General features: G+C 39.8%; 6 protein-coding genes across 9 annotated transcripts; 1 reads left to right on the top strand and 5 right to left on the bottom strand.

Annotated features, from left to right (window-relative positions):
• Positions 1-4,077: 4,077 nt before the first annotated feature.
• On the bottom strand, positions 4,078-6,738 carry wdr89 (WD repeat domain 89). The gene is made up of 2 exons (XM_080871662.1): positions 6,556-6,738; positions 4,078-5,839 (listed from the first exon to the last, which is right to left on the bottom strand). The coding sequence occupies exon 2, from the start codon at positions 5,818-5,820 to the stop codon at positions 4,684-4,686; it is 1,137 nt and encodes a 378-aa protein (XP_080727788.1). The 5' UTR covers positions 5,821-5,839; positions 6,556-6,738; the 3' UTR covers positions 4,078-4,683.
• Positions 6,739-13,756: 7,018 nt separating this feature from the next.
• sgpp1b (sphingosine-1-phosphate phosphatase 1b) lies at positions 13,757-39,852 on the bottom strand. Its single transcript, XM_080871345.1, has 3 exons — positions 38,703-39,852; positions 23,860-23,949; positions 13,757-14,833 (listed from the first exon to the last, which is right to left on the bottom strand). Exons 1-3 carry the CDS (start codon positions 39,537-39,539, stop codon positions 14,282-14,284), a joined length of 1,479 nt encoding a protein of 492 aa, XP_080727471.1. The 5' UTR covers positions 39,540-39,852; the 3' UTR covers positions 13,757-14,281.
• Positions 39,853-40,033: 181 nt separating this feature from the next.
• Positions 40,034-46,047, bottom strand: LOC308389623 (uncharacterized protein; the record flags this gene model as incomplete). The annotated part of the gene is made up of 4 exons (XM_080871113.1): positions 40,034-42,745; positions 44,223-44,323; positions 45,410-45,500; positions 46,024-46,047. The coding sequence occupies 4 exons, from the start codon at positions 46,045-46,047 to the stop codon at positions 42,317-42,319; spliced, it is 645 nt and encodes a 214-aa protein (XP_080727239.1). The 3' UTR covers positions 40,034-42,316.
• A 3,178-nt stretch (positions 46,048-49,225) lies between these two features.
• On the bottom strand, positions 49,226-85,243 carry syt16 (synaptotagmin XVI). Of its 4 annotated transcripts, XM_080870275.1 has the most exons (9): positions 85,173-85,243; positions 84,010-84,166; positions 70,645-70,735; positions 67,654-67,827; positions 62,759-62,989; positions 60,541-60,758; positions 56,154-56,615; positions 55,854-56,043; positions 49,226-55,683 (listed from the first exon to the last, which is right to left on the bottom strand). In XM_080870275.1, exons 3-9 carry the CDS (start codon positions 70,682-70,684, stop codon positions 55,370-55,372), a joined length of 1,629 nt encoding a protein of 542 aa, XP_080726401.1. In that variant the 5' UTR covers positions 70,685-70,735; positions 84,010-84,166; positions 85,173-85,243; the 3' UTR covers positions 49,226-55,369. The 4 variants fall into 4 exon arrangements, with proteins under 4 accessions (XP_080726401.1, XP_080726402.1, XP_080726400.1 ...); XM_080870276.1 differs by lacking the exon at positions 70,645-70,735; XM_080870274.1 differs by lacking the exons at positions 70,645-70,735; positions 84,010-84,166; positions 85,173-85,243 and adding an exon at positions 80,473-80,522.
• Positions 85,244-85,430: 187 nt separating this feature from the next.
• snapc1b (small nuclear RNA activating complex, polypeptide 1b) lies at positions 85,431-88,788 on the bottom strand. Its single transcript, XM_080870278.1, has 10 exons — positions 88,459-88,788; positions 87,889-88,045; positions 87,665-87,805; positions 87,369-87,473; positions 86,918-87,076; positions 86,746-86,799; positions 86,530-86,592; positions 86,307-86,445; positions 85,819-85,890; positions 85,431-85,717 (listed from the first exon to the last, which is right to left on the bottom strand). Exons 1-10 carry the CDS (start codon positions 88,587-88,589, stop codon positions 85,680-85,682), a joined length of 1,059 nt encoding a protein of 352 aa, XP_080726404.1. The 5' UTR covers positions 88,590-88,788; the 3' UTR covers positions 85,431-85,679.
• A 713-nt stretch (positions 88,789-89,501) lies between these two features.
• On the top strand, positions 89,502-91,443 carry yipf6 (Yip1 domain family, member 6). The gene is made up of 2 exons (XM_080870279.1): positions 89,502-90,134; positions 90,860-91,443. Exons 1-2 carry the CDS (start codon positions 89,796-89,798, stop codon positions 91,205-91,207), a joined length of 687 nt encoding a protein of 228 aa, XP_080726405.1. The 5' UTR covers positions 89,502-89,795; the 3' UTR covers positions 91,208-91,443.
• Positions 91,444-106,419: the final 14,976 nt, after the last annotated feature.

Genomic DNA, 106,419 nt, shown 5'->3' with positions numbered 1-106,419 from the left:
ATAGGTCTGTGAATGCGCTATATAGCTAATGCTAGGGCATGCATGGGTGTTTCCTTTACTCGCTCACGTATTGGTTTTCTCTCGCTTGATAGGTTTTTAAAATAACACATTTGCAAATAGTTTCTGCTCCAACTTTACAGCAAATTATACAAATAATTTTTTATTAAAAAAAACAATATACCATATAATTCATATTAGTCACTATACTGGAAACGTGTCAACTGAAGTGCTACATAGGCCTAGCTATATCTTATGTATTTGAATTACTGGTGCATTAACGTGTAAGTAGCAATAATTATTAGTATTAACGCACTGTGTCCAGGGGTAGTTTTATCTAACGTGTGGATTACTGGCCAATTATGAGGCAGTAGGCCGTGTATAAAGGTTTCGCACATTTCATACAAAATAAAAAAAAACTTCATACCCCAGTGTTTTTCTATGACTGTGGTTGCTTTGCTTTTTTAAGTCGTAATTTTAGTGTCATTTTTCCTCATTTTATGTAGTCACAGCATCTCTTGAGAGATTCCTGCGACTTATTCGTGATTTTTTTTCATCTGCTTCCTCATCATTTTCATCCTTCTAGCTGCGTCTCTTTGAGTTTGCTGTTTTGTTATCATTTCCCTCTCTTCTAGTCCTTTGGCATTTTTTAGTCAAACTGGTGTTTCATAGTTTTCAAGGAGTATCTTTGGTGAGTGTAATGTTGGTTGTGATTTTTTATTATTTTTTGGCTTCATTCAGAACTCCACAAGATTTGGTATGTCTTAGGCAGCGAGCATTCTCAGCAGAATCTCTAGTGAAGTGTTTTCTCACCATTGTCACTAAGGACAGAAATAGCAAAATTGCATCATATTGACCAGTGAAACCACACTTTGGTTTTGCCACTGTAACAATGAAGCCTGCTAGAGGCCTTGTTCATACTAACTGAAGTAAAATTACATTCACACAACTTAGAGGAACCATTTCTCTACAGCTGTATTTCCCATATCAACACGTTTTAGTAGTAAAACCTAGTTTGTAGCAAAGTTAGCGTCACATCTACACTGCTAAATTAGGAATCATGGACTTTATCAACAATTTTAAAAGAATGACCTTAGAAATAGTTCTGTATTATGTTTTTTAAGCAGTCAGGGGTCATATCAATTTGGTTATCATATGAGTGAACAAATAATCATGTGGGTGACCAAAAATGAGCAGTTAGACATACAGTGACTTATCAAGAATATAAACAGATATTTAAAAGAAAAGATGATGTTTCTCCATCACCCCATTCTCAGTAATGGTCTCATTGTGGTCACTCTATAAAAACTGTGTGGCTCCATCACTGTCTTTCAGTAATATCTGCAGTTTAAGTTTACTCTTTTCTGTGCAATTATATATATATACAGATGTGAAGAAGTCAGTTTTCCTGGGGCTTTGCAGTCGTTTAAAAAACCTGTGACTGAGTAGCTCGTAGAACCAATGTTAACAGAAATAGCTCTTTATGGCTTTAATGACTTTATCAGTCTTTCACATCATTGTAGAGGAATTTTACCCAGTCGTCTTCAAAATGTTGTTTCAGTTCATTGGGCATTCGTTTATACTGAGCCTACTTAAGGTCCAGCATTTCAGTCAGCTTGATGCTTTCCTTTTTCAGATATTCTGTTGTAGATCTGCTGCTGTGTTTGGAATTACTGTCCTGTTGGACCATACCCTTGCAGCCAATCTGTTGGACAGATGACCTAACATTTGACTTAAGAAAACTTTGTGTACAGAGGAAGTTGTGGTCGAGTCGGTGACTGCAAGGTGGACGGGTCCTGCAGCTGCAAAACTAGCCCAGGTCATCACCCTGTGCTTTATTATTAGCATTTGTGCTGATATGCTGGTACAAGGCTGTGTACATTTTGGCCAAACATCTCCCCTCTCCTCTCGTCTGTCCAAAGGATGTTGCTCCAGAAGTCTTGTGGTTTGTTCAGATGCAACTTGACAAACTTTAGCCACGCTGCCATGTTCTGTTTTGAGAGAAGAGGCTTTCTCCTAGCAACCCTTGCAAACAAGACATACTTGTTCAGTATTTGCTAATTGTGCTGTCATGAACTTTAACGTTTAACTTGTCTGGGCCTGCAGACTCTGAGCTGTGGCTCTTGGGGGGTTTTGTCATTTCTCTTCACGTTGCACAGTCTGACCCTGGGGTGAATTTGCTGTGATGTCCACTTCTGGGAAGATTGTGGGATTATGTTAATGCACAGCTAAAACCGCCAAAACCTCTGCTGTTACAGGGCTGCTCACGCTTTCTGATGATCAGTTAATCGAGTGCATCTGATCAGCAGCATGTGGCTGCTACTTACCCTCTTAAATCCTGTGGAAGCAGTGAGGGTGTACTTAGTTTCCACAGAGTCCTGTGAAAACTTCACATTAAGGTACCAAACATTTATAGTAAAACACAGGATGTGAAGTCCTCTCTGAAACTGAGTACATTAGGTACACCAAATTTGGATAGCTTTTTCTTTCCTTTTACATGTAAATATCATTTAGCTTCCAGAGTGAGACCCCAAAAAGACTCGTCTTTGTTTTGTCTGTCTGTATTTACTAATAGAATGTAATGACTCAGCTGATGTTTTCACACTGCAAAAAATTCATAGAGTAATGAATGGTTAAAAGAATGCAAAGATGAAGCCTGAGTCACCGCAATGATCGCTAATGTGAATGAGATTCACCGCATGACTCCACTGGCTAGAATTAAACACACACACAGACACTTGCACTGCCAGTCTAGTTATTCCACTTGCTGCCATTTGAGAAGGATAGCTGCAGTCTCAGCGTGATCACACTGTGCCGGGCAGCTCGGGTGACTTTCAGGAAGTAATCCAGTAATAACAGCTGGCCAGCTGAAGGAATCATTGCAACTAGAAGATAGAAAGTGTAAAAATGGATATAGGAGGAAGCTGTCAGTATGTCATACTATACAGTGTAACAAGATTTAATGCATAGTATGTTTCATTGTACTTAGTGGAAATCAGTCATCGGGGAACTTTACAATACCAGTTAAACCTCACTTATAACAAACAGTTTACTGTTTTTAAGATGTCCTTGTCCTGGAGATGAATCCTTGTGTTTGGAGACGTATTCCTGCACATGGTGGCTCTTATTTACTATTGACTGCGCCACATCTGTGCCACTTTTTACCAGTATTCTGCCATGGAAACCCTTAAATATGTGCTACAATGGTGTTGGAAGATAATCTGGGCAACTTTACTTTACTACAGTTTACTTTTCTTGTAGTTATTCTGCTCATTTCTGACCTTACTGGGGGGTAGGCCTAAATAGCTCTCATTGTGGGTTTGATCAACCAGAGACTCAATCATGTCAATGCTCAGTGTCAGTAGACTGGCAGTGATATGCTGTTTATTAGTAGTAGTAAATGTGAGAATATGCCAAGCAGGGTTGCGGATTATTACTTCTTTTTTAAATTCATTGATTGATCATTTGATCCATGTAAAACAAACACCCACATCAACATTTCAAAGCTGAGAAATCATAAAAAGTCCTGTATTGCCCAACCATCGATTGCGATACAGCAAAATGAATCAAAAACAGCTGAAAATCTGATGCATTGTTTTTTACAGAAACTGGACACTTCCTGCTCATTTCCAGCTCCAGATTTTTATACTCGACTTTGCTTGAGTAGCTTTGCATGGTTCCAGTGTTAGAATAATGCTTATTTCTCTCATCTGTCTCAAACAAGCTGTTTTAACTCCTCTTCTTTTAAGTCAAACGAAAATTTTAAACAGCAGGTGGGAGGGTCCTCTGTCCCCAAGAGTACCATGTCAGGAGCTGACACTGGAGCTAGTTTTAAATTCTAGTCATTTTTGGTTGATTAACTATTCTATTAATTGACAAATCATTTCTAGTCTAAAACATGAGTGACACCTGTCAAGTAGCTACAAAAGAGCAAGGGTGGCAATGAATGTGAATCCCAGCAGCATACGATTATGATACCAGCAAACAGTGACGTCTCCTCGTCCGCTTTGTGTCGCTTTCTGGAAAACATCAGATGTAAGCAAGCACATAGGGCACAGGACAGATGAATGTGAGAATACAGACATGAAAAGCTGCTTTTATGATTCAATGAACATAAATCACTAAACCAATCAGTGGAAAATGTCCAGCCAAAGAGAACTAAGGCTGTCCAGAGCTCTCAGGATGGTGGCTGGTGATGTGCTGGAACAGCAATTGTAGCCTAAAAACTGAGATGTGCTTCTAGAGAAATGCTCCAGTCCTGTGTGCTACAAATATAATAACTATAAAGACTGATTGTTGTGGTGCAGTCACACAGCATGCCAAAGTTTTTATTAAACACACACAGCTCTCTTCATATTAAAATACTTGCCCTGTTTGTTAGCTGGGGCCACCAGATCTTTATCAAAGACTAAAATACAATTTGCCTTTCAAAGTCACCTGGTCGCAATTTTCCTGCAAGCTGGTTTCTTTGTAAACACTAAAAAGGTCCACATTCAGGCTGCTATGACACACAAGAATATGTTTTGCTTGTAAACAGAACTGCACAGTAAAAACAACAGCATCTATCAACAGCTGAGGCAAAGATGAACACCATTTCATCTGCTTACTGACATCGTCCTCAGCAGCTGAGCTGCTTTAAATTGTAGGACACAGGGCTGCTTCAGTCAGGTTCACTTTGTTCCTCTGCTACGCCGTCTTCTTTTCTCTGTGGTAGCCGTGTTTTTTATGAGGTCTGGATTTGAGTCTTAGAGCTGACTCGCTCTTCATAGACTCCCTTTTCCCTGGTGTGAGCTCCTCTCCACCCGGTTTCCACAGCAGAAGCTGTGCATCCTCCCCCCCGGTGAACAACGCCTCCTCTGCTGCATCCCACAGGAAGCAGCGCACCGTGGAGGCGTGGCCACCCTCTAGGCTCCTGAGCAGATGAAGACCCCTGGCGTCACACTCCATCAGGTGGAGGTCTCCGTTGTTCTTCCCGCCGACCACCAGCAGCTTTTGGGTGTCCTCTAGCCACCGCCCCCCCACCAGGTAGTCCACGCCTCGCCCGTCAGCCAGTAGAGTCAGGCTGCGAGCGTCGGAGGTGCTGAAGATGGTGAGAGGCTCATCTGTATCCAGCTGGCCCAAATCCCACAGGTGCAGCCCCTCATCGTGGCTGAGGCACAGCAGCTGGGTGTAGTTGGCCCCGGACCAGCACACTGAGCTCGCTGATGAGTCGCTGTTGCAGGTGGCGAGCAGCGCATCCTCCTCCGCCCCCCGGCTGAGGTCGAAAACATTAACAAGGCCATCTGTGGAGCCCGAAGCCAGGCGGTCCTTATCCCGGGGATGGAAGCGCACCTGTGTGATGTCATCGCTGTGCGACTCAGAGTATACCCCAAGAAGCCCACCTGCCGGTTTCCTGGAATCCCAGAAAATGAGGAAGCTGTCCTCGCTGTCCACTTGCTCAGTGCCGGCACACAGGAGCATGTCACTGCAGCTCAGGTCGAAGCTGCAGTAACAGTGCGCTGGATCGCTTTTAAACTTCTGGGCTGCCTCCGTCCCGGGTTGGCGGACGTCCCACACGCGGACCGTCCCGTCAGCAGAACCGGAGTACAGGAGGTCAGAGGAGGTGTGGCCAAACGTGACCCCGCAGAGCCGCCCATTGTGGCCTTGATACTCTCCCACTTGCTTCAAAGTGTCCTTGTTGTGCAGGTGGATGGTGAAGTTGGAGCAGGACACCGCCAGAAGGCCACTTGGCTGCAAGGCAACATCCAGCAGGTAGGTGGGTTCCTCCGGACAGGACCGCCTAGCGATGGACAGAACTTTAAGCTTCTCCTCCAAACCCTCCATGGAAGCTCCTGATGAGTTCCTAATGAGATGGAATAATTAAAAAGACACAGAACTCTGATCAGCAAATCCAGCAACTTTGTCTTTCACTTCCTGTCAGTGGTTAAAACCCTGAGATCCACCTGTGCCTGCAACTCATCGGTTTTATAATCTAATACAGAGCTGCTTTTCTACAACTGTGTAATAACCAGCAGTTCCACAGCGGTCTGAATGTGCCCATGTTTATTCATGTGGAAGGAGACTTGTGGGAACAGTTTCTCCCACTCACAGATAATTGTGAATATTCTTCTAAATTATGCAGCAATAACAGTGCTCCTACACCACAGTGTTATCAGTCTGTGTGTAGCTTCACTGGGGAAAATACAAAGTTGTTTTTGTTTTAATATATCCTAAACTTTTTCTTTCTGAAACACCAAAGTAAAACTGCTTACAATTCAGTCTCCTATAACAAGACTCAATAGCAAATGTATATTATCTACAGCTTTCTTTATTTGCTACATACATACGCATATGAGAACACAGCTGATGATGTTTAATAAATTGCCTAATCCAATTTTGTAATTCGGCCCCAAATTAAAACACTTCCAAAACCGCTCCATTATTCATGTTTTAGCTCTAAACACGAGTTTTAGGGATTTTTTTAGAGTTTGGCGCTGGGGTCTGTAGCTCCACGTTCATCGCTCATCGCTGTGTAGTGAATGTTATCGTGTCGCGTGCTGTTAAAGCCGACCTTCCTACCTGCTACAAATGAAGGGAAACTCCCGGTGTGTTACACACTAGTGTTTGGACACGTCCGCCGCCATTCTGGACACAACACAACAGCCCACTGCCACGTTATTACAATAAAAGACTTTGGCGTTAAAGCTCTTAAAAACACGTAACTGAGTTCATTTCACCGAAAACTACGCATGGAGGAAGTGCTTTGTGTCACAGTGTGTACAGACCGGGTGGAAACGTTCTTCATGACATAGTTCCGTTCGTGCGTTTCGTACTTATTACTTTTTTTCATATTCTGTTTTTATCTTTATTTTTAAAATATTTATTATGAATTTATTTCCCTCACAGTGCACTTTATTATAACGTTCCTTGTGAATAGTTTATATTTAATTTTTTTAATAAAATGAAAAATGTGGGAAATGTCACTATTACACTGTGCTTACGTAAGAAAAGACATAAAAACTGTATATATTTACATTTCTTGATTTTTAATTTATCTCAGCTAAAAATTGTGCAAAAATGTCTGTTCTCTCTTTCTCTCTCTCTTTAGAATTTAAAGGGTTTAATGTATCTCTGCAGTGAGTCAGCCAGTCTCAAGGCTTGGATTTAATCAAAGAGCAGAACTGAGACGTTATACTCAACAAGTAAATTACGAGGTCCTTAAACTGAGACTTGATTCATCATGCACCGGGGTTTCGTCTAATTATTTTGCAGAGGAAAGATTAATCAGCTTATTCAAGAAACACAGCTGCCGCGCATCAGAAATATAAATTAAATATGTAAAACGACCTATGAAGCGTTGCAGCAATCTCTTATTATATTTTTCTTCAATTTTTTCTTCTTAAATCTGTTTTTTTTTTTTTTTCGCCTTTGGCAATTTCAGATGGCTTTTTGTTACAGACATACTTTAAAAAAGGGAACAGAACAAGAAACTCAAACATATCATCAAAACAAAGGGGCAAAGCTGATCTGGTTCTACTAGAAGGATTGCCTTAGGATGAAATAAATTCAGGTGTGATACCTGTGTCGTCCAGCAGGTGGCAGCAGGAGCAGCTCTCACAGGTCTCAAACTGTTCGAGGCTTTCCAGCTGACCCAAATCTGACATTGGAGCCACACAGAAACAAATTAAAGACAACCTCAGTCCTTCGGGGGTACTGGAGTAAGAGGAGGAGAGTGAAGGAGACTTTTTCCTTTTTATTATCCGTCATTTCAGACAACACTCACACAGCTGACATGACTCACTCTTGTTCTGATGTCTTTCGTGTTTCTCAAAGCTCTTTATATAATCCCACCTTCCCCATATTTGCATCTGCTTCAAACAAATCTACTTGCTTTGTCTCTCAATTTGCATCTTTTTGTGGTCATTTAACGTGTGTTCATACTCACTGTGCATCACTTTGTATTCTGGTTTTTGACACAGTGCCCCTGTGCGGCACATTTTAGTCCTTTTGTGGGTCTTTTGTACTCATTGTCATATTTGTTTGCAGTTTATTGTTTATTTTGCATTACTTTGTCATGTGTGCTTTGTGTTCCTCAATGGTCCATTTGAGTCTTTTTGCACCAACACTTCACTTTGGTATCATCTATCATCTTTACAGTCCTTCATCTTTTTTGATGACTCTTTGTGGTAATTTTATGTCTCTGTTCTCACTTTTGGTGTTTCTATGGCTCTTTTGTGCCTCTTTGAGCATTTTTTGTGTGTGTGTCTGCAACTTCAATTTGTTTGTGTTGTGAACCTCAGTGTCTCCTGTTAACCTGGAGACAAATGAAGGATTGTGAGCAAAGGTTAACTACAGTTTGAAGTGTGTGAAGTTTCTGCAGCTTTAGCCCGGACTGACACACTCGTCTTTCCCAGTAAAACATCCACAAGGCTTCAGCCGCAGTCTTGAGCGCTGTCACGTTCTAAAGCAAAGGAAAAAAAGGAGTAAGGGAAAGTCTTTCATGTTCAGGCCAGTAGCTGGAGTTTCTCTTCCCCTCCTCAGCTGAGCAGCTTTGGCAGAACAAAGTGGAAAGTTGGTCCTCCTGTGACACATCACAGCTCTGCAGCAGGAGAAACAAACACAGAAGAGACTGCGTCATCAAAAAAAAAACAACCCAAACAGTCAAGTTCTTATGCAAATAGTCACCTGTTCACATGTTCTTTTACATGTGGACTGAATTCGACCCATTTCAGGATTACTGTCCTCACCAGCACAGGTTTTGCTTCGTGAGACTTCCTGATTAAAGCCGCTGCAGTTTGGTGACAGATGAATCAGAGGTCTGTTAGTTTTTCCATCATGCCTCAAAGCAAAGCTGGGCTGACATTCACACATGCACACACACACATACACACAAATCATTTATCCATGATAAAACAAAAAACACTGAAAGTTTGGGATGGCTGCATCCAAAGCATGGGAGAGCTGACATCACACAGAACAGTTTAGGTGGACCTGGATGAAGTTATTTGTTGAAAATTTCTTTGAACACCTTTTAAAAGCGGGCAGCTTAGTGGCACCGTAGTTCGCACTGCTGCCTCACAGCAAGAAGGCTTTGAGGTCAAATCCACCATCTGGCCGGGGGACTGTCTGCGTGGGTTCACTCTGGCTTCCTCCCACAGACGTCCAGCAGCTGAAGGTGGCCTGGCAGAGCATTTGGTGATGTCCATGGATTCTAGACATCAGGCAGTCACCGAGTGCAAAAGGATTCATCCAAGTATCAAAAACATTTGTTACATTTCAAATTATTCGTTTTGATCCTCTGACTATTATAAAATATCTGTAGTTGAAACCAAAGTAATGTAAAATGTTGTAATTCAAAAAGTTTGTAAAACCCCTCAAATTAAAAATCCACGTGTGCACTTGACTCACATCTTATTTGATTTAAAATCCACAGTGGTGGTGCGCAGAGGCAAAACTACAAACATATATTTTTGTAACTCTTACAAAATGTGTGTTCAGTATACTACATTATGTTCATCCTTAGAGGAAGATTTAACTAGATTAAAGAAGCAAGAGTTTTCAAGGTCATGGCTGTGGGTGCACCAGTGAAAATAATGTCCAAGGCCAGACCTACAGAATAATTAGTAACATTTTTTTTTTTTTTTTTTACAGTGAGAAAGATTCAGTAAGAACAAACTTTCAAATGGTTTTACATTCATGTCCACAACTCCACACGCACACGCACGTTTTCATTCTGCAGTCTGTCACTGCAGGGAATAACTGAGGACAAGCAGGCACATATTTGATTCTCTCATTTATTATTCTCAGTTAATTCACACAGACAGAAATAAGCCACATTTTCAATCACAGATGAAAACCAACAATAAAGCCCTGCAGAAACATGAAGAAAATACTGTGAAAGTGAGCGAGACTTCACAAATAAAGAAGGAATCATGAAGGGTTTGATTACAAGCTGAAACTCACAAGAGTTCACCTCGTCTCTCTACTCTCTGACTGCGATTTGGAATGAAAGCCGCGAATTATCAGGGAGAAAAAGGCAAATTCATTTCTGCATCAAACATGTAGACTTAAAGACAAAGACTTGCAAATTTTCCTCAAGACAGCAACTAAAAAGCAAAAGTAGGGGCAATATTAAAAACTGTTCTTGTTTTTTTTATAAACAGGAAACTTGTCATCCTCCCATATTTATATACATCTACAAAGTGCAAGAGGCAACATGACGGCACAGAGCTGAGGACAGAGGAAGGCACTGACGTGTAGGGCAGTTTAGCTACACAGTTTAAATACTGCATATTTGGTCAAGAAAGACGTTTTTTCCTCTGAGATCCAGTATTTAAAAAAAGAAGAAATCAAATCTCCATCTTGTGAGTTGACAAAGCAGAGCTGGCTGTTCAAACCAATCATTGAACAGATTAAGGAAAAACCGTTTTAAATATTGTATTGCAAGAACTAAAGTTATCATAATAATAAATTAGGATCAGTTTGACAAGCATATTGTGTTATTACAGTATATAGACTTTGGTGACTCTGTCCATCCATCTCCTAATGACATTACAAATAATAAAGAAATTCTGTAATTCAGCCACATCATACCACAGAAAATAACACAGACTATATATTTTTGACAGATCAATTTAGGATTTCAAAAATATATTAATGTACCGAAATAATATCAACAAAAGATCACGATCACAACAAAGCAAAATCACGATTAAGATGATATAAAAACAGAGCCAAACAAAACTATATGATGCATTTTAAAGATGTTGTACCAAATATACATCTTTAAGTTTATAATTAGGCTCGTCGAACATCACGAGGCCAGCCCTGCTTTGACTCCACAAAAAAGAACATCCACAGGTGGAAACCAGTCTCCAAACACAGGAACATATCACAGCGAGACGTGTCAGGGAGTTCAGCTTCATCTCCTTTGTCGATGTGCAGGGGAAATGTCCTTAAAGATCACAGATGACAAATGTTGCTTTGTCATCGACTTCTTGCAGTTTGAGCTTCTGTCCGTCACTCACACAAACTCAGCTCAGCCACAGGATTAACCCAAACTGGGTTTTGTCACTGAAACAGAAATAAACTTCTCTTTTCTGTGGAACAGAGACAAAACCGCATGCCCAAACACACGCACAAAAACGTCAAGAAATATACAAACGCTCTGACAAACACAAACATATTTGTGCACGAGGCAAGGCCACAGGAAGTGAAACGAGCCAGGCGGCTGACAAATGCAGCGAGTAAGCTGGTCCGTTTGGCTTTGACGAGTCGGTTAATTAGAGGCAAATCTGCAGCTGGATTAAGTTAAAATACTAAACTATATGTGAACATCCTAAAGAATTAAACCAATGCAATCAGCAGCTCTCATCACATCATTGGATTATCATTTCAGACAGAAGTAGTCGACTACAGAAAAACAATAAAATCTAATTCCTCAAACATACCACAGAAAATTGTAGTATCCAGGGACAGTTAAGGTCACTTATGAAGGGAAGACTCCAGATGTTTGCTGGTTCAAGCTGCTATACTGGAAAATTTCTCTGCTACTGCACAGATGTCTGTAAATGACTGAATCTTACTTGCATTAGCTAACAGGTGCTAATGTAAGTAAAGCATCTATTCATTATAACGGTCACTCGTCATAGTGTTTACCGACCAACTGCAAGACGACAAATCAAAGGGAACTACTGATTGGACTGCATTGAGGACCAGCTCCACCTTCATTATTTTTGCCTGGCTCGGAGGGGGAACAGTGCATTCTGGGAACAGTGCATTTATTTTAGCAGAGTACCGTACACAAAACTAACATAAATAAATCAGCTTGGCAAAAAAAAAAGAAGAAGAAAAAGAAATTAAGACTAAAGAAATGTGTGTCAATGGCAGCATCCTGCTGGGAGAAAAACTTTTTTTAAATGTGCCTTTAAGCAAGGCACACACAGCTTAGAAACAGGAAGCAGGCATCTGGGCTCCTGGCCTCAGTCTTTATACTCAGGTTCAGGTTAGAGTGGTCGAAGGAAGCTTTGTTAATCAACTAATTAACCAATTAATCACTAGTTGTGGTGTGGAGGAGTTCGGGTAAGAGTCCGAGTGGAAGCTTTTTTTTTTATTGCAAATGTAAAATGCTTTTTAACAAGTTTAACATCACCAGAGTCTTACGATGATAGATTCTGCTCTGACATCTTACCAAGCTACATTTGAATCAAATAGTTCTTTCACAATGGAAATAGAAAAAAACAAAACGCAGCAAAACCTCAAAAATCCTTGTAAAACACAACAGATGTGCTTTTGGGGAGACAATAACGTGACGGATGGAAGTGATAACCTGATGGTAAACAGCTGATAGCAAACATGTATGCACAGTATTACAGGATCAGTAATACTGTACTTTGCATCTTCTTCTCCATGTTATACAACAACTCTGCTTCTTTTTAGTGTCTCAGTGCAAAAGTTGACATGTTTTGGCTTCTGTCACATGTGTAGCTGTTCCATCATGTTATCACCTCCCCAGAAGCATATCTTTTGTGATTTTCTTTGTTTACTTCCATTGCATTTTGTTCAACTTCTGTTGTGTTTTGTGTGCTTTCTGGATTGTTTTTCTATTTGCTGGCGTTTTCTTATGTTGCAGTGCATTTGACTTCTCAGGGCAACCATGTGTTTGATTACTTTTGTCAAAGGCATTTAAAAAGTTCACGTTCACGCCGCTTTTCTGGAGCAATTGTGTCTTCAAAATTTGAAGACAAAATTTTCCTACATTTATAGAATCAAGTATCAAATTCATGCATGATAAAACAGTGAATAATGTTGCACTTGTAGTCGAATACTTTCTAATATTTTTAGAACGCGCCTGTTGTGCACAAAAAAGTTGTCAATGGAGTTCCAATTTTAGAAACATGAGAAAACTTCCCTCCGGACGGTTTATCTCCACCACCTCCTCCCACCTGACATCAGCAAAAGAACCTCAGCTAAGAACAGGAAGTGGATGTGAGCTGACATCTCTAATAGGAAGCAAGTTTACAGTGTTTAAAAAAAAAAAAAAAAAAAAAAAACCAGGCTGAGCTGAGTGCTCCAGTCATTCTTAGAGAACAAAATAAAACCATTAAAACCCTCTCTGTACATTTCCCAAACAAAGCGATGCATTCTCCTTTCCTTTTGCATCGTACAGTATGTGCCTGGTATTTCTTTTTTCTCCCATCGGGTTGCAGGAATAGCAGTCAAACTCAGAACTCAAATAGTGGGGAAAGCCCTTTAAGAAAACACAATCTAACCTCCTGAAAAAACAATGTGGCTGAATTCTCAGACATCAGAGACGTAACAACAAATCAAAAACTTTAATCAAACTGGTTTCCTCTCCACAGGCAGGGGGTTCAGAGGTTAAAGACTAAATGTTCCTCCGATCCAGTAGAGGAACACAGGAATCATAAAATGAAAGGTCTCTTATTGCTTTAAGAATTGAGACAAAGGAGAGTATAATCAAACAGAAACATTAAGAGGCTACTAGACAAAGAACCACACAAAGTTTCAACAGTGACACTGAACTCAAACTACAACATTCTTTAAACTAGTTAAACTAAGCACTTAATTTACAACCCAAACTCATTCTGCCATTGATCCATCTGGACATCCGACTAAAAGAAGACTTTCTATTTTATTTATTTATTCATCACGTGCCTGGATATCGTTGGCTTTCAGACTGTTAGTGAGACTTACTAAGTCTTTTTATTTTCAACATTTTCTGTCAGGCGTTTGAAGATTTATTATTCACTTGAGTTGTTGGAATAATTTAAGTTTTCCTAAAAAAATACTTCTGTGGTTCTTTGCCTGAGCTCTTAATAACAACTTCAGTCATAACAATGCAAATACTAACGCACATCATCTATTAGTGGTCATGACCTGCATTTTTAGTCTTCTAGAGGCCACTGTTGAAATGCTTTTTTGAATTTGAGGAGTGACTTTCCAGCTCTGAGAGTGTCAAAGCATTATCTGACTGGATTTTACTCTTAAATAAATCTAAAGAACAAAGAGATATCGCTAGTGAACTGTTAACAGTCTAAGCCCATTTTCCATTGCTCAGGATTCACCCGTCTTTAAAAGTAACCTGAGACAACAAAAACAAAAAATCTGATAAAAACTCTGCATCCAGATCAGCAATTAGGCTTTAATGTACCTTCATCAGTCCCAAACCCAGCAACCTCCAGCTAGGGATTAGGCTGTGGATGAAAACAAGCAGCAAAACTGATCTGATGACAGCATTTAGATTTTTACTTCACTTTGACTGGCCACACAGTCAAGTAAGATCCAATCAGGAGAGCTGCATGTAGCTGAAGAGCAGCGGGACCAGGAAGATCACGTTGAAGCCCACTGTCCCGTAGACGATGTAGCGGTAAGGCAGCTCCACCTCCATGTGCTGCCGGGCCTTCCTCAGGTCATCAGTGGGCACTCTGAACGCTCTGCACACCAGTGGGATGGTGATGGCCTTCATCAGCGCCCGCGTGGCCAACAGCACCAGCACTCCCACAACGAGCCGCAACATTACAACAGCCACCAGGCTGGGGCTAAGTGCGGGCATGCTGAGGGGAAGCTGGTCTGGTGTCAAGTCGGGCATCAGGCCCAGGTGGTAGTTGACATGGGAAGCCAAGGCAATGCCGGCACCAGTGCCCAGGATCTGAGCGGTGTCACCACGAGAGGTGCTCCAGGTGTCCAGGGTGAAGGAGAAGAGGCCCAGGCCCAGGTGGAGGGAGATGATGATGATTGGAGCGTAGCGGCAGGTCAAATTGAAGCCATCGATCAGGTCCAGTATCGGCAGGAAGAAGCACAGGATGAGGATGCTGTACAGAAACCCAGCGATGACGTCCTGAAGGAAATACAAAGACAGAAACTGTAAACAAAACAGCACAGCTGAGACTGTCATTGACATGTGTTTCACATGTGTGCAGATGAAAGCAACTATGTTGTGAATTTGGACTGAAACAAAGTGTATGATGTCAGAGGGTGGAGAAGTCTGAAAAGGGGACTGTAAATATCAACCATGTTCTAGTATCCTTCTTGGTAGGTTCTTCTTCCACAAACACCTAGGAGAATACAAGCTCAATTCCAATAAAGTTGGGACAGAAATGATAGAAATGTTTTCTCTCAGCCAAAGTTCATTTAAAATGGACTGAGGAAAAGTGGAAAACTGGTCTGTGGTCGATGACAAAAGACGAGAAAGCCCATGCGCTTTGTTATTAGCGCTCAGTTCCAAAGCCTTCTCTGATTGTATGGGCCTGTTCAGCGAACACAAATTTCCCTCTTGGCTAGAAAACATGATTTATACTGATCATGCATTCTGTGAATAAATGCTGAAACAACACAAGCAGCAGATTAAAATTTTAAACCTGCACAAGCTGATTCAGCAGCAAAATCCCTTTACCAGATAAGGGGTGCTATTATTAGGATATTTATTGGAGCATTTCCTTCAGATGGGAACAAGGAAGTGGATCAGCATTGACAGGAAACAGGAAAACGGGAAGATCTACATGCTGATGAACTCTGGACTCAAACACAAAGGTCACAGCTATTTATTTACTGATCTCTGGAGTAAACTGACAGTTGGCTTCTTGCCTCCTCTAAACCTTTCAAATCTCTGACTTCACCCCAGCTCCTGCTCAACGTCTCCAAGCTGTTTCTGAAATAAGTGACTCCTTGTATCTGGATGGCATTCTGTGATCAGTCTACTACCAATCTAAGAATCCTTACTACCCGACATGGTTCCCACATCACACTGACAGAATCAAAACCCTGACTTGACTTGACAGACATTCATCTGCAACACTGTACCCATATTAAATTAATTCACAATTAAACCTTATTTCTAGATAACGTGTTGTTCCACCAACAAACTTTACAAAAATGACATGAAACACAAATTTTACCTAAGCCGGATCTGTTCCCACGCCTCTGAGACACTGAAGCCTTATTCTTGCATGTTCTTATGTCTCTCTTTTGTTGTAAGAGAGACATGTATCTGGCTGTGTGTGTATGCTGATATAATGCTCAGTGTTCGCAACTGTTTGAATGTTGGGGAGGAAAAGTAACATTTCCTGAAGCACCACAGGGCAGACGGCAACTTAAGCAGCTCTTCAAGTTGAATGTCGGCCTGTGTGTGCGGCTACACTTTGGTTATGGGTTGGGGGAAAAATAACATTTGTAATTTTCTGTGCATTTTCTGGAGTTGATTTTGACGCACTAAACTAGAACTGATAATATGCAACAGTAAAACGACATTTTTTTGTGTTGTCCGAGATTAATTATATAACCGATGTGGAAGGATCGAGGTGCGATCTTTGAATGTGGTTTTAAATGGTGATCCTGCATTACATAGTAGGAGAGGTCTTTCGAGCCTGATCACAGTTGGCGCTCGTAGGGAAAAAAATTAAGCAAAGGCTTGCGTGCGATGAATGGAGTTCCGACAAAGAAAAAAAACCTGGTTACACTGGCAGCAGAAGCCTCTTTTGTTTGATTCATCCTCCAGCTGCTACGGGTGTAGCAAAAGAAGTAACGGTAGAGGAACTAAAGCTTATGTTTCAGTTTGCGTTATCACCCTGCAGGATGCGTATGGCAAACTTGACACAGTACCCGAGTTTATTCAATTATGCACACTTATGGCATGTAATGAATAATCCTAATCAGATCACACTGGTTTGCAGAGTGTATATTGAACACTGCCATCAGTGGTACTTATTTTTCTCCTTTAATGTATGTTATACATTAGCATACTGTGGCTTACACGTTTGCTATCATTATGCTATTCACGAGGTCTAGTAGTAATCACGTATCTTAAACATTACAAGAATGAAAAATGGGAATCCCTCAAGTCCATTTCTGCTGACAGGCTCAGATTTCCTGGCCATTTACGCACATGCCTACAGCGAAGAGACTCCGTTGGGTACGTTGCTATAACGTGAGTGCACACACTGTAAATTAACACCTTATCATTCCTCATCTTGCTAAGCTGGGTGTGTACACTATTTACTTTTGTGATTAGTGTCTGCTTTCCCTGGAAGGAGAAATCAATGATAGCCACTGTAACTTTACACCAGTTTCCATCCACCAGCCAGACACTGGAACATTGCAGCCATCTCTGGCAGGGTCAGCCCACTCGAATGGCCGCACTGGAAGGAAACTGAGGTCCTGTTAGAGTTTAAGTATCTATTTGGCTGCTTAAGTACATGTTGTGGTACGTGTAAGCCCTGAGCTAACAGTCAGTTAGTACCCCGTGCTGAGCCACGAGCGCCAGAGCCGCAGAGCTGGCGTCAGATGGATTGTAGCCCAGCAACAACTTGTGTCCCAGCAGTTCCACTTTTGACAGATGGTTCACTATAAGGACACATTTTGCTGTGTGACCATATCAAAATGAGTCAACAGTGAGATAACCAAATGACCTCTGAGAAGGTAACTGGTGCCAGTGCCATCCCACCTTCTCTCTTAATAGCACACACGGTGAGAGGCTGGAAGCTTTCAGCCATCTGTAATTTTCTCCTCCACTGACACCAATGTGCTGCCTGAACTAAAATTGTCCAAAAAAAGGGTGTGCCCTTAATGAACAACACACTGCATGTCATTCAGTAGATGCCTTAATCTTTACAACAAAATAAAAGAGCATTAAATTGTCAGAATGGGTGGCCTAAATGTTGAAAGAACCATTAAGAACTCTCTCTGTAAAACACAACCACATGTGCCTACTGCCTGTTCACTAAATTACTGCAAATGATGTACAAGTTCAATTCACGCATCAGTAACAAGTACATGATGTAAATTAACAGCTGCAGCATTATTTCTTAATCAGTGCAACTAAAGAGAATTCCCAATAGTACGCATTACTTTCTTGTTTCATTATTAGGCTTTAAAAAATATCACAAAGTTAGTCACTGACATTGTGATTTTCTTTTTTGAATTTTAAAATACTCAATGCCGGTTTAGCTACACGTCTTTGCTCTCTCTCTGCCCACTTTCCTGTCCATCTTCACTGCATCTGTCCACTAAAGGCAAAAAATAATAATCATTTAAATTTTGAGAGAAGACACAGGGAAGCAGCTGGAGGGAAATAACAGGATGTGGGCACATACACAGTTGATCGGTATGTTTCTAAGTTTACTAAAAATAAAGTTAGTGGAGTTACATCAGACTACTGGGCATACCAACATATTAAAAGCCTCAAAATCCTATAAATAATGTGATTTGTAAGATAGCAGAAGCATAATAATAATAAAAAAATGTTGCATTTAAATATCAAAACATTACAGGGAGCTAGAAATGGCATACAGTTCTCACGAACTAGTAAACAGTTTGCAGAACACACCATGATTATCAGGGGCAGAACAGCTTTTTGTCTGCAAGCTCTTCCTGTTCAACAAAGGAGGGGGGAAGCAGTTTGATTGGGCGTGATGATTTCCAGATCTCTTTAAGTGCCCTGCAGGCCTGGCACAGCAGACCGATAATAGCTCACCAAGTATTCAAGCTCCAGTCCCTGATTCCCAACAGTGATGTGGAGCCTTCAGCCGTCGGGCTAAGTCACAAGGAGGAAATGAGCTCTGTGCCTGTGCACCAGCAGCTCGAGCATTCTCAAGAAGGTTCACGTCTTTTCTCTTGACCTGAATGTTGTGTTTCTGAGGTCACTGTTTTTCAGGCGAGTCACACCTTAAAGTTCACACCCATTTTTTCCCCGTAATCCAATCAAATCTGAATAGACAGACATGACGCACACATGTTCAGAGTCACACCAGTTTTCAATTTTCAGGGGTATCTGTACCACTGAGAAGAAACCAACTTATGTAGAAAGATGCTCTTCAGAATTTTATAAGCTGGCTAAATGAGACTGTCTCTACAGCTAAACATTAAATAACTCCCACTTTACTAAAATAGAGGGGCTTATACTGTAGCACAAGTGACGGCATAAATGTTTCTTGTTTATATTCCTCAAAGCATTATGGTTGTTAATTGCTCAAATAAAGAAAAATCATGTTCTTACATACAGACCAAAACTTTATTTTTTATTGAATATATTTTTATTGAAGGCTAAAAGAGTCTTAAAGAATCGTTGTTATCATGGAATAAAAAGAAAACCAAATAAAAAGACTGAAAAAAAAATACCGGTATCATATTTGTCCAATTCTTGTTTTCAAACAACAGGCTTGAAATTCAAAACTGGTTCAACCCTATGTAATAAAACCTCCTGTACAAAATGATGTCACCTCTAAGCTCAATGGTTTTTGAGCTCTAGGACTTTGGTGTGATAATCAAGGGATTTTTTTTTTAACTGTGACAAAATCACTACACACACAAGTTAAACATAAATATGGCCAAGTCAAACATTATCACTGACTCAGAGAGAAAGTTACAAGTGACAGGGTCTTTATGTGTTCTCTCAGGCTGTGCACAGCCTGCTGCGCTCTCATTTGCTGAACAGAGCAGAAGGAGAGAGATCTGCGAGTGGAGTGGGACAGCAGGACCCCCATTTACAAGGCAGTGCTGTCCATAAATATTTCAGGAGGCAATTCTTAGAAAAATCTAATTAAATCACAAAATGTAGCGGTCTGCATGCTGGAAATGAGGTGAACTGAAGCGTAATAATCCATAAGGATGTGGTTCTATATTAAAATAAGAACACCCAAACCCCAGAACTTCAAATCAATACAACAAAAGCATGACTTACTGAGCAAACAAATATTCTTACTTTTCAACTTCTCAAAATCTGAAATCCATACCCAATACTGCAAAAGTACTGTTGATATAAAATAAAAAAAATCAATGTGACTACTACACCACACATGGCTTTATTTCAAGCTTTGTGTGAAATGGTGAAAAGCATGTGCACACCTTTCACAGATTATATGATAATGTCATTAGAAGTTGCACTGGCTGACCTGGCTAAATGTCACACAGTGCAAGTATGACATAGTTCAACTGAGGAGTTAAAATACAGATGGTGTGTCTTTATGATGTCATGGACCGCTGTACAAAGACATGGTTTCTTAAGGCTTACTTAAGGGGGAATTGGTTATTTTAAGGGACAATTAAGATCTTATAGATAAACTGACATCATTGCTTAAAGTCAACCCAGACCTGGTGTGTACTGCAACAGTTGCTATGGTTACAGACTCTTTTTTTTTTAACATATCCATGGTGAGACAGTGAGGAGAGCCAGCAGGAGTTTCTGGCTTGCTCACAAATACTTCTTAATCAAGAACAGTAAGCGGTCACGCTGCAAGAACGATGAGGACTTTAATATGAGAGACAGACAAATACATGCCATTTAAAGTATTTCACATAGTTTTCATACAAAACAATGTTAAAGCATCAAGGCCCGAGCGCCTGACTGCATAATTAGTGAATGTGCCACAGCTTGTGCTGATCAGCCCTCCCTGAAGTACTCTGTGCCACCTCTTTTGCTGCAGCTGAGCAAAACCCACACCCCACTAACCCAGCATTTACTGTTATTACTTGTTGATAAGCTGACTAAGTCTTATTGATCTCACAAGCAAAAAATATATTACTGTTTAAAGGTGCACTTTAATGTGAAGGAGTCTAGCTTTAATTTATGAGCTATTTTTTACCCATTTATTCTTAATATAGGGCCACTGGTCCTTTATTTATGTAGGCAAAATGACAAATTTGTCTCACAGGGCTACTGAGAGAAATTTAGTACGTGGATATCAATGTAATACAGGAAAACAGTAGATTCTTTTGCTTTGGAAATCACAAAAACTCCTCTGTTTAACAGTTTCATGTGATCTTTTGAGAACTCATTAAGTAATGTGGGACCCATGAGGGAGTGTTTTTCCTTGTCTTTATTTAAATGAATGCTCACTATTTTGACAAATGACATATAAACGTTGAATCAGTCCTGGATGTTTTTCTTTTAATTTTTTTTTTTTTTTTAATGACAGCTTTTTTCTTGAAAAACTCTAATAAGCTCCTTGGGGCATAACTGCTGCTCCTCAAGCAGCTGTGATTTTGAAGGCTGATTGTTGTCGCTCTGCTTAAATGTCAGGATCAATCGTCTCAGCACGCTCATTTCGACTGAACTGTAATCTGACTGACTGCTAAATTAATCATCTTAAACACCTTTCTAGGTCAGCTCTTGTCTATTTGTGGAGAAAACTGGACCTTTTTGTTTGACATGCAGCAGAGATATGAAACCATGTGAGCAGGCAGATGTGCATGTGGTTTTCACAGCGATACCACCTGTGGGCACTCACAGAAAGCTCTTAAAGGTCTCTGATGTGGAATTACTTTCTGAGTTTGTTTGGGAAGATGGTCAGCGTGCTGTAATGTCTGCTGGTCTCACACCACCATCCATCACTGATACAGTCATGACCACGGAGAATGTTCCCTCTGCAACAGACAGCCCAACCCCACAAGTGCACCAAGACTGACATCGTTTACCAGTGAGATTCACCCCCGTACAGACTACCAGACATCTGACCAAAACATCTGTGGTGACTCTTGAGGATTTTTTCACCACAGAAGTATTGATGTGTTTCTTAAAAATAAATCCATGAAAACATCTGGCATTCAAGCCGAGTCTGACTTCTTAAGCCAGGGTTCATGATTTTCTAATATATATGTATGAACTGCAAAAGGAACTTGATTCAGACTGACTCAGGATTGAATTCTATACCAGTCAGCACATACTGCTGGAGCTACAAGTAAGTATCTCCAGCTGGTTGATTTCATTTCCCCCCCATCTCTTGCAACCTATAGGACTTTGAGAAAACTTCTAATGCTGTAGGGAACCTGAGGTATACACACCTCTGTGGTGATAGATTTGTTATGACTGTACTCCGTTAACGTGAGAGCAGATAAAAGAAGCAGGGGCAAGTTTTTGCAGGCAAAAACATCAAGTGTTCCACTACTAATTCTCGCTGATGGTATATACAGGCCTAAGCATGCTCATGACAGAATCACTGGTCCAGGTTAGCTGAAAGGCATGGTTAGTACAGGTAGGCTCTAAACCAGGGAGTGGATAAGGGACCACATGAAAAACTGGGACTGTTGATAAGCTGAACTTAAATCTGCACAATATTAATTTTGTCTGGTGTTGAAGTTGGCTCCTTTGCCATCTTTGTTGCCTGACTCTTGACCTTTAAATCTATCTACTCCACCAGTGTGCTGATTCATGTGGCACCTTGGCAGAATTGAGCAGACAGTTAATCATGAGTGGGACTAACACTGTTGTCAAATTGTGTGCCAGTGCCAAGGAGCAGTAATAACAAACAGAAAATGAGAGAATGAGAAGTGAAATAATAACAGCAATAGCGACAACATCTACTGGCCTGCATTTTTAATATTGCGGTGTGTTTCACTTCCTCACTGTATTTGGTTAGTTTGGAAGCAGTGTCAGACTGAAGATTCAACAATGCAAGGAGTTGACAACTATGTCTGATATGAAACAACCATTACTGTTCATTTGATGACTTATTGTGAACATCACAGTTTGGTATATGTGAGGAGATGCACTTCCATAACTATGAACTCCACAAACAGCACAGAACTGCAGTGGTTCACCTACCTTCTTGTTGTTACCTTTAGCTGCCTTCTCAACATTTTAACACAGGAAAGCTACTGTTTGGACTAAAGTTCAGAATACACCTCCTGCTTAACATCAACAGCTCGAGAGGTTTCCTGTTCCTGAGCCTAGCTGTTAATCACAGTATAAAACAAAGACATTTTCAAGTTCCCATCCACTCAAAATCATGTTTCCATTATTGTTCCTTCCCTTGCAGTTGGACTGATGTATGTGCAGTGAACCTGTTCTCCTCTTTTCTAAGCTCACCTTAGATCTGAGGTTAACACAGGAACAAAAAAGCAGGATTTTGAAATGTCACTAGTCCATCCTCCAAGTGTGACATTTAAATATTTATTGGTCCCAAAAGTTTTAAAAAGAGAAAGAAAACAGCATACCTTTTTGTTAAAGTGCACAGAGACTTGAACAACCACTATTACACAATGACAACTAAAAGTGAACTAGAACAGACAACTTGTTAAATGGTAACTTATTAAAAAAATAAAACAATTACACATATCTTTCTTGTCTTAAAAACATATTCTTCTTTGTTTTTATTGCCAAATGGGAGTGCGTCATACACTACTATCCCAAAGGAGCAATAACACAGTCAATTATTTGCCAGCCGTTGCTGAATTGCTGAACCGGTAAATGGTCTGTGGTGCTGTCAGACTAGTGATCACTGTACAAACATATAAAATATAAACAAATAAATGCATCCAAAGCCAAAAACTACAACAGCCTTTAAAAAGTGTTGAAATACATTTTCTTTCTCAATAAAGATCCTCTGGTAAATGACGCTAGCATATCACAACTATGGACAGCTGTCTGAGAGAGGGTTGACCCTTTGAAGAAAGGTCAGATTGTTGGTAGTAAAAGTTAAACAATATTGCTGTGTGAAAGGCCTACCCTTCACAGGTTCTTATATTAAAAACGAATTGACACCAAACTACTTTAGCTTGGTAAACAGCACCAAAAACGTAAGACAGAAAGTGCTGGAGTTCTTACTCTAAAAGGTAAGAACTCATTACTTCTTCAAAAAATAATGTATTACTTTACTTATTTACTCCTCTTAGTTACTTACTTACTCCTTCATTATACTCCTCATAACCATACATTTGCATTACTCTGCAAGCATGCCCTGAGATGACGACTTCTCACAGTTAACAGTTAACCTTAACTACGTGCCCACACACTGGTACAAATCACTACTGTTGCTGTTCGTCCAACAGACCTGCTATGATGTTTAAAAACACAAGATGATATTAAACATGTCCTTCGTTTGGCAAGACTACAAGTCTGTGTTTGTGTGTGTGTAAGAGATCGATCACACTCACCAGCACCGAATGCATTCCCATGTAGATTCGGCTGGAACAAACCAGCAGACACCAGCAGAGAGCCAAGATGAATCCCAGTGTGGATGGGTACTGTGGAGGTGAAAGGAAAAAAGTTTAAAGACATCTAAAAAGCCTAAAAAAACTGAATTTATGATGGTGAAACACAGAAGCAAATAAATCTTCACATATACATACATATACATGTTTAATATTTTTACTTTACAATAACAACTAATTATGCATGACACAATGTTTAAGGCATGTAGTGCAAAATACAAATAAAAAAAACAAAGTGTATTCTGAACTGCACTGCGTGAGCATGCTTTGCTTTACATCAAAAAGTGCACTACTGTATCTGTCAGTGAGTCACTGTATCAAAGCTAACCTATCAAATTTGTGTTTATTGTTCTGTATTTGCATGTCAACAAAAGAACTCATGTCGTGGGAGCAGAATTTCATCCAGAACTTGTTCAGTTTGCAGCTTATAATGAGCCTTAAAATGTTTCTGTGATGTAGTGGATATGATTATCTGCTAATGTGTACCAGACTCAAATGTCCTCATAAATGTTTCAGTAATTTTGCCACTTCCTTATCAGATGCTCCTGGCCTGCAGCATTGAGAGGAGGGAGCCAAGGCGTGTTTACTTGTATAACACCTTTGAACAACACAAAATAACAGCCTTATGTAAGGCATAAAATATAAAAGAAACACATAGAAATTTGAATACAGATGAATAGGATTTGAAAAAAGGAAAAGAAAAAAAATACCTAATGGCAACTACCAACTAGCTAAAGTATCTATCGGACATTTAAAAAATATATATATAGATATATATTTATGTTTAAGCAATTTGAATGTCAACGAAGTTTATGGTACAATCTTGGTTGCCTACCATAAAGATGTAATTATGTCCAAAGTCAAAGGGCTGTTTTCTGTTGTTCCACCTGAATCAGCATTGAGGTATCGCTTGCTAATTTTAATTTCCGGAAGTTATGTTTGTAGGTGCAGTTCTATGTACATCACTAAATTTCTATTAATTTACTAATAAATACCAATTCAGTACATTTATATTCCAGTATGTACTTATTTGTAATACAAAGTTAGGAAAGCACTGTTTAAGTTGGGCCTTATGGTACCTTGCAGAGAAAAGAATGATTACAAGTCTTTCCTCGCAGTGAGGCATCCAGCTTTTTCATTTGATGCTGGTTTTGGGTCAGTATTTGGTATTAGAAGTTACCCGAAGCCTAACTGGATCAGAGCATCCACAGATTCAGCATGCAGAAAGACTGAGAAAAGACACAATGAGTGACAGTTTGACTGGAAGAGAAGGCAGAGGATACAGTGAGCTGCTGAGGTTTGCACACTTGCTAAAAACCTTTTGCGTTGCTTGCTGTGGATACTCTGAGTTCAGATGGCTCATATTTCCTCTCTCAGAACAGAATTACAGTACTAATCCCACAACATCACAGCATCTCCCAGCACTGTGGCCTTCAGGGGAAAATGAATCATGAGAGCTACCTGATGGTGCTTGGTGAAGGCTGATTAAACAGAGATAAGATACTGATTTATGGGGTGACACACTTGACACCAATTTCCAGTGAATAATCCTGTGATACTGCAAACAGTTGCTCACTGCAGATGAGGCAGAAACCTTACTAAATATACAGCTATGAGACAGCTGGCTTAAACACATTCTAACAAACCTGAAAGAGCTTTTATCAGGGTTTTGTTGCATTTCTTGGGCTTTTTTTTTTTAATGACTGGCACCAGTGTGAAATTCTGGGTCATGGCACGTAACAGAGACTGATAGTAAAAATACATTTTACTCCAACTTTCTCCATTTAAAATTTATGGAACCAACTGTTTTTGTAATAAAAGATATGATTTGTTCCTAAAAGTGTAGCTACTGCAGACAAACCACAGCTAACCACAGCAGCACCTTTATTCAAACGTATGCTCTCACTGCAAAGTAGGGCTGCCACAAACGATTATTTTGATAGTCGACTAGTCACCGATTATTTTTGCGATTAGTCGACTAATCAGATCATCATCCATTGGAGGTACAGCGTACAGCTTATTGCACCAGCAGCATCTGGTCTTATATAACTATCATTAGCTTACAGCTTGAAGTGTTTGTGCTAACTAAAAATAAAGACAAGATGGCAGTTTATTAATTTTTAATGAAATTTGCAGATTGTTTCGGTGAAGTTTAATAAACTCCTTGCTTTCTAAAATATAACAGGACACTGGAGTATATTCTCCAGCGTCTCACACTTCTGATAATCAGCTGTCTGCTTGACAGTTTTAGCTGTGCAAAAACTATAACTTTAATCTCAGCCAAACCAATTTACTCAGGAACAAATAAAATACTAAAGAAAGCCAAACAATAACATTTTTAAGTTATCTAAGTGACTTATATATATATATATATATATATATATATATATATATATGTTTAACCTGACTAGCGAAAGACGGCGGTGGGTTTGAAAACGATTTGCCGGGAGTCCGGTGTTCTCACGGCTCTAGTTAGCCTTGCCCCCGCCTAGCTAACGAGCTAGTGGGTAACAGACGTCTCCGAAAACGTCGGAGCGCTTTTGAAAATACGTGGTGTCTTGATAAACCGAGCAGATATTTGAGGTTTACACAGCTACATTCTCGCCTGAAAATATGTTAAATGTTTATTTTGTGACCCAGAAAGAATAATAAGAGTAAAGTTAAAACTAACTAGCTGCCGCCATTGTTGACAACTGCGCTGGGCTGCGCTATGAATTCTGGGACACAGCTTCTTCTTCTTCGGGGTTTAACGGCAGCTGGCATCCTTGTACATGCAGTGCTGCCATCTTCTGTTTCAGTCCGTTATTACACTCTTAAATCCTACTACTCATTCCTGCGTCCTTTGTGATCTTACAAAGCTTCAAACGATGCGTCGACTATTAAATTAGTCGTCGACGATTTTAATAGTCGACATAATCGTGACTAGTCGACTAATCGTGGCAGCCCTACTGCAAAGTATCATATGCATATATTTGTGTATATAATTGCGGTTCATCCCTATCTTTAGTGGGGTTTTTAATTTCCACGTAGGCTGTCAGAGGGCACAAGTTACTGTGTTTTTGATTATTTTTCATGACAACAGTATACTAACTAAACTTAAAGGCTAACCCTGCACACTAGAGATCAGTGGGTTTAAAATGAACCAAATGGCACACTAAAGCAAACCTTCTACTCACACTTATGACATTTGTGGAAACCAAGCAGGACTTATTTTTGTTATGCAGTGAACTTCACTAGCATCTAAATCATTGCTCTTAGTTTCCTCAGTCACGGTAGATAAAAATGGGAACCTCCTTGTGACCAGGAAACATCAGTGGTTGCCCGGTGATTGCACTGAATTCCTTTGCATTCAGCGACTGACAGCAAATAGTTGCAGTGACCAAGTGGTTTCCCAGAGGTTGAGCATGTAACACCCTCAAACACTTCTGAACTCAAGGCACTTGGACAAGCTACTAGGTTGGACACAACCTGTGTCCAAATTCAATTTATAAACACAGACATATTGCCAACTAATGCAACTGCAATTAATGTGAGTCAGTCTGGGTGATTGATGAGCGCAGCTCATCTGCAATGGGTCTCTCTGCAATAGGGGACTCGACTTAACAAGGCTGCCATCTGGTTGTACTCTGGTTACATTCCTATATATAAACAAGATTTCCAAGCAACTGTCATTTTGCACTTAAATCAATTACGTCAGTATTTATGGAGCAATTTCTGTTTCAGCTCTATGAGGTTCTTATTTGACTGAAAGTATTTTAATGTAAATATCTGTATGTAAACAGCAATTGATTTGCAACAGCTTTGTGGTTTTTGCCTATTTATCACACTTAATTGTAGTATTAACTTCAACTGATTCGATCATAAACTGACAGTAGATTCTTACTGCTCCTTCATGCACCAAAGCTGCAAAGAACTGACTTTGACTGTCTACAGATCTGGTTCCCATCTTTAAAGCAAATATTTAAATGGCAACAAGACTCAAGTTCATTGCACACTGTCACAATAATTTTGGATGTGTTCTGGTTTCCAAACACTGTTTTCTTTAGTGTTAACGGTGCACTGCTGCTGATACTCTATGCAGTAAGCAAAATGTAACTGAACTGAATAGCCATAGGTGGCAACATTGGTGACAATATCTCATCCAGCTTCAAATCAGAGCTGGACTAATGCCAATCTACTAATCCAGTATTTGGATGGATATTAGTCCAGTTCTGACTTGAGAAATACTACATCAGTAGATCCATAATTGTCAACATGCTACATTAGGATGCAGAACATTATACATTATAAACATATCAAAAACACCAAACACCTGCCTAACAGACACTGGAATTATATTTTAGCCATCCACATTCAGAGTGAGCAGTAGGCATCTTTCTTGAGGACAAAGTACAATATTGCACCAGAAAGGCGACTCTTTAAAGCATATCCTACATTTAGCAAGACTCCCGCGAGACTCTTCTACAGGTGTCTTTTTAACCAGTGAGTTTTCAATTATAAACTCTAAGACCTTTTTCAAGAATGGGGTCAGCGGAGAGGGAGGTTCTGGTTGAAAAATAAAGCGCCTTTATGTGTGTGGATTAGCTGTGAAGCCAAGTCAGATGCAGGAGCCTGACACACAGATTGACACTGAGACTGAGAAAAATCAGCTGAACTTCATGAGGGGGGCGGGGGCTGTGAGGACACCATCAAACACCGTTCTCTGGATGCCCGTAAACACAAAACGTGTCTCTGGTTCATGTCTGCATATCCACTCTGGCCTCGTGTCTGTGACCACAGCAGTGGTGTGGCGGTTGCCTCATGTAAAGCTTTATGGACATGGTGAGCTTTCTTCTGTGGGTTGTGGTTCCCTGCACACTGCTTGCTGAGCCTCAGTGCTGAGTTTTCTCAGTATTCTCCCACATGACATATACTGTAAATATATAGGTCTACACACACACACACACACACACACACACACACACACACACACACACACACACACACACACACACACACACACACACACACACACACACACACACACACATCCAAAACACACAGTTCCCAAGGTGTGCTGTGTTTGACTTAGAATAGTGCCAAGATGTAAACTGAACTGAGTGGAGGCTATGCACAAACCAAAGTTGTGAATGACATTCTCATGTTTGAACTATAACACCGCACTGTAGGACAGCCCTGACCTGATTAGTGATAATACGATTTATAGTGTTTAGTGTGGTTGCTAGAAACTGCAGCTTGAAACATTTGCAGTTCAAAGTGTCAACCAGAAAAACAAAGGCTTTAACAATGTGAGCTGCTGATCTGTTAAAGGAGATTTGGAATCTTTTGAAAGAAACTATTGTTTTAGTTGCTCCCTTTTCATTTCTGACATATCAGACATAGTCCACGCTCAACTGATTACCTGATTTAGGAGCATCTATTTAACATATTTACATGACACATTTCTGAGGTGATGTCAGTCAGTAAAGGCACTTATACTCAAGTAGTTGCTAGATACTCTGAAAACCATACCTTTGGGTAACGCACTTTTGGGTTGAATACGATCCAAATAACATTTCAGAGATGGACAATGTCGAAGCGCAGGGTTCAGGTTAATATTGGAGAGAAAGACCTACAAGCTGGAAAAGGCTCGGCCACACCTTTGTATAAGCATAAACAATAAAAAAATGGACAGACTCACTGATAGGGAAAACATTAAACAGTAATAAACAAAGAAACAGTTACAGGCACTCCTCACTTTTATTATCAGTCAATCTTCCAATTCACTAAATCATAAACTCTTTCATCTATAAAATGATTCTCTCCTTTACTCCATTATTCATTTCATAAAAAACACTAAAACTAGTGAAAAGGCCCTTCTGCATTTTAAAGTTATGCGTTCTCATCAGAGTAAAAGAAAAGAATATTTCATCAATTTATCAGCCGTTTACCAACATAATTACAGTTTAATCAACTACATTGGGCAACTAAGCATCATCTAAAGCCTGAAGACTTCCAACTTACATTTATAGTCTCACTGGACACTTTGTTCCACACACCTGTTCAGCTGATTTTTAAATGCAAAAATCAAATTAGCCAATCACATTTCTACAACTCACTGCATCTAGGAACACAAACATGGTCAAGACAACCTGCTGAACCTGATCAGAAGGGGGAAGAAATGGCCTGTATTTATATAGCGCTTTACTAGTCCCTAAGGACCCCAAAGTGCTTTACATATCCAGTCATCCACCCATTCGCAGCAGATGGCCGCCCCTCCCTGAGCCTGGTTCTGCCGGAGGTTTCTTCCTGTTAAAAGGGAGTTTTTCCTTCCCACTGTCGCCAAAGTGCTTGCTCATAGGGGGTCATATGATTGTTGGGTTTTTCTCTGTATCTATTAAGCGCCTTGAGGCGACTTTTGTTGTGATTTGGCGCTATATAAATAAAATTGAATTGAATTGAATTCACACACATTCACACACAAGAAAGGTGATTTAAGTGATTTTGAACAATGGCATAGTTGTTGGTGCCAGATGGCCTGGTGTGATCTGCAGACATCAACCGCCGCTTGGGTTTAGAGAACAGTCGAGAGTGCTTCAACTGATAAGAAGGATTGTGTCATTATAAGGAGTCATAATGACAGCATCAATATAAAGACTCACAAATGTCAGAAAACTACTGGAGAGAGATTGCAGAAACTATCAGGAATTGATGTAAGTGAAAGTAGTAGAAAAACACAAGGGACAAATATGTTTATGTTATGTGTCCCAGTTGAAAAAGCCTACAAGTCTTTCTCTTCATGCGTTTCTTCTTCCTCTCATCAGGAGTAGTGCTGTTTTGTTTTCGTTTGTGCCACACAGAAGGCCCCACAATCGATGAATCAGCACTATCAATCATATCATAATATATTTACGTGGCCAGTGAGCCCAGTATCAATTCTTACACCAAGTTTAAACAATTATAGTTCAAACCTGGTGATCATAATAAAATAATAAATACTTTTAATAAATAAATAAATGTATTATTTTATAATAAAAACATTATTATAAAAAAATAATAATTTTCAAAAAGATCATTGATACAGTTTATTAATTTCATTTGGTGAATAGCATTCCTTGTTTGATTTGTTTATTCCCTGACTTCCTGTCATTTTCCAAAAAGTGCAAAACAGCTTGTAAAGCTCAAGCTGCAGTTAGGAAATGCTATACTGTTAAACTCATTCATGCTGGCAGGAAAAGCTGCAATGCTCCCACCTTATGTTCCTGCTTGAAGACGGAAGTCTCACACAAAGCCTGTTGTTTGTGTTCTGAATCAACTGGACAACATCACAAAACTTGCTAACAGCCATTCACTAACTTCTGTAGTATATGCAGCACTCTTTTTCCACGGCTAATATTATAGCCTATTACAAATTCCACCATCAAACTACTTTGTTTCCCTCTTTAGCCTTCTATATACCCTTCAGTCATCCTCCTCCTTGCACTTTACTGTATTAATCCCCTCTCCGTGTCTCTAAACACTTCAGGGCTTTCTCTGTTTCGTGCCCTCTAGTCTAATTTTACTTAATCTCCTCTCATTCACTAGCTAATCTTTTCTCTTCTTCCTCGGCTCAACCTCATTCTCTTCTCTTCTCAAACTGCTTCTGTCCATTTCTTCATCAACTCCTTCAACTTTAATCTACAGTATCTTCCATAGCCCGACATCTGACTCGAGTTACTGTCTGAGCAGGAGGAGGGTGTCGGGATGGGAGGACTGAATGGCTGCGGTCCATCTAAATCCAAACATTCCTGCTCTGCTCAGACAAGTCGATCAGGGAAGCAGAAGGAAACTTCACAGAGAGGCTAGCAGCAAAGAACAACTGGAGGGATGCATGGGATAATGGTATTAACAACAACTCTGAATTGCAGAAACAAGCTATAAACCTTTGGGGCTTATTTTCCATAGTTTCTTTTTCCTTTTTAAACAGATTTCTGTAAAGTGATGACACCACCAAACGTCAGAGACAAGCCGATGCTCTTAATGAATCACAAGTCACACTACACAACAGGGGAAATTACAGTAGCTGATTAGCTGGAAAATGACAAGATCTGTCTATATTAAGCTAGATTTTCTTGCTGTGTGATTAAGCGCCTGAAAATGTAACCAGATTTTTTTGTGGCTAAAATAGCAAAACTAACATGGCCAGACAGCTGGTGCCACCAGATGTCAAAACATCTAAAAGATGACAGCTTTGGACTTCACTTGACGTTCTGTAACACACACCAGACACACGACACAAACATTAGTGTGAAAAAATTCTTCTTCATACACCAACTGAGAACCAGCTTGCATAATTTTCAGAAATTTACAAGCCTGGAAAATTTCAGTGTTCGGCCTTTTAAACCCCCAGTTAAGGGAACACTGAGGAGAAAACAAATACATGAATCTGATTCAAAAAGTGAGACAGAGGTCAACATCTTATCTGGTGTTGCACACACGCGAGTCAGCGGTTTGTATTGTTTGGTGCTGAATAGAGTTTGGCTTGTTCAGAGCGTGTAGTGTGAAAGAAGTTTTTCAAACTTCTTACACGTTTCAAATTTAGGCTGTCAAACACAAAGAGAGCTGTAGTGACAATAAAGATAAAAGCAGAGTCCCAGACACTAAATCAGTCTTATCTCAGTTGTTCACTGGAAGGTCAAGGGGCCAGCTCTCCTGCTCCGGCTCAGACAGAGAGGCTGAGTGTACTAACTCTGCTGTGATTTCAACCTCAAAAGACAGCAATCCCAATCCCACCTATTTCACTTTACAAATCTTCACATTTCTCTCTGTAAATGACCCACACCACAGAATATACTGTCCAAGGTTTGTGGTTAATGATTATTTTCATTATCAGTTAGGCTGCTGATTATTTTCTCAATTATTTCATCTATAAAATGTCAGCAAAAAGTTTTTCAGGTCACATCTTCAGATTTTTTAACCTACAGTCCAAACCAAAACTTTCAGTTTAGCGTCACATATGACAAAGAAAATCCTCACTGACCACAGCCAGAGTAGGATTTAGTGACGAGTCCGTGCAGAGCAGTTCCCTTGAGCAATACTGCCTTAGACATGCAGTTAAATGTAGATAAGCAGTCCTGCAATCAGCAAGAACCACTTCAGATAAATGTACTTCATCCTGTCATTTCACCTTGGTAAATATAGTGTGCAGCAGAGCTAATGGTGAGAGTTTTTCATATACACTGGTATTTTTGTTTATATTAATAAAACAGAAGAGCTCATCTTTGTAACATGTAGATAACCACTGTCAGCAAAAAACAGCTCTCGGTAATCAAAAAGCAGGCTATGCAAATCAACCTATCATATCCTGTTCACTGGAATAGGCAGATGTCTTTAGCAAGAACCACTTCAGATAAATGTACTTCATCCTGTCATTTCACCTTTATGTCCTATGTTAATAGTTAATCATTTGAGAACAACAACAACTAGTATACTTATAGAAAATCAGCAGCAGCTATAGATATATCATTCAGAGATTAATCAGCTGTTCAAAGGATTCTTTAGTCTTGTTTTGTTGATCGGCTCATTAGATAATTGCTCAGTGGTAATTGCACTTGACTTTCAGGTTACACTTTTTCATATTTATCGGAGAACCATAAAAAAAAGTTTAAAAAAGTAGAAATTAGAAAAGTTTCTGTCGCTAACAAAAATGCCTGCTAAAATCTTGTCGAGTGTCTTTTCTCTTTTTTTTAAATGAATCAAACAGTCGTCCCACAGCTTGTCGAGCATGTTCCTCACTGTGTGGATGCACAGTAAGACAACAGAAGTGGACTCACAGACTGAGGTTTTGTTTTGTTTTTTTACAGACTGGACAGAATGTGGTGTTGTTCCTCCAGGCTGAATAGGAGGAGATGAAGGAAACAATAACAGAAATGGCTTGTTAAAACAGAATTTCAGCATTAATGTTATTCGAATGATTTTGGAGCATTTTAAAATGTTTTTAAAATTTTAACAATGCCAAAAAACAGAAAGCTGAATATGGGCTTTCAGCTAATTATCATCAGTTGTGTAACTACTGATCTGCATAACTGATGCTGCTGACAAGGGACTTACATTATCACGTTACCTTTTGCCAACTTCCTCACTTTTGCAATAATCATTTAAGTATTAAAACGATTATTCCAAAGTCACAGAATTGTTAAAAGACTATTAACAGTCACAGAATTTCCCAAAATCCAAGATGGGCAATTCTAAAACATTAGCTGCTTATTTTATCCAACCAGCAGAGTAATATCAGAGAAAATTAACAAATATCACGTCATCAAAACTGGTAATGGGCTTTCTGGGCTTTCTTTTTAGCTGTGTTTGGGGTGTTCTCCTCCATAGGGCAGTCAATTGTAGTCAGGCTTTCAGTCTTTGCTGTAACTATAGCAAGCATGATTTCATGCAGTAAATTACCCAGTCAAGAGTCAGCTTTTGTCTTCATGCAGCTTCCATAGTCACCCCACAGCTGCTGTCACTATATCCACTGACCCAACAGCTCATTAATTGTTAATGATGGCACTTCAGAAGACTGACTTCAGAGGGCAAAGTCTCAGTGACATTGTAGAAAAGACTGCCACGTGGTCAAATGGGTTGCGAATAGCAAAAGGGTGCATGGTCAGGTGATTACATGGAGGATCATAGGTCTGACATCAAATTACAGACATGTATAAAATAAGGACATAGCTCCCAGGTCTAGAAAGTGAAGCTAATGGCAAATAGGGCTGCTCAATTAATCGAATTTTAATCACGATTACGATCTGGGCTTTCAACGATCATTAAAAATGACTGAGCCGATTATTAGCCCCTCCCTCATGCTTTACTCTCCGCTGCTCCATGTGGCAAATCAAGCGCACTGCTCTGCATTTCGAACACGCGTCACAACAATTAAGAGGACCCGAGGGAAGCTCGGAAAGCTAAGCAGAAGTTATTTGGAGAGGAGTGGACTGCCGTTGGTTGAAAAGAGAGGTAAAAAAAAAAAACTTAAGTGGTGTGGAAACATTATGGGTTCGCGGAGTCAGACGTGGATCAAGTAGACACAGTGTGTAAACTTTGCTATGGTGTCGTAGCTGCACCACAGAGCAACACTGCAAAGTTCACATTTTTCATTTATTTCTTATATTGTAAACATTTGCACTGTTATCAGTATTTGCACACTATTTTATATTATTTTTTAAAGTCATTATTCAATGCATTGTTATTGTTAAACCTTTAAAGCCGGTCAGAGCAGCATGCTCGTTTTGTGTAACTATTTTTAAATCCCTGTAGAACCTGAACGCTAAGCTAGCACAATAAATTTTTTTCCATATGAAACCAGAGGAGTTGTACTTACTTCTTATGCCATCAGCTTGTCCTCGGTCACGGTTTCCTTCCACATATAGCTTTGCAAAAATTGCATAAAAAGAGCTTGCAGGAACAAAAACATAATATTCCAGAAACACGCTTTGCCGATCCGATCAGCTGTTCTTAACACTTCCCACATTGAAAAAGACATCAACGTGAACTATCGCAAGTGACGTCATTTTTGCGGAAAATTTAGTTTTTTACTTGTAGGCCTTAGAACTCGAATTGCACTGCTGGAAATAGTTTATTTTGATGCACATGCACATTCTTTGCAAATTTGCATCATAGGATTGTTTTTTTGTTTTTCCTGCAGTATATAAAAATTGCTGTATCTCCAAAAATAAAACTATGAAGACACTCAAAATAAATTTCCTGTTGTTGTAAACTATTTTTTGCAACTTTTTTGTATTTAAAGTTTTGAGGGATAAACCTCTTAAATTTCTCCAAGTAGAAATATATGTAAAAACAAAAACGATTTTCAATTTTTTTGTAGTTTATTGCACTTTTTTGCAATTAATGTAGTTACTATGGACTTAATGCATACACATTATTAAAATATGGGCTATAACAGTTGTATTGATGTATAGCAACTTGAAATGCTCCCACAAATGGCACTACAGCATGTAAAAAAATAATATAAGCTCTGGCGGACGAAATAAATATCGTCAAATAATCGTGATCTCAATTTCAGTGAAAATAATCGTGATTATCATTTTTGCCATAATCGAGCAGCCCTAATGGCAAAGTGCCTTCAACATGCATTCAATGTGTTAGACAGGTGGGGGCTTTGTGGTAGTAAAAAGAAATCTGATTGAACAGAACTCTATGGGGAGATGGCTTTCAACGCTCATGATCTAGACCTTTAGTAAACATATTCTTGATGTGTTTATGAGCTCCACTGCTAGTTTTAGTTCTTACGGAGTACAATATTATGTCCATTTTGACAATTATGGTGCCCATTCGAGTCAAAAGGAACTAAGCGCTGTATACTTTAGGGTAGAGCTGGGCGATATGAGATTTTTTCATATCACGATATGTTTTTTTCATTTCAGGCGATAACGATATCTATCACGATATAAGCCAAATAACTATATTTGTAAGATTTAAATGTGCTGTTGCTCACAAGTAAAATGTGAAATAATCAGCAGCTTGTTTTTATTTAAATATTTATTTCCCATAATAAGTTCAACAGGGTAGATGTACTTAAGGAACATGAGACTTTTTCAGATAAATAAAGGCAAATATTGCAAACTACACAAAAGGCAGCCGCTAAAGCGTTTAAGTTTCAAAACAGAACAAACGAAACAGACTAAATTGTCAATTCCACTTAGAAACAAAATATTAATTCTAAAAATAAATCTTAGTTTGTTTTACAGAAGAACAGACAAAACTGACTAACTTTTGTCAATATCAAATAAACTGAGAACTAAAAGGAAATTCTCAATCTCTCCTTGTTGTATAGCTGAGCTTTTCAAACAGTTTTAACAGTTACTTTAGTCTGACAAAAGCCGAATGACGAATTAGCGCTTCCAGTCAGAGACTGAGGCTACGTCCACACGTACACGGGTATTTTTGAAAACGGAGATTTTCCGTTTTCGTTTTAAAAAATAATCCCGTCCACACATAAAGGCAGAAATGAAGGAAAACGCTGCTATGAACATGCCAAAGCAGCAGGTGGCGCTAGATTCCTAACCGTGCAGAAATGTTGGCCAATCAGAAGTCTAGAAGCCTCGGTGGGAAAAAGTAAACAAAGCTGGGGCATAGAAGCAGAACCGAGTCGTATGTGTGGAGGGACAGTAACTGTGTGTATATGTAAGCATTTAAACACTGCAGAGAGTAGAATTAACAGTAACAGTAGTGTAGAAATTCATTTCACCGAAACAATAACGTGGCGCACAGTGTGACGCATGCACCAGTTTATTGTATTTCCAGACTTGCTTTCGGCACAATTTACAGTGCATGCTACTCTGTTTTTTGTCAGACTTGAAATAGCCGAAATACCTTCACACTACGGAACTTCTATGGCTCTTCCGTTCGACAATCTCTCCGGCATTGGAACCATCATCTGTTTTCTCTTCGGTCACGCTCGGTTGATTTTTCTAGTCGGCACACTCATTTCCTCCGCTGGCTGCTTCCCAAACAAACACACGTGCGGCTTGGCACTTGTGCTGTACCTAACAAGTCACGCGAGGTGACGCTGCGGCTGTGATTGGTTCGGCTCTGCGCTACTTAATTTAGATTGGCTGACCTTTTTTTTTTTTTTTTTTTTTTTAAGAGGACGAGAGCGGCGAGGTCTATCGCGATAGCTTAATTTCTCTATCGAGTAAAAGTTATATCGCGATACATATCGTTATCGTTCTATCGCCCAGCTCTACTTTAGGGTACGCCTATCTTATAATTGACAATTTGCTAAAATATGAGCATGCTGCGTCTCAGTTTCAGCTGAATTGCTGGTTTTGCAGGTTAAACTTAACTGTGGACAATTTTCACTATTTCCTAAACTTGGACCCAACTAATGGAATAAATCCACAAATTTGGGCTCATTACATACACATCGGTATTTGTACTTATGTGGTAAAAAACAAAATGCCAGCGGGAGTATCTGAAGCTCTGCTATTTTGCCATGATCTCACAACTTAGAATATGATATGATCCAGTGTCTTCATTGTAAATTCTTAGTTTGTGAAACACTTTGCTGCTTTAAATACTACATAAATCCATTTTCTTCTGCTTATCCATGTTTATCCGATCCCTGCTGAGGCAACAGGCAGGGTACACCCTGGATAGTTTGGCAGTTTGTCACAGGGCTAACACAGAGAGACAAAAGACACAACCCCACTGCCTGCATGTGTTTGGACTGTGGGAGGAACTGGGAGTTTCTGGAGGGAAAGCAAGTAATTAATAATAGTTTAGATTTGAGTAAAGCTGTTGCACTGTAGTGCAAATAAAAATATATTAATAAACAGTATATAAAAAATTTGAATGTATATAATTAAAAAAATTAAATGTTGGTAATCAAGTAATAAGCAGATATGTTGTATAATTTAACAAAAGCTACAGAAATGAAATTGTTTTTTCATCTTCTTTTGACACAAAACTCCTTTTAATAAAATATTAGATCTATTACGCCTGTAAAGAGTCGTGTCTGCAGCTGGTGTGCGTGCAGTTTCCACGGTTGCAACAGAGTACATTAAATGAGGGGTGAAGATTCGATTTTACCCACGTGGCAGAGTTTCTGTCACTCCACCTGCGTTTCCTGTGCTCTCAAATGAACCCTAACGATTTCACTTGCGTATAAGGAAAATATGCTGTCAAAATATTATAAAATATGACAAAGCCAACTTCCTTCGTCTTTTTCACTGAAATTAAGAGGAAGTGGCTCCAAACAACTTCTCTTATATCCAACGGCGTGACATCCAGTTTGTGTGTGTGAAAAGGGACTTTACCTCCCAACGGCCGTAGGTCATGAAGTACAGGGCGAAGGGGATGGCTGTGCCGGACATGGCGTGCGTGGACGGCATGCTGTACTCGGAGTTGTAAAACACCTCCACTTTGACCACAGGCGGTGAGGCCGGTCGGGACCAGCCGAGCACATCCTTGGTACACTGTCCCAGGTACATGACCCAGACCCACACCATGATCAGTCGCCTGCTGACGAAGGCTTCCACGTTCCACGTTATGAATGGGAAGAAAGTGATGTAGAAAGTCTCGTTTCCCAGCTCGGTTCCGAAAGTGAAGAGATAGTACAAGAAGCGGTTGTCGATCAGGAACTCCTGCCCGCCGTCGCCCGTTAGAGAATTCTTGCGGAGTGGCTTTACCTTGCTGCTTCCTGGGGGACCCAAGACTCCTCCGAACTGGCTCTCCTCACAATTGGCTACCCGGGATAAATCTTGCGCGGACCCGCTGCGGACGCCCGGTCCCGCGAGGCTGCTGCCCACACCAACCCTCTCTCCCCCGGCGGTCGCCGCAGACACCGCTGTCCCGTTCTGTGACGGGGTTTCACCTTCATCTTTAAAATTTTTAGCAACGTTAGAGTCCGCAATCCTTCTCCGAAGCTTCGCTGACGCCGTTTGCATTTTCTCTCCTTCCCCAGCTCCCACATTGGACAAGTTTTCTCCGGCGACGCGATGATGACAAGCGCCGTTGTTGTGCGAGTGAGCCCGGTCCGCTACCTTGCTGCTGCTGGTGGTCGTAAACGTGCCCCGTACCCCGCAAATGTTCTGAAAGCGGGCGACAAGGTGAGGATCCTGGAGGCAGTGGCATAGCTCTTTCATTTTCTCCATGTTTTAATTCCCTCTGACGACTCCGAAGTAGCCGAAGAAACGCGTACTCCGTTACTTTCTCCGAACTGTGGATGCTAGCTCCCGGCTAACGTTAGCGAGCTAACCCGTACATTATGGCAGAGCGGCACTCAAAGGTGAACCCTTGAAGCATTTGCAAACGGTAGAAAAATATGACAACAACTTGAGTCGTTTTAAAATAAGAAATTCCGTTTTCAGTTGAACCGTATCGGATATAAAGAACCGGAGGGCTCCTGCCGTTTGTCTGAGCCTGGATGCGATAAACGTTCCGCTATGTGCAACTGTCAGATACACGAGAGGTCCGTGGAACGCGCCTTCCCCGTTGCCTTCAGGTGCTGCATGAAATGTCACAATTCTTTCCCCAGTCAACTTCAGAACGTACAGAGATTTAGGACCAAAGTCGAGGTCGCACAGCCACTGAAGTAACAGGAAGCCGCTTAGATCGCCTTAGATGCAGTAATCAGGACGTTGATTGACAATGAGCAGTTAGAATTTTACCGTTTAATTTGACCGTTTACCGGGTGTAAATTGCCACGTGTGTACTGAAAAGTGTGATATATCAGTGGCTATAATAAAATGCATTTTTAAATAAAGCAAAGCGCTGGGAATCTGCCAAGAAGAAAAGGAGACCACGATCAGTCAAACAGAGGCTACACATATATCACAATAGATGTTTTTTTCTTTTTAAAGTCTAGAAATACTGGATCATATTTAGTTTGTGTATTTAATAATTATGTAAAAAATATCTTAAAGTGAAATATGCGTTTATAACTCAGTCATTGCTTTGTGGGTGCAGAAACGTAACTGCTATCCAGTTCATAAAGGCTTGAAATTAAATTGTGTAAAGTTCTAGTTTACAGACCGTAATATTTAAAAGTTGTGCTTTATCAAATGACGTAATTATGTTCTGTTACAAACTCTCTGCAGAGGTGACGGTTGCTGATGTGAGGTTGTAAAGTCTGTCTTTGTTAGGAGCACATGAAAGCAACGGTGGTTCCGGCGCGCACGCACAACATTCAACGGAACTGAAAACGTCATGGCGTGACGTGACCGCGCTTTGTTGATAGAGAGGTCGAAATATTAAAAAATGAAACAAAAATGTCACATTACATACTTTATTTGATAATCAATCACATGAAAAAAGTTTAACGGCCCTTTTTCAAAATAGTTTCTTAAATACAGACTATTCATATTCATCAAAATATAAATTCTTGATTTAAAATATCAAGCTTTTCTTTAATAGTTGCCTTTAGTTTGTCATTGTTGTTTTACCTTATTTTCCTTTATTTTTCCATTTAAGTGATTGTTATCAAGATGCACATTGCAAAAATCAGTAAAACTCCTGGATAGACACTGAACACACGAAAAGACACAGAAGAAGGATGGATAATTAATCGCTGTTGTCATACAGCAAGTAAGTCAGCTTTATAAAGCACCAATGTGCCGTGTTAAATAACCTATTTTCTGACCACTTTAGCAAACCTCGGTCCTCTGTGAAAACACTACTGGTGCTGGAACCATAGTAAGAAAAAAATGGAATGCAACATCAAGTTAAAGGCCTTCTGGTCTCTGAAATCCAGCATTAAAACACCACGAGGCTGAAATGCATTCACAAAAGCAATATTTGGTATCAGAAAAAAAGTATTTTGACTTCATAGAACTGACAAAAAAATATTTCCTCCTTTTTACATAGCAAAAGAAAAAAAACTTTTATATTTAGGTATTTACTGCCACTAGCATTATCTCTCTTTATTATACATATATGTATAATCTGGGATATTTAGACTATGCAGACTACATGTTGGTGGTATGGTAATAATAGTGTTTGCCAACAGTTATAACTCATTTGAAAACGTGTTAAATGTTTGCTATATTGTATGTTTCAGCAGATGTTATAATCGTTGATAAATCTCTTTACATCTATAGTGGGTTATAATCTGTATATAACATCTATTAATGCTAAATCAGAATGAGGTTTAAAGTAAGCATTCCTCTGTTTTCTTATTTGAACACAGACTACTAATAAATGCTTTGAGATAATTTTTTTCCACCAGCAGGGGGCAGCAAAGTGCTGCAAAATGAAAACATAATCACGGGACATCGACCACAGAGAGAAAACAGTCTTCCCACAGGCAGTAAACGCACCCGGGGGAATGAGTGCCTTGAGTTCTTCATAGCATTAGAATTCACACGATCCAGGGAATGTTACACAGAATATTTCATAAATCACACAGTAGCATAAAAAGATAACAGAAGCAAATCAGCAAATATTCTCCACGCAAGCCAAGGTGCATCAAAAGTAGCCAGCAGTCTGTAAATCCCTGAATGCGCTCACAGTTTACATGAGCAACAGTAACAATAAAAATCAATAATACTACAGCTGCAAAGAATTTAAAAAAAATGCTGCCTGCTTAAAGTCTCTTACATTTGCACAAACAGTAAATAGCAGTAATGCTGCTGCAGAGTTTAATATCAACACTCCTGAGGCAGAAGAAGAAAATGGTCTCTCAGATTCTTGAATCCACCACTGCTTCTCAGCAAGGTGACGAGAAGAGGCGACGTCCTGCTGATGCACGAAACAGAACCTGCGACACATTCCCCTCAAAGCATTTTTAGCGAACAGGGAGAAAAACAGCAGCAGCAGCAGCAGCCTTCCTCCTGCTGGTTGGAGCAAACAGTGCGAGTCCACATGCCTGTGACATGAACCGACGCTGCAGTTCCCAGCTTTGAAAAGAGGCCTGGCGGTGAGGAGCAGAGAGTCAGCCATTGTCATCCAGGTTGTACAGGAGGACCTGGTGGTTTGGGGTGAGGCCCGGGCAGGTACCCAGGCTGTACAGGCAACCAGCTGATGGGTAACACGGCACCAGCCGGTAGTGCTGCAGCTCCTCCAGGCCAAAGCCCGGGGAGCAGCAGTCTGTCACCAGCACCTTCACTCTCTTCCTGTCTGGGTACATCAGCCTCCGCTGCCCCCTATCCCCGATAACTCCCTCCTCTTCTTCCTCTTCATCTACTTCATCTTCTTCTTCCTCCTCCTCAGCCTCCAGCTCCTCCTCCTCATGGTGGATTTTTCTCAGCAGGTTGTTGATGAGGACGGAGCGCCTCAGGTAGGCCTCGGGATCTTCCAGGAACCTTAGTTTCTCCAGGGACAGCCTCAGGATGCAGCTCCGGTCCTCCTGCAGTATCAAGTGCTGCAAGTGGCAAACGTGAAGGCAGCAGATCAGATTGTGTCTTTACATTTTTTTTTATTTTGACAATTTATACTGAGAATTTTCAAAAAACATCAGAAAAAATATATTTTTTAATTATTATTACTGAAGGTATTTTAGCGTGCATTAAAAAGGGGGTTGAATGTGGTTTGAAACAGCAAACTTTACCTTTGTAACATAATGTATTTTATAACTGACCTATTTAAAATAAAGTTAGCTGGAGATATTTTCCCTCTCCTGCCTTCATTTAATCCCATTGTATTTTTTTATGTAAAATTGTTTGAGTTTACCTCTCTAATACACACAATCAATTATCTATGTAGACATGTAGAAAAAGGGTTTCCATCCAGTTTGCTTAGTTTGTCCACCTTTTGTGATTAAACTGCAGTTGTGCTTTAAAATTGTAAAGCAAGCAAACTTAAATGAGAAGATTTCAAAAATGGAACATTTCTGTTAAACAAATCTTTGATAGTCTTCCTAAAAAATGCTTCTGATGGCTGTTGCCCACAAAGTTTCTAAATAGCTTTTTCCAGGAGGCAATGGGAGAACGCACATTTTGAGCACCATCCTTAAATACTTTTATAATGTTTAATGCTGCTATTTTCAAACATAATCCTGTAGTTTTTTACTGCATTACAAACAATGGCAGCTTTAGCTAGTCTTTAAAGCGCTTCCAACATATGGTGCTTTTATTATGAAGTGAAACTCTGAGCTGAGACAGGAAATGATTGACCGGAATAGAAGGGCAAAAAAGTGCGTTATCATAGAAAAATTGGACAAATCTCACATTTTTTTAGCTTCTCAAAAAGTGAACCTTGGGTGTTTTTCCTCTAAGTGATTAAAAAATAGACTGAAAAAAAATAACCACCATGATTGTGACTTTGGCTAAATGATGTCATTTATTAATTAATTTAATTAATTATTAATTAACACACACACACATATATATATATAGCTGCAGTTCACTGAGCTGGAACAGGGAACTAGAATATTTTCCCAATTCCTGATTATACTTGTATATATTCCTAGGTATCATTTTTTATTGCACGACTTTTATTTGTAACATATTCTTTTTGTAGAACTGCATTCATGCCTGAAATGCATAAACCTTTAAAGGTACAGTGAACACTTTAGGTATTCAAAGCAGAGAAACAGTGGAGACTGTATAGGATGCCAGAATAAAGTTGAAGGATGTGATGTGATGAAGGCCAGCTAATAAAGAGTGAAACCGTTAAAGTGATGGAGAGAATTGTGAATGTCGAGAATGCACAGAAGCAAAGAAAGAAGACAAAAGAAGGAAGAGGCAGTAGAAAAGAAGTAATAAGCCAGAAACATTTGGCGAGCCTGTTCAGCTATGAAGTCACCAAACGTTTCAGCTGTTGTATTAAGGTCTTTCAGGCACAGAAAATCAAGTCACGCTGGCATGAAAACAACAAAAGAAGAAGAAAAGAACACGCACTTTTTGAAAATATCCACGTAGGCCTCGGTGTAAATCCTCCTCCTCCGCATATTTCCTCTTGAAGTAAGCAACTTTCGACGTTGTTGAATGGTTTGGTCTCTCTCACGGGGAAGGAGCTGCTGGAGGCAACCACACAGAGATCACTGCTTTCTGCCGCCACCACAGCACAACAATCATAATGTGCTGAAGCCTCTGTGTTACACTGAGGGGATTTCACTGGCTGGTTTTAACTTGAGTGCTTATCCAGAGCAAAAACTGCTTCCATGTGATATAAGGTGAATGTTGGTCTCTGTATTCTTGGATTAAAGCTGGTGATAATTATCTATATCACCAAAATCCAATATATGTACATTTTTGCACAGACTGCAAGACAGTTCAGCCTCTCAGGACAGACTTAAAGACTGAAACTACAGCTTTGCTTTGGTTATTGAGTCATTGTGGATACGTTTTTTTTTGCTCCCACAGTTGTTTTGCAGATCATGCACGCGTGTTTGTCATATTTTGCCTCCTTTTCAGGTCATTCCTCACTCTCTATGGTCAGATTTCATCCCATCTCTGGTTAGTTTAGGGTTTATTTCCTTTTTTCATGTGTTTTTGAGGTCATTTCTTTACTTTTTCAATCCTCTAACACTGCATATGGCAGTGCTCTGTGGTGCTTTACAGTTATCCGTGTCCGCTTTATTGGTTTTGTATCATTTTCTATTGATTTAATGTGTCTCTCTGTCTACCTGCAACAACTGGTCCCTTTCTTCTTCTGGTCATTTTCATCTTTGTTTAGTTAGTTTGGGTCACTTTGTGGAATTTCTTTAAATTTATTTAATGTGTTCATATTTTTATGTAACGTTTTCTCTCTTTTTAGGTATTTGACTCAGTTGGTTTTTATATTTTTAAGTTTGTGTTAGATTTTTTTCGTGATTTGAATGTATTATTTTAAACAAATAAGCGTGTATTATTTTGCCATGTATTAATACCAATTTTATTTTCAGTAATTTTATTATTTGAAAACTTTCCTTTCTACCTTTGCTGCATTCAGTTAATGCACACGGCCACTAGAGGTCATGTCCAGTTAATGTAATCTATGGAAAGGTGTGAGCTATAAACATTAAGAGAGCAGACTTCTGTCACATCACTCTTAATTCCTGGTTGAGAGATGTTGGTTTGCAGGAAGAGACAGAAGGTTTAATTACCTGCTGCCGATTGGGCCACGGCCGATTCAGCTCTCAGACCGGAGTTTAAATCAGAGCTGATCTGATCCTCCACATCGCCCTCAGACTCCTGCTGGAAAACATGCACACACAGACAAATGAGTATCAGCAAGGACCAAAACATCAGCACACAAACAAAGAAGCTTCACGTTTGATCACATTTAATCTTTCGCATTCTTCACCTGGAGTTTTTGTTCTATACATTGTCATTTGCATCTAACAAGTGATAAACCTGCACAACATGAACTATGAGTTCATGTTGGGGCATTAATAAAACATCTTTCAGATGTATACGTTCCCACACTACAGCACCCACACACTGTATGTGCAACGTACAATGTCTGATCTAATCCTTTAATGTTGTTACACGATGCTGCATTTTTGGCGAAATGTATCTACAGACGCTGCTTCCAAAATCCGCTCATTTGAATTTAAGAGAGATCAAAAGAGAGGAGGAGAGATAAAAGGGTTGAATGCGTGCGCATGTGTGGGTGATGTTATTTAAAATGCCATAAATCAATCATAAACACAGAGTGGGAAGCTTTACGTCGTGAAACATTCACACCGGCTCCCCTGAAGCTGCTGTGGTGACTCACGCAGTTTCTATCGTCCAACTGCATCCCGAGAATGATGCATGGTGATGGATGCATAAGCAGAGGGAAAGAGAGAGAGAGATGGAGGCTGCGTGGGAAGTGTGTGTCAGTGTGTTTGTCCGCATTCTGCCTGCTGTCTTTTCTTTTGCTGAAAATAATTTTGCTAAAAGCGGAATATGTTGGAGTAGGAGGTCAGGAGTTTTACAATCTGAAGAATATTTGGCAAATAACAAAAGCTCTTTTTTTAATGACTTGCATCAAAAACCTTTTGCCAGCTGAAGTCAACAGTTTGCAGCTCAGACAGACACAGGTACTAGTCTTCTTTCTGAAGCAAAAGCAGCACTTGAAGATGTGAGTATATTTAGGATTAAAAGAGAAAAAAAGAGCAGCTTCTGTAATAATAGTGAAGATCCCTGCATTTACTTACATCCCTAAAACACTCCTAAATCAAGATGCCAGTCCTTCATCACATAGAGTTTAAATATTTATATTATTATTGTTCAATGAAGAGCATATGCATTGTTTGAACTAACCTTTCTCGTTTATTTCAGTTGATTTCTACCCGAAGTAAAAAACAAAAAAAACAAAACAAAAAAAACACATTTCAATAAATAAACAACTTTAATGGACACTTTAGGGAAGAAACAGCTGTTTTCCACCAATACATCAATTATAATTAAGCCACGGGTTCTTACCTTTCAAAATTTTTTGTCGAGCAGCAGTTTTTAAAGCCTCCTTTCCTCTGCCCACCGTGATATCCTTTCCTGGGTGCCTCATCCACCGTACTCACAGCGATCTAGCGCTTCTCCAGCTCGCCTGCAGTCGCAGCCTGTGTGGGTTCAAACAGAAACACAGACGGGCGGACGTGCGCAGAGCTCGAGCTCCTGTCGGGGTGAGACGCTCGCTGCTCTCCAGACTCCTAAAATATCCCGTTCACAGCAACTGGAGACAACACACTCCGCTCAGCGCCTGCCCTCATTGGTCCTGGCGGAGGCAGATGTTTTCTGTTGCTAAGAAACAGAGTAAGCGCGGTGATGACGTTCCAGCATCAGTCCAGCCGACGCACGGTTTTCGCGCTTTTCTTTTTTCTTTTACCAGCGCATGGAGAAAGTGTTGGGAGAAATGAAGCAGTGTGGATCAGAGGCGAGTTTTAAAGGTTTCACTGGGAAGAAAGACACGGACAGTTTTAAATCCAAGTCCGTTTGGTTTGTTTGGCATTTTGTGTGTTGTTAATGAGTAATCCGATCGTTCAGTCCGTGTCTGGGCCTAAACTCCGCTGCAGGTCCATATATCAAACGATCACTATGGCATTACTGAGAGTTGAAAAACTGTCTAAAGTCTTTCATCTTTAATAAAATGATCAGCGTTCTGCTCTACCAGGTGTAACAATTGAGTTTAACATCCAGGCATCCATGAAAACGGAATTTATGACATTTAACGGAGTTAGAAGTTAGCAGGGAGTTAGCTCGCTAGCTTCCATCTAAATACAATATAGCATGTCCTGACTGCGGGGTTTTGGAAACAAATTAAAACGTACAGCTCTGCTATCACTTCCAACATAAATGAAGACAGAAAACTAAACAGCAGTGACGTTTGTAGGGTTACTGAAGTTTGGCTAGCTGGTATATAATGATGTGCTACGTGACCGCTAGCGACACAGCTATGTTAGCATAATATAAACAAGCTAACTTTTTTTCCATTCGATAAAAGTTAACGTGAGTGTTCTCGGTGGTCAGGAACAAATGTAATCGCATGGCAGGATGCTGTAAAAGGATCAAACTTCAGCCAGGAGAACAACTGAGATAATCCATCCATAATACGAGGTTAGTCATTCATATACTGCTGCATGGGCTGGGCTGTAGTTACATCCTAAGGTTTTAAAAACTGAGCTTAAATAAATGATTAGCGGTAATAAAAGCCGAGGGAGGTCAACGGTGATCACTGACTTTTTTTAAGAGCTTTTTGAGATTAAATAAAAGAAAATACAAAGCATTAACCATGTTAACAACACAAAAGCCTTATTAAATGCAGACTACTTTAGGCCCGGAAGTAGGATTCGTCACGTCATCACTTAATAATCGGATAGAGATGGAAATCAGTCAAGTAAAGTGTGCAAAGTTATGGGGCCATGGCCCTCTACCCCACTTACCAAGGAGCCAGATGTGATTTTTTATTGTTTTTTTCCAGGCATTTTGTGTCCCTGTGGATGTTTTTTTGCACTCTTTGTGGTTGTTTTTGGTCGCTTTGAGTGTATTTCTTTTGCATCCCTCTAAACATTTTGTGTCTGTTTGTGCTCATCTTGCATCTTTATGGGTGATTTGTGCCTCTTTATGACTGCTCTGTGATCATATAACAGCGGTATGCACATGAATATGGAGAATGTGTGGGTTTTTGTTACTGGAGTCTTTCTGGGTTTCTAGTTCATTCATAGTTTCACTGAAAAAACGAGCTCTCTTGAATTTATGTAAGCATATTGTATTTAATACAACTGCCTCATGTTTGAGTGACTTGTGTTAATTTAACTCAGTTGTTTAAGTTGCTGCCAAAGCAAATATTTGTGTGCAACAAATGTCCACTTTTGAATTAAGCCAATCCTGTTTTGTTTGCCTGCATGTAAACAGTGTGGTGTCGAGACCAAAATCTAGGCTGTATTTGCCAAAATACAAACTTCAAAACTACCTGACATCCATTGATGATTCAGTGTCTTTAAACCAATCCACTTTTAGTAATAACAGGCACACAGAACATTAAGTTTCAGGTCACTTCAAAGTCATAAATGTGTACTATCAAACCCTTTTAAGCTAGACTTACAAAATAAAACAAAGACTGTGAATATGGACTTGAAATAGATAACAAGCTACAAATCCATATTTGTGGGTTAAGGTCCTTGTAGAGCAAAATTGAGTATTTTGGTCTAAATAACCCAAAATGTGATGTCCACATATGTGGACGCCAGGTCCTAGGAGGTTAAGCTATATTCTGCACAAACAAATACAAAACATAAGATGCTTTCTTCAGTCTCTAATCCACTCTTGATTTGCTCTTGTCCTTAAGCACAAAGATTTAAAATTCAATCACAGTGACGTATGTTTTTGTTTTTAACTACAAAAGCCTAATTTTCAGAATTAAGACATTCAAGCCATGCTCACAAGTGAGGAGAGGACCCAAGAAAACAGATGGCAGGCAGACGTTGCCACAGCAGGGATCTTCTGGTTTTTATTGGCAATGACAACTTGGTACAAAAAGTGCTTTCTGGGTGCTGCGGGAGCTCAGCATGCACAGCCCAGACCAGGGCTGCAGAATAGTCAGTGCAGGATCAGGATCAGTGTCCACTGTCTCTTTACAGGCCTAAAATGCCTTATGAACTTGACCTTATACAGCTATACTTCTCAGGGAGGCCAGAGACAAGATAGAAGTTAAGACACATTGCTTTATCTTTGTCTCGTGGAAATTTAATGCTATTCAGTTTTTCCCTCCCAGTTAGCCCAAAACTATGGAGTCAGCTCGAGATTTTGGAGTGAATGGTGTGAATAAAGCATCAAATTGCCTTATAGCCTACACACCACTGAGGTCAGGTCTAATTGCATGGAAAAACATTGTCTTTAATCAGTGTGAGTGCCTCAAAGCAGACCATGACAAAACCTGCCAGTACCTAAATATAACCACTAATCACAGGAATCTTAAAATTATTAATTTTAAGCAAAGTTTTACTCTAATTATAAAACATGAAAAACAATACCTGGATAGTTTAAGAAATTACACTTGCACATTACAGTTGCATGAAAAGATTAGTTACTTTCATGTTTGTGTCTTAAGAGCAGAGCTAGACCCAGAAGGTGATCAGCCTAGCGTAGCGTAAACACTGATAGTAGCAATATATAGCTAACCAGACTTTGTCCACAGAAAAAGATAAACCCAACAACACTGCTATAGTTTGACACACTTACACCATATGTGTTTAATATGCACAAAAACAGTGATTTACCATAAAAGGTAAAACTATGCTATCATAATTAGCATAAACTATGCTGTCTCCCAATTCAAACATTTTTTAAATTAAGCTAGCTTACCTATTTAAAAAGTATGTGTGTTCTCGTTTGTACAAGGCCAATGTGGGCAATAAATCTGAAGAAGCCAAAAGTAGATTTAATTTAAAACTGATATTCTGTTAAATGTTCTAAAATTGAATTTGCTTAAAGCATGAAATAAAACGTTTTGGTCTTGGTTTCTGAAACTGTTTCATCCCTCTACTCACTGGCTTTGCAGTTGTCTGACTTCAGCCCTGGTCAGGGCCTTGACAAATAAACCTTCCAGGCAAATGCAGTCCTAGAGCAGCATTCACAGAGAACAACAAGGAGGCTTCATGCAGTTGTGTATCAACTCTTTGTCATGGTGGATATGTTTCATCTCAAAATATTACAGGCACTTCATCAGTATTCCATCTGCAGCACAATCTGATCACACAATCTGTTTCACATCTGTAATACAACCTGGGATCTTGAACTGGGCATGCAGATATATAAATACAATCCTGGGATGTATTTAAAAACATTAAACATTTACTATTTTTAAAAAATATAATAGATATGATAGATTCTATACAACAACTCAACATGCATAAAATATATATAATCTGTGCAGTAAATATAATTCATGTCACTATTCACACTCACAAGTACGAAGCCGGCTGAAGAGGAGTGCTGATATTATTTTACCCACTGCAGAGAAATGCTTCTTCATGGGGGATTGTCAAATTTCTCTCTACATACTTTAAAATAAAACTGATTATCAAATGTGGATTGTTCGGACTCATCTGCCAAAGATCATAGTAGATTAGGAAGAATAAATACATTTAAGGATGCGCTGTGTCATCACTAACGTTAATGCAACAAAGAGGATTTGGATACTTTGGAAGTAATTAATAATCCCAATCTGGTAGAAGACACATTTTTTAGGAATTCTAGATAGCTGACTTAAAAGGAAAAACTTATCTTTTTGCTAAACCCCTAAATTAGTTAATTGTCAATTAATTGTAATTGTCAGTTCAGTGCCTTTTGGACAACAAAATGTAAGTTTAGATGATTTAACAGTTGTGTTTTTAGATTTTTTTCCTTTTCAAAGTGAAACCTTACCTCACTATGCTAATTCTCACTATATTTGGACAGTGTTGGTTCTTTGTTGAAATAATGCCCTATAATTTCCATGTCTTCTTTAGCTAGGAAAGATACATATGTCCGATCAATGTCATGTTAGCCTTACTCTCAAAGAGCTAAATTACAGAGGCATGTTATCACGTTTGCAGTCATTACAGCAGTTTTAAGACCCTTTGGTAGGTTTTTCATTTTCTATGAATCACAATTACTTGCTTCTTACACCCAAATAAAGTCCGTGATTTCCACATATATAAAAACTTGTACATTCTTCTCAAAAACATTGTTATACTTTTCAAAATGACTATTAATTTGAGAAAAAAAATAGTTCAATTAAAAATATTTATGGGCGAATCGCAGCTGTCTGTATCAAACAAACATAGATGGGATTTGGTTGGCTTTAGAGGGTTTAAACTGAACTACGTCACAGTGTAGAAAATAAAAAAATTATCTGGATGCCTATGTAAGGTAACTGCAGCACTCCTAATCATCATCCATGCTTCGTATAATGTACACCTGAAGTAGTTGTCATTACGCATCTACAATCTTAGCATTTACAGCATTTACAGCTTGGTTCCTGTGCTAAATTGATACAAAATGAGTCCATTCACCTATGTCCCTCAACAAGTGACTCATGTTCATATAAAAGGAAAAAAAGATAAAAAGTTGTCTTTCTTCTGCTGGAAACGTCCCTGAACGAAACATAACAAATCACGGAGTAATCAGAAGCTGTTCAGATATTGTGGCTTACTTTCTTGATAAGCACTTGTTCAAACGCTGACATTTCCTTTTTCTGAAGATTTACAAAAAGGTCATGGATAATGGAAAAACTAGGCAAGTATGTTAAAAAGGTGAAAGTCCTTTTTTTGGAGGGGGTATGCTAACACATTAAACACAACGAATCGGCCCTGATTTCTAATGCATGGCGTCACCTCATGGCCACCAACCTCGAGTCATTTCCGATCACAGTTTTATTAATTGCTAAAGAGACTGTGTTGTCACCTGACCAAAGAAAACAAACGCTCGAGTAAACACATCTCTGCTCTCAGTGTGCGAACCCCTGAGGGTTCAGCTACAGTATTTCTCCACACAAACAAAAATAATCCCCCGATTCAGGCTGCGCTCCTGCCTTATGACTCAAAGATGCTCAGATGGGAAAAGGAAGAGCATTAGCAGCAGCATTACCCTCATCACCATCACACTGTACGGTTTCACTGCCATAACTACCAATTAACACAGAGTGTGACTGGGGGGAAAAAACAGACACACACACACTTCCAGGGTAATTCATTGGCGGTTCTTAACAGCTGCAGTGAGATATTTAAAGCCTCTTTTGAGCTCAGCATTGATGGATGTTGAAATGAGCTTTGCCCTGTGAAGGAGACTGAGCTGAAGCCAAATAACATCATTCAGGATTGATGAGGCTCATCCCAATGGGTTTAAGAGCCTCCAGCTGCTGGTCTTCCTGCCTGTTGTAGCACGAGCGTCAGGAGAATATGAATGAGCGCTGAATGTGAATGAGACATCCTTCTTCTCCAACTGAATCAGAAAATATTGGTTCCTTTTTCAAGTATGTCACGGGTACGTGATCCTTCAGTCATATTTCTGCACTGAAAAACGCAACTAAAATGTCAGTGAGAGCTGCCTTACAATTTTAGGGTAAGCACAAAAACAAAAAACAAAAAAAAGACATAAACAGATCACCAAATGTTATTGCGGTTATAGTACCACTTGCCCAAAAACTTGTCTTGTGATCTGTTCCTTTACTGCACTGCTTAGGTCACTGTTTGAATGTAATCACCTTTGAATATTTAGTAAGTTTATATCTTGTTTATTTAAACTACACAAAGCTTTTTCACAACGCATTCACCGTGAGTAAACTTTATAGATTAAATTAGCCCTTTAATCTTATCATTTAGAATGATTACAACAGCTGCAATCCAGAGAATGTAAATACAAAGATGATAGTACTCTAGAATACTTTGGTATCTACCAAATCACCACCTCGCCACCACCGTGCTTGTTTGTGCTGAGCGGCTGTTCGGTTGTCACCAAAACGTGATCGTCCTCATCATAAACAAACATCTCTACTTTGGTCTCATCAGTCTCAAATACATTGTTCCGGGAGCCTTCTGGTTTAATGCAGCTTGGCAAAGATAAACCATACTGGCATGTTCTTCTGTTTTAATATTGATGTTCACACTTACTATTGTGCGTTTGACCAGCAGCACCTAACTGCTACTTTCCCTCTTAATTCCTACAAAAGCAGCAAGGGTGTATTTTTTCACAAAGTACTTCTGCATTTTGGCTTAATTGTTGTTACAGAAAAGATGATTTAATATGTAAATTGACATTCTTTAGAGGTTTTAATATCTAATTTTAAGAACCACCAATTTGAATGAAACCCTTTTTTATTTGAATCATTAAATTTCTGTGTGATGACTTAATTAAATTTGTATCTTTTTGTTACAGATTACATAACAATTTGCCTACAGGTAGTAAGGGTTACTGTATTGGATTTAGTATTGTCGATCATGTGGAGTTATTGGAGTAAACAATACCCTGACTAAGCACAAAAGTTGATTTTTGACCTGCTAAACAGGAATCCAAATGAGTCAGATTAGCTACTTTTTTGTCGTTTGTCACTTAAACTCTAAGAAAACCACATCAGTTTGGTTTCTGTGGGATTAGCTCTCCAGCAGCACCCTTGAATCCACAAATTACCACCAGCTTTTCCCAACAAATCTGCTTTTTGTCAGTTTCAGGACATTTTTTGGTCAACTTTCTGATAAAGTTAAAATAAATAGAATTTATTTTTTAGTTAAAATGTCAGGTTGGGCGATATGTAAAAATTTTCCAACCGACAATCTGACGATCCAACGATAGACCATATACTCACGCAGGCGCGGAACAAAGTAATCATGCACGGACTGATTTGCACATTTAGAATTTATACGTTTTGTTTGGAGGGAATATTTTACCGTCTCTTCTTGTTTGTTTCAGTATTACTACAGCTACTTTTTGGATTATTTATTTATTTATTTATTTGAGATGTGCCAAATCACAACAACTATATCGTCAATAGTCGATATATTCGTCTGATCGCCCAGCCTTATTAAAAAGTCTGATTTTAATCCACTGAGACGGTGTAGAAAACTTTGGAGGCTGTTTAAAGAAACAAAACAAAACAAAGACCCCCTAATTAACAGATGCCAATGAAGTATAGACACAGGTAACTGACGTCATCCAATTTGAAAATAATAACATTTTAATTTTTGTGAGAGAAGCTATCATATATTTATATATAAATTTATCTATTTAGAAATAGTTTCATTTTTTTGTGTTTACAGTTACAGATATTTGCATTTTACCAGCTAACCAAGCTCTCTAAGCTCAGTGGAAAGATGTAAATTGCAGTAACATATCACTTGAATGTATTTCTCACAAGTCTCTATGCTTTTAAATCACTCCATTCAGGCTAGCAGTGGGATTTAACCAGTGAGTATACAATTGGTTAAACTGATGGGCAGCCATGTGCTTGTGCTCTGATATAAATGATGTTACATCATAAGATCTTAATGAAAAGATGTCTGATGTACTGCAGAGCTCACTGAACACTTACTGAATAATTTTGCTAGTTTTTGTGACCTAAATGAACTTCCTCATATAACGTTGATCATTCTCGACCCATAACAAAAATGCAAATCTGTGACACTTCTGACAGGATGTGCCACTAATATTTCCAGAATGTCGAATCTCCCAATTTCTTCCCTGCAGTTTAGTTTACAGAGGACAAATGTCCTGCAGTGAAGTGTGAGAGATAACAAGACAAAAATATTTGACTTCATTCTGCCAATTCAGGAGTAAATTTAATGCCTTCAATGTCTTTTTATAGCCTAAAGTCTTTAAATATTTTTTCTTTCCTGAAACATGAATTGAAAGCTTGTATTTTAAACCGATTACAGCCTGAGGACCGATGACTTTGTCCTGCATGCTGACACAAACTAACCATCTGTGCTGGATGTAAAAATTGGGGAGATTCTGTGAATCACTGAGGCCTGAAATCTTAACCATAATAATCCACTCTCTAAATCAAGGCTTTCCTTTTCTTTTCCAAAAGCTCTAAATCTGTCTAACTACAGAATAAAAAAATATAAGAAAAACCACAGAAGAAAGTAAAGTCCTGCCCGACAGTTATTTTATGCCTCTAGCAGGACGTGCCAGCGGCAGACCTGCTGTCCTCGACCCTCCCTCATGTCCTGCCAGTGAAGCTGCTCTTCATCGCCGCTGCTGTTCTGGCCCAGAGCGATCCAACCCACCATCTCCTTGCGCTTCATGCTGCGGCGGTTGTAGATAGAGATCAGGAGAGTGACATCTGACAGCTGGAACAGAGCAACCTGGAAGATAAATGTCTCCTTGTACACGGGGTTGGGCTGACCACGGCGTACTGTCGTCTTAGTCCGACAGATCTCTTGACCAACTGAATTCAGCAGAGTCAGTCGTCCATAGGTGTCTGGACCAATGGGGAGGAGGGAAGAGGAGAAGTGATGAAGAAGAGAAGAGATTGTTATGAATGCCATTTCAGTTTGGCTGGATGTTTTTGCATGTATACAGTGAACACGTGTACCAAATGTATATAATTCGATTGTTTGTGTGTATGTGTGAGAGAGGCTCCCTGCAGACCTGGTGGCCTGTTCATGGCAAGGTTTCTGAAGTGGCTGCCCTTGATGAGCTCCACAGACATGCGTCCCGTTGTGGCATTGTAGGAGAGACCCACCAGCAGTTCAGGGACGCCACCGTGGGTCAGAGACTGGGTTGATGAGGCGCTGTCGCTCTGAGAGACGGCAGACAGGCTGAGCTGGGAGTCGACACTCTGAGGAATAAAAACAAGTGTGGTGGCTACAGATACGCTGAACAGAAACCTCCCAAAATCCTTTTTAAATTCAGTTACACCCAAAACTTGACGGCATTTTTCCTACTTACCTTCAGGTTACTTCTAGGCTCCAGGACTAGTGTCGTTTCCATCGTCCCCCCGTCTGGGTTAAGTCCTCGTAAACGCAGCACTTTCTCCCCCATCATTCGCTCACGTGATATCCTGCTACCCAGCGCATACAGCCTGAACCTGATAGCTGACTTCTGCAGGTCGGATGGCTCCAGGCGCGAGAAGCGAAACGTCTCGTTGAAGTGCGGGAGTGAGCCTTTCTGCACGGAGGTCTTGTGTCGCTGTTTCTTGGAGGGCAGCAGGACCACATGCACCTGCCAGGCGCTCATCCCACTTCGAGCCTTGTCGGGGATATCTCGGGCCGCAATCACAGTGACCAGCAGTTTTTCTGCGGCAGGACGGTACTCCAGGGAGAGGACCAGATCTCCACACTTGGAGATAGGAGTTCGAGGGGAAGAACAGCCTGGCTGAGACGAGACTTCGCCAAGAGGAGGTGGCTCTTCCTGGCAAAGTAAGGAGAGAAATCATCACAAACACACTACACCAACCTGTAGTTTAACCTTTTGCTAAGGAGGACAGCTGCAGTCAGTGGATTCTAGTGGTAACCAGTTTATGACTTAAATAAGCAAAAGTATGTTAGCACAAAAAAATTTGATTGTCACCTTCTTATTTCAAGGGATTTTCTGGCTTTTTATTCACCTGTCAGTCATAATAATCACTTTCTTTTAAATGTCCAGAGAGACAAAGTGAGCAGAAATGCGATCCTGAAGCATACATAAGCCCCCTCCTGCATCTCCCCAACCCCTGCAGTTAAATGCTCCCGTGCAGTCAGCAAACACAACATCGATTGTGTCAAGTGTTGACCGAGCGGGCCGAGTGTTGCTGTCGACATGGCAACCACTGGGGAGATAAGATAATCAGAGGGCTGCCGAGGTCTACTGGATGTGCAGGTCAGGAGATGCACACATAAAAGATAAAAACATAAGAATGGACCTCCACCTGAAAAAAAGCATTAACGTTTACTGCTGCTAGTAACAGGAAGTAGTAGCTCATGTGACCAATGTAGCAGTGGGGTGGCATCAGTATAAATGTGCAAACAGTAAAAGCATAACTTTCAATTTAAACATCACAGACCTTTATCATTAGTGGCCCAAGTTAAATGAAGAATTATTACCTTACAAAGCGATCTCCACGAAAAAATAATTTCTGTTATTTTGTTTACTAAAATATGAGAATTAAGTTTTACACCACCTGTTCCTACTAATTGTTCACTAGCTGTTGTTTTTAACATATTTTTTATTTTTTATTTAGTTGAGATAAAAATAAAATCAGAGACATCTTTAATAATCCTAAGTAACAGTTTAAAAAAACTATCACAAGCAATGTCTGTGAACTTCAGAATACCACATATTTAAATCTTATTGATTGCTATCGACCTAAAAGACGGCCAAAATAAAAAAAACCCACAAGATTCAGACTGCTCTAAATGCTTATATCTCTACATGTCCTTGTTTTTTTTATGATGGCACTGAGAGCCAATATACAGTAAGTAATTTGGTCATAGCACCCTGCTCTTAAGAACAGCAGCCCCCCATCCATATAGTCTATATTTCAAATTTATTTGAGAGGGGCAGCCAATCAGGAGAAAGTCAGCTTAAAAGGAGAGCAGTTTCAGTTTTACAAATGCCAATTTAATGCTTAATAGTTTAATAGGAAAGGTTCCCATTAAATATACAGGTTGCTCATCACTGGACTTGCACAAGCCATGGTTTCAGGTTTAAACAAAGTGTAGCTGTTGGTGTCCACACACTGAAGTAAAGGTGTGTAATTGTCACTGATAGTTTCTTCTACATGTGAACGTTTAAAAAAAATAGCACTGGGCTACATTAAAAAATGTTCCTTTATACATTCTTGTATTTTGCCATCAAGTGTTTTATAGATGCTTTTTTGCTTATGTGGGCTTCACACGCTGCCGTGTAACAACCATATTCCATAAATACTTCTAATCAGAGTTGACTGGTGGGTGATGATGGTTATCTTGGTTACGTGATAATAGATTAATCTATTACTGATGCATGATGTGGTTTTACAGATTTAAAAAGTTTTATGGTTGTGTCTGTGGGTTCCAGACAAACCTGAAACATGAAGGTAGTATGAAACAGGTATAACGGCAGTAAACATAGCAGAAAGGGTGGTATTATTAGCAGCTGTAATATTTGCTGTATCTTTAACCACGAGCGGGGCTGTTATATAACTCTATAAATAAACTGCTAACAAAAAAAGGCTCTCCTGGGTTTCTGTAGCTCTGCAGCCCCTCTGATCCAACCTCATTTGTTATTTATGAAGCGTTTCTAGATTTCAGTATCACCCAGTGTGTGTGTGTGTGTGTGTGTGTGTGTGTGTGTGTGTGTGTGTGTGTGTGTGTGTGTGTGTGTGTGTGTGTGTGTGTGTGTGGGAGGTGTTTACAGCACAGATTGCGCCCAATTTCAAAGTGTGATTCGGTCACTAAGAGGTTGTGAATTCTACAAACACACAAACGATATACACATATATACAAAATACACAAATACCACACAGAGCAGGAATATTTGCATATGTATGCATGCTTTTTTTACACACGCACACACATACATATGCAGACAATGTAGCAGATATTACCTAACACGATTATAACTGTGACAGCACCAACATTAATGTTAGTGACTGATAAAACAATTAGCCTCTCAAATGATTAACCATTAACTTGGGGACATAAATTAAATAACTAAAATCCTCAAAATCAATGAGAAATCAAGATGAGCTATTAGTATAATCAGTCTTATAAAATACAGTATTGATTAGAAAGTGGTTAATAACTAAAATAATAATTACAATCAATGTTATATCTCAATAGTCACTGAGGTTGAAGGATTTGACTGTTCTGCATAAGCAGAGGTTGGCAACATTCACTCCTATACAACACTGATTACGGCAGCATATGCATTAAAGACAGGTGATTTACTAAAGTAATTAGTACAAAGATCTCACTGAGGACTGAGACTAAAAGAAGAAGCATGTGTATGTGTGGCAGACAGAGAGAGAAGCGTGTGTCTTTCTTCTGCAACGTAGCTGAACAAGTGACCAAAGAGAAGAATGAGCACATGTAGCAGGATCCTTACATTTCCTCACCATGTGCAAATGTGTGATTATGTGCAATAATGGTGTCAGCTCAATAATAAAAGTTGGTAGTTAGCATGCAAGACCTTGGTGTATGTAGTAAATGCAGGAACAAAACCATCAAGAAGATCATCATAAAATAAATGAAAGCCCAAACTCTTAACCATGTGTTATGAAAAACTATGATGTACCAGGGAGGTTTACTAGATCGTGGATCAGTCATTGATCAGAGTGATACTCCATGTGCTAGATCCCAGCAAGCAAGCGTTGTGTTCCACTTCAGCTGGCCCAGACACACAGCGAACTTCTCTTTGTTAGCTGCGTTAGCACCCTGAGCTAACATGCTCTGCTGTTGTTGCTCCTAGTGACTGCGATCAGAAGCTCTGGAGCTTGGAGAGGTCATAGGAGTGAAGAGCAGGCTTCCCACCACAGAGGTAGGAGTGAAAAAGAGCCTGACAATAACTGGTAAATTCCTGAATTAGTCATAACTCGGGATGCTAGCAATACTTGAATAGCTCTATCTTGATAAGAACCAAAACAAATCCTGTTTTTCCTCGTTTTTCAGGAACGTGCTAACTCAGGAGTGACATCACTCCCAAATTCGAAGGTATTGGGAACACGGCAGTATGGCCGCCTGTGATTTTGTCTTGCAGGTAAAAGGTGTCCGATTACAGATCTAGGAGGTGGTCATTCACCTCCTTGGAGGATGATATTGAATCAATGGATCTACAGTCTTGCTTTGGATTGTACGACACCATTATTCACAAATAAATAAGCAAAGAATGTATCAGCAATTTATGTGAAATCTCAGAGAGCTGTGGTTGGTTTGTTTCTTCCAACGTGAACCTGAGCGGCTTACCACAGCAGAGTGGTAATCCTCTCACAACTGAGTGACGATGATACCTCTGCCAAGCATGATGGGAACAGCAGGGGCTCAATGACCCCGTTAAGTAATCCATGCACCACTTTATTTATTTATTTATTCATTTATTTACTTTTAACTTTCTGGTCATTGATGTTAATAAAAAACTGCATTTGTTTCCCATTTTCCTAGACATGAGGTGCGGCTCAAGACTTTTGCACAGTACTGTATTGCAGTATTGATTGATTGAAATTAAGAAAATTCTCTGATGTGTTTATCCAATAAATGCTTCTTTTCTCATTTAAATAGATGTAAGACAGTGTAAAGTTAATGCTTGTCTCCAGTTTTACAAGGTCCAGTGTTATCAAACACACCAATGACTAGAAATGGTTAATGTCTGATTGTAGTACCTCTGGGGTCCAGGCGGAGGGGCTTTCTGTGACCTCATTCTTGTCATGATCCACTGCTTCCGTAGATTGCTGGTCCATACTCACGGTGGGACAGTCACTGGAGGCCAGTGGGTGGTCTCCTGCAGGTCTGTCCAAAGAGAGCATGGATGCCCTTTCTTTTGCTTCTACCACCGCAGAGAGCGGATCCTGGAAACCCTGTTGGCTTTGAGCTGCCGTTTCTGCAGGAACAAGAGCACTTGTTTTTAAACTGGTGGTGAAAGGATACTTTATATTTACACTGGAGATGGAACTTTCCATCGTCCTACTTTTATCTCACTCACTTTTAAAAGTGCAAAATTCCTAATGGGACAAGTAACAAAAAAAGTAACAAAAAAGTAACAGCAGTTATTATTGTGCACTCACAGCATTGAAGATGTACAAGCAGTTACTAATAATTTTTAGATTATTTGAATGTGTAGAATGTATGTATGTCATGGTCATTTATAGCTTTTAATTATTTTGTTGAACTGTTCTTTTTCCAGGTTAAAATGATTGCACGACACAGCTTTAATTATTTCAAAAAGCAAGAACTGCATGCACAAGTTAGAATTTATTTGGGATTTTCTCGAACCCACACATGGCCAAAATTACACATACAGACTCAAATATATACATACATTCTCCTAAATCCTTTAGTGGTTTAGTAGTGCTGAAGGTTCTACGATGTCCTTTAAATGATTGACTACAACTGGTAGTTTGTTTGACAGCATTCATTGTATGACCAATATTCAGAACAATGGGAAAGTCCCAGGAAGTCAGTGAAGATATGGTCTTTTACAGCCTATTTAAAACAACTGCCGATTCCAAGATCATCAACTATACATAAGTACAAGTTATTTAGATGTGTGACCACTTTGCCAGAGTCTAGAAGAAAATGCAAATTGGGACCCTCAGATGAGGCGAAACTACTTGTAAACTAGTAGCATCAATGTTCCCTTTGAAATAAGTTTTACATCATCATGGATCGAGAGAGCGCTGACCAAGAAAGACTGACTTTTCTCAAAAGAACCTTAAAACCCTGCTCAGAAATGTTACGGCAAAATGCAATGGAAATTTTTGCACATCAGGTGTGCACGTACAATTACTGGAAAACTGTGAGTCGGTGCTTCAAATGTTTCAGCTTGATTAAGAAACTTATACTTGCATCATGAATGTAAAATGTATGTGTAACAGTATGTATCCTCACCTAATATATGTGCTCTCTGTGCAGTAATCCAGCAGTGAAACTCTTCCTAACAGAACGAGGTGAACATGTAAACATAGCTGCCACCTACATCAACACAAATTACTGAAATTAGACCTAGGTGGACATGAATATCTCCTCTAGTATACCATCTAATTTAGTCTTAAAGCTCTAAATGCAGTTTTCTAACCTTGTTTAGCACAGCAGTGTGTTAACAGGAGGGATATTGTGCAATTTGACAACCCTTGGCCTTTTCCTAACGCAGGAACACACAGAGAACAAGCCGTACCTCAGACCAATCAATAGCAATTATCTCCAATTCTCTGTCATTAAGGTCGGCCTGACTGTTATATCAATGGCTGCATAGAGAGTTCACCATAGCAACAAGCTGAGGTAAGTCATCATTCTGTGTGTGTGTGTGTGTGTGTATGTTGTTTATAAAGGTGGAAATATATAACAGAAGCTGAAACAGAGTGACCCTGACCAAACCATGTCACCACCCCCACCAACCACCTGCTGCTCATGTTATAATGAAGAGTAAGTTCAGGATTTTTCTAAATATTTGTCTGTGATTGCTGTAAAAAAGCAAATAAGGGTGCTGTTCGTGCAGTAAGTTATGTAGCAGCTGAGCGGGGTGTGAATGAGATAATGATAATGAGTGATTTTGATCATTTGATCCACTGGCAAACAAATCTACAAAAACCACAAATAGAGTAAACAAAATAGTGTAAAAAAAAAAGAGAGCTGGTTTGTTTGCAACGTTCTAATTCTTCCTTATCCTCGGGCTTTTCTTAAAATAAACAAACAAACCAACAAGCACAAAGTGTCATATGCCTCCATCTTTCCACGCTCTCTCCCTGAGCTCTTTACAGCCTCTAATCTCCAGGAAAAACAGTATTTGAGGCTTTTTGGATTCATCAGGACAGATTAGTAGATGACTACTGCTGGCTAAGTCTTTATCTATCATTATTCCCAAATCAGTATCTGGATGAGTACCTTCACAGTCTGATGGCTCAGTGCTGCCCTCCTCCTGGTCTGATAGTCGGGTAAATTTGTGTCGTCGACCCAGTGACAGGTGAGTCTGCTGGGGCTGCTGCTCACCGATGTTTGCTGCTGCGGTGCGAAAATTCTGTGAACGAGACACGGACATCTCAAACTGCCTCAGGATCTCATCTTCGCTGTCTGACGAGCTGGAGTCATCGTCGTCGTCGTCACCGTAGCTGTTCACTGGAGGGAGGTAAAGACAGGGAAACAGAGGGACTCACAAATGGGAAAAGCTGGGAGAGTTCAGGAGAGGAGGAGAGGAAATCCAGATGAACGGAAAACATTTGAAAAGACACTGACAAAACTAAAGGAGAAACTTCTTGGACAGACTATCCTACAGACCCAAAGGACACCAACAGAACTAAGAAGGTCAAGAGCCTCTAGTTTGGTGTACACGCCAGTTAAGACTTTAAAGTCTAATTACTCTGTTACTCTGTCATATGCCTGTAACTAGAATTTAATTGCACTTGACTTGGCTATTGTTGTCTGTGTTTGTCAAAAACACAAAAGGTTTTTTGTGAAAGAACAATTAACTACCACCTACCAACCAACATGTTAAAACCATTCAGTGTTGTGGAGGAGGAAAATAATTCCTCTACGAGAGGTAAATAAACGAGATCACATTTAAAGCTGTGCTCAGCCTCAGTCTGTTCAAAATAACGACGCGTATTAGCATTAGTGGGGTTGAGGGTCACTCCACTACCTTTATAATTTCACCATAACTAGATAGCAACAGCTGAATGAGTGACGCAGCAGTGGAGCAATCAGCCCCCTCTTCTCTAAAGTGCAGGTCACCGTACCTGCCTGAGCAATTGCCATGGTTACATACAGAACAAAAACAAGGCTGTACACACTGTGTGGGCGAGCAAGGCTGATTGGTCTGTTAACTTCTCTCTTCTTTCAGGCTTTTACAGCGAAGCAATGCGACTCAGTGGCTGAAACACATGGTTATTTCAGATCAACTCAGGAGCTTGCCTGCTAGAAACATAAAACCTGGGATAATTCTGACTAACAGAATAGTTTCAATAGGTTTTTAACTGCATCTGAAGGGAGATGCTCGTGTGTGTGGATAGCCACTATGATTTTGACATTTATGCAGAATAAAATATTTTCTTCAAATTTCTGTTTTAAACTGAAAAACTTTTTTCTTTCCATTTTTATTCATTATACACAATCCTCTTAACAAAGACAAATGTTATCTCTTTTAAAGGTTGTTGTTTTTGTGGGAAGCTTTAATATTCAAAGACATATAAACATATAAATACTGAGCAAAATTTAAAAGAAGAAATATTTTGGTAACAAAAAAGCAACCTTTCAGAGAGGTCTGGTCCAAACTTAAGGCTAAAGCCCAATGCTCCACAGCCTAAGCCACACCTACTACTTGTTTTGCTGTACTTGGTATTATGTGGTTATGTGAAATACTACTCAAAAGGAAATAATACAAAGATTTTAATCTGCAGGGACCTCCATTTAAGGGAAGTTCTGGACTAAAACTGTCAAGTTTCCAGTGTTGATGTGTTTACAGTCCTGTTGTTTTCAGTCCTTAATTCTAGTTTTTGTTTGATTTCTTTAAAATAGCAAAGAACAGTGTTAAATTATGCTGTGAACAGGTCACCATGAGTGAGCCTGCTATGGTAACAGAGACTTGGGTGTTCTTGTAAGCAGCGTGCGTACAGGGATACCAATATGGTGCTGAAATCTTCCTCATGATTAATGATGATGCCTGGAAAGATCACAGCTGATAATGGTAAATGAAGGAAAATAGAACATGCTAGCTCAAGTGTTGTGCTGGTTTTAATCTTGCCTGTTTGAGTTCAACAGCTATCCAAATGTATTAAAACAGGGCAGGACTGTAAGTATCATTATTGTAGTATTTATAGCCTTACTTGTTGTTCTATTCATTAGATCTGTATTTAATATTTTCTTTTTTAGTTATATATTTATAGGTCACGTCATTATTTTCTTTCTTTCTTTTTTCAAAGCAATTTTTGTGTTTCTATTTCTTATTTATGTCTTACTACGTTTACTATTCTATTTCTGTTTATAAAGATCTGATGTATTAATTTTACATAATTCAACATGTTTATTTTTATTTTTTTACATTCAGCTATGCACATGTCGCTGTATTTATTTATCTCCAAACGTTGATTCTGTTCATCTGGACGCAGCGTTTTCAGGAGAGACGTTTCGTCATTCATCCAGGTAACTTCTTCGGTCTCAGCTGACTGCAGGTTTCCCCAACTTTATAAATAATCTTATATTTTGTATGTTAAATTTATACATTTGCTTATTTGTGTCTGAGTGTTCATAAGGTAAGAGACACTAGCCTGACCTCAAAGCCATTGATTGTTGTTTACAAAAGGCTAGGTGAAGAATTAGCATGTGTAGTTGATAAGAATTATTTGCTTATGTCTGATTCACCCAGAAAAAACGAATTCTGCTTTTAACTGCGATCAGGACTACCCAGCTAATTCACATACAGACAGAACAACAAAGAAATTACATAAAAGGAAAAAAAAAGAAAAAGAAATAACAGAAAAGTAAAAATCACGAAATAGCCACAATAATAGTTTCTGTAAGGAAAATACATTTTAATTCAATGCTCTCCTCATTTCCATTTTTTGGTTAATTTATTTATTTCTGTATAAAAGTATTTATTTATACATTTATTCAGTTATAATAAAAACATTTTTCGTCCCACACAGAAAACACAGCAGCTATCACACTGCCAGATGCTGGTTAAACTACTAGGAATACAAAATATAAAACACAATGTTTTAAATACATTTGTTTATTACTTAATTCCTTCAATGTGATTCAGTTTTTTACTCTGTAAAATATGATAAAGAAACTCTCTTTAATTAACAGGACATTCACTGTTACTGTACTTGTCACTTCTCAACAACATACATAACTCAAGCTTATTAGCCATCAGTATTAGAATAATGAATATAGGTCAAATTAACCTTAAACTTTTAACCTTGTGCTAAGCCTGAGACTAGAGTTTAAGTTAAACCTGTTTCCACACACAGTTTGACTGAACCTGAGTTTTCAAACAGCTCCTACCTCATCCAGTGACACTCCACAGACGTTCAGCTGAATCTTATGAAGAGACTATAAACAGGATATGCTGTTTGTTCAGGAAACTAGCTGGAAATAGCAGAGGCTCCACCTGTTACAGGTGAAAAACTAACAAGCCAATGTTTGCTCACAGTTTGACTCACAGTCTCCACCATCCTACTGTAGCAAATGTGAACATGCCCTTCTTTCATTTCTGCTTCCTTAACAAGAGCAAATATGGGTTTACCTCTGCTGACCACTTGCTCTTAATGCTAAGATGATTCAGAGGCTCTCAACCAGATCCGAGCTGGTTTGAAGGATTTACCCTCTTCAGGAAGCTCTCAGCAGGTCTTTTAGAATTTCTGTCAGCATTAATACAAATTAAATAATTACATTCATCAATATTCAATTTAAGAATTAGGCAAAGGAAAGAAATTGTTACTAATGAAGAAAAACTCTACGCAAGAAATTCCAGAATCATCTTGTTTTCTTCCACATATAAATTTGAGGGTTGCTGATGGCTGGAATTTATCCCAGCCATCATAGAGCGAAAGGCACAGAGCACCTTGCATGGACAGGTCACCAATCTGTTGCAGGGCTAACCTTAAACCACTCTGGTGATTCAGTGATGTGTTGCTGAAGATAAAGGTTTGACCAGGAAGGTCGTGAACAGTTCATGTGGCAATAAAAGATCAAAAGCGGCAGTCGGGAATGAAACCCAGCGGAATAACAAGAACAATGTGCCAAAGACCAGTGGGAATATGTTAGCTATTAATACACTGGGACTGGACACAGGTGAGGATGGGTCAGGTGCAATAAAACAGGTTTTTAAACAGGTAACTGGCACCATGTTAGCGTCTTCCCAGTTGATCAGGTCTAATAGATGTTTTCACAGCAGGAACTCTGGTGTGGTAGAGGCCTTTGTCAAAGTAGGCAAGGCACAGCTTTATTTAGCAGTAATGACAAATGTATTCCATCTTGACTAAAGTCTGCGTCATACAAATGTGAATTTCAAAAACATTAATCATTAATCAAATTACAAGCTATGAAATTTATATAGTTTAGAAAATAAAGTAGTAGAAGTAGCACAGTTGTTAAAAAAAATCCCATCTACTTTATATTTCTAACCGAGTACACAGTATTTGATTTTGAAGTGTTGTCTTCAATGTAAACGTGGCTCAATGGTCATGTTTGCAAGACAGGTTATGGGACATTAAATAGAAGTTAACCTATGGTAACCTTTGCTCTGCGTGTTTGCACTGTTTGACAAGTGGGAGGAAGGAAAAAAGTTTAAGTGGGTGACAAAATGGGAACAAAAGCTGCACCCTGAGTATCCTGCACTCTGTGTTTCTTTCTGAATTTCCTCGGAGGTGGACTTTTTCATAAAGCTTTCGCAGCGTTAACATTTTTTAATCGTGAACAGCTTTGTAGCAGTATGCGGCTGAGTCACGCAACTCCCTCTCGCCCACAGAAATCACTGGACAAATACAAACTCTCCCACGTTCTCTCTCTGCTGCTGAACACTTTAATTGGGGTCAAACTGCAAACAGGAGACGTGTACTCTCTCTGAGATGTTTCTAGTTGAGACAAACCTTGAAGTGTGGCAGGACTCACTGGCTAGTAAAACTTAAAATTCAAACACCACAGTTTTGCTGCTTCTCAGTAAAATGTATCATTTTTGGAAGCTGTCCTGTGAATTTATGACAAAATATATATGTGATAATTATGGACCCTGGCTCTCCTACACGAGTAGGCATGTTACTGTCATTGAGTTGTCAGTCACTCACCGAGGCCCTGGCGGATTCCAGCCCGTCCTTTCTTGCGACGACCGTGTACCTCCAGGCAGGGAAGACCGCCGACACGTGAGAAACACAGTTTCTTGTTGATGAAGAGGAAGAGGACGGCCAATGCCACGATGAAGACACCCACCGCCGACAGGAAGCCGATGGCCTCTGGGGTGACTGGCAGGAGCAGGGAGAGGGAGAGGGGACACACAATGACACACTGATCAGACCACACAAACAGACAGCCTGGATACATGCGCACACGTGCACACACACACACATACATGCACGCAACAGTACGCATGGTACATGTGATACACACAGACAGACAGGTGAAACTTTAGTAGTTGAAATATCTTCAGTGCCTTGCTCAAGAGCAGAGTCAGTGTAAAAACAGTTTCACAGTTTTTTCCTATGCTTAACCAGCAAATCAACTTTGCTCAAGAGCACTGTGACGCTAGAACTGTAAGGTTTGAGTTCAACATTTTTTCTTGTCATATTTTAAAGAAACCAGTTCTCGCATCATAGTCTGTGCTGGTCCATTCTATGCCAATTACAGGTCAAAGTTGATCGCTACAGTATGGTTGTGTCCAAAATCACTCACTAATTCCCTACTCCCTCTATAAGGACTTCTATGAGAAGGACCATGTAATAGTGAGCCCATTACCAGTAAGAAAAAACAGTAATATGATTTGAGTGATCTTTTTGGCATTTATTACACGTATGCTATTTTTGTGAAGTATTTTGGAATATTCCAAGTGCACTATATAATTTATATTCACTATAAGATGGGACAGCAAAACAATAAAAACAGTCTATGGTCCAGAGACTAGTGAGTGATTTCAAACACTGCCTGTGTTGAATGAATAGCAGGACAAAAGTGCTAGCATTAGCCTCACAGCTAGAATCTGGCTAAGAATATACAGTAAGTAAGCTAGTTAGCTGGCCATACTAACCACTGCAGCTTGCATGTGGTGGGGCAGGTGTGGATGACAAGAGCTACTGATTAACCTTCATTATGGTCTATGATGCTAATACACCTCTGAAAAGTATTTAAAACTTATAGCGTTAAAAAACGGAGTCAGTATAAAGAGGGAAAGAGTGGCAAGAATCACGATCCAGTCCTGATCACACACAACAACATATTGTTGTGCGTGATCAGGACTGCACAGCTACAGTGTAAGTCTGTATTTATTTGTTGTAGGAGGAAATTATAGAATGATTAACTGGAGAGACTTTGTTGGATCAATAAATATCCTAGATGCAACACAGCAAGCTCTCAGTAAATAAATACAACAAGCCCATCCATTTACCATCTGTGATGTGTGCATTAACACTTTATGTGCTGTATATTGCTAATCTATATACTGCCTGTACACTACTACACATACGTAGTGAGGCAGTTTCCCTTTCTTTATATTTTGTTTCCCAGCATCTGTATTTTTGAAAAACTTTTTTAAGCTGTCTTAAACAACAGTTCTCCAGAACTTCTTCTTTTATTTGCTGCAGTTCATTCACTTATTTCTTTCAAATCCTACCTGAACATTTTCAGTGAAAATATTTTGTTTGTTAAACCATTTAACACTGAGCTATGAATCATTTAAGTATATAAAAGGCGCCTAGCTCAAGGGATTAGTGCTGTAAATCACAGGGAACTTAACATAGGACAAACTTTAAATAGCATCTTTAGGCACTCTGATACCACCGTCCTGTTGCAAAAACATGTCAGTTGTTCGCATTAATTTTTGCACCAACAAGATGAATCCCTGTGTGAATCCCTTGAGCAAGGTGAAGAGGAAAACAGGGAGAAACGGTTGAGAAATGGACTAAAAATCAGTGGCAACAGGTTTCATGGAGAGATTCATCTAAATTTGAAATTTCTGGTTCAAATCATTATCAATATGCATAGATGAGTTCAGGACAGAGGTAGTGAGTGTTATGGTTTGGGGCTACATTTCAGCCAGTGGTCTTTGAGATCTTATTCCAATTGATTGAATCATGAATGCAGAAAGTATCATCATATTTTAATCCACCATGCAATCCCTTCTGAAAAGCATATGATTGTCAATGGCTTCATTTTTCAGCATAACAATGTTCCCAAACACACTGCAATGCAGAAAAAGCATACCTGAGTATGGAAAGAAACCCAAAACATACACACACAATTCTAAACACTATCAGTCATGGACTGGCCTCCCCAGAGAGCTTGGACCTCGACATTACTGAAGCAGTGTGAGATCAGCCTGGGGGAAATATTCTTAAATAACTTAACCCTCTCAGGCTCAAATTAACTTTTTGTTGCTAATGCACAACCAAGTCCTGCAGTGGTACTTCTGAGTACAAAAAACTCATAAAATATGTATGTGGGGTAATCAGGTTGTTAGTTTTTAACTGTTGCAAATCGGCAACGCCTGCCTCGAGAGGGTTAAAGAAATTAGAAGACATCTTGGCTAAGAGAGTTCAGACTGTTGAAGAATAAAGGTGATCATTAAATATTTGTTTTCATGCTTGAATTTTTTCTACTTTATGTGCTCTATTTTCATGTTTGCACATGCCTCAATAAATTAGTGCACCTATTTTTCATTGTCATGTAAGAAAGTAGTGATGAAAGTTGGTCACAACTAAGAAACGGGTGACCAGACAGGCAAACTGAGGTAGACATGGGCAGAGATGAAGAGAAACGCGAGGGTGTACTACTCTGCTCTGCTTTCAATGAGGTGCCTTAGTCTCCTTTAACACGATGAAAAGAAATGCAAAGGGATGAGGGACAAGGTGCCTTTTCCTGTTTCCACGGTAACGTTTCAGTGAGCAAAAATCAATGGAACCAAATGAACATGAGTACACATTCTACTGGGAGCTGACGCCAAAGAAAGCACTCGGCAGTGTAGGTGGTGAGGATTCAATACACCTTTTTTTTAACTCTCCACCTTTTGTTTTTGCCTCTCTTTAACTTTCATTCATGAGAACCTAAACTCCCACGCTTTACAGACGTACCTGATGTACCTTCATCTACACCGTAGACTTCCACCCACATCGTGTGTTCCTACGCGACGACAAAATAATGAGCAACAACAGCAGATGGTTTCTGTTGAGAAGAGGTTTTGACTGCTTAAAAAGACTTTAATCCTTATTTACTTTCTTCCTATTTAGGATCTAGCTCCTAAGAAATTCTAATACTGTTATTGGGACTCATGAGCCTTTCCTTTCTTCTCGTTATAGAGAGAAGACATAAAACTAGAGCTCCATTGCTATATTTCAGAAATAAGAAACACTTATTCAAAACTTCACAGTTATTTTTAACTATTCAGTAAACAAGCATCACTGGAACAGAGCCTTTCTCAACAAAGCCATGCAGCTTAGTTCTTATTTATATAAAGACTGTAGTGTATCAGACACGTATTTTTTTCTCTATATTTTTTTGGTATTATGCTTTGATGCATTTTTAAGTCTAATGTAAGCCGGGTTGTAGCACAACCCCAACTTGTGTACCTTTTCTGCTAGTTAGTTATCTTGCTGGACAAACTAATATTTTTAATCCATTTTATCATTTACAGTGGGGCAAAAAAGTATTTAGTCAGCCACCGATTGTGCAAGTTCCCCCACTTAAAATGATGACAGAGGTCAGTAATTTGCACCAGAGGTACACTTCAACTGTGAGAGACAGAATGTGAAAAAAAAATCCATGAATTCACATGGTAGGATTTGTAAAGAATTTATTCGTAAATCAGGGTGGAAAATAAGTATTTGGTCACCTCAAACAAGGAAAATCTCTGGCTCTCACAGACCTGTAACGTCTTCTGTAAGAAGCTTTTCTGTCCCCCACTCGTTACCTGTATGAATGGCACCTGTTTGAACTCATCATCTGTATAAAAGACACCTGTCCACAGCCTCAAACAGTCAGACTCCAAACTCCGCCATGGCCAAGACCAAAGAGCTTTCGAAGGACACCAGGAAAAGTATTGTAGACCTGCACCAGACTGGGAAGAGTGAATCTATAATAGGCAAGCAGCTTGGTGTGAAAAAATCAACTGTGGGAGCAATCATCAGAAAATGGAAGACATACAAGACCACTGATAATCTCCCTCGATCTGGGGCTCCACGCAAGATCTCATCCCGTGGGGTCAAAATGATCATGAGAACGGTGAGCAAAGATCCCAGAACCACACGGGGGGACCTGGTGAATGACCTGCAGAGAGCTGGGACCAAAGTAACAAAGGTCACCATCAGTAACACACTACAACGGCAGGGAATCAAATCCCGCAGTGCCAGACGTGTTCCGCTGCTGAAGCCAGTGCATGTCCAGGCCCGTCTGAAGTTTGCCAGAGAGCACATGGATGATACAGCAGAGGATTGGGAGAATGTCATGTGGTCAGATGAAACCAAAGTAGAACTTTTTGGTATAAACTCAACTCGTCGTGTTTGGAGGAAGAAGAATACTGAGTTGCATCCCAAGAACACCATACCTACTGTGAAGCATGGGGGTGGAAACATCATGCTATGGGGCTGTTTTTCTGCCAAGGGGACAGGACGACTGATCCGTGTTAAGGACAGAATGAATGGGGCCATGTATCGTGAGATTTTGAGCCAAAACCTCCTTCCATCAGTGAGAACTTTGAAGATGAAACGAGGCTGGGTCTTCCAACATGACAATGATCCAAAACACACCGCCCGGGCAACAAAGGAGTGGCTCCGTAAGAAGCATTTGAAAGTCCTGGAGTGGCCTAGCCAGTCTCCAGACCTCAACCCCATAGAAAATCTGTGGCGGGAGTTGAAAGTCCGTGTTGCTCGGCGACAGCCCCAAAACATCACTGCTCTCGAGAAGATCTGCATGGAGGAATGGGCCAAAATACCAGCTACTGTGTGTGCAAACCTGGTAAAGACCTATAGTAAACGTTTGACCTCTGTTATTGCCAACAAAGGTTATGTTACAAAGCATTGAGTTGTATTTTTGTTATTGACCAAATACTTATTTTCCACCCTGATTACGAATAAATTCTTTACAAATCCTACCATGTGGATTCATGGATTTTTTTTTCACATTCTGTCTCTCACAGTTGAAGTGTACCTCTGGTGCAAATTACTGACCTCTGTCATCATTTTAAGTGGGGGAACTTGCACAATCGGTGGCTGACTAAATACTTTTTTGCTCCACTGTAACATTTATTCACGAAAAGCCTTCAGAACTATTTAGTGAAAAAGTTTATGAAAATTAAACTCCAGGAACATTCTCCAATTTTCCCTAAGAAGCAATAAGAAATGCAAAGTAAGCAACTGAGTTAGAGAAGGTGACGTCACTATGGCAACTGTAGCTCTCTAGTTTTTATGTGCAAACAATGTTGTTGACAATAGCAGTGGCTGGTGTGAACCCAGAACTGCAGTCAGTAATAGGGAACATGAGACTAATCGTAACCCGTGTAACACGTTACTGTACTCACATTTTTCAGTAACATGGCAATGTAGTGTGCTAAATTCAGTAATTACATTATAGGTACAGGTAAAGTTAAACAAACATGTTTTGTTTTCTTCCTGCACATTTGCACTACAAGCAGCTAATTTAAATACATATTCAAGAAGACAACTGTGGAATGGTCTACGACTTATGAGGAATGGGTTGATGTATTTATTACTTGTATTTGTACTGCATGAAAGGACAAGAGCATGATGGGGAAATGCAGTTGATGCCTTGACTGAATAATACTGCTAAACACAACTTTGGCTCACTGAAAGCATCTGCAAAGGCAGCATGCTAACACCTAAAAAACCCAGAGTGACGTTAAAGCTGAGTGCATGCTGACTCCAGTTCAGCAGCCAGAGTCTGAACACCAACAAATAACACACAGTAAAGCACTTTATAAACGAGCACAGTGTGGAGGAGAGCCTGTTTGATCACCAGACCAACAAGCTGGAGTCCAACACTCCAGCTTTTCCTCACCAGACCAGGTGTGCCAGCAATCAGCTGGCAAAGCAGATGTTCGAATGATGCGATCAGCACAATTTTATGCAATAAAATATTCGCTTTTACCAATACAAGCAGTTTACAATATCACAGAGGCATATCACAAGAAAAACATAACTGCTTCTTATTGAAGACAAGTGAAAATGCATCGCATAAATCGTGTTTTTCCTGCAGACATGCTGATGGGACGTTTGTGGTGTGGTGTAGTTGTGTATGTAGTAAACTGTTTGAAATGGCTTGGGCAAAGAAAGAGAATTCATTGCATAAAATAGCGCTGATCACATCACCTGATTGCACTGCTCAGTACAGCCAGCCAAAACCAGAGTTTCTGACTCCAACTTGCCGGTCCGGGTGAAAAACCTGTAACCTGACTCAAACAGGCCTCCACACAGTCCTCATTTATGAAGTGCTTTACAAACCCAAACATTACGGCTCACAGGTGGATTTTCCTGTTTGAGTGCAGCTAGCCAACCAACTTTACTGAAAAACATCGTTGGTTTCCTAACATGAAATTCATAAACATTTTTAAATTTATTTCCTAAATCCTGCTCCTTAGACAGTGTTACATCTACGTCAGTTTTTGAGAGAAGGGCTCCATGATGTAACTGGAGCACAAACTGGGTGTCATCAGGACACTACAACATAGAGCGAACACCATCCCCACAGACACAGCGGCCAGGGAGGCAGAAGAACAGCGCATCAAGAAGACCCTTTACATCTCAGCTGGACATTTGTCAAAGCTGGGACGGCACTTAAAGAACGCTCCAGCCGATCCAGGAGAAAAGGACAACTGCTGCCTAGTAATGCCTCAGTGATCCCGTATGTGTCAGGAGTATCAGAACAGTTGAGACACATTTTTTGTAAACACCGTGTCTCTGTGGCTTTTAAATGCCAAAACATGATGCGCCAAAAACTGGCCCACGCCCAAGGATCGGGTCCCCCGACACAAACAGAGTAACATAGTGTACGCTGTTAAGTGCAGGAGGATTGCTATGATTTATACATTAGGGAAACCAAACTAGGGCTGCTCGATTATGGCAAAAATGATAATCACGATTATTTTCACTGAAATTGAGATCACGATTATTTGACGATATTTATTTAACCCTTTAAGACCTACTATAGAACCAAGTCCACCAGAGCTTATATTATTTTTTTACATGCTGTAGTGCCATTTGTGGGAGCATTTCAAGTTGCTATACATCAATACAACTGTTATAGCCCATATTTTAATAATATGTATGCATTAAGTGCATAGTAATTACATAAATTGCAAAAAAGTGCAATAAACTACAAAAAAAATTGAAAATCGCTTTTGTTTTGTTTACATATATTTCTACTTGGAGAAGTTTAAGAGGTTTATCCCTCAAAACTTTAAATACAATAAAGTTGCAGACATGACAATGTGGAGACGACATCTGCGTACCACCAGTGATGTTGTTTTGGTGTCCGTGCAGAGGATAACGCCTACTAAGAAAATGCCCACCACAGCCACAGCCTGTTCACCAGCTGCTATCTCACAAGTAAGACTCAAGAATAACGAGCAAAATTACTGAACTTATCCTCCACGCTTGGAAACCATAAAAGGGAATTACGTATTAATTCTTGATTTGTGTTCAGAAGCAAATTTCTTAGTTTGTACAATGCAGGGCTTCACCACATGATTCTGTCTCTCAAGGTTGAGAGACTGAAGGATAAATATAGGGTTATTTCAGTGAAGTTGCCAACTGTAACCACTGTAACAAAGAAAAACAAAACTGTGCATTTTTTTCTTTTTCAAAGAAGAAATGCTGCTGTCACCAGTTCCTCAAAGTCTCTGCAGACAGGCCACCAGCTTTCTACATGTTCAGCTTCTGTTCACTCCCACAGAGAGAGAAGTGTGCAAGTGTGCATGACAGATGCAGCACGGGAACACTCCTGCTCTGGCTATAACGCTGTCCAAATTTCACTTTGAAAGACATCACGCCACCTACTCACTTCTCCACTCACAGGCTTGTGACGACATCGACCGAGAGAGCGCACCTCACTGCATTATCGGTGTTACATTACTTTTAAACGTGAGAAGCTAACAGACAGCTCCTCCTCATTTATTTATAATATACGATACATGTTATGGTAACTGAATTCTAATTCCTTTTAATGGAATTATACAAATATTGATTACCCCCGAAAAGTAACGAATTTCTAATAAATTAATTCCCAAGAGATGCAGAAGTGAAAACAGTGTGACGGTAAATGTTTGGATGGTGTGTTCGGGTGTGGCTGTAAATTGGAGTTTCCCTCTCAGCTGCTCTGACAGTCAGACACTGAGCTCAGTGTTGGAAACTCAGAGCCTCCCACTGTCTACATGCAGATGGACAGGAAGAAACCCTTGGTCAAAGTCTGCCCTCACACCTGCCACACACACACACACACACACACACACACACACACACACACACACACACACACACACACACACACACACACACACACACACACAAGCGCACATGTATGCCACTCAACAAGGCAGAATTTCAAACATAAAAATACTTGCATGGGAAAATAATCTCTGTGAAAGATGATTTTCTTCATTGAACCAAGAGCTGAAAACAGTTTGTTGAACATGCAAACCTATAAAAGGCAAGACCACATTTTTTTTATTTATTTATTTTCTCACAAGCTGATCTTAGCGAGATATCAGATCCGAGTAATGAGATGGAGAAATCGAAAAATTCCCAATCGCTAATCTGCGGAAGACCTCTGTTGTGAAAGACTGTTTGTGCATCAGTGCATGCTAAATCTTTATCCGCTGATTAATATGCAGCTGCTGATTTTTCCAGCCTCGCCTTTGAAGTGAGTAGCTCCAGAGGAGAGAAGAGAGCACTTTGATCTGAGCGTTCGAAAAGAAAGTAAAAAAAAAAGAAGTCACACAGCAGCAGCGGCAGTGAATGCCACGTTGCTATCACTCATTAACAGGGATATGAGTGGTCTTGAAGAGGAAAAACATGCTGCTTTGTAGTTTTTCCTTTCTTCTTCTTTTAGCCATGAATAAAGCATAAGGAGTACATGCTGTCTCTCTCAGTTCATTCTAAGGTCACTCATTAATGTGGGTAATTAGTTTCAAGACTTGTGGCCTCTTTGTGTGTCTCCTTATCCTCTGTCTACAGATTAATACTTTAACACACAGCTGAATGCTCTCTTCTCACTGTAATGAAGGCAGACGCCTGAGGAATACAGGATGATTATTTCTCTGTCTGGAATTGAGCAACACCATGCACAATCTAATGTTTTATTTCATTCAGTATCCCAGTAGGGCTACATTTATCATCATTTTTTTCCTGCTTGTTCTTTTATTATTCTATACACACCACAAAACACCTCTAAAATTAATGCTTTGTCCAGTCAATTTATTAAGCACAACTAGATACTGGATGGCTCAGTTCTTTGAATAAAGGTTGCTCAGTGGCACATACGCTAACTCACGTAACGTCTGGCTCACGGAAAGTGCTCAGTCGGCCTGAGAGCCGTGCAAAAAGTCCCGGTCCCTAGCAGACTGCCATTAGGAAACACCACACACACATACACAACAATTTATAAAAGAAAACAAAGTTGGAACTGAAATTTCATCACAAATTTTAAACTGTCTTGTGCACTACCTGTTCCTCAACAAAGTAATCACATTACATGTATATGAACATAGAGGGCGAGACACTGAACTGTGGTTCAACACCCTGACAAAAAGCAATCAGCCACCAGCACCAACCACGAGGAGCCTAAGAAACACAGAAACATCGGCACAGCATGTTTTCATTGTCAAACACACTGACCACAAGGTAAAGAGCACGTACGCACACACACACCTGAAAATCATAGTTTCCTTGGAAACAGTCCATTGGCTCTATTATGGTATAATGAATGTGTTTTTTCCCACCCACATGTAAGAAGGTCTCATGTTACCATGGTGCCATCTGTCTGTCCTGATTGGCTGGGAGGACAAGAACATCTCGGGGTTGAGAGATGATGAAGAAAGAAAAACAAGTCAAAAGTGGTTTCATTTGGAGCGGAGCTCCAAGAAAGACAGTCAAACAGCCAGGGCTCTGGGTTCACTAGTCTATGAATATGCAGCACTGAGCCAGGTGCAAATGCTCTATTCATGCAACCCTGAGGTCCCAAACGTGGTTCCTGTGAACTCGAATGAGGAGACGGCACAAACACACTCACCATAAGGTATTGAGCAAATCTGAGCATTTTTAACTGCAAGAAGAAGGAGAATCATAAATTCCCCTCATTAATACTTTGTAGAGACAAAACTGATGAGCTAGAGCTTCACTGAAATATTCTGCCGTAGCTGTTTTGAGCTGAAGCAAACCTAAATGATGGTGATAACACCACCGAGCTTTACCCCTTTATGACATCTTCTTTTGATAAGAGAAATATTTTCAAGTAAAGCCAGTTTTTTTTTTAGTTTGTCTGATTTAAAGATTCAAAGAATTATTCAATGAATTATTAACCATGTGCAGCTTTTCACCAGCTATCTGAAACATACTAAAAAAAATCAAAAACCAAAACAAAGCCATATTTACAGGGAAGCTGCCATGTGTGCTGAGCCAGTCTATCCCTGTGAGGTGAATGACTGTTCCAGCAAAGCTTCTAAAAGGAGCTGGTCTCGGTTAGATGTGTCAGTGAGGAAACGCTCAGGTAACATTTTCCAATCAGCGTGGCTCACTAGCTTGTCTTATTTTAAAGAACAGGAGCTGTATGAAGCCTGTTAAAGCCTTAACTTTAATCAAAGATATCCCTCAACAGCACGTATTTTTGTCTAACTGAGGAATAACTTGATTATATTGCGATGTACTGTGAAATTTTCTTTGAATATGACTTCCTGTGAAGTATTCTAAGCCTTAAATGTCTTAGCAACAAAACTATTAATGCTTCATGCATTGCTGGGAAACCAGGATTTACAATACTAGTGCTGAGCTCCCATCTGCTGGTAAAATGCTGCATTACCACGGCAACACCAGAGGACTGCTGCTACACCGGAGGCTCGGGAATCTTTATAGAGCCTATGACGTAACCTACACAAGTGGCCAACATTGTGGCCAGCTTTATGTGGTGCATTATGTGTTAATTAAAGTGTGGTTGTGTCCCAGTGTTTTATATGTGCTGCCAGTTCTGATAAAAACATATGAAATTTGGGGACTTTTCCCTCCTGAGTGCCCACTCTTTGTTGTGGTAAGTTTATTTCTGTTGCCAGAGGGAAAAGACATCTTTCACCACGTTTGTACATTCCCTCACGTCCACTCCAGGGGTTTCAGGAATCTCACTCAAGGAATTTGCTGACATTTGTGAATCTTTACATTAGGGGTGTCAGTCATAAGATCGGATGGAGCTGATAATATCAAGGCAGATGTTTGCCTTTTAACTGTATTTTCATAAGTTGTACAGCTTTTTATGTTGATAAAGAACTAACTGAATGCCATTCATATACACCAAAGTAATTCAGTAACAGATAAACAACTACATGACTGAAGTTGCTATTTTTTCACTACTGACTATATCATCGGTACTCGCTCGCTTGAGTCAAACTGAATGATTAGCTACATTTCTCAGTGTAAAACCTTTACCACACAGTTAAAAAAATTCAAGCACAAATGCTGACTATTTTAATATTTATGATTTTAGGAGTTAGAAGTAAATGCATGTTCCACATACAGATCATAAGTGGTATATTAAACGCATGTAAATAGAAGTGAAAATATTGATTGAATCTCTGAATATTTTCCGTTTTCCAACTACACCTTCAACTTTACAACATAAAAAACAGCAGTGCTCACATTATCTATTCAATTGTGCACCAACACTAATTTACAAAGAGCCTTTGCCACCTCGCTCTTACTCCCATACTGGTAACTACATGTACACGGAAGCAATGAGATTTTAAATGACTCTGCTATTACTACAGATAAATATTTCTCTTTTCTTATTTGAAAAACAGCACCTACACTTATTGTATTATATCATGTAAAACAAAAATCTATATGAAATTTTCTAAGTTTCTTGTTGCAAAGTCTATCGAACTACTAAACAAATCCGCTAACAAACCACTAAGAAAAGCAACACTATTTAAAGGTTACACAAGACAAGCATCAAAGAAATAAATAGAAGATAAATAAAAAGAGGCAGAAAGTGGCCACTGTCCCAGCAGAGGGCCCAGAGCAACAGCAGTGGTTCAGCACCTAATTAAGGCACCTGCCCAGTGTTTTTCATGCTACCTTGTGCTTCCTGACCTGCTCTGCCCAACAATCAGATGACCCCCTAGGAGCAAGCACTTTGGTGACAGTGGGAAGGACAAACTCCCTTCTAACAGGAAGAAACCTCTGACAGAACCAGGCTCAGGGAGGGGCGGGGCCATCTGCTGTGACCGGTTGTGGTGAGTCTCACATGCTGGGAGAAGGTAAGGTCTGAGAGGAGATGGGGTGAGGATAAGCCAAAGAAGCTTGTCTCTCCCCGTCCACCTCACACCAGCTAAAAAACAACCTGGATTCATTTGGTCTGTTTCACTGTGCTGACTTCAGCTTTTTGTATTTTGTTTCTTCTGTCCCGATTTAACATAATTCGTAGTTGATTTGTACGTTTCAGCTTGAGAATCTCTGGACTCCTTCATTTGTGTTCCTATTTAAGATCCTTTCTAACTTAGTTAGAAAATATAGGGGATATAATTTGACCACGCAGTTTAGAGGCATAACAGGTAATGTCTCAGGGTAAAACAAGCTCTGGAGTCTTTGTAACGTTCACCAACCGTAATACCGAGTATAAATCCCTAATGAACAGAATACATCACAGGAAAATGTTGAGAAATTAAAGCTCTCCAACTTTTAACCTACTTTCTTTTGCTGGCGGCGGAGTTTCAGTGATTCCTCCTTCCCTGGCCATGCTGTTTCTCCTCTTCCTCACTTCCTTCTACTCTAATTTTAATCTTCTCTACAATTTGACCAGTGAAGAACTTGACTGCTTCACTCTCTCCTTCATCCCTCAGTCCTCCTGCTCCTGTAAATGCAACCGGATCCCTCAGTCTGAGCTGCTTTGTGCCCAGTGTGAGCCATCAATCAGCACAGCCTTCCTGTCTCCCAGTGGGCGAGGCAGATGTGTCTTCCTGAATACCACCAAGGCACAACAACGAGGAGGAAGGCAGAGAAAGCGAATACACAACTGGACTACAGAGCTCACAACCGCTTATTTGTAATATTTGCTTTTATATTTAGAATCAGGAAGGTGAGTGAGGATGAGAAGCTTAGTTCTTAACACAACTTTTAAGTTCAATAGCAGCATTTAACATGCCCCCCCCCCCCCCCCCCCCCCAACATAGGCATTGTGACTAAACTTGCAATAACAACTTTTGGCCACCTGGGGCAGCACAAACAACAGTTGATGTGGAATATTTAGTGTTTGGATTTTGTTTATTAATCATTAGGACTTCCATTAGTTTCTGCCTTGGCAACATCTTCCCAGGGTTTGCTGTTATGCTTTGTAAGTAAACAGTATAATCAAAACAATGTCATTAAATTAGGCAACATAATTCATATATTATTAAATTATTAATGATGCTGTTGACGACTTGGCACATTTAAAATGGATTAACTGATAATGCAAGAGAGGTCCATGATGCAGTGTAGATGTCATCTTATCTTATTAAAAAAATGTTTTTTGAAGTGGCCACAGGAGTACGCTACGGTATCAGACACAAGTTTTATAGGACATATAAAAACAAAGCTTTTTCCTTTTCGCTACATGGTAACTAACGCTAAACAGCATGACGCACAGGTTAACCAGGCTTTCAGCTCAATGTTAAACTGGACAGGTGCTGCTAGCCCTCAGATGCAGCAGGACGCATGTCAGCAATTAAAAATAGTTCAGGATTCATCCATTATTCATTGTTAATGTGGGCATCAGTCGTAGGTTTTAGCCATTCGAGCTGCAGCAAGCAAACAAACGCCAATAAATCATCCACACACACAGTACCTGCTCAGCAGCAGAGACAGCTAAAGACTGACTACTGAGCACAGAGGAACACTGAGCTCATCATAAGTCAGATATGTCCATCAGAGGGTGGTAAAGCCCCCAAACAAAATTAAACCAGAGAGAACAGTGGACCCAAATTTTCTCTGTTTGCCGGACAGCCAAAAAAGAACTCTTGTGCCCCCCTGTGGACACTTTTGACTGTGGCCGATACCTGCTGTAGCTTCAGTTTACTTTCTACTCTACTCTTGCGAGAAATTTTTAGTGACTTCAATAAGCCTGTAAGGCAAAGCAACAGCGACTGGCTATGTGGGCCTGCTTTCTAATAGGGCACTATAACTCCACCATTAGGCCTTTATTCTTAAAAAAGAGGGGAAATGGGTTTCAAGGCAGTTTAAATGTCCTAATACTACTAATCACACACACACAGCAACACACAGCAGAAGCAGCAGCAGCAACATTAGATCGTATTGAGAGCCCTCCTCCACAGCGGGGAGGAGAGAGCCATGAATAAGACATTGAAGCAGTCTGTAACTAGGCCACAATAACCAGAAACAGCCTCTCGTGCATGGCTAACTGCTTCCTACTGTTTTGCGGAGCATGCTGAGCATTGCTTTGATGCTGTTCTGAATCTTGTCTTAGCATCACTGACAGGTTAAGATGTAAACATCCAGTATAAGCCATCTCAAAAAGTCTCTGGCTGCTGTTCCACACATCTATTGATTTTTTATGATTCCCAATAATTCTTGACTTACAGATGAGTTTCTCGTTTTCAGTAACATGTTTTTCATTCTCAGAGTCACAGCTGACACAGTAAACTGTATGTGAAAGTTTTTTTGGCAGCTCATGTAGGACAACTTCCAATTTAAGCAGAAATAAGCCTATTCCTTGGTCGGTGTCTCACCTGGGGTGGGTTTTAAGACAACGGCTACTCACCAGCATCACCAGGCTAAAAAAAAAAAGACACTAAATCTTAACATGACAACCTGCCTGTGGTCTTTCACACAGCCTCCACTTGCATGTATTTAAGCAACTATCTGGTCTCCTTCTGTCAAAGTAAGTGTCCTCTAAATCGTGACAGAAGGATCTTTTTAGTAGTCAAGCCTCCTGACAAATATGAAATATACCAGAGCTAACAATACCTATTGCAAATGTGGCCTGAGCATGAGGAAGCACACTTATGCTTTGCAATGTCCTCCTGCATGCATCAGTGCCCATGATTTTATTGTTTTGTCTAAGTAAATCGACTGCACACTAAAATATATTAAATAAAATGTTATCAGTAAACTAAATTCTACAACAAAAATAACAACACTTTGCCTGTCACCTAACATGGCCATTTGGCGTTACTGCTGCAGGATATTCACGTTATACCCAAACGAACAGAATCAGCTTTTTGGAGCTGCATCTGAAGTCTCATGATACAGACTTAACTGACCTGCACATAAGCCTTTATGCTTTTTTTGCATTTTGTTGCATTTCACCAACATCTATTTCCTCAAAATCAATTTTTATTATTAACAATAGTGACAGCAAAATATTTCTACATACAAAGGGCTACAGTTTTAAAGTCGTTGAAGAGCAAGCCTCGCATAGATATCATATGTACAGCTGTTGAGTTACTCTCTATTTGAATGAATGAATGAATATGCCATGTTGGAGTTCTGTAGTTCTAATACTCTGCTTGAAAGACACAGGGTAACTCGACAGTTCAACTTGAACTTGCAAACTATTTTTATGCAACAGTTTACATTAAAATGAAATATAGTAAAATATGACACGTGTTTCTGGCTTTAATTTATGAAACAAAACGACGTCTCCGTGTCTGTTTCTGAACCACTTCTACCTGACAAACCATCATTGTCCCCACCACCTGCGCCGCCTGACTGACAGAGCAGCCTAAAGGGAGGCTCTGCTTTTGGGAAACCCACTGGCAGAAGAAAGGGAAACCCCGTGTAACATCCAGCACATCCCGCTACATTCTATCAACGTCCTTACCGATATATATTGCAATGTCTCTCATATTATATGCTCTTCATGTGCAATTAGCTATTATTCCCAACTGTGCGAGCAAAATAGGCGTCCTTGAAGTGGCCATGATGAGGCAACTATTAACTCTCCGGAGTATCACAAATTTGCTGTAAGCCCCAGCAGAACGATTGACATTATTAATTAAATTCGCTTAAACGATGACTGGAAAAGGTTCTTTAAGAGCAACAGTCTCGCTCCATATGAAAAATATCTGTAGCAAATCAAAGGAATTGATAAATTGGCCTTCATGTACTGGCGCTCCCAGTCAGTCAAAATAAACCAGGAGGGGAGCCTGAAAACAGCAGACAGGGAGAAAAAAAAGCAAACTAAAAACATTAGATGCAGTCACACGGTGAGGAGGTGGGTATACTTACTGTCAGAGGCCATGGCTGTGGCTGTTTCCCTTCAGACTACGAGCAGAATCGGATGTATCATCGGAGGAGAGGGGGCAGCAAGCATCCCCGCCGCTCCTCATCCTCCAGACCCGCAGATCTGCAGTCACACAGCGGTGAGCGGTGAGGCGTTCACTGACTGTGGGACATTTGAATAATTTAAATAGTCAATCGGTTATTTGTTTTACAACTCAATATTTTGTGATCTTGTTATTTTATTTTATTTCATTTATTGGCCAAATAGGTGTAAGTTATAATGAGTTAACAAAATTTTTTCACATATACAGTCAGTACTATGTAAAACTCTTGTGCAAACACACCAAAATGCAGAGTTTGTACAGTTCTAATAAGGTTGAAAGTCAATATTTAATATTACAATTTTTAATCTTCAACACAGCCTGAACTTCCTTAGGCGAGCTTTCTTAGAATTTCCTTAAATAGTCTTCAGGAACAGTTCTCCAGGCTTCTTCAGAGACATTTTAAAAACGCGTGAAGGAAAAATTCTAGTTTATTCTCACATTTAGATTAAGTGGTTACAAGTTCACTGTAGAACTTTGCATAGCCTTGTATTTCTTAGGTGAAGGATGCATGTGTCAATATGACCTGCTTAGCTTAACTATGTTATCTGCTGTGCTGACTGTATGAAACTCCCAGGGAGGCAAGTGCCGGGTGCTTCCTGGAGCATAGTGTGGAAGCTCTCTGCCCAGCAACAGCGCAGGTGGACAAGAAACTATTGTTACTGAAACGATACAGAGAGTTGTGTGTGAAAAGGGAGCTGCGACGTCTCAAGGGCAGAGCTCTCCTGACTGTGTAACTGTGATGGTCGATGTCTGTTTTTCTCTCCTGCATGCAATAATTAAAAAGCTTGACCACAGCTGACCTCGTTGCAGACTTTCCACCACAGCTTTCTTGGATGTTTGCTGCCTAATGCTGAGGTCTGGGCTCTCATTTTGTCAAAATGTATAGTTCAAGCATATAAAAGTCATATTTAAAAAAAAATCTGTCATACATTATTTATAAATTAGTCCATTACTTAATTTATTAATCACTAAAAATGTCAAAAAAATGAAAACAAAGTGCTAAATAGTAAATTTACAGTTCTAAAGCTGCTAAACATAGCTTAGGCTAAAATTGCATTTACAAACCTCCCTCCAGCTGACATCTTGGCATTTGCCCGAAAATTATAAGCACTGCGAGGAAAAAACAAATCAAGCAAAAAGAAGATAATGAAAAACAAATTTGAGGTTATACTAAATAGCAAGACAGGCTACTGAAAACCAGATGTCCACATTTTCAAACACATGGAATGTTACACAAGAAAGAGACAGACAACTGTAAAACAATGAGTTTTTATAGTAAACTATCAAATTTGATCAAATATTGAAATATATAAACACATGAATGAAAATGCTTCAGCAGACGGTGTTTCCTTCAGAGAGAAAGCTACATGGCGATAAGCTTTACTATGAACAATGTTTCTATTAATTTACTGTAACTGTAATGTAACCACCAATGAATTGATTAAAAAATAATTTAAAAGCATGATAAAAAAAAAAAAGGTAAAGATGTCAACATGATTTATTACAATAGCAAAGCACATATCAGACTTCAGTGGATGCTCTGAACAGCAGCTCCAGTGTTGTGCAGTTTCTTCAGGACCACTTGAACTTTTTGTACTGTTTCGGTTTATCTTCAAGAAAAAGAACATAAAGAGCACAAGCCAGCCAATGAAAACACAGCAGAGGCCAGTGAGCAAACACACGAAATATAAACGAGCCTGATCACGCTTACCATCACCAGCAGACTCGAGCTGTGCAAGCCGACTGATCTTAGTGGTCGTCATTGCTTCCGTCCACAAGTCACCTGAGAAGTACAAAGGGTTCATTCATAAAGAGTTTCCATGTAATAAAATTCTATTCTAATTCTATTTTAATAATCAGCAGATGGAAAATATAAAGCATAGTGTACATGTGCAGTGATTTATAGATTAAATCCAGGCTGTTTCTGTGTGTTTTTAGCACTTCAGTGTCACTGTTTAATTTTACCGGTGCCTCGGAGGACTTGTATCCGCAATAAAGAACGGAAGGGTGATAGCAATAATAGTTTTTTATTTATTTATTAAAATATGGCATCTTAAAGCATGCTGATAATTTCCTACAACTTACTGAAGGTAAGTCTAATGCAAACCAGTTTGTCAATGTCAAGGTCAGGGCCTGGGATCGCACATAAAGCAGGGACAGGTGTGAAATGTTTATCTTTAGTGGTTACAGGAAGATTACCTGAAATATGGAGATTTTCACTGGTTCTGGCTTTGAGTGACGGCTTGGTTATTCTGGAGCGACCTAACGTGGGGGCGGATCTGGCCTCGTAATTGGTGGAATCCACTTCCACCTGGCGGTGACGCCTTGACTTGGAGGCCTGAGGGGAAAAAAACATATATAAAATAATAAATTGTCACAATAAATATAAAAATCAGTAAAGACTGTATCCACTGACACAAACCTCTGCTGCTTGTCCGTACGCCTTCGATTTGATGGAAGCAAGGAGCCCTGCCCTTTTGGAGCACTGAGGACACACACAAAGACAGCGGGTCAACAGAGGCGTCTCTGGAGAAAGTTACAGCATCTTTGGAAAACTCCAACAGCTTTCTGACTTCCTGTGATTCATCACCTAAACCTGCAAGAGACATGATGTAAGACACTGAAATGGCTATCTCACCTCCTGCTGGGATGATGTTCCCTCACTGCTGTCCTCTTCTTCGTCCACACTGTCCTGTCAGGACAAAACACGACACAGCGTCACATCAGAGGTGGGAAAAAACACACAAAAAGTGAAGCTATAACATGGTAAAATAAACTGTTACAACAGGAGATATGTTCTGTTTTCAGACCTTCCTTTTCTGCCAATTGTAGAAGTCGACCACAGCGCTGCGAAGCTGAGGGACGAGGTTTTTACGGATCAGGCTGACGGACGGATCTTGCTGCGCTGATGTCAGAGAGAGGGTGGATGCCTTCAGATTCTCATAGTGCTGGTGAATGTTGTCCATTTCCTGCAAGACAACAAAGATACCTGTTTGCTATGTTGTGTTGTTGATGTCCACCCCGCTTTTCACAAACCGCATTTTTATTTTGAAATCTGAAAGGATGCTCCATGTCATTCCTGTGTTCACTTTCCTGCCCTCCTATGCAGCTAAAATCACTTTGTGTTGAGTATTTTTAACGTCACAGAGAGAATAGGATGCTTCTGCAGAGAAATGCAGCCTGAAATGTGATGCAGCTTGACTGCTATGTAACTACATTTGGTGGGGTTTGGGTAGTAGGGGGAAGGAAGGGTCGACTTACTTCCAGCAGCTCGATGTTAACCAGCTCCTGTGGACGGGACACTCGCTCCATGAACTCCTCATGCATTGGCGACCTTTCCACCTTCCTCTTCTTATTGTAGGTGAGCTGGGGGAAGGAAAGAAGAAATATCTACTCTAACTAGTGATGTAATGTTTCTAGCCTTGGATGGACCACAATTCCTGTCAGCTGAGAGCAGAATTCTGAGGTTGCTGTGGGCACAATATCATGGAAGCTGAAAATAAAATAAAATAGATCCACATTAAAATATATTTAAAATATTTAGACAGGAAACTAACCAGAGAGGGTGTGGCGGTGAAGTGGAACGCTTTACAGAACATGAGCTGCTGGAGGATGTAGATCACGTCGAAGTGCTGAGCAACTGTAGCGTCTTTCTCAAACGTCTTCACGTCCGCCCAGTCTTTCAGTGCCAGACGGATCTGCAGCCAGAGACACAGCAAGAGCTTTATTTCAAGTTTGCTGATCACTTTAAGGAGAAAGTACATGTGCTGTCGGTCCTGACCTGCTCAGAGGGTGACGCATTCTGGCACTGATACAAGCTGTACAGGAGGTAAAGTCCTCCTACTCGGATCTGGAAGCTGAAGGGTGGCAGGAAGAAGACAGAGGCCACGTCCAGTATCAGACGACTGAATTTTCGCTTCTCGTGGTTCACAGTGCCACTGCAGCGAGAGAAACATACAACACTGAGAAAGGATTTCTCCAGTAAGGGGTCTAAGAGCTCAGTGGTGCTGCTGCTGCTGGTGGTGTGATGCATGATCTCCAGTTTAATTTTTTAAATGTAATTTATTCGGTTGTTTCCTGTGTGTTTATCCATGTTTTCACCATTGAGATTATTTGTTCATGGCCCTTTCACCTTAATTATTCTGTACTTTGCTTTCCTGGAAATTAAGTGTGTCTATAAATTGGACACTTGTGTGTGAAATGTTTGCCTTTTAATAATAAAGATAATAAGGGTGACATGAACTTAAAGAAAATATTTCTCATTCTGACACACAAAAAACCTCAAAAGAATTTGGGTAAGACTCAAACCCTGTATTGGAAAACAAAGGGATGTTTTGAGCAGAAAACCTACTAGAAAATCTGTGAGAACTTCATCTCTCTCCATATTCTGGCGAAAATCTCGAAGCGGACGGACTGTGTTCGCTGGAAGCGCTTCAGGAGCTGCTCGCAGTCTGCTTTCACCTGTTTCCCGCAGAAATCCATCGTCCTGATGCCTCTACACACGAGTCAACGTGAAAACACAACGTCACAGAGCTTACGTCGTGGACATCATCAACTTTTATTTTTATTTACGTTTATTTTCAAGCTTCTGCAGCGAGAAAATGTCTCTTGGTTAGCGAGACCGAAATTTAAACACAAGATTAAACAACCGTCGAGCACTTAGTACGTCACCAGTCCTCGACGGCTGACGACACCTTCACTGACCGTCTTGAAAAATGGAGGTCACATTTTTTTAAGAACTTTATTTATGAACCTCGCTACAGACAAAAAGGCACCAACAATGGTTATTCAAGAAACTAATATACACAAAGTATAGCATTAAAAAGGAAAGAAAAAAGAATAACAAAAAGTGAAACGTGAAAAATAGACACAAAATGTGAAGAAATGACAAATCCTGCACTGTATCTGGAAAAGGTGGGGTCATCTTAAAATTTAATTTAATTTATTGAATAGAGAAACTATTACTGAATAGAGCAAACCGTGTTATTTGCAAGTTTTTGACTCTTAATCGGGAGTTTTTATTTGTTCAGTCATTTGTTACATGGTTTAGCTTTAAAATATCCACATTTATGAATAAAATATCTCCCTAATAACAACACAGTACTGATAACAGACTCCAAATTTAGATTTGCAATACATATCCATAAATTTAATTAGAGTGACTGCTAAATGTGGTAACCGAATCCCTCTGGACTGTAGCCAGCTACACATGTCATTCCAGCTTTCCCCGACTCACGATAGAAAAACAAGTGATCCAGACTTCTCATTTTCACAGATTATACACGTGTTCCCATCTAGATTACATTTTCATTTTAGGAATTCATTTATTCGGTACATCTCCTTTATGACTTTGGACTTTACTTCTTTTACTTTAGGATGAATGGGAAGTAAATATATCTATTCTTCGTATAAATTTAATTTCCTCACTGTTTTGTTTAACGATAGCTGGGGGAACTGACGCAGGTGAACCTGAACGTACCACACGGATATCCAGCGTCTGCCGGAAGTAAACAATCCTCAGCTGACGTGGAGCATACGCCGTCAGTCCAAGTCACAGAACAGGATTTAAACTCACCAGTAACTGCTGCTCTGTCTGCTTTTTTTCTTTTAAATAAGTTAAATGAAGTTTTCTGACTAATCTCCCAGAAGCTCTGACGACGTTTTCACAAAGCTTCTCAGCGAGGTAAGATGGCGGCATCGGAGGAGGCCAGCAGACCGTTCGCCGGGCTGTCAGACGTTTCCATCGCGGAGGACATCCCGGTGGAAGGGGACATCTCGGTGCCCGTCGGCCCGTCTAGAAGAGATGATGAATTCTCCACTCTGGACGAACCGGTTAAGGACACCATCATGAGGGACCTGCGGGCGGTGGGGAACAAGTTCATCCACGTCCTCTACCCGAAGCGGAGCTCGGCTCTGCTGCGGGACTGGGACCTGTGGGGCCCGCTGCTGCTTTGCGTCACGCTGGCTCTGCTGCTGCAGGGCGGTGCGGCCGACCACGAGGACCAGGGAGGACCGCAGTTCGCTGAGGTTAGAGGGTTCATCATCTCTGGATCCAACAGTTCAAACTTTACTGCGTATCCCTCCATGAATTAATGAGCCGTTTCAACCACATTTATAAAGTTATTAGTGAGTTCTGCTCATTACTACTAATATCGAACAGTAACATACACTGTGTCGCATGAAAATTCTTAAAAGTATTATTAGCTAAATGTAAATCGTAGATTATTCATGACAGGATTACAGATCGAGAGCTTCTGAGAGGAGGTGAATCACAGTGTCCGTGTGTCAGGGACTAAAATGAAGGGAGAACACATATAAAAGGGGAAAAGTGCGGTGTTTTTCCTATCATGTGTAAGATTGTGCCAAAAGTGCAATAGCTTAGAGCAGGGGAGTCAAACATAAGGCTCAGGGTCCAAAATTGGCCCAGCAAAGACTCCAGTCCAGCCCACTGGACGTCTTTGGAAAATGTGAATTGAATTAGCAAAATAATTCTACTTTATAATTACAGGAAAGTCTGGGCATTGAGCTCCAGGATTTATTTCTGTAATTTTAAACGTTTATTTCTTACAATTTAGGCCCAAAGAATTGTTGCGTTCATTTACCACAGCACCATTTCTTTACTATGTAGAACAGCTGAGACGCACTTCTCAAATATATTGAGATACCTCAGGGATTAAATGTGCAGTTTTTCTGTATTTTAAGTAAATGCCTCTGCTGACTCCCTGCTAACAAAAACATATTGTTCTTCCCAGGTCTTCGTCATCGTGTGGTTTGGCTCCATCATCATCACCCTCAACTCCAAGCTGCTGGGTGGCACCATCTCTTTCTTCCAGAGCCTGTGCGTGTTGGGATATTGCATCATGCCTCTTACAGTGGCCATGGTAGTGTGTAGGATTGTCCTGGTCATCAGCTCCGGGAGGGTCGTATTCGCAGTGCGGCTGGCGGTGGTCACGGCGTCCTTCGGCTGGTCGACTTTCGCGTCCACAGCCTTCCTCGCCGACAGCCAGCCTCCCAACCGCAAGGCACTGGTGGTGTACCCGGTGTTCCTCTTCTACTTTGTGATTGCGTGGATGATCTTGACATACTCGCCGCAACAGTAGGCGAAGGTTTTCTTGGAACGTCCACAACCGTAGACAGATACAGAATCTGCCTTTGAACAAAGATGAATAACTACTGAACTGACTGTGAGCAATTCTGAAACAGCATTTAGACATGAAGGACACCAAATTTAGGACTCTTTCTGGAGTAGTGGGGAATGTTGGGCTGCAGAGTGGAAAAGCTGATGAATATGTTCTTATTTTTCCAGTTTGTCTCGCTGATGTGTTTATGTTGTGTATGTGGAAATACTTCATGGATGTTTGGACTACCAGGGCTACAATGGTTATTTTTCTTTCTCTCTTGATCTCTCTGGGTGTGATCGAAATCTCCTGTCTTAAGAACATGGACAGCACACATTTTCACACTGAATTAATTTTTAACAACATTTAGCTGATCTGATTATGCAGCTTGACTAATTTCTTCTTTTATTTTATTTTTGTATTTTGTTGGGTTTTGTCTCAGCGGACAGTGGAGAGTTGACATGGAGGATTATAGGTAGACTGGTTTGAGCTTTTTGTGTGTTTTTTCCATCAATGTTTCCTCTTTGAAACCGTACAAAGCAAACCATAAAAATGCCAGATCCGGCTTTATTACTGACAGTTACAGTGAGTTAAGGATACAGTTGAGTAAAAGTGACAGACAGGGGTTTATCAGCTATAAATAAAGAAACTATATGATAGAATCTCTGCCCACCTCTTAGATTTTTTAGTAGTAAGCAGGTATTTCCTGTGAAACAGGCATGATGATAAGTGTGGAAGACCATGTATGCCAATAGAAAAGAAGTTGTTGTAAAATAATAAAATAATTAATTTACTTGACTCAAATAATTCAAGTAAAAAATTTAAAGAAATTGTAAAAGAGAAAAATATAACCATTCGAAATGTAGAGAATCATTATTTCATCAATTTTTTCTTAAAATATGTTTTTAATCAGATTTTATCTCTTTAATAAAAATATCAAATTCAAAATCATCAGGCAAACAAACTTAAAAAGAAACAACAACCCTGAATTTTTAACATTTTCTGTGTGATATTTCATACAACATGTGAAATAGACTTTTAAATCATAATTTAGTTTTTTTAATTTTGTACTCTGGATTTAAAATTTAAGATAGAGATTAGGTCAGGTCACAGGTGCAGAAGTCTAAGGAGAGATGACAAGCTCACTTTCTTCCCAACCATCTGCCAGCTCCTACGATGGAATACTTCGGCGCTCCCTAATTAGCTGAGAGATTTGCTCTCTTCAGCGTGTCGTGTGTCCTGGGGTATCCTCCTGGTCGGACGTACCATAAACAGCTCACCTAGTCAGGTCCATAAATGACCTCAAGTGGCTCATTTTGATGTGGAGGAGCGGTGGCTCTACTCTGAACCGCAGGCCTCACTCACCCAACCTTGAAATGAGATGAAGAATAAAAAAATAACCTGTTAAAAAAGAATAATAGGCTAAACATTTTCCAAGTTACATTTTTAATCTAAATGATGTGATAAAGAGACAAATGTAAAAAAGTTAGATGAAAAGTTGTACATTTATGTTATTTTGGAGGGAGTTAACTTTTCCATTTGACTTTTAATTCTTCAGTTGGACTTTGTTTGATCTTAGAATTTGGATTTTGTTTTTTTAAAGGTAAAAAAAAAATTTGAGTAAAGAAATTAACTTAAAGGTTGAGCTAATAGCAACAATAAGAAAGTTGGTATTTGGGTTGGTTTGGTCAGCTGGGATCAAGTAAGTCACATCTGTGGGAGAACTAGCAGTGAAAGAGAAGAGAGAATTGTATTAGATTTACACACCTGACCAACTGCTTCTTCATTCATAAGTGTTTTGTTGCAGCATATTGATGATGGGTCATAAATGGAAAATTTAAGACCACAATGTACTGCAGCTGTATTTTTTTGGGGTTGAACGGGCAAGGTAGGAAATTAGTAACTGAAACTAAGTTAATAAGAAACAAAACAATGATTGTGTCTTTAAATTTATATAAACACAATCTCACCCTTTTCATTTATGTGACCAGTCAGTAGACGAAGGACTGTCCTTTAGGAATGTGGGTTCATTTTTTCCTCGTTAATTATGTTTAAGTTTTAATCAATAAAATAAATATAAAAAACAACTGTTTAACTGACCTGATGTCAGTTAATGTTTCACAATGAACATTTTTTGAAAAGTACCATTACCTTATGCTTCCATGTGTTTTACTCGCGGACAAAAAAAGACTTCCTACGTCAGGTGTCTACACACATTTTCCATCACAACGAAAGGAAAAATAACTGGTTTTACAAACATGCAGGCAACTTATGACAGTAAGAGAGCACACACACTGCATATGTTGGTCTATTTTGGTATTAGTGACATAGACTGATTAAAAGAGACACAAAATTAAAAAACCCCAACACATTTTGCATCTCTCCGTGATCGTTTTATTTCCATCTAGCTGCATAAAGATATGAAACACTGGTAAGAAAACTATTTCAAGGCTGCTCTGCACTGACCACTCCTCATCTCCATTCCCCCAAATTCTCAGAGAAAGAAAAAAAAGACATGATAATTTCATTTCGATAAAATAAGCACCAAGACGACAACAAACTGGGGAATTGAAAGGAGATTTAAGTTGCCGAAAGACGCTGTGTTGAAAAGCTGACAGCAGGTTTCTTGAGTAATGACCCTGCATCAGTGTGGAAAAGCCTACAGGACTACAGGAAACCATCCCCCTCCAGCCAAGAACTTGTTCTAATGCACTTTTAAAAGGGACACATTCCTGCCCTTGTCCACACACTACCCCACCTCAGGTAAGAATACGCCTCTGTTAAACTTGATTTAGACTTCTACAGGAAACGTATGTCCTCACTTACGACATAACCAAAAACTCCTCTAACCCTACACCGCAACCTTTAATGCCATTTGGATCATTTCAGGCTGCATTGACCCGACATGTAGCTACATTTCTGTGGAGGTGCACTTCAGGCTACGTGGAAGGTTACATCATAGGTTTAAAAGAAGTTTCCGGTTATGGTGCAAGGTATGGCGTAGATTTCCCACTGAAGCATAGACCAAGCATTACCCTTCCTCCTGAAACTCAGCCTGCATACGTAACAAGTGAAGTAGTAGTGAAGTGACACAAAATCAGGAAAGCATCATGCCCAGAGAGAGTTTTGCCATTTCATTTTAAAGTCTGTTGTAACAAAAGGTGTTACAGACCCAGTACAACACACACACACACACACACACACACACACACACACACACACACACACACACACACACACAGCCTGTGTTTGCAGGGAAGTGATGGTTTATTTTTCAGTGTGATTACACCACAAAAACTCCTACTCTTGCTCATGACAACGTTCCAGCTGTCGCGTCCCCACTGAAATAGGGAGAGCATGATTAGCAAATAGCTCCCAGATGCCCTGCCAGCCTCCCTGTCACCCCCCCCCCCCCCCCCCCCCCCTCCTCTGCAGCGGAGCCACAGACCTCACCCCTCCACATCTGTGTTGACCCGCTGGCTTCTATCTAGACTTTTCAACCCTGTCAAACGCCATCATGCTTTCAAAGGTCCACCTAAATTCCAATCCCCAAAAAACACATCCATCATAGCATTAAATAACTACAGGCTTGTATCACTGACATTTGTAGTCATGCAGGCGTATGAACATCTGGCGCTGATCCATCTGAGGAGCATCACAGGACACGACCTGGATCGACCGGTATTTGGCTACCAGGCAAACAGATGGGGGACTTATGATTCTTTGTTAAATGAAGCAGGTAGATACACTGTAACCACCCTGCTGTTGATTTCTTCTGTGCATTTCAAGATACTTTTTCACCAGTTTTTTAATTTATCAGTGAGCAAATAACAATCATCCCCTCAGTATAATAATACTCATAGCCTTAATATAAGGACTAGTAATCAGAAAGTAGAGGGAGTTTAATGAAACCATCACTACTGACCTGAGAGAAAGTGCACCTGTAAAAATTTGAGGGACGAATGTTGCTTGCAAAGAAAAAAAAGTGAGCCCAACAGAGAGTGGGAGTCCAGGAGGGAGCTTTGAATTGATGAAATGAATGTTTGTGACGCCAATACATGAATTCTGAACTTATGAATATGGTGGAAACAAACTAGAGAGAAAGTTGTGATGTGAATGTGCTTTAATTATTAAGGACATGTTACATGTAAAATAGGGACAACATTTATTAATTTGTAAACAAAAATAACATCTTTTCCACAGTACTGTTCCTCATCTGCAGTACTGTGGGGTCCAAATGACGTTTGCTACCAAAGCAAACAGGCTCCAAGTGACTAAATACAACAAAATAATTAGAATGTATCCATATACATTCATTCACAGGCTGAAATGCTTCTGATATATGGGGTTGTAATGATGATGATGAGGAGGAAGGACGCTGTTTCTTATAACAGCAGTATATTCAGAATTTTGCCTCTTCCCTGCATCTCCTGCTTTACCTTGTAAAACCTCTGAATGACTGAAATTTGATGATGACCCTCTCTTCTCCTCTAACAGCTTACCTGTGGTATCATTAAATATGGACGGCACTCTTAGACATCCTGCAATAATTTCATAGTGTTCTGATGAGAGTGGGGCAATGTCAGTGTGTAAGTCTGCCAAAGCTACTTTTACGCATTCCCTGAGGTCATGAACACGTCGGCGCATTATGCTATGTGCTGTTCTAGCATGTATCCACCTCTTGAATTAGCTTCAATGCTAGCTGGCCCATTTGCTCCAGCACTTGTGTCAGCCTCCTCTATAAAAGTAGCCAACAAAAAATGATTATTTCCAGTATCATTGCAGCAGCAACCTAAACAACATGGTGTTGTGTAGAATATTATAATAAAAAAGTAAAGTGATGTTTCCAGTGGAAAGTGCTCTTGAAATAACCCACTGTCTTCCTACAGTTTGCCCAGATGTCAGGCAACAGAGTTATATAGTCAGGAGCCCTTTTTAATGTGTCAATTTAAACTTTGCGCCACACAATTTGTGCCACGCACATCAGTCACAAGGCATTAAAAGTGTGTGTAATACCCAGTGCTTTAAGTGGCCCAAAAGAGGTGCCGGTACTCTATTTTTTTTCCGCCTCCCCTGAGGTAACAACAACTATATTGAATGGGTTTTATATACAACAGTCAACAGACAACCTTATACAAAATAATAAATCATTTTATTAGTTTGTGGATTTGCTTGGGCTAGAAAGAGCTACTGAACATAAATAAAATGTGCAAAAAGGTATTGAAATTTTTTTTTAACAAAATGTACATAAAATAAATTATAAACTAATTTGTATTTTGCTCTCTCTTGAGTCACTGCTGCTATCAGCAGCAGCACTTGTAAAGTGTACCTGCAGAGCTTGGTAGTTCTCCCATACTGCTTTCACTGTTCTCTCACTTGAAGCAACCCAACGCACTGATAAAACACGGCCTATCACAAGGAGACGTTGTCCAACATTGTGAGCACTCTCGGTTAACTCCCTTTGGTTTTTTGGTGATGCATGGTAGAGGGAGTAAAGCTGATCTAAGAATATTTTAAAGTGGTTGATTCCTCCTACCTCCTTCAAAACATCACAAACTGCCAGTTCCAGTCTGTGATTGGAACAATGCCAGACAAACAGGTAAGGGAATTTGGAACAAAGCTGTGCAGCAACTCCTGCTTTCCTCCCAAGCATCACTGAGGCTCCATCACAAGCAAATGCCAACAAATGTTCCTGTAGGTAGTGAGGGTCAAAGCCATTATTATGAAGACATCCTAACAGTGCTTCAGTGATGTCCTTTGCTGTGGTCCCCTGCAGCTCAATCAGTTCAAAAAGTATTGTGTCTGGATTTTCACTGGAAATAGCTGACCGCAGGCACACGACAAGCACAGACTTTCCACTTATTGTAATGAGCACACACAATTTTCTTTCATTCATCACTATGTCATTGACTACCTTCTTTTTCATTTCAGCTGCAATGTGATCCAGTATATTTGCACATGAGTTATTAGAGTGCAAAACTCTGCCCATCTTGACACCATTTAAGACTTGCAACTGGACATCTATTGGCATGTCTGTAAAGGGACGCCCATGCTTGCCAATCTTATAAGCTGTTCTAAACACATTGCAAGTTGAAGCGTAGTCAGCCTTTCTCATATCTTCAATGTGTTTTTGCATTGTATTTTGTGTTGCCTTCTCTTTTATTTCAACTGCTTTCTTGTGATAAATTGAGTCTCTGTGCTCTTTTATTTTCTTTCGTAGTGAGTTTTGTTGTGCAGCCTTGTCCCTTCCAAAAGACGAGATTAAGCACCCACTCCACTCCTGCGACCTTGCTGCATGTCCACGCGAGCACAAACTTGACTACACACACTACAACCCAACTTTTGATTTCTGCTGATCAGCCACTTGTAATTTGTGGAGAAATACCGGACTTGTGCTTGGGACCAACATTCTGGCCACTCATGCTCGCTAACGCGGCTGTTGTCGTCGGTAGAAATGGTGTCATTCTCGTCCTCGTCGTCGCCAAAAGTGCCGTCGTCCGCGGCTGCGACACTAGTGCAGCTTTCGTTAGCTTGCGTCTGACCTGCAGCGATATCATTCTGGCTTGGTGGGGTGTCAGCCAGCGAGTCCTCTGATTCTGACCTTGTTCTTTTACTAGTCAGAGTCTGATGCCAGGAGAGCATATTAAGTGTTCATTGTTTTTGTATTTTAACGAGCAGCTGTTTGCGCGTTTTACACACACTCTCCGGACCACGTTGAGTTATTGACATGACAACGGCAAAAGCGACGCATGCGCTTTTCACTTGTAAAACACATTGGTGTATGGGTAATGTAGTCTCTGCTCTCGGTGGGACGAATTAGGAAGCGTGCTTGTGAAGGGCGCTCTGAAAAGCGGCAGCGCAGCCAAACGATTATAACAGATGTGCAAATGAGAGTACCGGTACGCTAAAAGCACGTTCTGGGCGCATGGAGAGGTGGCGGTACTCTCAAGAGCTATATTTAGAAGTGGCGGTACTGAGTACCGGCGCGTACCGGCCCACTTAAAGCACTGGTAATACCCCATTCTGACACAAGTGCTGCTTCTACTTTTGCTAAATTTTCAGCAGCATTTGCTGCAGGGAAAACAGAATGCAAAGAGCTGCTTGCGTGTATAAAATGGCACGTCACAGCTAGATACGTATCAGTGTTGATAGGGGTCCACATATCTGATGAACTAACTGCAGATGCCTTGGACACAATGACCATGGCTTTCTCTTTGGATGTGTGTCCTGAAAACCATAGTTTTCAGAGAAAATGGGGAAAATCCACGTCATTCTTCTCCCCTGATGAGGAAAGAAAAAGGCAATATTCAGTTACAGATGTCCCTAATTAAGTCACATTTTAAACATAAATTAATGGTGTCTAATACAAACGAACTGTGCAATTTTATGTTTGTATACAGTCTTATCACTGCGTCCTAAACGGCTTACCTGGATTTTTGAATCCAAGTTCTTTTGAACACAACAGACACTTCGCCTTTTAATATACCAGAAATTGGAAGAAATAAATAACAACACGGGATCCGCTGTGTACTTTATACTTTATTACTTAGTTTAATTACTAATAAATGACCTTATTACACAATACCTTATCAGGCGAGATCAGTTCAAAATCTCCCCAGAGAGGGGGAAATCTCCGCTTTCTTGCTGGTTTCATCACACAAAAGATTTGCCAAGAAAAGAGAAGAATTTGAATCGCACGCCAAACCTGTGAACCACTTCCTGAATCAGTCACGTGGTCATCACCACAAACCTCAAACGTGCTGGAGGAAAAAGGAAACATCATTAGCTAAAGACGAGCAGTCAGGTGAAGGCCGGCGTTCATTAGCCAAACCACACGCATGGATAACTTCACCCTGACTGAACCCATCAGCCTGTCCTGCGTGAGGCTAAACATCGACGTGCCTTCGATAGCTCAGTTGGTAGAGCGGAGGACTGTAGAGGCAGTAGCTGAAATCCTTAGGTCGCTGGTTCAAATCCGGCTCGAAGGACATACTTTTACACTAAATTGTCAAGAAGGCTATCGGTCATTGTAGTCTAAGGAGCTTTCAAAGAAAAGCGTCTGGACATCTTTAAGCTTCCTTCAAGACGTTTCACCTCTCATCTGAGAAGCTTCTTCAGTTCTAAGAGCAACTGGTGGAGATTTTAAGCCCTATGGGAGTGTCCCACCAGAGACTGAATTTTATGATGTCAGACAAAGTTGGAAGTCTGTTTGAAGTTCAAACATTAGCTGTACTTCATTGACTGTACTGACCTGAAGCATGTTCGCTTCTAATAATTGTTTACAAATAGAGAGTCATCGGGCCTCCCAGGTCACTAACTAATAACTGTTACTGCACTTATTGTGAATATTATGCATTATGCTGGACTCGGAGTGTTAAAAACAGCTTGAAATTCTCATGAGTTGTTTGCAAAAGAAAAATTACCATCATAATGCGGCTACCCCTTCGGCACCAGCTGTGGGCTCAAGGCCGGAGCTCAAGGCTGGAGCCGAACAAAAACTCCCTGATAACGACTGTGTTGAGTCTGTTCCTTCCCATTCCCTACAAGGCCACCTGGGTTGGCTGGAAGACTGTTTACTTAGCCTGGCAGGGCGAAGGACACTGTCTCAGCTGAACTATGGACACGCACACACATACATATACTGATAAGCACTCACCGACGCATCACCCTCCCTATCCAACGCCACCTCCAATGCTTACCTCCCCCATGATGTAGACATCGGGTCAGCTGGAGGCGCAGTCGAAAGATTGCAGCGGTCCCAGATCAGATGTACACACTGGAACTCTTTCCCATGTTGCTTGTCTGTGTTTATTGTGTTATGGTGTGTTGATACCTGTGCATTCCTGTATTATCCTTTTGTGTTCCACATTTCAATGTTTTTTTTCCTCGCTACCTGGCCTGACCTGTCTCCCCAATGTGATGTTTGTATTGTATGTACGGTCGGCAAGGTCTGTCATCTCGGTTGTGGGCAAAAGACCTGCAACTGACAAATAAAGGCTATCTCATCTCTCTCTCTTCTTCAGATTCTGTGCAGATTGCACTATTAAAGATCTGCAAACAGCAACATGTTTCTGCCTCTCTCCACACTTTTAAGGAGAGCAACACTAAAATAAATAGAAGCATACACTTCGACAATCCTGTATTAACGCCTGCATTAACACAGAATTTTAAAAAAGATAAATTACTGAGAGGACTGTAAATATTCTCACAGTATTCTCGGCTGACACTCACAAACTGTAAGCCAGCTGTTCCAGTGGGTTTTTTTGTTTGGTTTTTTTACTGAGTTTATTTCAAATGTTCAGGTTTCAAATCAGTCTGAATGATTCTTAATGATGTATTGTTCACAAATCTAGCCTACATGTGCACTACTCTATACAGCTTAACAACAAGTACTAATCTGTCAAACATTAAGGCAGCTGATGAAAATACTGGTGATAATGCCTCTTTCTGTTTTGCTCTGGTTTCCTGCAGGTGACTACAATGCAGCACAACTGAACCTGAATGGAAACCTGCAGCATTATCTCATCTTTGTAGTTCTCATAATACACTGAATAAATTCTAAATATTATAATGAATAATCCATGAAAGGGAAGAAACTTCTGGATCCAAGAATCCAGACCTAGCTGGGTCTGGCTGCTTGGCCTCACGCGTTTTTCCCCAAGGTGAATATAGCTGTTGATACAAAAGCAAACAAACAAAAAAAACTAAAACAAACGCCATATAACTATATATACGGCATAACAATTTCAAAGGACATATCAGACATTGGACAAAAAATAAAGGACTACATAGACATCATAAATGAAATTCCTTGATAAAAACTTTCCAGATTGTGATGTTGAGCGACTTTAATTCGGTTATTGAATTTCCGACCACATTCATTTTTTTGGGCCTGTTTCCATAAAATAAAGATTTTTTTCCCCCTAAATACAACATTCAACATACAAATACAACATTATGAGGACTAAAGCTCTGCTTGCAGATCAGTTTCCAGTATACCTGTTGAAACGAAATGATAATAATAATTTATAGAAGTCTTTTTTTTTTTAGCAAGACTATAGCACTTGAAACTCGGGTTTCCGGTACGGATCCGTACCGGAAACCCGATCGGTACCCCGCATGCGCAAATCTTACGTTACTTCCTCTCTTTGCCAACATTGCGACATTCAATATATTTGAATGATACGGTTAGCGCCCGGGGGAGAGAAAGATGGCGGAATAAGCGGTTGTACAATCTGCGGGTCTGATTAAGAAACGTGATTTTGATGTCCTGTAAAATACTTTACTGACACACTGTTACTCCAAAGGAAGTAGAACGCAAGCGAAACCCCCTGGAAGTTACTTTGACAGACCTTCAGGCAGACACAAAGATAAACTTAGAGCGATAAAAATGGCTAACCCCAAGCTAACAGGTAGCCTCTCCGACCTTGCTGCTATGCGGGAAGCATGTGAGGATGAAGATATAGAAGAGATGGAACTTCAGAGAGAGATCGGAAGACCCATAGGTGACCACACTCCGTTACCAAGTCCCAATCCCAAAAAAATGAAAAGCAAAATAACTGAGAAGCAGGTGAGCATCGAGAATGTATATGAAGTTTTACTTGGCTTCACAAAGAGATGCGAGGAAAGGTTTGATTCGCTTGAAAAGAAGTTGGAAGCCTTCGAACAACGCATTGAAGTAAATACACAGGCGACCCAAAAAAACAGAGAGGAAATTGACAAGCTGACGACGAAGGTGGAGTCGCTGATGAAGGAAAACAAAGAATTAAAGGAGAGCTGTCGGGAGAGTGCACGTTACCGCAGAAGATGGGACCTCAGAATTTTGGGTCTGACAGAGAAGGACAACGAGAATACACGTGAAACAGTGATCGGCATTCTAACAAGAGTGGTTCCTGTATCAGTGGAAAAACTGCAGCTCATGGTTGATACAGTACACCGACTGGGGAAGAAAGACAATGCAGTGAGCAACAAGGTGCCAAGACCAATCATCATACAGTTCAGCATGAGGACGGCAAGGGATGAAGTATGGAGGAAATCCAAAGAGGCCAGGGTCTGCAAAGAACTGAACATAAAATTTAAAGAAGACTTCTCCAAAGAAGACCGTGAAGCTCGGATCAAGCTGTGGCCCAAGGTGCAGGAAGCTCGAAACAACGGCAAAAGAGCATTCCTAAAGGAGGGTTATGCAATAATAGACGGTAAAAGGATCGATCTGTGAGATGCACTTGAAGAAGTCACTACAAGTTAACCATAAAATGTGGGTATGTATGTGTGTATATATATGTTTATATATACATATCTGTTAAAAATACACAAATAAAAAATAGGAGAGGGTCAAAAAGCAAAGTCGTAGTTAAATGTGAGCTATACAGAGCTAAAATTGCCGCATATATAAAGGGGTAGTACTGTGATAGGGTCGGAGTACTGTTATGATTACATAGGTAGGACACTAGGCTTATTCCTGCTTCAAGCACTTTTTTTTTCTTCTAGTAAGTGCCAAGGAAGCCGTTACTGTTCTTGTTTTGTATTTTGTTCTTGCGTTTTTTGTTTTTGTTTTTTCTTTATCTTATAGATGGCTGTTCTATTAAGTTCCTTAAATGTTCGAGGCTTAAAAAACAATGTCAAACGTAAGGCCATGTTCTTATTCTGCAAGGAAATTAAGGCAAACATTTTGTTTTTACAAGAAACACATTCTGGTAAGGAAGAGGAAACATTTTGGAAACATCAATGGGGAGATAGTATTCTTTATTCACATGGTACTACTCACTCAGCAGGAGTTATGATCTTATTCAACAAATTTGCAGGGAGAGTTATTGATCATAAAAGCGACGGAATGGGGCATTGGATCATGGTGTTGGTAGAAGTCTGTGAACAGAAAATTATTCTTATTAACGTGTATGGATACAATAACAGGTCGCTAAATAGAAATATGATGTCTAACTTAAGTAAATTAATTGCAAAGTGGAGTACTACATATGGTTCTACCCAGGTGATAACTGGAGGTGATTTTAACCTGGCTCCTAACTCATGGCTTGACAGACAACCACAAAGAGGAAATCAACCAGAACACGATAGCATTACTTGTGACTTTTGTACGACAACCAATATGATCGATTATTGGAGGATGACAAACCCAAATACGAAGAAATATACTTGGTTTAGTCCATCAAATAAAAACGTATGTTCAAGATTAGATTATTGGCTTGTCTCCCAAACAGTATCATCATATGTTACGAAATGTGAGACCCAGTCAACCCCACTTACTGATCATTGTCTGATAAGTCTCTTATTATCTCTACGTAAACAACAAAGATCTGACAACATATGGAAATTTAACAATAGTTTATTACAAAACGAAGACTTCTGTAAACAAGTTAAAGAACTTAAATCAGAAATTAACAATATGAGCATGACTAATGTCAGTAAATGGGAATGGTTTAAATATAATGTGAAACAATTAGCTATAGAAACGGGAAAGAAAGTGTCTGCCCTACGCGTATGTGAACAGAAAAATCTAATTGAACAAATTCATTTATTATGTGGTAAACCCTGTATGACTGCGGAAGAGTCAGAACGCTTACAATCTTTACAAAATAAGCTAGATGAGGTGTACTTGATTAAAGCTAAAGGAGCATATGTAAGGTCTAGAGCCAAGTGGATTGAACATGGAGAAAAAAATTCATCTTATTTCTATAGTCTAGAGAAGCGTAGACAAACAAAGAAAAAAATAACTAAATTGAGTAAGGATGGTACTATAATTGAGGAACCAAACAAAATAAGTGAGGAAATTAACATGTTCTATAGTAATCTGTATAAATCAAGAACTGAAAAAGAAAATGCAGATATCTTTTTTGATATGATTAAAGATCAGGTTAAAAAATTGGAAGAGGATGATAAAACATGGTTAGAAGAAGATTTGAAAATATCCGAATTAGATACAGCTCTAAAACAAATGAAAAATGGAAAATCGCCTGGAATTGATGGTTTAACGATTGAATTTTATAAAACCTTTTGGCAAGACATTAAAGATTTGTTATTTAATGGCTTTTTGGATTGTTTAAAAAATGAAGAACTATCCCCAACAATGAAAACAGGATTAATAACCTTATTACCCAAACCAAACAAAGATTTACAAATGCTAGACAATTGGAGACCCATAACACTTTTATGTAACGACTACAAATTATTAGCCTTAGTATATGCAAATAGGCTTAAAAGCGTCTTAACCAAATTGATTGATGAGTGCCAATCAGCGTTTATTAAAGGAAGGCAGATTCATAATAACATAAGATTAATATTAGATATGATTGACTATCGATCCTTTATTAATTCAGAAAGTTTAATACTATTTATTGACTTTTTTAAAGCATTTGATTCAATAGACCATAATTTTTTATTTAGATCTTTAGAACTTTTTGGATTTGGAAACAAATTTTGCAAAGTGATCAAACTGTTCTACAAGCAAATTTATAGTTATGTTTCGCTCAATCCAGGCATAACATCTAGGATAGACATATTCTGTGGAATTCGACAGGGTTGCCCAATTTCTCCAAAATTATTTATTCTTTGCACTCAATTAATGGCTTACCTCATTGTGAACCATTCAGACATCGAAGGAATAAACATTTTTGATATTGAACTGAAAATAAGTCAGTTTGCAGATGACACAGTAATATTTTTAAAGGATAAATCAATACTCGAGAAAGCATTGAATGTCATTTCAATTTTTTCTAAAGCTTCAGGCTTGTGTCTGAACCTAAAGAAGTGTGAACTTTTGCCACTTTATGATTGTTTGGAAAATAGCATGAGGACGATTCCAGTGAAAAATGAAGTTAAGTATCTAGGCATCTATTTAGACAAAGACATCAACACTAGAGAATCAAAAAACCTAAAAGACAAAATTGATGGCATGTCCAAAACACTAAATCATTGGTTGACGAGAGATATTACAATTTTTGGACGCAATCTATTATCCAAATCAGAGGGCGTCTCAAAGATGGTTTATCCAGCATACTCACTATACATTACCCCGAAAAGCATTAAAAAGATTAACTCTATAATCTATCAATTCATTTGGCGCAATAAAACACATTACATTAAAAAATCACAACTTGTCAAAGATTACGCTAAAGGTGGTATAAAGTCAATTGATTTTCAATCAATGGTTGGAGTATTTAAAATAAACTGGATAAAAGCCTTCCTCTTGAAACCTGACTCCATATGGTTCCATATCCCAAAAAATATTTTCAAAAAGGTGGGAGGGTTGGATTTTCTCCTGAAATGTGATTTTGATATATTGAAGTTGCCTGTGAAACTGTCAGAATATCATAAGCAGGTCTTGTCTTATTGGAAGATGGTGTTTGCCCATAACTTTTCACCACATTGCTCCACCTTGTGGAATAACAGAACAATTACAATTAATAAGAAGTCATTGTTTATTAAAGAGTGGTTTGAAAAAAACATAATCTTTATAACAGACTTACTTGATGAAAGGGGTCAGTTTCTCTCAGTGGGTGTTTTTAATGCTAAGTTTAACATTCAGTGTTCCCTTAGAGAATATGACAAGGTTTGTAAGGCAATCCCCTTACCTCTGTTGAGTTTGATTCAAGGTTATTTGTATTACTCTAAGGCACAAATTAGTCTACCTTCTTTACATCTAAACCAGATTCTTTTGACGGATAAAAACTGTAATAATAAAACCATGAACAAGATATTTAAAAACAAATTATTTCACGACTTTAACAGTAACACAAAACTAAAAGGGAGTAATGTTAAAATAACGAACAAATATACGCACTTTTTAAAATGGCCTATCCCCCCCAAAGTCAAAGAAATGCAATTTAAAATAATTAATGGATATTACCCAGCAGCCGAAATGCTTAAAAAAAGGTTTGGGTTTGAGGTAGAGCCATGTGGATTTTGTTCACAAAATGCGGAAAGTATTGATCATTTGTTTTTTTCCTGCTCAGTAACAACTGACTTTTGGCAAGATCTAGTAGACTGGTTGAGTATAAGAATAGATGGGATGACCCCACTGACTCTAACACAAGTTTTATATAATAATGGTGATCCATCTAAGGAACTGTCCATGCTACACAAGGTGGTGATAATTATGGGCAAATACCACATACACAAATGCAAATGGCAAAGTAAAAGACCTTCCCTAACTGTATTGAAAATTGAATTAAAATCTTTTT

Source organism: Rhamphochromis sp. 'chilingali', assembly GCF_963969265.1.
Source record: "Rhamphochromis sp. 'chilingali' genome assembly, chromosome: 21".
In the NCBI taxonomy this organism is placed as follows: Eukaryota; Metazoa; Chordata; class Actinopteri; order Cichliformes; family Cichlidae; genus Rhamphochromis; species Rhamphochromis sp. 'chilingali'.
This window is presented reverse-complemented; position numbering and strand designations above follow the sequence as displayed.

Bases quoted from the DNA above. Each gene is read 5' to 3' on its own strand.
- wdr89 (XM_080871662.1), bottom strand. From the start codon at position 5,820: ATGGAGGGTTTGGAGGAGAAGCTTAAAGTTCTGTCCATCGCTAGGCGG.
- sgpp1b (XM_080871345.1), bottom strand. From the start codon at position 39,539: ATGGAGAAAATGAAAGAGCTATGCCACTGCCTCCAGGATCCTCACCTT. The intron at 23,950-38,702 runs GTAAAGTCCCTT...TCACCTCCACAG, and splicing joins TGACCTACGGCCGTTGGGAG to TACCCATCCACACTGGGATT. The intron at 14,834-23,859 runs GTGAGTGTGATC...TATTTCCTTCAG, and splicing joins TGGGAATGCATTCGGTGCTG to GACGTCATCGCTGGGTTTCT.
- syt16 (XM_080870274.1), bottom strand. From the start codon at position 80,521: ATGGCCAGGGAAGGAGGAATCACTGAAACTCCGCCGCCAGCAAAAGAA. The intron at 67,828-80,472 runs GTAGGTTAAAAG...TGCTCCTGCCAG, and splicing joins TCCGCCGCCAGCAAAAGAAA to TCACCCCAGAGGCCATCGGC. The intron at 56,044-56,153 runs GTAAGTAGGAAA...TTTATTCCTCAG, and splicing joins AGCCTAGAAGTAACCTGAAG to AGTGTCGACTCCCAGCTCAG.
- snapc1b (XM_080870278.1), bottom strand. From the start codon at position 88,589: ATGGATTTCTGCGGGAAACAGGTGAAAGCAGACTGCGAGCAGCTCCTG. The intron at 87,077-87,368 runs GTAAGTCGACCC...GTTGTCTTGCAG, and splicing joins TTAACATCGAGCTGCTGGAA to GAAATGGACAACATTCACCA. The intron at 86,800-86,917 runs GTCTGAAAACAG...TTGTCCTGACAG, and splicing joins ACAATTGGCAGAAAAGGAAG to GACAGTGTGGACGAAGAAGA.
- yipf6 (XM_080870279.1), top strand. From the start codon at position 89,796: ATGGCGGCATCGGAGGAGGCCAGCAGACCGTTCGCCGGGCTGTCAGAC. The intron at 90,135-90,859 runs GTTAGAGGGTTC...TGTTCTTCCCAG, and splicing joins GAGGACCGCAGTTCGCTGAG to GTCTTCGTCATCGTGTGGTT.